This window comes from Tachypleus tridentatus, chromosome 8 (assembly GCF_004210375.1).
Source record: "Tachypleus tridentatus isolate NWPU-2018 chromosome 8, ASM421037v1, whole genome shotgun sequence".
NCBI classification, from domain to species: Eukaryota; Metazoa; Arthropoda; class Merostomata; order Xiphosura; family Limulidae; genus Tachypleus; species Tachypleus tridentatus.
Window position 1 is genome coordinate 48,064,217 of NC_134832.1, and position 144,179 is coordinate 48,208,395.

General features: G+C 32.8%; 1 protein-coding gene and 2 long non-coding RNA genes across 9 annotated transcripts; 2 read left to right on the forward strand and 1 right to left on the reverse strand.

Annotated features, from left to right (window-relative positions):
* Positions 1 to 19,347: 19,347 nt before the first annotated feature.
* On the forward strand, positions 19,348 to 62,496 carry LOC143222348 (zinc finger protein 608-like). 6 transcript variants are annotated; one of them, XM_076448775.1, is made up of 6 exons: positions 19,348 to 20,445; positions 24,973 to 26,121; positions 51,889 to 52,036; positions 53,430 to 56,984; positions 57,957 to 58,009; positions 61,659 to 62,496. In XM_076448775.1, the coding sequence occupies exons 2-6, from the start codon at positions 25,066 to 25,068 to the stop codon at positions 61,665 to 61,667; spliced, it is 4,821 nt and encodes a 1,606-aa protein (XP_076304890.1). In that variant the 5' UTR covers positions 19,348 to 20,445; positions 24,973 to 25,065; the 3' UTR covers positions 61,668 to 62,496. The 6 variants fall into 6 exon arrangements, with proteins under 6 accessions (XP_076304890.1, XP_076304894.1, XP_076304891.1 ...); XM_076448776.1 differs by lacking the exon at positions 19,348 to 20,445 and adding an exon at positions 22,222 to 22,354; XM_076448778.1 differs by lacking the exon at positions 19,348 to 20,445 and adding an exon at positions 24,336 to 24,351.
* LOC143222349 (uncharacterized) lies at positions 28,163 to 72,326 on the reverse strand. Of its 2 annotated transcripts, none has more exons than XR_013012192.1 (3): positions 70,773 to 72,326; positions 64,964 to 65,154; positions 28,163 to 28,328 (listed from the first exon to the last, which is right to left on the reverse strand). It is a non-coding gene; the product is annotated as an uncharacterized LOC143222349 (long non-coding RNA). The 2 variants fall into 2 exon arrangements; XR_013012193.1 differs by lacking the exon at positions 28,163 to 28,328 and adding an exon at positions 64,270 to 64,773 and having other exon boundaries at positions 70,773 to 72,325.
* Positions 72,327 to 80,770: 8,444 nt separating this feature from the next.
* LOC143222350 (uncharacterized) lies at positions 80,771 to 86,167 on the forward strand. Its single transcript, XR_013012194.1, has 2 exons — positions 80,771 to 81,199; positions 85,695 to 86,167. It is a non-coding gene; the product is annotated as an uncharacterized LOC143222350 (long non-coding RNA).
* Positions 86,168 to 144,179: the final 58,012 nt, after the last annotated feature.

Here is a 144,179-nt window from a genome sequence, read left to right on the forward strand (position 1 = left end):
TTAATACCACCACAGTTCAACACATTCAGTTAACAACATCACAGTTAAATATATTTAGTTAATACCACCACAGTTCAACACATTCAATTAACAAAACCACAGTTAAATATATTCAGTTAATACCACCACAGTTCAACACATTCAGTTAACAACATCAAAGTTAAATATATTTAGTAAATACCACCACAGTTCAACACATTCAGTTAACAACATCAAAGTTAAATATATTTAGTAAATACCACCACAGTTCAACACATTCAATTAACAAAACCACAGTTAAATATATTCAGTTAATACCACCACAGTTCAACACATTCAGTTAACAACATCACAGTTAAATATATTTAGTTAATACCACCACAGTTCAACACATTCAGTTAACAACATCACAGTTAAATATATTTAGTTAATACCACCACAGTTCAACACATTCAATTAACAAAACCACAGTTAAATATATTCAGTTAATACCACCACAGTTCAACACATTCAGTTAACAACATCAAAGTTAAATATATTTAGTAAATACCACCACAGTTCAACACATTCAATTAACAAAACCACAGTTAAATATATTTAGTTAATACCACCACAGCCAACACATTCAGTTAAAAACTTACTCTGAACTTAAGACTTATTTTTTTCAATTATACAACATCTTATTTCAAGTTTAACCATAATGTAAGCTCTCTTACGTTACAAACTACGTATACGTCACTAGTGCGTGAACTCAAAGCATATTTTGTTCCTGAGTTTCTTACTCATCGCATGGATGTACACATTATTATTTACTAATCCTATCAAAAAACGTCCGGCAAACGTTCTTGTCTGGTTTGTCTCTTTGTTCGATTCTACTGTGTTGTACCAGCTGTCTTATGTTCGATTCACCAGGATTTCACAGAACAATGCATTTCTGTGTTCCTTGGTGGAGGTTTAGTTATGGTTCTACCAGGGTAGATGGGTGATTGTTGAGTGTTACCTGCGTCTGAGAATAGATATTTTTAACGCATTCTGCCATATACAGAGATATATAACGAGCTATCATATGCACGCGATTCGATGCTTATTGGAAATGAGGCTTATGGAGCTTCAAACTCACGAGCATAACCGACCGTTAGAATAAATTATTTTCGAGATAAAGCCGGAAATGAAAACGCTCACGTATTTAAAACTAATAAGTATTCATCGAATAGTTTACAATATTAGTCAGCCACTAAAATAGTACTATTATCAGTATCTGTATGGTGTGGGATATAAACAAATGAAGACAGTTTAGAATACTAGTCAGTCACTGAAATAGTACTATTATAAGTATCTGTAGGGTGTCGGATATAAACAAATGAAAACAGTTTAGAATATTAGTCAGTCACTGAAATAGTACTATTATCAGTAACTGTAGGGTGTGGGATATAAACAAATGAAAACAGTTTAGAATACTAGTCAGTCACTGAAATAGTACTATTATCAGTATCTGTAGGGTGTCGGATATAAACAAATGAAGACAGTTTAGAATATTAGTCAGTCACTGAAATAGTACTATTATAAGTATCTGTAGGGTGTCGGATATAAACAAATGAAGACAGTTTAGAATACTAGTCAGTCACTGAAATAGTACTATTATAAGTAACTGTAGGGTGTGAGATATAAACAAATGAAGACAGTTTAGAATACTAGTCAGCCACTGAAATAGTACTATTATAAGTAACTGTAAGGTGTGGGATATAAACAAATGAAGACAGTTTAGAATACTAGTCAGTCACTGAAATAGTACTATTATAAGTAACTGTAGGGTGTGGGATATAAACAAATGAAAACAGTTTAGAATATTAGTCAGCCACTGAAATAGTACTATTATAAGTAACTGTAGGGTGTGGGATATAAACAAATGAAAACAGTTTAGAATATTAGTCAGCCACTGAAATAGTACTATTATAAGTAACTGTAGGGTGTGGGATATAAACAAATGAAAACAGTTTAGAATATTAGTCAGTCACTGAAATAGTACTATTATAAGTAACTGTAGGGTGTGGGATATAAACAAATGAAGACAGTTTAGAATACTAGTCAGTCACTGAAATAGTACTATTATAAGTAACTGTAGGGTGTGGGATATAAACAAATGAAGACAGTTTAGAATATTAGTCAGTCACTGAAATAGTACTATTATAAGTAACTGTAGGGTGTGGGATATAAACAAATGAAAACAGTTCAGAATATTAGTCAGTCACTGAAATAGTACTATTATAAGTAACTGTAGGGTGTGGGATATAAACAAATGAAGACAGTTTACAATATTAGTCAGCCACTGAAATAGTACTATTATCAGTATCTGTATGGTGTGGGATATAAACAAATGAAGACAGTTTAGAATACTAGTCAGTCACTGAAATAGTACTATTATAAGTAACTGTAGGGTGTGGGATATAAACAAATGAAGACAGTTTAGAATACTAGTCAGTCACTGAAATAGTACTATTATAAGTAACTGTAGGGTGTGGGATATAAACAAATGAAGACAGTTTAGAATATTAGTCAGTCACTGAAATAGTACTATTATGAGTAACTGTAAGGTGTGGGATATAAACAAATGAAGACAGTTCAGAATATCAGTCAGCCACTGAAATAGTACTATTATAAGTAACTGTAAGGTGTGGGATATAAACAAATGAAGACAGTTTAGAATATTAGTCAGCCACTGAAATAGTACTATTATAAGTAACTGTAGGGTGTGGGATATAAACAAATGAAGACAGTTTAGAATATTAGTCAGCCACTGAAATAGTACTATTATAAGTATCTGTAGGGTGTGGGATATAAACAAATGAAGACAGTTTAGAATATTAGTCAGTCACTGAAATAGTACTATTATAAGTAACTGTAGGGTGTGGGATATAAACAAATTAAAACAGTTTAGAATATTAGTCAGCCACTGAAATAGTACTATTATAAGTAACTGTAGGGTGTGGGATATAAACAAATGAAGACAGTTTAGAATATTAGTCAGTCACTGAAATAGTACTATTATGAGTAACTGTAAGGTGTGGGATATAAACAAATGAAGACAGTTCAGAATATCAGTCAGCCACTGAAATAGTACTATTATAAGTAACTGTAAGGTGTGGGATATAAACAAATGAAGACAGTTTAGAATATTAGTCAGCCACTGAAATAGTACTATTATAAGTAACTGTAGGGTGTGGGATATAAACAAATGAAGACAGTTTAGAATATTAGTCAGTCACTGAAATAGTACTATTATGAGTAACTGTAAGGTGTGGGATATAAACAAATGAAGACAGTTTAGAATATTAGTCAGCCACTGAAATAGTACTATTATGAGTAACTGTAGAGTGTGGGATATAAACAAATGAAGACAGTTTAGAATATTAGTCAGTCACTGAAATAGCACGATTATAAGTATCTGTAGGGTGTGGGATATAAACAAATGAAGCTTCTATAGTTATTACAAACAGCGTGTCTTCACGTTTGCAGTTTTAAGACTTGATTTGTTTAAAAACACACACAAAAAAAACGAATATTCTAATTTAATCGGGCGAATAATTGAGTGAGTTATAATAGGAAAACAATGATCTCTATATATTGTAATCTGGGTCGTCAAGATGTTTTTGAACTTCATACTTTCTCCTTATTTAAGACTCAACTAACACTATAAAACTGACCGACGTTTCATGTTGTTCATAAGATCCTTTGAATCATCCTCTGACCCAGAAACGGCGTTAGGCTGCAAGAAAAAGCTGTAATAAATGAAGGCATAGCGTGCACGAGAGAAACGTTTAATAAGTTTGATCTATAAGAGAGTGAAACGTTGTGTGTGTTTGATCTGTAAAAGAGAGAAACGTTTTGTGTTTTTGATCTGTAAAAGAGAGAAACGTTGTGTGTTTTTGATCTGTAAAAGAGAGAAACGTTGTGTGTGTTTGATCTGTAAAAGAATGAAACGCTGTGAGTGTTTGATCTGTAAAAGAATGAAACGTTGCGTGTGTTTGATCTGTAAAAGAGAGAAACGTTAAGTATTTTCGTTCCGTAAAAATAGAGAAACGTTGCGTGTTTCGATCTGTCAACGTTTCCTATAACGAACCTTCTTTATCTAAACTACTGTGTTTTATATTAGTTTCAAAGTTTATGAGAACAATATAAGAGTAACAAATGATACGTTTCGCCAATCCAGACACTTGTCGTGTGTTTAGCCAAAACTTTAGTAACTTAAACCACGTGTTTCATCTATTATAAAGAAACGTGCAAATCATTGTGAGAGATATCGACCGATGTGCGTTCACTTAGTGGCCACGAGGTTTTTCTCTGAACTTATGTGAAAGTAAATTGATACCTCCTATGTTTGTGTACAATAAAACTAGTTATAAATTGATACCTCCTATGTTTCTGTACAATAAAACTTGTTATAAATTGATACCTCCTATGTTTCTGTACAATAAAACTAGTTATAAATTGATAACCCATATGTTTGTGTACAATAAAACTAGTTATAAATTGATACCCCCTATGTTTGTGTACAATAAAACTAGTTATAAATTGATACCCCTATGTTTGTGTACAATAAAACATTATAAATTGATACCCCCTTATGTTTGTGTACAATAAAACTTCTTATAAATTGATACCTCCTATGTTTCTGTACAATAAAACTAGTTATAAATTGATAACCCATATGTTTGTGTACAATAAAACTAGTTATAAATTGATACCCCCTATGTTTGTGTACAATAAAACTAGTTATAAATTGATACCCCATATGTTTGTGTACAATAAAACATTATAAATTGATACCCCCTTATGTTTGTGTACAATAAAACTAGTTATAAATTGATACCTCCTATGTTTGTGTACAACAAAACTAGTTATAAATTGATACCCCCTATGTTTGTGTACAATAAAACTAGTTATAAATTGGTACCTCCTATGTTTGTGTACATTAAAACTAGTTATAAATTGATACCTCCTATGTTTGTGTACAATAAAACTAGTTATAAATTGATACCCCCTATGTTTGTGTACAATAAAACTAGTTATAAATTTATACCTCCTATGTTTGTGTACAATAAAACTAGTTATAAATTGATACCCCCTATGTTTGTGTACAATAAAACTAATTATAAATTGATACCTCCTTTGTTTGTGTACAATAAAACTAGTTATAAATTGATACCTCCTATTTTTGTGTGCAATAAAACTAGTTATAAATTGATACCCCATATGTTTGTGTACAATAAAGCTAGTTATAAATTGATACCTCCTATGTTTGTGTACAATAAAACTAGTTATAAATTGATACCTCCTATGTTTGTGTACAATAAAACTAGTTATAAATTGATAACCCATATGTTTGTGTACAATAAAACTAATTATAAATTGATAACCCACATGTTTGTGTACAATAAAGCTAGTTATAAATTGATACCTCCTATGTTTCTGTACAATAAAACTAGTTATAAATTGATACCTCCTATGTTTGTGTACAATAAAACTAGTTATAAATTGATACCCCACATGTTTGTGTACAATAAAACTAATTATAAATTGATACCTCCTATGTTTGTGTACAATAAAACTAGTTATAAATTGATACCTCCTATGTTTGTGTACAATAAAACTAGTTATAAATTGATACCCCATATGTTTCTGTACAATAAAACTAGTTATAAATTGATACTTCCTATGTTTGTGTACAATAAAATTAGTTATAAATTGATAACCCCTATGTTTGTGTACAATAAAACTAGTTATAAATTGATAACCCATATGTTTGTGTGCAATAAAACTAATTATAAATTGATAACCCACATGTTTGTGTACAATAAAACTAGTTATAAATTGATACCTCCTATGTTTGTGTACAATAAAACTAGTTATAAATTGATACCCCACATGTTTGTGTACAATAAAACTAGTTATAAATTGATACCTCCTATGTTTGTGTACAATAAAATTAGTTATAAATTGATAACCCATATGTTTGTGTACAATAAAATTAATTATAAATTGATAACCTACATGTTTGTGTACAATAAAACTAGTTATAAATTGATACCTTCTATGTTTGTGTACAATAAAACTAATTATAAATTGATAACCCCTATGTTTGTGTACAATAAAACTAGTTATAAATTGATAACCCATATTTTTGTGTACAATAAAACTAATTATAAATTGATAACCCACATGTTTGTGTACAATAAAACTAATTATAAATTGATAACCCCTATGTTTGTGTACAATAAAACTAGTTATAAATTGATACCCCTATGTTTGTGTACAATAAAACTAGTTATAAATAGATACCCCCTATGTTTGTGTACAATGAAACTAGTTATAAATTGATACCTCCTATGTTTGTGTACAATAAAACTAGTTATAAATTGATACCCCATATGTTTGTGTACAATAAAACTAGTTATAAATTGATACCCCCTATGTTTGTGTACAATAAAACTAGTTATAAATTGATGCCTTTTATGTTTGTGTACAATAAAACTAGTTATAAATTGATACCTCCTATGTTTGTGTACAATAAAACTAGTTATAAATTGATACCTCCTATGTTTGTGAACAATAAAACTAGTTATAAATTTATACCTCCTATGTTTGTGTACAATAAAACTAGTTATAAATTGATACCCCCTATGTTTGTGTACAATAAAACTAATTATAAATTGATACCTCCTATGTTTGTGTACAATAAAACTAGTTATAAATTGATACCTCCTATGTTTGTGTACAATGAAACTAGTTATAAATTGATACCCCACATGTTTGTGTACAATAAAACTAGTTATAAATTGATACCTCCTATGTTTGTGTACAATAAAATTAGTTATAAATTGATAACCCCTATGTTTGTGTACAATAAAACTAATTATAAATTGATAACCCACATGTTTGTTAAAGTGTTTGTGTACAATAAAGCTAGTTATAAATTGATACCCCCTATGTTTCTGTACAATAAAACTAGTTATAAATTGATACCTCCTATGTTTGTGTACAATAAAACTAGTTATAAATTGATACCCCCTGTGTTTGTGTACAATAAAACTAATTATAAATTGATACCTCTTATGTTTGTGTACAATAAAACTAGTTATAAATTGATACTTCCTATGTTTGTGTAGAATAAAACTAATTATAAATTGATAACTCCTATGTTTGTGTACAATAAAACTAGTTATAAATTGATAACCCATATGTTTGTGTACAATAAAACTAATTATAAATTGATAACCAACATGTTTGTGTACAATAAAACTAATTACAAATTGATAACCCCTATGTTTATGTACAATAAAACTAGTTATAAATTGATACCCCTATGTTTGTGTACAATAAAACTAGTTATAAATTGATACCCCCTATGTTTGTGTACAATAAAACTAGTTATAAATTGATACCTCCTATATTTGTGTACAATAAAACTAGTTATAAATTGATACCTCCTATATTTGTGTACAATAAAACTAGTTATAAATTGATACCCCTATGTTTGTGTACAATAAAACTAAAATTGACCCTATAAAACTAGTTATAAATTGATACCTCCTATGTTTGTGTACAATAAAATTAGTTATAAATTGATAACCCCTATGTTTGTGTACAATAAAACTAATTATAAATTGAATAAAACTAGTTATAAATTGATACCTCCTATGTTTGTGTACAATAAAACTAGTTATAAATTAATACCCCTATGTTTGTGTACAATAAAACTAGTTTTTGGAACCCCCCTCCGTGCTACTTTACCAAACATAGAAACAATAGGATCATCTTGTCTACGTTGAAGAGTGTGTGTGTGTTTTCTCATAGCAAAGCCACATCGGGCTATCTGCTAAGCTTACCGAGGGGAATCGAACCTCTCATTTTAGCGTTGTAAATCTGTAGACATACTGCTGTACATAAATATAATTATATTTAGGTCACTGCTCTGTTCAAGGGGTGTTATAAAATAAACGTTAGGAAAGTTGGAGGTTTACTTTTCGTCGTGAGGTTTGTTGGTAGATTGTGTGACGTTCCCTTAAATTGGTCCTCCTGTGCTGCAGTGCTATTGGTTGTCAACTTGATAATGTCGTCTCATGTCAATGCCTGAGGGACGCGAGGGGTGCCATTTGAATATGACCTTTAAATGGCTCTCACCAGTTAGCATGTATAACATTAAACATAAATGGTTCGCATACGTACGCTATATTGACGGAACTACTTACAACCGACGGCTGGTAAAGTGATGTCAAGTCCCTAAAGTACGTTCGGTTCCTCTTTTTTTAATCATTAAAAGGATTACGGAAAAAAAAACAACCCACTTACAATCGGTTACAACTGACGTGACGAAGACTTTATACAGCTGCCCTCTCGCGGTAGACTTTTAACTAGAATTATTCTGCTATACTACACACAGAAATAGATATTATTCGAGTTGCTTTAGATCGTGAAAATGGTTGGTTACCTTCTGAATTAAGTGAAATCACACTCGGTAAATGATCAAGTCGGTTTGGAAACTTTTGGTGACACGTGCATCTTAAATAATCTTTCACATATACGAAAAACATCAATTTTGTAATTGTGTTTAAAAAGGAACAGCAACACGTGTAACAAAATACGCCTGTCCACCTAGAATTTTCATCGCTCCGTTCTTCTCTAGTGTTTTCTCGGTAAACACTGTATTTAGTGTGTGAAAAGTATTTTGTGTGATACGAAACCTTTGAGATTATCCATAAAGTGTATTTAGCGTAACTTGAAACCCTTGAGATTATCCATACAGTGTATTTAGTGTGTGAAAAGTGTTTTATGTGATATGAAACCTTTGAAATTATCCATAAAGTGTATTTAGCGTAACTTGAAACCCTTGAGATTATCCATACAGTGTATTTAGTGTGTGAAAAGTGTTTTGTGTGAGTTGAAACCCTTGAGATTATCCATACAGTGTATTTAGCGTGTGAAAAGTGTTTTGTGTGAGTTGAAACCCTTGAGATTATCCATACAGTGTATTTAGTGTGTGAAAAGTGTTTTGTGTGAGTTGAAACCTTTGAGATTATCCATACAGTGTATTTAGTGTGTGAAAAGTGTTTTGTGTGATACGAAACCTTTGAGATTATCCATACAGTGTATTTAGTGTGTGAAAAGTGTTTTGTGTGATATGAACCTTTTGAGATTATCCATACAGTGTATTTAGTGTGTGAAAAGTGTTTTGTGTGAGTTGAAACCCTTGAGATTATCCATACAGTGTATTTAGCGTAACTTGAAACCCTTGAGATTATCCATACAGTGTATTTAGTGTGTGAAAAGTGTTTTGTGTGAGTTGAAACCCTTGAGATTATCCATACAGTGTATTTAGCGTAACTTGAAACCCTTGAGATTATCCATACAGTGTATTTAGTGTGTGAAAAGTGTTTTGTGTGAGTTGAAACCTTTGAGATTATCCATACAGTGTATTTAGTGTGTGAAAAGTGTTTTGTCTGATACGAAACCTTTGAGATTATCCATACAGTGTATTTAGCGTGTGAAAAGTGTTTTGTGTGATATGAACCTTTTAAGATTATCCATACAGTGTATTTAGTGTGTGAAAAGTGTTTTGTGTGATACGAAACCTTTGAGATTATCCATAAAGTGTATTTAGTGTGTGAAAAGTGTTTTGTGTGATACGAAACCTTTGAGATTATCCATAAAGTGTATTTAGTGTGTGAAAAGTGTTTTGTGTGATATGAAACCTTTGAGATTATCCATACAGTGTATTTAGTGTGTGAAAAGTGTTTTGTGTGATATGAAACCTTTGAGATTATCCATACAGTGTATTTAGTGTGTGAAAAGTGTTTTGTCTGACACGAAACCTTTGAGATTATCCATACAGTGTATTTAGTGAGTGAAAAGTGTTTTGTGTAATATGAAACCTTTGAGATTATCCATACAGTGTATTTAGTGTGTGAAAAGTGTTTTTGTGATATGAAACCTTTGAGATTATCCATACAGTGTATTTAGTGTGTGAAAATTGTTTTGTGTGATACGAAACCTTTGAGATTATCCATACAGTGTATTTAGTGTGTGAAAAGTGTTTTGTGTGATATGAAACCTTTGAGATTATCCATACAGTGTATTTAGTGTGTGAAAAGTGTTTTGTGTGCCATGAAACCTTTGAGATTATCCATACAGTGTATTTAGTGTGTGAAAAGTGTTTTGTGTGATACGAAACCTTTGAGATTATCCATACAGTGTATTTAGTGTGTGAAAAGTGTTTTGTCTGACACGAAACCTTTGAGATTATCCATACAGTGTATTTAGTGAGTGAAAAGTGTTTTGTGTAATATGAAACCTTTGAGATTATCCATACAGTGTATTTAGTGTGTGAAAAGTGTTTTTGTGATATGAAACCTTTGAGATTATCCATACAGTGTATTTAGTGTGTGAAAATTGTTTTGTGTGATATGAAACCTTTGAGATTATCCATACAGTGTATTTAGTGTGTGAAAAGTGTTTTGTGTGATATGAAACCTTTGAGATTATCCATACAGTGTATTTAGTGTGTGAAAAGTGTTTTGTGTGCCATGAAACCTTTGAGATTATCCATACAGTGTATTTAGTGTGTGAAAAGTGTTTTGTGTGATATGAAACCTTTGAGATTATCCATACAGTGTATTTAGTGTGTGAAAAGTGTTTTGTGTGATACGAAACCTTTGAGATTATCCATACAGTGTATTTAGTGTGTGAAAAGTGTTTTGTGTGATATGAACCTTTTGAGATTATCCATACAGTGTATTTAGTGTGTGAAAAGTGTTTTGTGTGATATCAAACCTTTGAGATTATTTATACATTGTATTTAGTGTGTGAAAAAGCAGGTGGGCAGCGCAGTGCCTTTTATTACTGATTTAGCTTGACTTGGTCAAATATAAAATAATATTTATCGTTTTCAAGGGGCGATACTTTCCTCAGGACATAAGCGCAGAACAATCACGTCAGAACGCCAGAAAACCCAAGCAACCCCTGGAAGTATATTTAGTGTATAATGGCCCTTGTTACTAAGCCTACACTTTATGCTTTCTTTGCGACAATACTAAGGAAATTGTTAGGTAGGATGGTGAATGAAATCACATGAAACAAATTCTTGTTAAACAGTGCTACCTACTTGTTTTCATGTCGGATAGTCTGCTTTATCTAATCTATTGTTGTACGGGGAAATAAATCCCCCTAGTGGGATTATCGGAAGTCTTAAAGCTCATAACGATAAAACTGGGTTTCAATACCAGTGGTGTGCTGAGTACCAAACAAAAGAAACGAAATAGAAAAAAAACTGATTAGGGAAATTTCTGTTTTCCCTTATTTCATTCACGTTTTATAATTACATTTACAGTTTTTTATTAACACCTTTTGGCCAAACTCAATTTAAACGATTACGTTTTGTTTTCCCTCGTGCATCACGCTTAAACTTCGTACAATCATAATTTTTTTAAATAAAATTTTATCTGTAATGCAAAGCACAGAAGAACTGCGTAAGAAAGAAATAAAGAAACTTTGCAAAGAAAACAAAAACAAAACTGAAACTTTCTGCATAGCGTGAAACTCGGGTTCTTGTAGACCCGTCAAATTCAGTCATTGATTTTCTTTACTAAACTTGTATTGATCTGGGATTTAAGTGAACAAGGTGTCTCTCTCTTCTTTCTCTGTTTTAATTCTTCTATACACTTGGACTGTTTCTGTTTATAACATTTCCATTTGTTTCGAGCTGAATGAAAGTCAGAATTTGACGTCAAGCTGTGCGCAATAATTCTTCCTTTATCGCAACGAATAATGTGAAAATTGTACTAATCCGCTGCAAAACACAAACCCAACAACGACAAACTCTTAACCTAATTTCAGTCAATGATATAACGATTTTTGATGAGACACCATAAGCAGCACTTTTTCTTCAGTTGATTTCAAATGTTTATATTAGAATGTAATTTAAAGCATATGGTTTTATTCCAACACAAAATTCATCAACGTTTAAACAGAGAATCAAATGATAGACGTTGAGAAAACACGTTTATGGTAAAGACCAGAGGACATTATCAAACGTGTTTTGAAAATTTTAAACGTTTTTGTTAAAGTTTTGAAAAAAAAATGAAATTTTCTTAATACTCGTGTGTTTTTGTTTGTATTGTTAAACTTGTGACTTTGTTTACACATCGTGTATTTTTGTTGGTATTGTTAAACTTGTGGCTTTGTTTACACATCGTGTATTTTGTTGTTATTGTTAAACTTGTGGCTTTGTTTACACATCGTGTATTTTTGTTTGTATTGTTAAACTTGTGGCTTTGTTTACACATCGTGTATTTTTGTTTGTATTGTTAAACTTGTGGCTTTGTTTACACATCGTGTATTTTTGTTTGTATTGTTAAACTTGTGGCTTTGTTTACACATCGTGTATTTTTGTTTGTATTGTTAAACTTGTGGCTTTGTTTACACATCGTGTATTTTTGTTGGTATTGTTAAACTTGTGGCTTTGTTTACACATTGTGTATTTTTATTTGTGTGCTTTTCTTATAACAAAGCCACATCGGGCTATCTGCTGAGCTCACCGAGGGGAATCGAACCCTTGATTTTATCGTTGTAAATCCTTAGACTTACCGCTGTCCTAGCGGGGACCATTTTTGTTTGTTTTGTTAAACTTGTGGCTTGGTTTACACATAAACACGTCCCCAGCTATCTTTGTTAAAACAAGTTAAACTCCAGGATAGTGAAAATAGAGAGACTTATCCGTTGTCTCCGAATTTTCCTTTAACATTACGAATACAAAATATTTTACTTTGTTTAATAGAGTTCTCTTATCTCTCGCTCTTTTTATACATGTGTGTGTAAGAAACATTTATATAAGTGAACATTTATATCCTTCAGATAAAACACAAAAGTGGGCATTTAGATACTCCAGATCAAAAGCAAAAAACTGGATATTTCTACGTTCCAAATCAGAAGCAAAAGTGGATATTTATACGTCCCAGATAACAGGCAAAACGGAGACATTTATATACTTTAAAAGCAAAAGTGGACATTTGTGTACTCCAGTTAAAAAGAAAAAAAGTGGACATATGTACGCTCTAAATAAAAAGCTTATTTCTTAACAAAGCCGGGTTCGAATCTCCGTCACACCAAACATGCTCGCCCTTTCAGCCGGGGGTTGACCGCCCAAAAGGTACGGCCAATCCAACTATTCGTTGGTAAAAGAGTAGCCCAAGAGTTGGTGGTGGGTGGTAATGACTAGCTGCCTTCCCTCTAGTCTTACACTGCTAATTTAGGGACAGCTAGCGCAGATAGCCCTCGCGTAGCTTTGCGCGAAATTTTAAACAAACGAACCAAACCTCAACATTGTCGGCAGGTCATTTTCGACCAAAGTTTATTCGTAGTTGGGGAAGTTACCTGACCACCTGAAACAATTGTTAACACCTAGTGGCCCGTGGTCACTACTTTCGTGTGTTATTTGAACAAAATAAAGAGCGCCAATAGTGAGTAACAAGCCTCGATATGTGAACACAAACAACTGCTGTAAGTTAGAAATATAAATTGTAAATGTTCAACAATGAAATAATATAATCCAGACAGAGTCACCTACCAACAAATGATCTATATCTAAATAGCCTCAAACTCAATTAGTCTCTTACGCAAGGTACACGGTACAAAGTAAATCCTGTCGTCTTAACGAAGTCTCCGCGTGTGTCCGTTTATATCTGGCGAACCGTTGAACTGGTTGTCACCAAACTAACGTATATCTTTAAACCCTCTCTGGAGGGTGACATAGGGGAGGAGGGGTCAATGATCTGATCTGATCCCCTGTATTATACACGATTTGTTTTAGCGATTCACTTATGAACTGTTTTTTTTTTTTATGTTACAACGTGCCTAACATAAGTGTACTTTATCTTAAAGGTGAATACGTGCGATTAAGGTACAAATAAACAATGTGGCGTTTATCCGAGAGTATGTTGGTTACAAGTATCTGGTGATTGGTGGAACGGAACGTGTAATGATTTACTTCAAGGGAACAGGAGAAAAGATGAAATGAAGTCCAAGGTACTTGTAGAGCTCATTGTATGATAACAAACCGTATCAAAGTAATATTATTCTCTATTGTGATTTAAAGTGTTACAAACATTATTGTGATTTATAACTGAACGTTAAAAGTATTACTGTGATTTATAATTGGACGTTAAAAACATTGCAGTAATTTATGACTGGACGTTAGCAATATTATAATAATTTATTACTAGACGTTACAAATATTACAATGATTTATTACTGGACGTTAGAAATATTATAATGATTTATAACTGGACGTTACTAATATTACAGTGATTTATTACTGGACGTTAGATATATTACTGTGATTAGTAACTGGACGTTAGATATATTACTGTGATTAGTAACTGGACGTTATATATATTACTGTGATTAGTAACTGGACGTTAGATATATTACTGTGATTAGTAACTGGACGTTAGATATATTACTGTGATTAGTAACAGGACGTTAGATATATTACTGTGATTAGTAACTGGACGTTAGTTATATTACTGTGATTTATTACTGGACGTGAGATATATTACTGTGATTAGTAACTGGACGTTAGATATATTACTGTGATTAGTAACTGGACGTTAGATATATTACTGTAATTAGTAACTGGACGTTAGATATATTACTGTGATTAATAACTGGACGTTACAAAGTGTTACCTTGTGTCCCTTCATAATAATTCTCCCCTGCTGTTGACCAGACTTTCTTTAGAAAGGTCAACCTTGAACGATAAGGTGGATTAAGACAAAGGTGATAGAACAAGACCAGTTAATTCTTGATGAGAAGAAACCGTCTCGAAGTAACCTGAAGATGACCTGGGAAGGTCGAAACGTCGTTCTGTCCTTGTCAGCAAAAGTGTTAATACCCATACCAGCCTTCATTTAAACCAGTTAAATTATCAGCGGTCATAAACATATTTACACAGTTGTACTACTGGGTCTGCCATGCCCAGGTGGTTAAGGCACTCGACTAGTAATCAGAGGGTCGCGGGTTCGAATCCCCGTCGCACCAAACATGCTCGCTCTTTCAGCCGTGGGGGCGTTATAAAGTAACAGTCAATCACACTGTTCGTTGGTAAAAGAGTAGCCCAAGAGTTGGCGGTGGGTGGTAATGACTAGCTGCCAACCCTGTAGTCTTACACTGCTAAATTAGGAACGGCTGGCGCAGATAGCTCTCGTGTAGCTTTGCGCTAAATTCAAAACAAACCAAACCAGTACTACTGCTCTGTGTACGCCTATAACTTACCATGTATACTAAATAAGGCGTAAGTTTATATAGTTTCTATAACTTATGGTGGCTTACAGTATTAAATCTAAAGAACATAGTATGTATTTTTACCACTTATATAGTATAATAAAGAAAATTAAATTTCTTAAACAATAATAATTATATTGGTCACACGGGATAGACATGGTACAAGAAGCTTAGTATGCGGTAATCGTACTTCATTGCTTGGTAATGTCGTTAAGTAGGCTTAACTTCGTGAAGTATCTTTGGGTTAAAGGTCGAAAACACCACCAACAGCGAGGGTTATCCATTTTTTACAGTTTGCCTATTACTCTTAGCAAAGACTATTTAAAATTATTTTGTAATTATCGTTGTAGAGTTCTTGCAGCTTTTCTGACAGAAGTTATTACACAATCACGTATTGTACCCCCATATATGAATTGGTCAAAAGGCATGACCGAAAAATAAAAACAGGCAAAACCTAGTAAAAAATTCACTTCTCCATCAAGTTTTATTGAAGTATTAACCACGTTTTGCGTCGATTAAAAACACAGCTTTCCCATTTTACACGTCGAAGCTAAGCCTAACTTTTACAAACTTGTTCCGCGAGGCTCTAGAGATGTGTTAAAATGTTTTAGGAATGAAAACTTCGTGCTGGTGTCTCATGCTTATATTATTTACAGCGTGGGAATGTTGTCACGATTTAGGCCCCAGAAAGACAGACCTGCATTTTACAACTAAAATAGTTAAAGATGATGGAAGCTTCATATCGTAAACGTTAGGGTTAGTGAGAAGTCAATAATGGCACTGGCGATTACAATTATATCAACAATTATTATTGCTCGTTTCAATAAATACACATATTATTTTAACAATGGTTTGATTTGCTTTGAATTTCGCGCAAAGCTACACGAGGATTATCTGCGTTAGCCGTCCCAAATTTAGCAGTGAAAGACAGGAGGGAAGGCAGCTAGTCATCACTACCCACCGCCAACTCTTGGGCTACTCTTTTACCAACGAATAACGGGATTGGCCGTGACATTACAATGCCCCCACGGCTAAAAGGGCGAGTATGTTTGGTGTGACGGAGATTCGAACCAACGACCCTCGGATTACGAGTTGAGTGCCTTACCCACCTGGCCATGCCGGGGCCTCTTAACAATGGGCAAAAAAGAAATATAGAAAAATTGTGTTAACGTTTTAAGGTGAACTTTTATTGTATTGTTACCACACTTTAAATATGTAGAATTTTCGCGATGACGAGAAACCCACTTGAAGTAAAGATGTGTCTCAGGTATTAACACTTTTACGAATAAAGCAGATAACACCGTTAACTTGGATATGACCTAAAAAGGTCGAAACGTTATTCTCTGCTTTATTAAATAAAAGTGTTAATACCCATACCAGCAGTTCTGAGATAAATTACATGTAATTTTTTCCCTTCTTCTCTTAGTATTTGAGAATGTTTGCGCTATTACAATGTACACTGAAGATGGAAGACTTATTGCGTGAAGTACATCTATTTTACCAATAGAGTGATAGCGCTTAATAAAACCTGAAACATAAAGTTGCTTACTATAGTTTACATTTTGTGACATTTGACACTATTTGTATAACCTAATAATACCCCATGCATCTACCCTGTTCAATGAAATATATTATTCACTTTGTATCAAACTATACTACACTATCTGTCTATCCACGTTCTTTCATAGTAAAATGTACTATACTGTCTTTCGTGATGAAGAGAAACTCGCGCGAAATACGAATATATTCTTCTGTTTTGTATTTTATTTTAATTAAAGTTCTAATACCAAAACCAGCCGTCTTGAGAATACATCTTTACTGTCTATCCATAACACTTCTTAAGAAAATGTAGTAAACTATCTGTCCATTCACGTTCTGTCAGACAAAATATAGTTCGTTCTGTATATCCGCATTCTACCAGTAACGAATTTAGTTTTGCTATCCATAACAAACTACGGTATGCTGTTTGCCAGTTTAAAATGTATCACAGTTAAACCTGGTTAGAGAGCACTGGTGACATTCGTCTGCTATCTTTCGTTCAGGCTTAGTTACAAGGGCGGATTTTAGCCACACGTTTAGCAGCGGGAGATAGAAAGGTTGTTGACCTGACAGTTATTATAACTGCGCAGGAAACCGAAGCTTCACTTCTCTGCGTGTGGTCATTCAAGCCTCTTGGGCACGACTTATTATTCAAGAAATGTGTTGAAATAATGGTCCACCTCGCACAGAATCAGCCAATCATATACGTTATATCATAGTTTCGTGTAGTTTATTCTGACTATGAAATAGAGTCAACTTCTCTCAACACTAAGTTTACACTGTGTATGTCTAGAGACGCCACCTAGTGTTACGAACCGTCATTTCTCAGCTGGGGTTAACTACATACTTCAGTTTGTATGGACGAGCTCAGGATCTGGGAGAGGGTGTTAGGGTCTTTAAGTGCTTAACTTATTTCTTTGTTTATAACGTTTACTTGGTATCACAAACATCTCTGATCTTAGTTGTTAAGTAACCACCAAACCCCAATTTTGTTATTTATTCTTCAGATAGTTAAAAATTGACTTTGCAAATCAAGTAATCAAGTCCCGAATGTTTCTCGTGTTATAGAGATTTTTGTCCGCTAGAGGGCTGACTTAGGACATCAAAGAAATACAAAATATATTTTCTAATTGATACTATAAGATACATGGATATTAATAAAAATAGCTGTTTTAAACTGATATTTATAGCTCCATAAGAGTTATGGAAACTTAATCTCTTATTACCAAAGTTAATCAAAACATTTCATGACTCTATGACCACGAGACAATGTTCACCCACGTGTGAGGTTATTTTAAATACCGTTTTATTGATCTTTAATGGATTGTTTAATATATTTCTTCCGTGAGTCATGCAATCTTCATATAACTTTTTTATGATTTCATGAACCTAGGTATTTCTACATAATATGTATAATTTTAATGACCTGAGTAATACACTGCTATCGGTTAGGGTTTGTGCCCCACGAGGTTGAGATTCAAGAGTTATACAATTACCGAAACAAGCACACTCCCTTCGATCACTCAGGCTTCCCAGCGGTATTTCTGCGGACTTTACGACTTTAGAAACCGGGTTTCGATACCCGTGGGGCACAGAACAAACAGTCCATTATGTATCTTCGTCCTTAACTTCAAACAACAACGCGTTCTCAGAACCTGAACTTGCACTTTCTGTTTGTTCCCCATAAAGCGTGAATAACGCATATTAATACGCGCTAATAAAGTTCGTTATATAGGTTTGCTCATTGTGAGAGAATAATCGATAACATTACGTTGTTACTGTGTAATTGCTTTCGGCCAGTGGATCCAGAGCTCATGTACTGGTAGTAACATCGGTTTATTATTGTTGTACAGGCATATGTTGCCTACAGTAATATGTAACCTTGATGTTGATGGCGCTAGTTGTCGTCCTGAATGTGTGTGTGTGTGTGTTGTTTTTTTAATTTTTTGCAAAACTACACGAGGACTATCTGCGTTAGCCGTCCCTAATTCAGCAGTGTTGTTTTGAATTAAACACAAAGCTATACAATGAGCTACCTGTGCTCTGTCAATCACAGGTATCGAAACCCGGTAATTAGCGTTGTAACCTCGCAGACATATCGCTGAGCCTGGGGGAGCAATTTAGCAGTGTAAGACCAGAGGGAAGGCAGCTAATCATCACCACCCACCGCCAACTCTTAGGCTACTGTTTTACCAACGATTGACCGTAACATTATAACGACCCCACGGCTGAAAGGGCGAGCATGTTTGGTGCGACGGGGATTCGAACCCGCGACCCTCAGATGACGAGTCGAACGCCTTAACCCATGTGTGTTTTTCTTATAGGAAAGCGACATCGGGCTATCTGTTGAGTCCACTGAGGGGAATGTATATATATATATTGTTGGACAAACATTAATAATTTGAATTCGAAGCAGTACATGTGTGCCTAGAGGATTAATATAATACCATCGGGCGAGTAGACTTGTTTAAAAGTGGCTGTGTAAAGGCACAAAGAAGAACTGGCGAACGAAAGAAGGTGAGGGCGTTTGTCCTTCAAACATGGGACGGCACATGCTCCCCACCACCCAGTTAGGTGCCTTCTGTCACAGTTATATCGATCCGTGTGTAAAATGTTTATTGAGAATGTTCTATTTTCTTCATACGCACCTATCTACCTATAACACAAATTAACTTTTATTTTTTTCGTATTAATTTTAATTCGTCAAATTCGCTTTATTAACTTAGTTGAGGCGACAATCGCCGAAACGTTTTTCGTAACTGTGTTGTTGGACAGTTGAAAGTTTAGCTGAAGTTCTTAGGCATGAAACATGGTTGTTTTTCAGCATAAGCCTGCATGGTCAGACCAGACGGCACACCCACCATAATGAACTCAAGATACAGGAACACTGGGCTAGCGGGTGTAGACCCATTACCCTTCCCCACGGGCGGTAGTCACGTGAGGCAGCGACCACACAATGGAGCCCTGGTAAGTGTGGCAGAAGCGAGAGAGTTGTTAGAGTCGTGCTGCTGACCGCTGGATCCGTGCATCGTCCAAAGTGCTCTTTGTCTGACAGCTCGCCACGTTACACGGAATATGGTCGTTCGAAAAGAAAGCCATGATTCGCGTTCGCTTGTTTTAAGCACGGGATAGAAGTGTGAACCTTTTCCCGCGACGTATGGATTTACTTCTGTGAAAAATTAAGGCTTCTACTAGTTGCTGGTTGTCGTATATCCCTGGTTAAGTACTGTGCGTTCTATTTGTTGTACAGCTGGTATTGCTGGAAACTGACACGTTTCTTACAAGTGCCGAGTAGAAAATAATTCGAGTAAACCTAGATAGAGGGTCTAATTTCTTGTTCAATTGTTTTATGCACGTGAAAGGGCGGTGCCTATGTGTGTGTATCCTCTATTAATCACGTCCTATTGATTGGTTCGCCATTGCTTCTTACGCGTGGAAGTTATAGTGGATGAAGTCTGTCTTCAGCCTGTTGACGTCAGCAAACAAAAGCGTCTTCGCGCGCGCCTAAGTAGCTCGTGCAGTCGTCTCGGAGTTAAAACATCTCGACATTTATTGGATAGACACAACTGTGAAAACCTGTCGACTAAAGATTTCTGGGTGAGTGTTACATTAAAAAAAACTGTTGTTATTATTATTATTACTGTATTACTTTCGTAAGAGTATCTCTTAAATGTAACAAATCACCAACATGAAGACGAAACCTTGAACGATTCGAATTGCAGAGTATGGCAAGTTATGAAGTTTTCTTACAATACAAACGTAATTTCCGGTCTGAGTGACGTCACCTCTAGATTATATACATATTTAACTTCGGACGACAGATGGTTACTGGCAAAATTAATATTAAAATCGTGAATATAAAAAGCCACAATATCACAAAATATTGAGCTTATTGGTTGGTGGCTGACGTACGGGCGAGGAAAGGTGTGTGTGTGTGTGTGTGTGTGTGTGACGTGAATACGAGATGAAGTTAACAACCACTCGAAGACGTTAGAAGTTGTTTATTTAGTTTAAAAACTGGACAGAGGTATTTACACCGAAGCTGAATTATTTTATCCAGTCTCTCAAACACCACGTGACGCATAAGAATCACGTGCATAGCTAAGACAGACATTATCGATCACGGTAATCCCGTCTCTTGAGTGGAAAAGAAACATGTAATTCTACGTTTTAATCAAAGAAAACGAGCTTGACAAAAGATAAAGATGATTGGTCAAAATTTAGCAATATATATTTTTGTTTATCAATTAAAGTTTGTTATAATTTTGTTCTTATATAAAATTAAAAATGTTTTTGTAATACTCTGAACCTTATGCACTCGTTATTGTAAAACTAATCTTGTATATTTGTCTTTGTAGAATACTAAGACGCATTTGATTTTTTAAAACTGTAAGACGTGTGTATTAGATGATTTATTAGAACAGTAAAACTCATCTGTTTGCTGATTTCTCGAACGTACTCCATAGTAACCAAGATTATAAAAAGAATTATTAACTTCTTTGAGATAAGAGTAACAAAGATGTATAATCTATTGTTACGATGTGCAGTTTTTTCTATCATCTGGAGCATCCTGTACATCAAGCTTGTGTAAACGTTGTAACAGATTTAGTCGTGTTACGACTTTCACATATTTCTATCTCTTTCGAACACATGTTTCTCCTAAACCGGAGTTAATTTCCAGGTGTCACCAGCCTCTACCCTTGTTCCTGTACCGAGCAGCTGCAGGAAAAGTTTCGTGCATCTGCGTCACTAGGCTAGTCAACTGCTCTCTCATCCGGGTCAGTAACGTTAAGGTATTACCTAAGATGAAGGAATGAAAGAGTTGGCCTGCCAGTTCAAATCGAAAAGTCAATAAATCGCGAAAGAGCTCTTTATAAGAAAACTTACACATGTAAGATACGTGTATGAATATATAGGCCTTATTGGGTAAACATGTTTAATACAATTTTGTAGCTAAGCAGCGAACCTTGGCTATTTCACGCAGATTAAAGCTGACGTTGATACGGTTAGAGCTGGTTACTCGCCAAACGAACATTTACGATTGTTTATAAATCGAGCGTAGAAACTTCATTAGACAGGTGAGAAATTTTAAAATCAATGAGACGTACAATTTGGATAATTTTGATCTTGTTACGTAAGTTGTTTATGCGACAACTGAAAGTATATAAGGACTGGACGAAACGAGAGGGTAGCTCTTAAGTAATGGCTGAATATATTCTTAAGACAAATGAAAACGAAAGTAGATAACCAAACTCTAACCTTGTTGAAATTCCTAAGGTATTGGATGAGCCTCCAGGTGGATGGACATTTTATTCTCTTAAGTTCTAAGCCTACTCTTCAAATTACTGTATAAACAGTATTTAAAACATCTAGCATGAGGAAGTACGTATTTTCAACATTGTGTTTGGAAGAAAAGCGCCACATAGTGGTGCATTCAGTAACTGATGTTCTTCAAAGACGACTTTGGGAAAAATTTATCAGTAGTTTATGAGGAAGGTGACAATAGGTAAATCAATTTGTTTTGTTGTTTTTTTGGAAAGGTTACGAATTAGGCTTAACTTTAAAAGAAAGTTTCTTTATAAAGTTACCACTAAGAATACTCGCGAATGACCAGTAAAACAATTCTATGGTATTATTAACCCATTTTCCTCTTGACAATATGCCATTAGCATTAACTTGGAGAACTTCGAACATATGTTGAAGTAACAGAAAGCGAGGCGTATGTTAAAATTGTTGTTTCAATAACTGGCACACTTCAAACATTCCGTGCTTAGATAGAATATAATATACACTTAATCTAAATTTTCTGTACTGAGATAGAATGATACATACTATTAAAACACCCTAACCCAGAAAGAGAAATGAATATTTTTAAGAGAGTAAAAATATGTTTAATGGGTCTCTCAATTATTGGTTTCTCTAAAAAGTTTAAGAGCATCTGTTAAAGAGACAAATTCTTTTTACATGTTTATAAACATTATTAAGACTTATTAAGTCACTAGTTTTAATTAGTACCTGCTTGTTCTTCTAGACGTCGCTCATCCTTAAAGCTTCTGAGAATTATCGTATAGGTTACTTATCTATACTAGGCTTAACTGGTAGCGTACACATCTATAGATATGGAAGTCGTATTACTTAATTAATCACAAGGATGAACATTATTCATGTCCAACTGCACGTTACCAGCCAACCATTCCATACATGTGCACCTACCTAAGTGAATAACCCTTAAATATGTTGAAGACAAGCACGTGAAATATAGGGATGGTCCCAAGGTAATGATTGCTATGCTTGTGGTGTTCTGGAATATTTTCCGTGCGGATGGAACAGAAAATAGATCGTAAGAAAGATATACAAGTTTTACATGAAGAAAAACACCCTTCGTTTCTGAACTAGTAGTAAAGTCTCGAGACATATTTCTCATTGGTTGGTGTCAACAGTAAAACGTATTATCAATTTTCTCTTCATAACCAGTGATTTTGGAAAATGATTTAGAGTTTACTTTTATCTTGGGTTACATGACGTTTTTTTACTGCTGGTTACAAAGTGTAAGGTCGTCATCTCGTAGTTATTAATAAAGGAGAGAAATTAGTGTTTGAGCTAACTTTATATCAACATAATTGTTATAGAGGTGAAACTGACAATTAACTCCAATAAACAAGCCAAAAACAAAGTATGAAACGTACATACATGAACAAAACATGTGAAACTATAAAATTTTAACACTAACAGGTATCTGTGAAAACAGGACCTCAACAGAGATTAGTATCAAATGGCACGTCGTATCGGTTGAGCAGTTGCGCCTTCTGTCATATATGATTTCCTTGTTGCGTTCTAGAAATGTATTTCTTTAGGTGATTCCAGGAAACCTTGCAATAAATAAACCTTAAGCCTCAGAAGGTTCTAACTATAGTTCGTTCCACATAAATACTAAAGGATTATTCCTTAACGTGAAAGTTACTCAGATGCTATAGTGATACTACAAAATGACAGAAATACATACGTTATTATTATTAATAAAGTCCATGTCTCGTAATGACGAGAAACCCACTCGAAGTAAAAATGTATCTCAAGACGGCTGGTATTGGTATTAAAACTTTTATTATAACAGAGAAGTAGAGTAGAGTGGAAACAATAGATACGGGTTTATATGGCTGAAGGGAAGTGTTTGTAAAGCTTAGGTGTAGTCCTGGTAAGGCTGAGGTAAAGTCATTGTCGTTCCCTCAATAAAAGTGTCAGTACCAATGTCAGCCGTTCTGAGATACATTTGAGAAATGAATGTCCTTCAAAGGCTTGAATGACGAAAGGTTTTTAATACGTGTTAACTGTAAAAACCCGTTTACGAATAATTTGTCACGTGATCGACCTCAGCACATTTAGAAATATCTTTTGGTAAGCATAGTACTTAGAAGGTCTTTGTAATATAATAAAGTACGAGTCGTATCAATACAGTGTTAAAACGTGACATAACATGAAGGCTGTGGCAGTGTTAAAACGCGTATTGTAACTACTTTCACGTATCTTCCAAGTGATTTGTTTATCTTCATAGAAATTAAAACCAATGTAGCATCAATGATTTTAATGAATGGTTCAACACAATTCCTGAAATCTATAATGTAGCTTCACGATTTTCTTCGGCGTAAAGTTTGATAAAGTTTATTAGTTTTACAACGACCAGTGATTTTGATAAAGTTTATTAGTTTTACAACGACCAGTGATTTTGATAAAGTTTTATTAGTTTTACAACGACCAGTGATTTTGATAAAGTTTACTAGTTTATTTTTGCAATGGCCTCTGTATGCCGTAAAATTTGATTATTTATCTAATGGGAACTGGATTTCATAAAGCTAATTAATTGAATTCTTTTGTTTATTAGTTAATATATTTTGTTCTAATAAGTGATTATTTTGTCGTTGTTAATTGTAGGATTAGTTCGTTCTAGATGTCACTTAACTATATGTATATTAATAATTGGAACACGGCATTGATTAGTCTTTAGTACTTTAGACTTTACCAACGATTAGAATGAAACAAGTGAACGTCGTTTGGTCAATAAAAACATTTGTTCTTATAAACATTTTTTACTCTCTACAAAACTTTTATATTGACGTCCGTTCTTTACAGATTCTGTTTTATCCAATTATGACGTCATTAAGGGCAGTTATTCTTCATCGAAACCACTAGCGGAAGTGTGATGTCTCTTGAGAGTTGTGGCCAATGAAAGATCAGCTACTGGACAACCACCGACAGACGGTGGCGGCGGTTGACCTCAAGTCAGAAGTTCCAGGCGACATTAAGACTTCTGTTACTGGTACCACACAGACGGTGGTGGCACCAGGTGACATTAGTGGTACTGTTACTGGTACCACACAGACAGTGGTGGCACCAGGTGACATTACTGGTACTGTTACTGGTACCACTGCAGCAACAAACTTTGATGATGATAACAACGAATGGGAATTAGGCATAGGAGAACTGATCATAGACTTGGACGCGGACATTGAGAAGAACAACCGTAACATTGTGTATGGAGACACAGATGGCACAAGGACATCAGCTTTAACTAGCGCTCGGTGTCCACCTAGTGGCGGCATGTCCAACAGCAGAACATCACGAATGAACATTTCTTCAGTTAAAGCCGGTATTTCATCAGTTTCAACAATTGCGGGCAAGAGTCTGAATACAGTAAAAAACACGGGCGTTGGTCATCAAGCTTCCGTGGACAAAGGCTTGAAAATGAAAATTAAGAGAAAAAACGTGGGAGGTAAACCATCCGAAGCCAAACATGAGATCGTTCAGTCAGACACAAAGTCCCACTCAGCAGTAGATAACAACATGAAGGAAGATGTTACTTCCCCTGGAGCTCTTCCAGATGCTAAATCCAAACACAACGCAGGGAAAGTAAAAAGTGGAATTCATAGGGAGAAAAAAGAAAGAAATAATAAAGCTCATGAAATGAATCTTTCAAGTTCAGTCATTCAAGCTACAGACACGAGCGTAAACCTTCCACCTGCATCCGCGCCATCTGTAAATCAAGGAGTGGCCACTTCTGTTTTGACATTGACGAACACAAGCAGCAGGGCAAGTTCGATAAGCGGTGTCAGTAGTGTTAGTTCAGTAACAGGGGCGCCCTGTTTTGCTTGTCCTACCGTCAAGTTAGAGAACGCTAGGAACCCTATGGTATCTTTGAAAAACGCCCAAAACCTGTCTGAAGGCGACAGACCCAAAACCGCACCAGTTCCAAAGAAAATAAAAATTGAGGCCATAGAAAAGGTGAGTAAAAACTTAAATATTAAACAATTGTATTATTAATATATTTAAGAATTTAGCGATTGCAGCTAAATAATATATAAATAGGACAAGCTTGAGAGTGGTGCTTGAAGAACTGAGTTTCATTAGTTTGTTTGTCGTTAAACCTAAAGCAATACAATGGACTACATGTGCTGTGCCCACCACGGGTATAGAAACCGAATTTTTAGAGTCATACGAATTCAGGCTTACTGTCGAGCCACTGGATGACGAATTTCATTGAAATCATATAAGAAAATGTTCCAGGTTCCTTGGCTGATTTATTTTTTACTTTACATTTGGTCATGTGAAAACACAAACAAACATCTGTCCCTTAGTTTGTGATTGTTAGTTTAACTTCAAGAGTTGTTTATTTTTCCTTTTTGTAGGGAATGTGTTAACATTTTCTTATATTTGTTGACTTGGTAACGAACTGCATTTAATTTCTATACATAACAGGTACAGCATTCTGTCAACGAATACCTTGAGGCAACGAATAAAATAAACCGGTTGATACATCATTAATAAAATAATCGATTGTACGTAAAACCTAACATCTTATGGTTTGGTTTTTGAATTTCACGCAAAGCTAAACGAGGGCTATCTGTGCTAGCCATCCTTAATTTAGCAGTATAAGACTAAAGAGAAGGCAGCTAGTCATCACCACCCACCGCCAACTCTTGGGCTACTCTTTTACCAACGAATAGTGGGATTGATCATAACATTATAACGCTCCTACGGCTAAAAGGATGAGCATGTTTGGTGTGATAGGGATTCGAATCCGTGAGCCTCGGATTACGAGTCGAGTGCTTTAACCACCTGGCCATGCCGAGGCCGTAATAACTTATGTACTTCTGGTTTGTATCTTGAACCAACGAGAGGGTTTTCTGGTCTCAAAACGTTTGTTTAATTCTTTCGAATATCGTTTCTGAATGAATCGATAAACTAGGCAGCTTGTGAATAGCTACTCTCACAGAATATTGGATTTGGTTTGTTTTGAATATCGCACAAAGCTACGCGAGGGCTAGCCGTTCCTAATTTAGCAGTGTAAAACTAGAGGGAAGGCAGTTTGTCATCACCACCCACTGCCAACTCTTGGGCTACTCTGTTACAACAAATAATGGGATTGACTGTCACTAAATAACGCCCCCCACGGCTTAAAGGGCGAACATATTTGGTGTAGTGGGGATTCGAACTCATGATCTTCGGATTACAAGTCGAGCTCCCTAACTACCTGGTCATTCGTTTTTGGAAAATGTAAGTTTTTCATTGGTGTCAACTGTAAAACGTATTATCAATTTTCTCTTCATAACCAGTGATTTTGGAAAATGATTTAAGACTTTACTTTTATCTTGGGTTACATGACGTTTTTTTACTGGTGGTTTCAAAGTGTAAGGTCGTCATCTCGTAGTTATTAATAAAGGAGAGAAATTAGTGTTTGAGCTAACTTTATATCAACATAATTGTTATAGAGGTGAAACTGACAATTAACTCCAATAAACAAACCAAAAACAAAGTATGAAACGTACATACATGAACAAAACATGTGAAACCGGAAAATAGGTTCTAACCAGCTGTCCATGTTTCCAAACCTGCAGAGTACTACTTTAGAACTGTGGGACTCGAAACATGCACCATCGGATTCACACTTGAACACGTTAATTACCAAGCAACGTCCGACCATCTTGAAAGGAGTCATTCACTCCATAGTGCATCATCGCTAAGCCTGAGAGCTTATAACACTTAAAAAACAAAGGTTAGCAAGCACATTGTGCAAATTTGTGCTTTGCATCAACTTTGTGCTTAGCATCAAACAACCAAAAAATCGAAAAGATCGAAACGGAAAATTGAGTTAGAGCAAATTAATTTTGGACCATTTGTTTCCAGCATTTCCAGAGACGAGTAAATGTTTATGGTACATTATTTGTAATGTTATTAAACAACAAAGTTTTAATAGTGTGAATGATTTATGTTTATAGACAAGCAACCAAGCGAACCTGACATGATTTCGTAGACGACTTGTGAGTGTGTTCATAGTTTCACTTTATTAATCGGTTTCATTTCCTTGCAACAAAATATTAGTCCATAGTAAAAAGTCGTCCACTGGGACAGTGGTAAGTCTTCTGATGAACAAGGCTAAAATCAGAGGTTCGCTTCCCTTCACTGGACACAGATAGCACGATGTGGCTTTCCTATAAGGAGAACACACACACACAGTCTAAAAAATAACAAAACAAATTCAGAGTAATATATTTACAAAGAAGATATTACGTGTGGCTACCATGAAACGTTTTGAAGACTAAAGAACTGTTGGTTTTATATATTCTTAATGTAAATCAGCAAAACAGAATCAGAAACAAGTCATGAAAACCCAAAACAGTTTATAATCATTACAGACTAAGATGGTGACACCTTATATTTTCGTTTTCATATCAATTTTGGACTTAACCCCAGCTATTTTGGGGCTGACTCTTATTATTTTACTTTTGTAGGCCAATAATTTTTTTATACACACGGATGGCTGGCTGGCTCAGCATTTTTGGTGTTAGAGCTTCGAACCCGCAACCTTTAGATTGCGAGTCGAACGCCCTAACTATCATATCCATAATACAAATGTAGCCGTTTAATAAAACAAACGCCCCTCGCTAGTACAGCGGTAAGTCTACGGACTTACAACTCAACAATCAGGGGGTTCGATTCCCCTCCGTGGGCTCAGCAGATAATCCCATGTGACTTTGTTATAAGAACACACGCCCTAATGACACAAAATGGAAAAAAGTTAGGGGAAAAAAATGAGAAACGCCAAGTTGAACAAAATAATTTGATTTTTTTAGATTATACAGAGTAGAAATTGAGCAAAAACGAATTGAAACCTAGTTTAATAATTAACACAAGGTGGTTATCAATCTCATGGGCCTGAGGCCCAATTTAAAGGACCACAATTGTAAGATAAATTTAATATTTATTGTATTCATTATTTTACACTTTATCAGTTCGTTTATCGTTGTTGTAATAATGCAAATTTAATTACTTTAACCAAATTATTATTGGTAATTATTAGGCCTACTTTTTGACGTGCTTCATTGTAATGGTAATTATTAGGCCTACTTTTTGACGTGCTTCATTGTAATGGTAATTATTAGGCCTACTTTTGACGTGCTTCATTGTAATGGTAATTATTAGGCCTACTTATTGACGTGCTTCATTGTAAATCAATGTCAAATTTGAGATTCGCTTTCGGGAAGTCCCCATAAAAGTACTTTTTTGCAAAATACCGAGCGGGGTTGAATGACAAATTTTATCTTGATGCAAACCTTGGAGTCGAGATTATTTATTAACCACCCTTTGAAAGTTGACGAGACGATTAGTTTAGGACAATGGACTTTCGGGAAGTTCCCGGGGTTTCCCAAGTGATGGAGTAAGTCTTTTTTACCTTCAGACAAACCAAGACCATTCGTTGGGACAGCGAATTAGAAGTTGCGTGACACACACTGAATCATGTGCTACAGAGAGGCTGAATAAAACGATATATGTGCGATTAGTTACGTCGTTTTAAAAGACGAATATTGTAGGTGCAGGTAGAGACGTATCATTAACAAAATATATAGTGTAGAATTAAGTACATTGTATAAACAGATGTATGATGTCGTGCAGGATTAAGTACATTATATAAACAGATGTATGATGTCGTGCAGGATTAAGTACATTATAGAAACAGATGTATGACGTAGTGTAGGATTAAGTACATTGTATAAACAGATGTATGATGTAGTGTAGGATTAAGTACATTATATAAACAGATGTATGATGTAGTGCAGGATTAAGTACATTATATAAACAGATGTATGATGTAGTGCAGGATTAAGTACATTATATAAACAGGTGTATGATGTAGTGTAGGATTAAGTACATTATATAAACAGATGTATGACGTAGTGTAGGATTAAGTACATTGTATAAACAGATGTATGACGTAGTGTAGGATTAAGTACATTCTATAAACAGATGTATGATGTAGTGCAGGATTAAATACATTATATAAACAGATGTATGACGTGTAGGATTAAGTACATTATATAAACAGATGTATGATGTAGTGCAGGATTAAGTACATTGTATAAACAGATGTGTGATATAGTGCAGGATTAAGTACATTATATAAACAGATGTATGATGTAGCACAGGATTAAGTACATTATATAAACATTATATAAACTGATGTATGATGTAGTGTAGGATTAAGTACATTGTATAAACAGATGTGTGATGTAGTGCAGGATTAAGTACATTATATAAACAGATGTATGATGTAGTGTAGGATTAAGTACACTATATAAACAGATGTATGACGTAGTGTAGGATTAAGTACATTATATAAACAGATGTATGATGTAGTGCAGGATTAAGTACATTATGTAAACAGATGTATGATGTAGTGCAGGATTAAGTACATTATATAAACAGATGTGTGATGTAGTGCAGGATTAAGTACATTATATAAACATTATATAAACAGATGTATGATGTAGTGTAGGATTAAGTACATTGTATAAACAGATGTGTGATGTAGTGCAGGATTAAGTACATTATATAAACAGATGTATGATGTAGTGTAGGATTAAGTACACTATATAAACAGATGTATGACGTAGTGTAGGATTAAGTACATTATATAAACAGATGTATGATGTAGTGCAGGATTAAGTACATTGTATAAACAGATGTGTGATGTAGTGCAGGATTAAGTACATTATATAAACAGATGTATGATGTAGTGCAGGATTAAGTACATTATGTAAACAGATGTATGACGTAGTGTAGGATTAAGTACATTATATAAACAGATGTGTGATGTGCAGGATTAAGTACATTATATAAACAGATGTATGATGTAGTGTAGGATTAAGCACATTGTATAAACAGATGTATGATGTAGTGTAGGATTAAGTACATTGTATAAACAGATGTATGATGTAGTGCAGGATTAAGTACATTATATAAACAGATGTATGACGTGTAGGATTAAGTACATTATATAAACAGATGTATGATGTAGTGCAGGATTAAGTACATTGTATAAACAGATGTATGATGTAGCACAGGATTAAGTACATTATATAAACATTATATAAACAGATGTATGATGTAGTGTAGGATTAAGTACATTGTATAAACAGATGTGTGATGTAGTGCAGGATTAAGTACATTATATAAACAGATGTATGATGTAGTGTAGGATTAAGTACACTATATAAACAGATGTATGACGTAGTATAGGATTAAGTACATTATATAAACAGATGTATGATGTAGTGCAGGATTAAGTACATTATATAAACAGATGTGTGATGTAGTGCAGGATTAAGTACATTATATAAACATTATATAAACAGATGTATGATGTAGTGTAGGATTAAGTACATTGTATAAACAGATGCGTGATGTAGTGCAGGATTAAGTACATTATATAAACAGATGTATGATGTAGTGCAGGATTAAGTACATTATGTAAACAGATGTATGACGTAGTGTAGGATTAAGTACATTATATAAACAGATGTGTGATGTAGTGCAGGATTAAGTACATTATATAAACAGATGTATGATGTAGTGTAGGATTAAGCACATTGTATAAACAGATGTATGATGTAGTGTAGGATTAAGTACATTATATAAACAGATGTATGATGTAGTGCAGGATTAAGCACATTATATAAACAGATGTATGATGTAGTGCAGGATTAAGTACATTATATAAACAGATGTATGATGTAGTGCAGGATTAAGTACATTGTATAAACAGATGTGTGATATAGTGCAGGATTAAGTACATTATATAAACAGATGTGTGATGTAGTGCAGGATTAAGTACATTATATAAACATTATATAAACAGATGTATGATGTAGTGTAGGATTAAGTACATTGTATAAACAGATGTGTGATGTAGTGCAGGATTAAGTACATTATATAAACAGATGTATGATGTAGTGCAGGATTAAGTACATTATGTAAACAGATGTATGACGTAGTGTAGGATTAAGTACATTATATAAACAGATGTGTGATGTAGTGCAGGATTAAGTACATTATATAAACAGATGTATGATGTAGTGTAGGATTAAGCACATTGTATAAACAGATGTATGATGTAGTGTAGGATTAAGTACATTGTATAAACAGATGTCTGATGTAGTGCAGGATTAAGCACATTATATAAACAGATGTATGATGTAGTGCAGGATTAAGTACATTATATAAACAGATGTATGATGTAGCACAGGATTAAGTACATTATATAAACATTATATAAACAGATGTATGATGTTGTGTAGGATTAAGTACATTGTATAAACAGATGTGTGATGTAGTGCAGGATTAAGTACATTATATAAACAGATGTATGATGTAGTGTAGGATTAAGTACACTATATAAACAGATGTATGACGTAGTATAGGATTAAGTACATTATATAAACAGATGTATGATGTAGTGCAGGATTAAGTACATTATATAAACAGATGTGTGATGTAGTGCAGGATTAAGTACATTATATAAACAGATGTATGATGTAGTGTAGGATTAAGTACATTGTATAAACAGATGTGTGATGTAGTGCAGGATTAAGTACATTATATAAACAGATGTATGATGTAGTGCAGGATTAAGTACATTATGTAAACAGATGTATGACGTAGTGTAGGATTAAGTACATTATATAAACAGATGTGTGATGTAGTGCAGGATTAAGTACATTATATAAACAGATGTATGATGTAGTGTAGGATTAAGCACATTGTATAAACAGATGTATGATGTAGTGTAGGATTAAGTACATTATATAAACAGATGTATGATGTAGTGCAGGATTAAGCACATTATATAAACAGATGTATGATGTAGTGCAGGATTAAGTACATTATATAAACAGATGTATGATGTAGTGCAGACTTAAGTACATTGTATAAACAGATGTGTGATATAGTGCAGGATTAAGTACATTATATAAACAGATGTGTGATGTAGTGCAGGATTAAGTACATTATATAAACATTATATAAACAGATGTATGATGTAGTGTAGGATTAAGTACATTGTATAAACAGATGTGTGATGTAGTGCAGGATTAAGTACATTATATAAACAGATGTATGATGTAGTGCAGGATTAAGTACATTATGTAAACAGATGTATGACGTAGTGTAGGATTAAGTACATTATATAAACAGATGTGTGATGTAGTGCAGGATTAAGTACATTATATAAACAGATGTATGATGTAGTGTAGGATTAAGCACATTGTATAAACAGATGTATGATGTAGTGTAGGATTAAGTACATTGTATAAACAGATGTCTGATGTAGTGCAGGATTAAGCACATTATATAAACAGATGTATGATGTAGTGCAGGATTAAGTACATTATATAAACAGATGTATGATGTAGTGCAGGATTAAGTACATTATATAAACAGATGTATGATGTAGTGCAGGATTAAGTACATTATATAAACAGATGTATGATGTAGTGCAGGATTAAGTACATTATATAAAACAGATGTATGATGTAGTGTAGGATTAAGTACATTGTATAAACAGATGTATGATGTAGTGTAGGATTAAGTACATTATATAAACAGATGTATGATGTAGTGCAGGATTAAGTACATTATATAAACAGATGTATGATGTAGTGCAGGATTAAGTACATTATATAAACAGATGTATGATGTAGTGCAGGATTAAGTACATTATATAAACAGATGTATGATGTAGTGCAGGATTAAGTACATTATATAAACAGATGTATGATGTAGTGTAGGATTAAGTACATTGTATAAACAGATGTATGATGTAGTGCAGGATTAAGTACATTATATAAACAGATGTATGATGTAGTGTAGGATTAAGTACACTATATAAACAGATGTATGACGTAGTGTAGGATTAAGTACATTATATAAACAGATGTATGACGTAGTGCAGGATTAAGTACATTATGTAAACAGATGTATGATGTAGTGCAGGATTAAGTACATTATATAAACAGATGTGTGATGTAGTGCAGGATTAAGTACATTATATAAACAGATGTATGATGTAGTGTAGGATTAAGTACATTGTATAAACAGATGTGTGATGTAGTGCAGGATTAAGTACATTATATAAACAGATGTATGATGTAGTGCAGGATTAAATACATTATGTAAACAGATGTATGACGTAGTGTAGGATTAAGTACATTATATAAACAGATGTGTGATGTGGTGCAGGATTAAGTACATTATATAAACAGATGTATGATGTAGTGTAGGATTAAGCACATTGTATAAACAGATGTATGATGTTTATATGCAAAAACGGCTCATTTGGGCTGAGAAAACACTTTACATAGAAAAGATGTATGATGTAGTGTAGGATTAAGTACATTGTATAAACAGATGTATGATGTAGTGCAGGATTAAGTACATTATATAAACAGATGTATGACGTGTAGGATTAAGTACATTATATAAACAGATGTATGATGTAGTGCAGGATTAAGTACATTGTATAAACAGATGTGTGATATAGTGCAGGATTAAGTACATTGTATAAACAGATGTGTGATGTAGTGCAGGATTAAGTACATTATATAAACAGATGTATGATGTAGTGTAGGATTAAGTACATTGTATAAACAGATGTGTGATGTAGTGCAGGATTAAGTACATTATATAAACAGATGTATGATGTAGTGTAGGATTAAGTACACTATATAAACAGATTTATAACGTAGTGTAGGATTAAGTACATTATATAAACAGATGTGTGATGTAGTGCAGGATTAAGTACATTATATAAACATTATATAAACAGATGTATGATGTAGTGTAGGATTAAGTACATTGTATAAACAGATGTGTGATGTAGTGCAGGATTAAGTACATTATATAAACAGATGTATGATGTAGTGCAGGATTAAGTACATTATTTAAACAGATGTATGACGTAGTGTAGGATTAAGTACATTATATAAACAGATGTGTGATGTAGTGCAGGATTAAGTACATTATATAAACAGATGTATGATGTAGTGTAGGATTAAGCACATTGTATAAACAGATGTATGTTGTAGTGTAGGATTAAGTACATTATATAAACAGATGTATGATGTAGTGCAGGATTAAGCACATTATATAAACAGATGTATGATGTAGTGCAGGATTAAGTACATTATATAAACAGATGTATGATGTAGTGCAGGATTAAGTACATTACATAAACAGATGTATGATGTAGTGCAGGATTAAGTACATTATATACACAGATGTATGATGTAGTGTAGGATTAAGTACATTATATAAACAGATGTATGATGTAGTGCAGGATTAAGTACATTATATAAACAGATGTATGATGTAGTGTAGGATTAAGTACATTGTATAAACAGATGTATGATGTAGTGTAGGATTAAGTACATTATATAAACAGATGTATGATGTAGTGCAGGATTAAGTACATTATATAAACAGATGTATGATGTAGTGCAGGATTAAGTACATTATATAAACAGATGTATGATGTAGTGCAGGATTAAGTACATTATATAAACAGATGTATGATGTAGTGCAGGATTAAGTACATTATATAAACAGATGTATGATGTAGTGTAGGATTAAGTACATTATATAAACAGATGTATGATGTAGTGTAGGATTAAGTACATTGTATAAACAGATGTATGATGTAGTGCAGGATTAAGTACATTATATAAACAGATGTATGATGTAGTGTAGGATTAAGTACACTATATAAACAGATGTATGACGTAGTGTAGGATTAAGTACATTATATAAACAGATGTATGACGTAGTGCAGCATTAAGTACATTATGTAAACAGATGTATGATGTAGTGCAGGATTAAGTACATTATATAAACAGATGTGTGATGTAGTGCAGGATTAAGTACATTATATAAACAGATGTATGATGTAGTGTAGGATTAAGTACATTGTATAAACAGATGTGTGATGTAGTGCAGGATTAAGTACATTATATAAACAGATGTATGATGTAGTGCAGGATTAAGTACATTATGTAAACAGATGTATGACGTAGTGTAGGATTAAGTACATTATATAAACAGATGTGTGATGTGGTGCATGATTAAGTACATTATATAAACAGATGTATGATGTAGTGTAGGATTAAGCACATTGTATAAACAGATGTATGATGTTTATATGCAAAACAGCTCATTTGGGCTGAGAAAACACTTTACATAGAAAAGATGTATGATGTAGTGTAGGATTAAGTACCTTGTATAAACAGATGTATGATGTAGTGCAGGATTAAGTACATTATATAAACAGATGTATGACGTGTAGGATTAAGTACATTATATAAACAGATGTATGATGTAGTGCAGGATTAAGTACATTGTATAAACAGATGTGTGATATAGTGCAGGATTAAGTACATTGTATAAACAGATGTGTGATGTAGTGCAGGATTAAGTACATTATATAAACAGATGTATGATGTAGTGTAGGATTAAGTACATTGTATAAACAGATGTGTGATGTAGTGCAGGATTAAGTACATTATATAAACAGATGTATGATGTAGTGTAGGATTAAGTACACTATATAAACAGATTTATAACGTAGTGTAGGATTAAGTACATTATATAAACAGATGTGTGATGTAGCGCAGGATGCAGGATTAAGTACATTATATAAACATTATATAAACAGATGTATGATGTAGTGTAGGATTAAGTACATTGTATAAACAGATGTGTGATGTAGTGCAGGATTAAGTACATTATATAAACAGATGTATGATGTAGTGCAGGATTAAGTACATTATGTAAACAGATGTATGACGTAGTGTAGGATTAAGTACATTATATAAACAGATGTGTGATGTAGTGCAGGATTAAGTACATTATATAAACAGATGTATGATGTAGTGTAGGATTAAGCACATTGTATAAACAGATGTATGTTGTAGTGTAGGATTAAGTACATTATATAAACAGATGTATGATGTAGTGCAGGATTAAGCACATTATATAAACAGATGTATGATGTAGTGCAGGATTAAGTACATTATATAAACAGATGTATGATGTAGTGCAGGATTAAGTACATTACATAAACAGATGTATGATGTAGTGCAGGATTAAGTACATTATATACACAGATGTATGATGTAGTGTAGGATTAAGTACATTATATAAACAAATGTATGATGTAGTGCAGGATTAAGTACATTATATAAACAGATGTATGATGTAGTGTAGGATTAAGTACATTGTATAAACAGATGTATGATGTAGTGTAGGATTAAGTACATTATATAAACAGATGTATGATGTAGTGCAGGATTAAGTACATTATATAAACAGATGTATGATGTAGTGCAGGATTAAGTACATTATATAAACAGATGTATGATGTAGTGCAGGATTAAGTACATTATATAAACAGATGTATGATGTAGTGCAGGATTAAGTACATTATATAAACAGATCTATGATGTAGTGTAGGATTAAGTACATTATATAAACATTATATAAACAGATGTATGATGTAGTGTAGGATTACGTACATTGTATAAACAGATGTGTGATGTAGTGCAGGATTAAGTACATTATATAAACAGATGTATGATGTAGTGTAGGATTAAGTACATTATATAAACAGATGTATGATGTAGTGCAGGATTAAGTACATTGTATAAACAGATGTGTGATATAGTGCAGGATTAAGTACATTATATAAACAGATGTGTGATGTAGTGCAGGATTAAGTACATTATATAAACATTATATAAACAGATGTATGATGTAGTGTAGGATTAAGTACATTGTATAAACAGATGTGTGATGTAGTGCAGGATTAAGTACATTATATAAACAGATGTATGATGTAGTGCAGGATTAAGTACATTATGTAAACAGATGTATGACGTAGTGCAGGATTAAGTACATTATATAAACAGATGTATGATGTAGTGTAGGATTAAGTACATTATATAAACATAATATAAACAGATGTATGATGTAGTGTAGGATTAAGTACATTGTATAAACAGATGTGTGATGTAGTGCAGGATTAAGTACATTATATAAACAGATGTATGATGTAGTGCAGGATTAAGTACATTATGTAAACAGATGTATGACGTAGTGCAGGATTAAGTACATTATATAAACAGATGTATGATGTAGTGTAGGATTAAGTACATTATATAAACATAATATAAACAGATGTATGATGTAGTGTAGGATTAAGTACATTGTATAAACAGATGTATGATGTAGTGTAGGATTAAGTACATTATATAAACAGATGTATGATGTAGTGCAGGATTAAGTACATTATATAAACAGATGTATGATGTAGTGCAGGATTAAGTACATTATATAAACAGATGTATGATGTAGTGCAGGATTAAGTACATTATATAAACAGATGTATGATGTAGTGCAGGATTAAGTACATTATATAAACAGATCTATGATGTAGTGTAGGATTAAGTACATTATATAAACATTATATAAACAGATGTATGATGTAGTGTAGGATTACGTACATTGTATAAACAGATGTGTGATGTAGTGCAGGATTAAGTACATTATATAAACAGATGTATGATGTAGTGTAGGATTAAGTACATTATATAAACAGATGTATGATGTAGTGCAGGATTAAGTACATTGTATAAACAGATGTGTGATATAGTGCAGGATTAAGTACATTATATAAACAGATGTATGATGTAGTGCAGGATTAAGTACATTATATAAACAGATCTATGATGTAGTGTAGGATTAAGTACATTATATAAACATTATATAAACAGATGTATGATGTAGTGTAGGATTACGTACATTGTATAAACAGATGTGTGATGTAGTGCAGGATTAAGTACATTATATAAACAGATGTATGATGTAGTGTAGGATTAAGTACATTGTATAAACAGATGTGTGATGTAGTGCAGGATTAAGTACATTATATAAACAGATGTATGATGTAGTGCAGGATTAAGTACATTATGTAAACAGATGTATGACGTAGTGCAGGATTAAGTACATTATATAAACAGATGTATGATGTAGTGTAGGTTTAAGTACATTATATAAACATAATATAAACAGATGTATGATGTAGTGTAGGATTAAGTACATTGTATAAACAGATGTGTGATGTAGTGCAGGATTAAGTACATTATATAAACAGATGTATGATGTAGTGTAGGATTAAGTACATTATATAAACAGATGTATGATGTAGTGCAGGATTAAGTACATTGTATAAACAGATGTGTGATATAGTGCAGGATTAAGTACATTATATAAACAGATGTATGATGTAGCACAGGATTAAGTACATTATATAAACATTATATAAACAGATGTATGATGTAGTGTAGGATTAAGTACATTGTATAAACAGATGTGTGATGTAGTGCAGGATTAAGTACATTATATAAACAGATGTATGATGTAGTGTAGGATTAAGTACACTATATAAACAGATGTATGACGTAGTGTAGGATTAAGTACATTATATAAACAGATGTATGATGTAGTGCAGGATTAAGTACATTATATAAACAGATGTGTGATGTAGTGCAGGATTAAGTACATTATATAAACATTATATAAACAGATGTATGATGTAGTGTAGGATTAAGTACATTGTATAAACAGATGTGTGATGTAGCGCAGGATTAAGTACATTATATAAACAGATGTATGATGTAGTGCAGGATTAAGTACATTATGTAAACAGATGTATGACGTAGTGTAGGATTAAGTACATTATATAAACAGATGTGTGATGTAGTGCAGGATTAAGTACATTATATAAACAGATGTATGATGTAGTGTAGGATTAAGCACATTGTATAAACAGATGTATGATGTAGTGTAGGATTAAGTACATTGTATAAACAGATGTATGATGTAGTGCAGGATTAAGCACATTATATAAACAGATGTATGATGTAGTGCAGGATTAAGTACATTGTATAAACAGATGTATGATGTAGTGCAGGATTAAGTACATTATATAAAACAGATGTATGATGTAGTGCAGGATTAAGTACATTATATAAACAGATGTATGATGTAGTGCAGGATTAAGTACATTATATAAACAGATGTATGATGTAGTGTAGGATTAAGTACATTGTATAAACAGATGTATGATGTAGTGTAGGATTAAGTACATTATATAAACAGATGTATGATGTAGTGCAGGATTAAGTACATTATATAAACAGATGTATGATGTAGTGCAGGATTAAGTACATTATATAAACAGATGTATGATGTAGTGCAGGATTAAGTACATTATATAAACAGATGTATGATGTAGTGCAGGATTAAGTACATTATATAAACAGATGTATGATGTAGTGCAGGATTAAGTACATTATATAAACAGATGTATGATGTAGTGCAGGATTAAGTACATTATATAAACAGATGTATGATGTAGTGTAGGATTAAGTACATTATATAAACATTATATAAACAGATGTATGATGTAGTGTAGGATTAAGTACATTGTATAAACAGATGTGTGATGTAGTGCAGGATTAAGTACATTATATAAACAGATGTATGATGTAGTGTAGGATTAAGTACATTATATAAACAGATGTATGATGTAGTGCAGGATTAAGTACATTGTATAAACAGATGTGTGATATAGTGCAGGATTAAGTACATTATATAAACAGACGTATGATGCAGCACAGGATTAAGCACATTATATAAAACATTATATAAACAGACGTATGATGTAGTGTAGGATTAAGTACATTGTATAAACAGATATGTGATGTAGTGCAGGATTAAGTACATTATATAAACAGATGTATGATGTAGTGTAGGATTAAGTACACTATATAAACAGATGTATGACGTAGTGTAGGATTAAGTACATTATATAAACAGATGTATGATGTAGTGCAGGATTAAGTACATTATATAAACAGATGTGTGATGTAGTGCAGGATTAAGTACATTATATAAACATTATATAAACAGATGTATGATGTAGTGTAGGATTAAGTACATTGTATAAACAGATGTGTGATGTAGTGCAGGATTAAGTACATTATATAAACAGATGTATGATGTAGTGCAGGATTAAGTACATTATGTAAACAGATGTATGACGTAGTGTAGGATTAAGTACATTATATAAACAGATGTGTGATGTAGTGCAGGATTAAGTACATTATATAAACAGATGTATGATGTAGTGTAGGATTAAGCACATTGTATAAACAGATGTATGATGTAGTGTAGGATTAAGTACATTGTATAAACAGATGTATGATGTAGTGCAGGATTAAGCACATTATATAAACAGATGTATGATGTAGTGCAGGATTAAGTACATTATATAAACAGATGTATGATGTAGTGCAGGATTAAGTACATTATATAAACAGATGTATGATGTAGTGCAGGATTAAGTACATTATATAAACAGATGTATGATGTAGTGCAGGATTAAGTACATTATATAAACAGATGTATGATGTAGTGTAGGATTAAGTACATTGTATAAACAGATGTATGATGTAGTGTAGGATTAAGTACATTATATAAACAGATGTATGATGTAGTGCAGGATTAAGTACATTATATAAACAGATGTATGATGTAGTGCAGGATTAAGTACATTATATAAACAGATGTATGATGTAGTGCAGGATTAAGTACATTATATAAACAGATGTATGATGTAGTGCAGGATTAAGTACATTATATAAACAGATGTATGATGTAGTGTAGGATTAAGTACATTGTATAAACAGATGTATGATGTAGTGAAGGATTAAGTACATTGTATAAACAGATGTATGATGTAGTGTAGGATTAAGTACATTATATAAACAGGTGTATGATGTAGTGTAGGATTAAGTACATTGTATAAAAAATGTATTATGTAAGCACGTCGTTGAAAAGATGTTTGGATATGGTACACATTTACGTACCTAGTGTACTAATCGTTTATCATGTATTTGCTTTAGGTGATTGTAAGGTAGAGACAATCAAAGTCCATATGCATTACAGCCCATTTTATAACCTCACGTAAACATGCTACTGTCTTTGGGATGTTTAAAATTTAAGAATTCATAGCTAAGTTAAGTCGATCAAGTTTACATATCTCAAGTTTACATATCTAAAGTCTACACATCTCAAGTTTACATATCTCTTGCCATTTTTTTTTTAAGTTCGAGGTTGAAATATCATGTTATTTTGCTGATTAATCAGTAATAGTTTACAAAATGTTAGAAATCTACTGGCTTATCTTAACAAGAGCTTAGATAATATTTTTCTAAACGCCGCAAAACACTGTACTAGAAAACATTCCTTATCGAGGCGCTCTACCACTGCAGGTTTATTGTTTAAACAGGCACCTGCGTTTAGTACGAAGTCAGAATCGAGTAGAAACCACATGTCTATCACAGATGTTGTTTCTGGTTACGTGATATCGTTGTCGATGACGCTGGTTCCATGTTGATTCATCAGTTTTTGAGAACATGGAATGTTTGGAATGGTTATAAAAGACTCAGGCTGTAATGTCTCACCTCGCACAGGTAGGTCAGAATAAGTCTCACAAACGCCAATATTGTCGCATCTGGCTAGGGTTAACACCACTATTTTATGAACCCTAATACTGTTTTATCGAAATAGGTTGGAATTATTGTTATCATCAGTAGTCTTATGAACACTGAAAGCGTTAAACCTGGCGAAAATAGACCGGAACTAGTCTTACCAAAACTAATCACTTCTCTTCTGTCTCAGAACTGTCGGAATTGGTCTTAACAACACGAATGTTATCTTATACTGTTCAAACAGGCTGGATTTAGCCTTATAGTGTCTCTCTTTATACTGGTAAGTTAGCTTTGCCGACACTATAAATGTCTAACCTAGCCCACGTAGGTTGAAATTAGTGCCATTAACCGTCATATCGGATTGTATAATGACAGAATATAGTCTTCTGTAGGCTGTATAGTATATTTGAATGTAAACAGTAGATGTATAAACGTATAGGCTTATTTGCACCATCTTCATATGAACGTTATACATAATTTGTAATCCAACTACCATTAGAAACAAACAAACTTTATAATACGGACTAAACTTTGCTTGCTGGAAAGTACTTACTAAGTAATTGCGAAATGCCAAGAATTTCTACCACTTTAAACTGGTGTAAGGAAAATTGCTTTATAAAGTTTGAATATTAAATAGCTGATTAATTAAACAGTTTGTCGTTTTCGAGTGTTGGTTTTCAACAGTTTGGAATAATTAACTCATGACAATAAAATATATTTCAAATTTGGATAGTCTGGCGCAAGCGTGAAGGTGCGAAACTTTTACAGGTGTTATTAGTGATAAACTAAATAATATTCCCGGTTTATCGATAAAAAGGTAAATTTGTGAATTTTGTTGTTTTTTTTCGAAATTAAAGGAACTTTATCAAAACCAAACAATCTCATAAATAAATGTACAGGTTATGCAGTTATATTTATTGTAATAATTATAATTGTTTTACATCATTATTAGAAAGGTTATATTTATTGTAATAATTATAATTGTTTTACATCAATATTAGAAGGGTTATATTTATTGTAATAATTATAATTGTTTTACATCATTATTAGAAAGGTTATATTTTGTATATTTATTGTAATTGTAATTGTTTTACATCATTATTAGAAAGGTTATATTTATTGTAATAATTATAATTGTTATCATTATTAGTAATAATTATAATTGTTTTACATCATTATTAGAAGGTTATATTTATTGTAATAATTATAATTGTTTTACATCATTATTAGAAAGGTTATATTTATTGTAATAATTATAATTGTTTTACATCATTATTAGAAAGGTTATATTTATTGTAATAATTATAATTGTTTTACATCATTATTAGAAAGGTTATATTTATTGTAATAATTATAATTGTTTTACATCATTATTAGAAAGGTTATATTTATTGTAATAATTATAATTGTTTTACATCATTATTAGAAAGGTTATATTTATTGTAATAATTATAATTGTTTTACATCATTATTAGAAAGGTTATATTTATTGTAATAATTATGATTGTTTTACATCATTATTAGAAAGGTTATATTTATTGTAATAATTATAATTGTTTTACATCATTATTAGAAAGGTTATATTTATTGTAATAATTATAATTGTTTTACATCATTATTAGAAAGGTTATATTTATTGTAATAATTATAATTGTTTTACATCATTATTAGAAAGGTTATATTTATTGTAATAATTATAATTGTTTTACATCATTATTAGAAAGGTTATATTTATTGTAATAATTATAATTGTTTTACATCATTATTAGAAAGGTTATATTTATTGTAATAATTATAATTGTTTTACATCATTATTAGAAAGGTTATATTTATTGTAATAATTATAATTGTTTTACATCATTATTAGAAAGGTTATATTTATTGTAATAATTATAATTGTTTTACATCATTATTAGAAAGGTTATATTTATTGTAATAATTATAATTGTTTTACATCATTATTAGAAAGGTTATATTTATTGTAATAATTATAATTGTTTTACATCATTATTAGAAAGGTTATATTTATTGTAATAATTATAATTGTTTTACATCATTATTAGAAAGGTTATATTTATTGTAATAATTATAATTGTTTTACATCATTATTAGAAAGGTTATATTTATTGTAATAATTATAATTGTTTTACATCATTATTAGAAAGGGTTATATTTATTGTAATAATTATAATTGTTTTACATCATTATTAGAAAGGTTATATTTATTGTAATAATTATAATTGTTTTACATCATTATTAGAAAGGTTATATTTATTGTAATAATTATAATTGTTTTACATCATTATTAGAAAGGTTATATTTATTGTAATAATTATAATTGTTTTACATCATTATTAGAAAGGTTATATTTATTGTAATAATTATAATTGTTTTACATCATTATTAGAAAGGTTATATTTATTGTAATAATTATAATTGTTTTACATCATTATTAGAAAGGTTATATTTATTGTAATAATTATAATTGTTTTACATCATTATTAGAAAGGTTATATTTATTGTAATAATTATAATTGTTTTACATCATTATTAGAAAGGTTATATTTATTGTAATAATTATAATTGTTTTACATCATTATTAGAAAGGTTATATTTATTGTAATAATTATAATTGTTTTACATCATTATTAGAAAGGTTATATTTATTGTAATAATTATAATTGTTTTACATCATTATTAGAAAGGTTATATTTATTGTAATAATTATAATTGTTTTACATCATTATTAGAAAGGTTATATTTATTGTAATAATTATAATTGTTTTACATCATTATTAGAAAGGTTATATTTATTGTAATAATTATAATTGTTTTACATCATTATTAGAAAGGTTATATTTATTGTAATAATTATAATTGTTTTACATCATTATTAGAAAGGTTATATTTATTGTAATTTATAATTGTTTTACATCATTATTAGAAAGGTTATATTTATTGTAATAATTATAATTGTTTTACATCATTATTAGAAAGGTTATATTTATTGTAATAATTATAATTGTTTTACATCATTATTAGAAAGGTTATATTTATTGTAATAATTATAATTGTTTTACATCATTATTAGAAAGGTTATATTTATTGTAATAATTGTTTTATCAATTGAAGGGTTATATATTGTAATAATTATAATTGTTTTACATTATTAGAAAGGTTATATTTATTGTAATAATTATAATTGTTTTACATCATTATTAGAAAGGTTATATTTATTGTAATAATTATAATTGTTTTACATCATTATTAGAAAGGTTATATTTATTGTAATAATTATAATTGTTTTACATCATTATTAGAAAGGTTATATTTATTGTAATAATTATAATTGTTTTACATCATTATTAGAAAGGTTATATTTATTGTAATAATTATAATTGTTTTACATCATTATTAGAAAGGTTATATTTATTGTAATAGTTATAATTGTTTTACATCATTATTAGAAAGGTTATATTTATTGTAATAATTATAATTGTTTTACATGTAAAGGTTATATTTATTGTAATAATTATAATTGTTTTACATCATTATTAGAAAGGTTATATTTATTGTAATAATTATAATTGTTTTACATCATTATTAGAAAGGTTATATTTATTGTAATAATTATAATTGTTTTACATCATTATTAGAAAGGTTATATTTATTGTAATAATTATAATTGTTTTACATCATTATTAGAAAGGTTATATTTATTGTAATAATTATAATTGTTTTACATCATTATTAGAAAGGTTATATTTATTGTAATAATTATAATTGTTTTACATCATTATTAGAAAGGTTATATTTATTGTAATAATTATAATTGTTTTACATCATTATTAGAAAGGTTATATTTATTGTAATAATTATGATTGTTTTACATCATTATTAGAAAGGTTATATTTATTGTAATAATTATAATTGTTTTACATCATTATTAGAAAGGTTATATTTATTGTAATAATTATAATTGTTTTACATCATTATTAGAAAGGTTATATTTATTGTAATAATTATAATTGTTTTACATCATTATTAGAAAGGTTATATTTATTGTAATAATTATGATTGTTTTACATCATTATTAGAAGGTTATATTTATTGTAATAATTATAATTGTTTTACATCATTATTAGAAAGGTTATATTTATTGTAATAATTATAATTGTTTTACATCATTATTAGAAAGGTTATATTTATTGTAATAATTATAATTGTTTTACATCATTATTAGAAAGGTTATATTTATTGTAATAATTATAATTGTTTTACATCATTATTAGAAAGGTTATATTATTGTAATAATGTTGTTTTACATCATTATTAGAAAGGTTATATTTATTGTTAATTATAATTGTTTTACATCATTATTAGAAAGGTTATATTTATTGTAATAATTATAATTGTTTTACATCATTATTAGAAAGGTTATATTTATTGTAATAATTATAATTGTTTTACATCATTATTAGAAAGGTTATATTTATTGTAATAATTATGATTGTTTTACATCATTATTAGAAAGGTTATACTTATTGTAATAATTATGATTGTTTTACATCATTATTAGAAAGGTTATATTTATTGTAATAATTATAATTGTTTTACATCATTATTAGAAAGGTTATATTTATTGTAATAATTATAATTGTTTTACATCATTATTAGAAAGGTTATATTTATTGTAATAATTATAATTGTTTTACATCATTATTAGAAAGGTTATATTTATTGTAATAATTATGATTGTTTTACATCATTATTAGAAAGGTTATATTTATTGTAATAATTATAATTGTTTTACATCATTATTAGAAAGGTTATATTTATTGTAATAATTATAATTGTTTTACATCATTATTAGAAAGGTTATATTTATTGTAATAATTATAATTGTTTTACATCATTAGAAAGGTATTAGAAAGGTTATATTTATTGTAATAATTATAATTGTTTTACATCATTATTAGAAAGGTTATATTTATTGTAATAATTATAATTGTTTTACATCATTATTAGAAAGGTTATATTTATTGTAATAATTATAATTGTTTTACATCATTATTAGAAAGGTTATATTTTGTAGTTATATTTATTGTAATAATTATAATTGTTTTACATCATTATTAGAAAGGTTATATTTATTGTAATAATTATGATTGTTTTACATCATTATTAGAAAGGTTATATTTATTGTAATAATTATAATTGTTTTACATCATTATTAGAAAGGTTATATTTATTATATTTATTGTAATAATGATAATTGTTTTACATCATTATTAGAAAGGTTATATTTATTGTAATAATTATGATTGTTTTACATCATTATTAGAAAGGTTATATTTATTGTAATAATTATAATTGTTTTACATCATTATTAGAAAGGTTATATTTATTGTAATAATTATAATTGTTTTACATCATTATTAGAAAGGTTATATTTATTGTAATAATTATAATTGTTTTACATCATTATTAGAAAGGTTATATTTTGTAGTTATATTTATTGTAATAATTATAATTGTTTTACATCATTATTAGAAAGGTTATATTTATTGTAATAATTATGATTGTTTTACATCATTATTAGAAAGGTTATATTTATTGTAATAATTATAATTGTTTTACATCATTATTAGAAAGGTTATATTTTGTAGTTATATTTATTGTAATAATTATAATTGTTTTACATCATTATTAGAAAGGTTATATTTATTGTAATAATTATGATTGTTTTACATCATTATTAGAAAGGTTATATTTATTGTAATAATTATAATTGTTTTACATCATTATTAGAAAGGTTATATTTTGTAGTTATATTTATTGTAATAATTATAATTGTTTTACATCATTATTAGAAAGGTTATATTTATTGTAATAATTATGATTGTTTTACATCATTATTAGAAAGGTTATATTTATTGTAATAATTATAATTGTTTTACATCATTATTAGAAAGGTTATATTTTGTAGTTATATTTATTGTAATAATTATAATTGTTTTACATCATTATTAGAAAGGTTATATTTATTGTAATAATTATGATTGTTTTACATCATTATTAAAAAGGTTATATTTATTGTAATAATTATAATTGTTTTACATCATTATTAGAAATATTTTGTAGTTATATTTATTGTAATAATTATAATTGTTTTACATCATTATTAGAAAGGTTATATTTATTGTAATAATTATAATTGTTTTACATCATTATTAGAAAGGTTATATTTATTGTAATAATTATAATTGTTTTACATCATTATTAGAAAGGTTATATTTATTGTAATAATTATAATTGTTTTACATCATTATTAGAAAGGTTATATTTATTGTAATAATTATAATTGTTTTACATCATTATTAGAAAGGTTATATTTATTGTAATAATTATAATTGTTTTACATCATTATTAGAAAGGTTATATTTATTGTAATAATTATAATTGTTTTACATCATTATTAGAAAGGTTATATATTTATTGTAATAATTATAATTGTTTTACATCATTATTAGAAAGGTTATATTTATTGTAATAATTATAATTGTTTTACATCATTATTAGAAAGGTTATATTTATTGTAATAATTATAATTGTTTTACATCATTATTAGAAAGGTTATATTTATTGTAATAATTATAATTGTTTTACATCATTATTAGAAAGGTTATATTTATTGTAATAATTATAATTGTTTTACATCATTATTAGAAAGGTTATATTTAGTTATATTTATTGTAATAATTATAATTGTTTTACATCATTATTAGAAAGGTTATATTTATTGTAATAATTATAATTGTTTTACATCATTATTAGAAAGGTTATATTTATTGTAATAATTATAATTGTTTTACATCATTATTAGAAAGGTTATATTTATTGTAAGTTATATTTATTGTAATAATTATAATTGTTTTACATCATTATTAGAAAGGTTATATTTATTGTAATAATTATAATTGTTTTACATCATTATTAGAAAGGTTATATTTATTGTAATAATTATAATTGTTTTACATCATTATTAGAAAGGTTATATTTATTGTAATAATTATAATTGTTTTACATCATTATTAGAAAGGTTATATTTATTGTAATAATTATAATTGTTTTACATCATTATTAGAAAGGTTATATTTTGTAGTTATATTTATTGTAATAATTATAATTGTTTTACATCAATATTAGAAAGGTTATATTTATTGTAATAATTATAATTGTTTTACATCATTATTAGAAAGGTTATATTTATTGTAATAATTATAATTGTTTTACATCATTATTAGAAAGGTTATATTTTGTAGTTATATTTATTGTAATAATTATAATTGTTTTACATCATTATTAGAAAGGTTATATTTATTGTAATAATTATAATTGTTTTACATCATTATTAGAAAGGTTATATTTATTGTAATAATTATAATTGTTTTACATCATTATTAGAAAGGTTATATTTATTGTAATAATTATAATTGTTTTACATCATTATTAGAAAGGTTGTAATAATTATAATTGTTTTACATCATTATTAGAAAGGTTATATTTATTGTAATAATTATAATTGTTTTACATCATTATTAGAAAGGTTATATTTCCCTAAAACTGCATTTATATTTATTTTATCTAGTTTTTTAAGACATTTTCGAGAATTAAAAAGTGTATAACATATATATAACAGGCCTAGTAATAATGTCGTATAACAGGTATAATCCATTGTATTCTAAATTTTGTTTCATAACTTAGCAACTCTTACTTCCCACTGTGTTATTGTTTAACGATATATTATTATTTCTCATGTTCTAACAACTCATGACAGTATTCTTTGACAGATTGTTTAGGCAGAGTACTCATGATGAAACATTGTAGAATGGACGGCAACTGTCCGTTGCGGAGACACAAGTGCAGAGGACGGCGTTTCGAAAGTCTTCTGTCTTTCGTCTTCGTCTGAAACGTCGTCCTCTACACTTGTGTCTCCGCAACGGACAGTTGCCGTCCATTCTACAATTATGTTCCAATGTGCCAGGTTATGTAGAGAAACGTGGTATATGTTAAACATATTAACTTGTTTATACGTAAATAAAAAACAAACAAAACATGTTTATTATATTCAAATATCCTAAGAAATGTTTCAAACATAGGTAATCAACATTGGGACATTTATTTACTTTAGTTACTTTCCAATCTGGGAGTGAATAACATTTAAACTGAAACATGTTAACATCTTGGATCCACTTTCTACATAGAACATCTCAGAAATTAACATTTACTAAGTAATTCTGGACTCACACTACTAGAAACTGGGTTTCGATACCCCTGACGGACAGAGCACAAATAGCCCATTGTGTAGTTTTGTGCTTAATTCCAAACAAAGAAGAGTTGACATTTTGTACCCCGCTGGGACAGCAGTATGTTTTCAGATTTACAACGCTAAAATCAGGAGTTCGATTCCCCTCGGTGGACACAGTAGATAGACTGATGCTGTTTTGCTATGAGAACACACTTAATAATTTCGACGGTTCCGTAAGGTTACATGTTTGAAATTCACCACTTTTTTTTAACCAAATCTAAATTATAATTTATTATTTTGTATATAACTGAGAAATTTTTTTGCTTAAAATTCGATTTAAAATGACGCATGCGAGCTGCACTCTGTGCCAAGAGGTCCAATCTTTCTGATTGCCCTAGGACTTGGTTCAATTTTTAAAGCTCGCTACAATAAATTCCAGTCGCATTTTGGATTTTCTCGATTCTGAGAGATATTCTTCGTTATGGCTGGAACACAGTGCTTCGCTACATGACAGAAAACTCAAGTTGTTCGTTTTTGGATCTCTAATTTAATATTTCTAAAAGGCCAGGTCATAAAGTTTGTTTTGAACATTATTATTTTTTACTTGGCCTATGATATTCCACGTTTCCACTTCTACGTTTAATTATCTATGAATATCGAGTTATACATAAATGCAGTTAGTTTTAAGTGGAGTTTTAACAGTAACAACCGGTATAACACAACCTTATTTCACTATATTTGTTTAAATGGCTCGCTCAGTTGGTAAGTTGTAAATAATAGCTATTTTCGTCGTGATGACAGATGGAGGAAGTACTACTCTCCCCAGCAGTGAAAGACAACAGTACATGTACGAGCGTATCCACCTGGACGGATCCAGAATGTCTCGGCCCTTGTGAGCCAGGAACAAGCGTCCTGTTGGAGGGTATCGTTTGGCAAGAAACAGAAGAAGGTAAAGTTGTTGTTGTTCAAATTTATTTTTGGCAAATATGTAAAACGAAATCATGAAATAGCCGTGTAAACTAAAGTGAAGAATTTATAACCATATTTACGTGGAATGCATCGTAATTGTCTTTAATAGTTAATTATTAATATAAGGAAAATGGGTCTTTAATTTTAAAAACGGTCCCTTAGAAGTTTAATGATTATGACGTAGCCTTTGTGTAAACTCAAAGTTTTGGTACTCCAAATGTATTTCTAAATTACAAAAGATGATTGAAATGTTGTATAGATTAAGAACGTGTGAAAAGTTATGTATAGGAAAATATTTATTTATTTATTTTCTTAGTTCAAGTAAGATAGAGAAATATTCTAAAGTTTATTTTTGTTAAAAACGCTTGTTCTGTATACTGCCTTAAGTTAGTCCTAACAGTAGCACTGAATTATTTTTAGTTTTGCTTCGCTTTTCGGTTACTGAGTTAGTCCTAACAGTAACACTGAATTGTTTTTAGTTTTGCCTCGCTTTTCGGTTGCTGAGTTAGTACTAACCTAACAGTAACACTGAATTGTTTTTAGTTTTGCCTCGCTTTTCGGTTACTGAGTTAGTCCTAACAGTAACATTGAATTGTTTTTAGTTTTGCCTCGCTTTTCGGTTGCTGAGTTACTCCAAACGGTAACGTTGAATTGTTTTTAGTTTTGCCTCGCTTTTCGGGTTCGAATCCCCCTTAGACAAAACATGCCCTTTCAGTCGTGAGGGCATTATAATGTAAGGGTAACTCCACTATTCGTTGGTAAAAGAGTAGCCCAAGAATTGGTGGTGGGTGGCGATGACTAGCTGCCTTCCCTCTAGTCTTACACTCCAAAATTAGGGACGACTAGTGCAGACAGCCCTCGTGTAGCTTTGCGCAAAGTTCAAAACCAACTAAACGTCTGTGATCATCTTGATATGACACATTGTAAACGTAATATATATTTGCTTAATGTCATTAGGGTGAAAAGAAATGTTCTTTTAAATGCAAAGTCACAGATGTTTTTCATTTACAGGATCATATAAGATTAGAAAGCAAATTCGGTTACCCAGAGATTCAATAAACATTAAAAATCAGTGAAATCATCAGATGTGATCTTTTAAGGCAACAATGAACAAAAATATTTTTCACTTAAATGTTCGGTTGTAATGTAACTTTATATATTAATACAAAGTTTAAAAAAATTGTATCTTAAGTAACAAGTTCAGTTTAACTTGGTACAACAAATATGTTGTTATGAAACAGTTCCACGTTTGTCAATATGAAATATTTGTTAAGTTCACAAAAAACTTCTGATTATCGTAGTAGAGCAACCCTGAGCTGTAATATTTCATTTTTCACGAGACGTTTGAGATAATTGGTATTTTTGCTTTGTAGGTGTGCTAGTTGTAAACGTAACGTGGAGGGACAAAACGTATGTGGGTACCTTACTGGATTGCACAAAATACGACTGGGCTCCCCCTCGTTTATGTGACTCCCCAACTGACGAGGTGGACTCCAAGGCTCCTAAAGTACGAGCTAAGAGAGGAAGAGGATCCTCTAACTGTGCCAATGACTTGCAGTCCTCTGAGACGAGGACAGCTATTCAGAGCAAGCTACGGAAAGGAAAAGGCAGAAGAGGGACTGTCAGCAGTACATCTTCTTCGTCAGAGTTTACAGTCCCACTCAGTCCCACTAAAAGTGATAACGGAACTTCTGGACATGGTAAACGCAAAGGTAGATCTGCAGATGTGGAACTCGGATCTAGTGATCAGAAATGCGGTAAAAGAAGTCGATCTCAGACCCAAGCATCACCAACCCCAGTTAGTTCTTTGCCTTCAGATTTCGTTCAACCTTTATCACCAGTACTTCTTGAATGTCCTGAACCCAACTGTAACAAGAAGTACAAACATATCAACGGATTGAGATTCCATCAATCCCATGCTCACGCTAACTTGGAGGTGACTAAAGCTGAGGACTCTAATTTTGAGGAATTCAAGGAGATGGTTAACAGCTCCGACAACGATGAAAGCTTCCAAGATTCACAAAGTGTTCCCACTAGCCCCACGTCTTCTAACAGGAATTCCCCAGTGTTTCGACAAAGTCAGACCATAGATACTCCAGTTTCTAACATTACACCCGAAGAGGAGCACAGTGTTACTTCTGTAGGACTAATGTTTATACCAGTGAGTAACTCTTCGACAGAAGTATCACCTACTGTTACTGTGATGAATGGAGAATTGAACCGGTCTGTAGATCAATCTAGGATAGCTAGTTCGCTTATTCCATTGTCCACAAACTCTGCAATATGCGCTTCTGTCACTAATGGTCAATTTTCTGTAGTGAATCCAGTGGTCTCTTCGGCAAATTCTGTGACAGTAACCACAAATGTCAGCATTCCAACTTCTCATGACCTCCTGTTTAGTCTGCCCACAGTGGCAAATACAGCAGTCGTTAGCTCAGTCTTGGCTTCAATTCCGTCAACTGTTCACATAAAAGAGCACGACCCTTACCCTTGTCATATTGTAACGGCCAATTCGCTTTCTTCTTCTACGCCCTATTTGCCCGACAAACGACACACGGAGGAAATCGTAGAAGAATCATCCACTTTCAGTTCTTCTGTAAGGACATCCACTGCCACAGCAGCGATAGGACACATTTTAACAGTAGATCCTAATGTTTCTTCAACACTTCATTTTCAGAATCAAAAGAATTCCAGTGCATTGCCATCTCCATTGAAACCTGTACAACCGAAACTAACTGGTTTCGATGAAGCAAACAGTATTAATTCTTCATTAGAAAATTTCAAAAGAGAAAAGATAAAACACAGAAAGAAAAACAAGGAAAAGGAAGAAACTGCATCGTTACATGTTACTTTCAGTGAGGGATTGGCTCCACATCATGGCATAATGAATTCAACTCTGTCAGTAGGTGTGAAAACGGAACCTGTTCAAGGAGAGAAAGAGAGTGGCTTGACAAGTATGTCTTGTAATTCATCGTCTCCTGGTTTGTCTTCAAGACTGCCTGCTCCTTCAGGTGTGACATCAGATGCAGTTGAAGAAATTAACGAAAATCTTCAGAGTCCAGCTTATTCTGACATCTCTGATGCGAATGATTCCAATCTTCCCGATGATCATCTGCAGGAGGAGAAAGCAAAAGACGACAAACTCCTTTTACGACAAAGAAATGGACCAAATCAGTCTTCAGAACAAGGTCTAAATCCTATTTATCCTTATTACAGTCCTCCCCAGTACCTCTCTCCTTCTGTACCTTCTCAGTGTTCTGAAATCACCCCAGTTTCTGCTGTAGACAAAACCAGTGCTAAAGAAGATAAATTAGATGTGACAGCATGGATAGAAAACGCAAAAAGAGTCGGTCCAGAAGATGTTGTTAATAAGGATATCAGAAACCATAAAATATCCAGAGAGTCAAGTACACACTCTTCAAGTCACCCAGTAACATCTAATGTGCCATCTGTCGCTAGTGTTCAGGACTCTTCTGTCCAGCAACAATTTTCTTATCCTTATAACATGATACCTGGTTACCACTACAGAGTAGATTCGGCATACCATCTACATCTATTGTCAACGGATCCACGATATAAACAACAGTACGAGATTTACATTCGAGAGCAAGAGAAACTTAAAAAGAAGCCAAAGACCTCTCATCACAATGAAAAGAATGATGGAAAAGAAACCAGGTTTCCAAATGAAAACCCCGTTACTGTTTCTAGCTTTAGGGCTACTGATCTAACTCTCACTAAAACTGTGTCTTCCTCCATAGAGACCAGTACTAACGAGGCAAGGAGGGACGCAAGGATCTCTTCCTTCCACGAAATTGTACGATCCCTAACACCTCCCTCTTTGGGGTCGAAGGAAAAACGAAATGAAAGTCATAAGGTCATGAAAGAGAGCATCGAACTGAAAGGTCAAGTCGACAGTGTCAAAACTAACCAGTATGATAAAGCTTCGGGATTTGAACAACACCAAGAAGAAGTGAAAAGACTTTATATGATGCATCTCGCGGAACAACACAATAAAAACGGAGAACAGCAACAGCAGAGTCGGATACCCTCTCATCAAGTCGAAACCACTAAGTGTAGCCGATCCGGGTCCACGTCATCTGGAAAACAGATTTCTTTCGAGGACAGTAACAAATTAGATAGTGCGACGAATACATCAAAAGGAGACATCAACAAACCTTCTTCAAGCATAGCATCCACTTCTAGTCCTAAAGGGAGTCCTAAAGATCTCTCGAAACATTTCAGCAGGGAACATAAAAGCAATTCTTCCGGCAGTCATAACGTTAAGAAAGAAGATAACTCGTATACTTCTTCTAAACATCAAAATGGCGATGATAGAACCAAAATTGAGAAGAGGCAATCTTCAGAAGGTCAAAAGCCCACAATGGAGACAACTGGACCTCCTCCGCCTCCAACTAATAGCTATGCTTACCTGCATCCGTCATACTTGCAGGCTCCGCCGCACTTTGGTCACATGACCTTTGACCCCAAACATCCTATGTACAGAGGAGGATTGAATCCCGTGCTAGTTTCTCCAAACCCCCACTATGTGGGACCAGCATTTATCCACTCACAGCTTCGGTATCCTGTAGCTGGTACATCCTGTGAGATACTTCCTCACTCCCAGTCTCCTAATGATCACTTAGGACTCAAGTTACACCACACTCCACCACCTAAAGCTTTAGATTATCTTCACCAGGTGTCGCAGCAATACACAAATCATAAGATTCACGAGCTTCAGGGGCCCACTTCTAGCAGTAGTGGTACTTCTGCTTCCCAAAGTAAACCCGCCGACTCCCTCAGTACAGCAATTAAGCAAGAACCGACAAGATCAAGCGACAGATCTCGGTCACCACCTTTACAGCGCCACCTACATACCCACCACCACACTCACGTTGGTGTAGGATACCCTTTATATGACCCTTACGGAGGTAAGTGCTATTTTACCTTCACATTTTTAATTGTTTTTCTATCAAAAGTACCACAGTAAAATGTATACGTATGTCAATTAACAAGTAACACTGAGATATCGGTTGTGTTGTGTAGATGATATAGGAGTCTGACCTTAAATATTGGACAAACAGAATTCTCGGAATAAATGACCACTCGAATCATTGTTCTATAAAAAGGCTTAGCGAGAGTTACGTTGTAATACGTTTAGTGCTAACAGCTTCGAATTGAAGTTGGTTCCATTAAATATAGCATAAAGTTATACCAGCAAAATTATGATACAATTTGTAATTCTTATGATTTGGGAAACTATTAAAACCAAAATTGCCTCAAATGTATTTATAAAGATGTTTCCGTCTTCAAAGCCATCGATGTAAGTTGCTTTCTAAAGCAACTATCTGAAAAGACGTTAAATATATTTACTTTATTGACAGGAGAAAGGCGGGGCTCAAAGCTAAAGTTATTTAGAAGATCCGCCTACTTTTAAGTTACAACGTTACTTTTAAAATGAAGTCCTTTTAACATTGGAATTATTAGTACCTGGACATTGAAAACGTTTTATTTTGTTTTAGCTAAATTTAACTGTCCTAGGGAAAGTTCTAATTGTGTTTATTTTCGCGTAATTTATGAACGCCCTTTCTATTTTGTTAAAAGACAGTGTTAAGAAAGTTAGGCTTAGGAGATTCATGTGTTCTTCCAATGTAAAAATGTAGAGAAATATTTACCCTTTACTATTTATAAAGTGTAAAAAGAACCAATGAAACTGATTATTATAATTTGCCAGAACTTTATATGAAATTACCGTTTAGTGACGTCAGCCAGCGTATGGTTTATTTAAAATGTAAGTACGCCATCATGGGTGAATAAGAAATATATATGGAATGTGGTAATTTTTGTGTTAACGTACATTTAATGTTGAGTAGTAATGGTCGACCTAATCTGATTGATTATAGCAAAACGACAGCAGTGGAAACCATCTCAAAGACAGGTTCCTTACAGACCCACGGTAATTATTCGTTTTACAACACATCCTTTCTCTGGAGTTCCGTGAATTAATTTGGATCTAACGATGTGTGTTGTTGGTGTTACGCCACCTACCAGTTATAAGTGGTTTAAACATTCTCCATTAACAAATTGGATTTATCGTTTAATTCAAATTCACCAAGTTCACTCTTGCATTAGGAATTTTGTGAGAAGTTTGATTGTTCATTATAAATCTGTTCGTGGCAAGTAATATTATAATTTGACCGTTCTTTGTTTTGTGAATGTAACGTGATAAGTTTGGTAGCAGTTAAAATTAATTTTGTTTAATTAACGAAGCCGAATATTACGACAGTTTATTAATTATTATCATAATATATTTCGTAATTTTATCTCGAATAAATTTTGTGGTTATCATTTTTATCATTTGTGATATAATTTATTCTTCATAGCCAATCAAAGTGTACAGTTACGTGGTTTTGATGAAACAGAAAATACCACGGTTCAGAGCTGAAACTGTTGATACGCTTAAGCCTCGATTTGCGACTTAACCAGTTCAAAATTGCTACAGTGTGGTGAAAAACTTTCACATCATCAGCTCCGGTACTACCAATTTTGAATCCAGGTGGCGCGGCGTTACGTCTGAAGCCTTATACTGCTGGAAACTAGATTTCGATACCCGTGTTAGACACAGCCCAGACGACCTGTTGTGGAACGTTACGCAAACAAACCTGTCCTTTTTTTTTTTTACTGCTACATTGTTTAGACTCGAACGTATAAAGCTAAAATTAACTACAAAAAGGCCCTGGCATGGCCAGGTGGTTAAGGCACTCGACTCGTAATCCGAGGCTCACGGGTCCGAATCCTCGTCACACCAAACATGCTCGCCCTTTCAGCTGTGGGGGTGTTATAATGTAACGGTCAATCCCACTATTCGTTGGTAAAAGATTAGCCCAAGAGTTGGCGGTAGGTGGAGATGACTAAGTGACTTCCCTCTAGTCTTACAGTCCTAAATTAAGGACGGCTAGCGCAGATACCCCTTCTGTAGCTTTGCGCGAAATTCAAACCAAACCAAACTAACCACTATAAAAAAGAAAAGAAAAAAACAGATTTTGATTCAATTTTCAAACTGGTTGTCAAAGATGATATGTCTTGATGATGGTTGATTGATATTTTCGTGTAAACTTGGCCAGAAACTTGGTTATTTCAACTGAAATAACGACCAGAAGTAACAGATAAATCGAAAAAAAAACAAGCAATGTGATATAAGAGCCTAAAATGGAACATCGTAACAGCTAAACGACCACCTTCAAAACTCGAAAATAAACGTTATCTTTTTTTACTTCGAAGAAGCCTTCTTCTGTTCACTTCTCGTTTCTTTTGTATTTCTTTTTGAAAACTATCCACCATCTTCTGTTTGTTAACTTTCTTTTATCTCATATCCCATGACACTCACACTTATTACACATTAAAGACCTTTACAATTTGCATTTACAAGTTGTCTCCCCCAGTGCCTGCGGACTTGTCTCCCCCATACTGCTAGAAACCGGGTTTCGATACCCGTGGTGGGCAGAGCAATGATAGCCCTTTGCGTAACGTTGTGCTCAATAAAAAACAACAAATGAAACTATTGTGAAACAAAGGATAATATACTGATAATTCAGCGTCTTGCATTCGTTTCCTAAGTGTTCAAACGGGACGAAACATATAAAACCAGAAAGGACTTTTGATCTTGAAGTGGAAATGTTTATCAAAGAATGTCAAATAAATCCCAGTGAAATTCCGGTCTTTCATGTTACACTCATTAAAAGACGTCTACCAACACTATCTATCAGAGATTTAGGAACTCTGAAAACATTAGGGGCTAGAACTGCAGATGTAACACCAATCAGGGTCTGGTTAAGTCGTGAATTCAGGGTTAACAATAAACGAGTAAAGAATAAAACACACACACAAGACCCACGTTTCTGTCGACTACCATAGAACCTTAACTTCGATATCTCTCACCCTCAAATCAAAATTCCAACAATTTCCCCAACATTACACATACCCCTCCATCTCGTAATAACGTTACGCTCAACCCTTAAACAGCGAGTATGTTGAAGGTAGCAGCAATAAATAGGCTTAGCTCTGTGATTATCATAACATTGATGTGTTAAAAAATAAAAATCATTTTAATTACGTTGGTGCAACTTAGTAAGAGAAATTGATTTACGATTAGTGAATGAATTAAATATGTTCTTTCTCTCGAGTTTTCTGCGCTGTTTCTTGAACATTTAGATATATCTTGAAGTTAAAACTAGCTACACGCGCTTCAGTGTTGTGTTAACATGTTTAGGCGTAATTGTTTGTAGTTGTTTCATGTATATTTTGTATTTCATTTAACATGGCTGTGGTCAAAACTACTAATGTTAGTTTGAATTCCTTCTCGAAGGAAATCTCTAAATTCAACGCTGACATCTAAAATGATAATCTCCGTCGCGCCAAACGTACTCGTTCTTTCAGCCGTGGGGGTGTTATAATGTTACGATCAGTCGCACTATTCGTTGGTAAAAGAGTAGCCCAAGAGTTGGCGGTGGGTAGTAATGGCCAGCTGTCTTCTCTCTAGTCTTACACTGCTAAATTAGGGACAGATAGTCCTCGTGTAGCTTTGCGCGAAATTCAAAAACAAACAATTTATGATAATACGTTAGTTTGGTTTGGTTTTTGGAATTTCGCACAAAGCTACTCGAGGGCTATCTGTGCTATCCGTCCCTAATTTATCAGTGTAAGACTAGAGGGAAGGCAGCTAGTCATCACCACCCACCGCCAACTCTTGGGCTACTCTTTTTACCAACGAATAGTGGGATTGACCGTCACATTATAACGCCCCCACGGCTGGGAGGGCGAGCATGTTTGTCGCGACGCGGGCGCGAACTCGGATTACGAGTCACACGCCTTACGCGCTAAGCCATGCCAGGCCCTAATAATACGTTAACAGTGGCGGATTATAGACTTATTGTGCTTTTCTTTTCCATTCTGATTGTGTTTCAGTTTGGTATTTACCCGCGAATATTCCATCATTGATTTACAAGTTGTTTCTCTGAATTTTAACTGTTAGTCTGTTGCTTTTAGTTTAATTATACGTTTATATGTTTTAGAGGGGGTGGAAACTCAATGAAAATTGACATACAATTCTTTTCGTTGTATGGAATGGCTTGGATGGTCTGGCATGGCCAAGCGTGTTAAGGCGTGCGACTCGTAATCTGAGGGTCGCGGGTTCGCATCCCCGTCGTGCCAAACATATTCGCTATTTCAGCCCTGGGGGCGTTATAATGTTACAGTCAATCCCACTATTCGTTGGTAAAAGAGTAGCCCAAGAGTTGGCGGTGGGTTTTGATGACCAGCTGCTTTCCGTATAGTCTTACACTGCTAGTTAGGGAAGGCTAGTGCAGATATTCATCGTAGCTTTGCGCAAAATTCAAAACAACAAACTGACCTGAAGTTTTCGGACAATCATAAGTGACGTCATAGTAGTCTGTAGTATGCAAGCAGCTTATTGGATGCTCACTTTCTCCACAGTTATATGCATTCTTAACTACTTGGTTTATATAAATATAACCGAACATTTTATACTTTGATTATTTTTCTTGTACTAAATCACTTATTGGGCAATATGTTTTTCTTTCTTACAGCCATCATAGCAAGTCACCAGGGGGCGGCAGGATCGGTCGTACCCATCTGAGATTGTTTGAAGTTTGGACAGCTATAGATATATTTGCTATTTAAACCTAGCGGTAAGAGGATAAATAGACAGTGAGTGATGAATTTGGGTATATTGTGAAACAACACGTGCACAAGTGTCTGTGACTCTTTGGCTTACTTTCTTGGAGTACCTGCTTGATGGATGGACTGGCTGCTCTTCAACTGTGTATGAAACCTGATGAAGTGTGAGATGCAAGTTAACTGTTAGGCTTGTGGTCGTTGTGCATTTTATGTGGGAAGCGAAGTCGATACGATTTATCAAAATGATTTTTAAAAAAATGATACGGAACTGAATATTTTATAGGAGATTTCGCAGAAACTGCGTAAACTTTCATTGTTGCGTTGAAAAACAAAACAAAAAACGAACAAATTTGAAACTTCGATTCATGACTAACTACTTACTTTGTGGGTGTTGAGTATTATATATATATATTGGAAAGGAACTCTTCAACAAACATGTGTTCGCGAAATATTTTAAATGTGCTTAGTGTTATAATTTCATGGGATCAAAGTGCTAATGAAGAAGATAAACGACGACCTTTGTACCATCGTCCAGCGATATCTCACCTAGTCTTTACAACCAGCCTCATGTTGCCCTCGTTATGGACCTCTTAACTGGCCAAATGATAATTCACTACTGCCACGTTACTTTGGACATTCTTGGATGTGTTGTGATTGGGTTTTTTAATTTTTTTTTCTCTATAATTTTTACCAAAGTACTTTGGTATCTAATGTTATATAGTACATTAAAGTATAGATTATTGCCAATTAACACGCGTGCTCTTTCGTTGACCATTAAACTGTAACACATGCGGTTTCGTTGGGTAAAACAACAAACAAACAAACGAGAAGTTAGCGAGTCTGTTCTGATACAATTGTTTTTTTTTATTTTTATCAGAAGAAATTAAAAGCTCTGTGAGCTACAGTCGAAATAGAAATGTAACACCTTGCATATTCACTTTGACACCGCTCTTTTAAATTAGTGATATGATACTTGTTTGCTATAACCTCGATCTTTTTAACCTGTGATTTGGTTTGGTCCTTTTAACCTTTGACCTGTTGTACATTTGCTGTGAGGACTTTTTTTTACACTTATGCCCTTTTGCATGTTTACCGTGATCTAGCCTTTAACCTATGACATTTTGCATGCTTACCGCAGTCTAGTCTTTAACATACGATATTTTGGATGTTTACCGCGATCTAGCCTTCAACCTATGACCTTTTGCATTTTTACCGTGATCCAGCCTTTTAACCCTTCATGTGTTACATGTTCCCTGTGATCTTTAAACTTGTGATATTTTTAACATGAATTCAGTTTTGAGTTGTGTACTCACCATGACCTGGTCATTTTAACATGTGACCTGTTGTGTTTTCTCACTAACCCGTGATTTGTTGTGTGTTCACTGTGACCTGGTCTTTTTAACCCTGTAATGTGTTTCATATCTACTGTGATCATATTTTTTAAACCTGCAATTACATTTGTAGTTATCATTATCTAAACATTTTAACCTGTGAGGTGTTTTACACGGACCAGGTTCTTTAACCTCTGACTGGGTTAATTAAACTTTTAGTTATATTTTCCTTTAAAATTAAGTTAATTAGATTTTATAAAAAATTCATATTAATGAAGTATTCTTTTTACGTTTGCACATTTATAAAAAACCAACACACAGTACTGATATTTATAAAAACCAACACACAGTACTGATATTCATAAAAACCAACATACAGTACTGATATTTATAAATACCAACACACAGTACTGATATTTATAAATATCGACACACAGTACTGATATTTATAAAAACCAACACAGTACTGATATTTATAAATACCGACACACAGTACTGATATTTATAAAAACCGACACACAGTACTGATATTTATAAATACCGACACACAGTACTGATATTTATAAATACCAACACACAGTACTGATATTTATAAATATCGACACACAGTACTGGTATTTATAAATACCGACACACAATACTGATATTTATAAAAACCGACACACAGTACTGACTGATATTTATAAATACCAACGCACAGTACTGATATTTATAAAAACCAACACACGGTACTGATATTTATAAATACCAACACACAGTACTGATATTTATAAAAACCGACACACAGTACTGACTGATATTTATAAATACCAACGCACAGTACTGATATTTATAAAAACCAACACACGGAACTGATATTTATAAATACCAACACACAGTACTGATATTTATAAATACCGACACAGTACTGATATTTATAAATACCAACGCACAGTACTGATATTTATAAAAACCAACACACGGTACTGATATTTATAAATACCGACACACAGTACTGATATTTATAAATACCGACACACAGTACTGATATTTATAAATACCGACACACAGTACTGATATTTATAAATACCGACACACAGTACTGATATTTATAAACACCGACACACAGTACTGATATTTATAAAAACCGACACACAGTACTGATATTTATAAATACCGACACACAGTACTGATATTTATAAATACCGACACACAGTACTGATATTTGTAAAAACCAACACACAGTACTGATATTTATAAAAACCAACACACAGTACTGATTCCAGTCTTTTCACTTCCACGGTTTTACAATATCTGATGGCCAAATGAAGATATAATTTAAATAAAATTATTAGACATTCATAAACCAATGTTTCTCTTTTTGCTTTCTTTCTTTTCAGAAACAGTAGCGGCCATTTTATTTTATTTTTGTCATTTTCAAGTTGCACTGGGTTTTAACTCAAAACTGTAATCTAACCACGCTGTTATCGCTTGACGACGTAATTAGGAACTTCATACAAAGCAGGGGACCTTTGTGTGTTGGTAAACCAGACTCGTGGAACAACGCCATCTGCGTTTTAAAAGCTTCATAACAAGCTGATAACTCATTCATCTCGCTCAAGGTTAAATGTTCCGCATAAAAATACGCCCTCTACTGTATTTTGTTACTTGTATTACAGCAACCAGGTTTACCCCTGGAGATAAGTCAGGCGCTCTGTAAAAAATTGAAATAGAGATTTAATATCCCTCGCCTTTTATTGAACAATAAAAAAAAAACTTCTGTTAATTAAAAGTTTATTAGAACCTCACTTCATCATATATCTGTTGTACTTAAATGAACTATACTTAATAACCGTCTGCAATGGTAAACTTTGTGAAACATTTATCACAGGCATAATACTTACTGAGGAAATCCACCATTAACTTTCAGCATTCGGTAAATTACAGAGAAATAATGAGACCCGGAATAATGAAACGGTGAGTCCCACTATTCGTTGGTGAAAGAGTAGCCCAAGAGTTAGCAGTGGGTGGTGATGACTAGTTACCTTCCCTCTAGTCTTACACTGCTAAATTAGGGACGATTAGTTCAGATAGCCTGAAACAAACAAATAGAGAAATAATGTTAGATACAATATTAGCGATTCGAGTTACGAAATTGTTCTAACAGATCCAAGTAATGAATACAGCTGGTTTAATAATCAGATCTAATTATTATAATATGTTAATCTATTGTTCGTATACTCTCACTGTTAACATTGTTTTTTCGTGTTCTCATTGACATACGAAGATATTTTAACAACAATGAGGCCTGAATCTGCTCATTAGCACTTCAACTGCCGTTAACATCACGTGATTGTAACGTACGTGTCTGCGGTTGATCTCGTGTGATGTAAGCAAGCATTTTGCGCGCAACTTTATGAATAGCGCATCGCAAAAATTCGCGAATCTTTGGGCATGGGGCGGTAGACAAAATTACACAAGTCGCAAACGAACAATAATAATATAAATAAATATACCAAACCTTTGATCTAATATTGATTCTGAAACGAACATTGAAGAAAGAACACATTACTGGGGGGCATTTGGTTCTTTTTTTACACGTTTGGTTTGAATTTCGCGCAAAGGCTACACGAGGGCTATCTGCGCTAGCCGTCCTTAATTTAGCAGTGTAAGATTAGAGGAAAGACAGCAAGTCATCACCACCCACCGCCAACTCTTTTACCAACGAATAATGAGATGGACCGTAGTATTATAACATCCCCATGGCTGAAAGGGCGAGCATGTTTGATGTGACGGGGATTTGAACCCGCGACTCTCGGATTACGAGTCGAGCGCCTTAACCACCTGGCCATGCCGAGGCCTCACGTGATAGTATAGTATGACTAAAAGCTACAAAATATTTTTTATTAACAACACCATCTGAATAAGATAGAATGATTAGGCCAAAAAGGGCGCTTTGGGGTGGAGAATTTTCTCTTTTCTTTTTATTTAAGGGCAAGGAAAGGGTGGATTACAACTGTAGGAAAAGAAACAAAACGGGTGCAACTTTGAGTTGGAAAGGGTAAGGAACGTCAGAGGGCGCGGTTGTTAACATTTGATCATATCCTGAAATGACAATAAAGGTAAGCACGTGCTATCTTCGTAAACTATAATTACACGTCTATGATTTACACCAATTCTGTTAACTTTCTGTAAGCACACTTCTAACTGTTTATTAGGCTTAAGTATGCGTTTTTATAACTATTATAAAAGTGTAGTAAAGGCGAAGTAAATAATTATTTCTATATTTTCATATACTTTTAAGTATTTAACAGCCAGTCGGAAAGACGAGGCTTAATAACCTCTATCACGATATAAATATAAAAAAAATGCCCTACAGGAAAATCGAGAAGTATTTTGATTTTCATAACACACAGATTAGGTAGGAAAACTTACACTGGAACTAGTTTATATTCCTGACATAAAAAAATGACGTTAAGAGAATTTTATACTCTTGAATACAAACATTAACTTCTGAACTGATGTTGGGAGAATATGATACAGTAAATATAGGATGGTCACAAAACTGAAGTTGAGGAAACTTGATAGGCTGAATAAGAAGTGTAACTACTACAGTGACGTTGGGAGAATATGATAGCCTGAATACAGAATGTGTGGCTACTCAAGTGACGTTGGGAGAATATGATAGTCTGAATAGAGAAAGTGTGTTTACTACAGTGATGTTGGGAGAATATGAAAAGCAAGTGGCTTTTTAACTGAAGCTGAGATAACTTGTTGCCTTGAGCATAGGAAGTGACGTAACACTTGATTTTACGAGAATATCCTTCATTACTATTATTATTTAAAAAAGAACTACTTGTGAATGACTGTTTTACTGTGAGCTATAACAATTACCAGAAAAGATGAGCTGGAAACTCGATTTACACAATTAAAGAACAAAAGACGAATAGAGAAGCAGCAATACACGTGCCCAACAAATTCCTAATGACATACTTTGATCGATACTTTAATCAGTGAAGGTCACGTTCCAGTTCTAAAGAAACTTCGATATCTTACGTGTTAAAATGTTTGATAGCAAAAAGCAGAGAAAGAAACGAACTTCGTCAAGACAACAACATCTGTAACTTGATTGGCTGAGCCACCAAAATGATATCATATATAAATATGTGGACGCGATTTTGTTACATGGGGTTTGTTTTATCATTATTATTTGTAACAATCACAGGAGGTTTTCTAGGTTTGTTTTATTATTGTTATTTGTAACAGTTACAGGAGGTTTTCTAGGTTTGTTTTATCATTGTTATTTGTAACAGTCACAGGAGGTTTTCTAGGTTTGTTTTATCATTGTTATTTGTAACAGTCACAGGAGGTTTTCTAGGTTTGTTTTATTATTGTTATTTGTAACAGTCACAGGAGGTTTTCTAGGCTAATTGTGTTGAAACCTGAAGAGCTATGTTTACTTCTCTCGACATGGGTTTGAAACCCAATTTTTAGAGTTATAAGACAACAGACATACTGATGAGTCATTGGGGTATAGTTCATTAGATCAGTAATATTTCTCCACAAGGTTACGAATTAAAGAACGTATCAAACTTTGTTCAATAATTGAAAGAACAACTTCTCTAGAAACTGATTAAATCACAGGAATAGTTTCTGTTTTGTTTTTTTTAAATTCCAAACTTATAAACAATTTATCACATCAACAAATATATTTACTGAACTAAAATAACATCCGGCAGGTGGCGATGGAGGAAGACATGTCCTCGGTCAACTTTCATAAACAAATATATCTTACTTATAAAACAATGACGATATTAGGTGAATATTCATTGTATTCACTTATACACCTAGACCGAAGGAGTTAAGACGCTATACAAAATGTTTTGGAACAAATTGTAGCGAGAAAGTAATTGTATCATAAAAGAATAATTTTGTCTAAAGTCAGACCTGATCAACATGAGGATAAAATGTGTTGAAAATTGTACAAAACTAACTGGACATCACTTGCACCAGCAGATGGACATGACGTGTTAAAATAAAGATCAGTAGCCAGAGATAACGAGTTAAGACAAGGACCAGCAACTGGATACAATGCTTTACGACACAGATCAATAGCTGAACATAACGTGTTAAGACAAAAGACCAGTATAACGGACATAACGTATTAAGACAAGGACTAGTAGCTGAACATAACGTATTAAGACAAAGGACCAGTATAATGGACATAACGTGTTAAGACAAAAGACCAGTATAATGGACATAACGTATTAAGACAAAGGACCAGTATAATGGACATAACGTATTAAGACAAGGACTAGTAGCTGAACATAACGTATTAAGACAAAGGACCAGTATAATGGACATAACGTATTAAGACAAGGACTAGTAGCTGAACATAACGTATTAAGACAAAGGACCAGTATAATGGACATAACGTATTAAGACAAGGACTAGTAGATGTACATAACGTATTAAGACAAGGACTAGTAGCTGAACATAATGTATTAAGACAAGGACTAGTAGCTGAACATAACGTATTAAGATAAAGGACCAGTATAATGGACATAACGTGTTAAGACAAGGACTAGTAGCTGAACATAACGTATTAAGACAAGGACTAGTAGATGAACATAACGTATTAAGACAAAGGACCAGTATAACGGACATAACGTGTTAAGTCAAGGACTAGTAGCTGAACATAACGTATTACGACAAAGGACCAGTATAACGGACATAACGTGTTAAGACAAGGACTAGTAGCTGAACATAACGTATTACGACAAAGGACCAGTATAATGGACACAACGTGTTAAGACAAGGACTAGTAGCTGAACATAACGTATTAAGACAAAGGACCAGTATAATGGACATAACGTGTTAACACAAGGACTAGTTGCTGAACATAACATATTAAGACAAAGGACCAGTATAATGGACATAACGTGTTAAGACAAGGACTAGTAGCTGAACATAACGTATTAAGACAAAGGACCAGTATAATAGACATAACGTGTTAAGACAAGGACTAGTAGCTGAACATAACGTATTAAGACAAAGGACCAGTATAATGGGCATAACGTGTTAAGACAAGGACTAGAAACTGAACATAACATATTAAGACAAGGACTAGTAGCTGAACATAACCTATTAAGACAAAGGACCAGTATAATGGACAGAACGTGTTAAGACAAGGACTAGTAGATGTACATAACGTATTAAGACAAAGGACCAGTGTAATGGCCATAACGTGTTAAGACAAGGACTAGTAGATGTACATAACGTATTAAGACAAGGACCAGTTTAAATGATAAATAGCAGAGCTCCGGAAACAGTACTTGAAATAATACTGAAATTGTAGCTAATATTATGTTGCTACTGGCTGTAGGAGCAGTCATACTGTTTGTTGTTACGTTGTAATTCACTTTACCGGTTGCGTTTAATATCACGTTGAAACCGAGAAGAACAACAGTGATTAAGTTTTTTGTTATAACAAACTGTAGTGATTTGTTATGTTATAACTAACTGTAGTAAGTCAAACTTGTATTTGTTATAACTAACTGTAGTAAGTCAAACTTGTATTTGTTATGTTATAACTAACTGTAGTAAGTCAAACTTGTATTTGTTATAACTAACTGTAGTAAGTCAAACTTGTATTTGTTATGTTATAACTAACTGTAGTAAGTCAAACTTGTATTTGTTATGTTATAACTAACTGTAGTAAGTCAAACTTGTATTTGTTATGTTATAACTAACTGTAGTAAGTCAAACTTGTATTTGTTATGTTATAACTAACTATAGTAAGTCGAACTTGTACTTTTGATGTTATAACTAACTATAGTAAGTCAAACTTGTATTTGTTATGTTATAACTAACTATAGTAAGTCAAGCTTGTATTTGTTATGTTATAACTAACTATTGTAAGACAAACTTGTATTTGTTATGTTATAACTAACTATAGTAAGTCAAGCTTGTATTTGTTATGTTATAACTAACTATAGTAAGTCAAACTTGTATTTGTTATGTTATAACTAACTATAGTAAGTCAAACTTGTATTTGTTATGTTATAACTAACTATAGTAAGTCAAACTTGTATTTGTTATGTTATAACTAACTATAGTAAGACAAACTTGTATTTGTTATGTTATAACTAACTATAGTAAGTCAAACTTGTATTTGTTATGTTATAACTAACTATAGTAAGTCAAACTTGTATTTGTTATGTTATAACTAACGGTAGTAAGTCAAATTTGTATTTGTTATGTTATAACTAACTATAGTAAGACAAACTTGTATTTGTTATAACTGATTGTCGTAACAGGTTCATTAGTGGTATTTAGTATTGTGTCCATATTCTTTGTAGCAACTGAACAATAAGTTTGTTACATGTTTGCATTTTAATATTATTATCCACCAACACTGTAGCAACAGTGATACCAACCTGTCGTAACACTAGCTGACAAACCACTTCTCGTGTTTCTATAATCATGCGCGCCAGGCAACAGTGTTTATACGCAAGTGATAAAATGTGGGTTTATTGTTTAAAACCTATCGTTGTTCTGTCCAACTTATAAAATCTCGAATTACTAGCTTTCGTTGATAATTTACTTTTCGCATAGACATAAACCCTTGTGCAAATTAATTAAAACAAGACGGAAAATTTCGATTTTTTTCAATTTTTTGCGTTTTATTTCTGAGAATCCAAAATTACTCACAAGTTAATACATGATATGACCGCCTTTATTTTTCAGAAGATCATTAATCCGCTTTGGCATCGAGTCCACAAGTTGACTGCAATCTTTACTAATTTTTGGATCGCGGTACCACAACTCAATTATGGCCTCAATTAGTTTGTCTTTCGTAGTACAGTCTTTTCCCCGAAGTCTTTCTTTACAAATCGCTCAAAGATATCCAATTGGATTTAAGTCCGGAGAGTTTTCAGGCCAGTCCAGCACCTTTATTCACGTTGTAGTCATAAAATTCTTCACAAGTTTCGATGTGTGACACGGAGACAGATCTTGCTGAAAAATGCCAGATCCATGTAGAAATATCTTTTTCAATTCTGGAACGACTCTTCTCTGCAAAACTTCGATGTACTGTGGTCCTCGCATCATACCTTCTACGATATGTAAGCCTCCGACGCCATAGTAGCTGAAAAGCCCCAAAACATCTTCTTGAAGAGATGTTTTACGAACTGATTGATGTGAGATTCTCGAAGTTTCTCACCTGGAGATCTGCGAACGTGCAGACTTCTTTGACCCTGTACGAAGAAATGAGTCTCGTCACTGTATAACACCTTCCTCCATTGTTCTTGCATCCAGTTCTTGTATTTCAGACCCCATTGATACCGTTTTTTCTTCACTGAGTTGGTAAGAATTTGTTTGTTACGTAATATTCCTCAAAATTTCGTCATATATTCCAAAAACACAGCTAATTACGCCGTCTGTGTGAAAAAATGACTATTAAAGGAAATCAGCGGGTCCAGCGAGCCTACACCGGCCGCCATGCTGAAAATATTGTAAAATGACCGTTTGTTTCAATTAATTTACACAAGAGTGTATCTGTTTACCAGCAGAGGAAGTTAATCCACATAGAGGCGACAAGACAAAACTACCTCCAAGAGCGCAATCCTTGAACAGAAAGGTAGAAAAGCTGGGGTCGGGAGAAGGAAAGGCGTAACGTCTTACATGGGAGAAAAGCTGGGGCCGAGAGAAGGAAGGGTGTACCGTCTTACACGGGAGAAAAACTGGGGGCGAGAGAAGGAAGGGCGTACTCTCTTACACGGGAGAAAAGCTGGGGTCGGGAGAAGGAAGGCTTCACCTTCTTACACGGGAGAAAAGCTGGGGTCGAGAGAAGGAAGGGCGTACCGTCTTACACGGGAGAAAAGCTGGGGTCGAGAGAACGAAGGGCTTACCCTCTTACACAAAGAACGTGAGTTTGTAGTTATTTGATTTCTCCTCACGCCCGACAAAACAAAAAATTTAGAAACTTTCCCAGTTTGGGGGGGGGGTTTAATTAGGATCGTGTTGAAGACACTTGTTCATTACATAAGAGACTCTAATCGATTTTTAGTTTTTCACCTCGCGTGCTCTTACCAACCAAAGTGCTACTGCGTCGCTCTAGTTTGACATAATATACGTGAAACAGCGGGAATATCACAAAAGAAAGGGAATGCACGTGACCAGAGTACGTGCACCCGAGACAGTTATAAAAACATCTGTATAAAAGTGAAGTTTGCTAACAATCTGAACTAGTACCTAAACAACGTCACTTCAAGGTATAGGCAGTTGACTAGACAATTGTCTGCTTGTGTTGACTTAAGTCAGTCTCCAGTAAGAATGAATATTAAATTAGATGCATTCGTTACTGGTCGAATTTTTAAATTGTAATCTTCCGTCGGAAATTAATGACGAACAGTTTTGAATACAATCACAATATGTAGTTCTCACGGCTTTACTCAGTGGTTTGGCGTTAAATCTGTAGGCTCACGACGCTAAAATTTATGTTTCGATACCCGTCACGGGCAGAGCATGAGGAGCCTGTTGTAAAGCTTTATACTTTACAGCAACGAAGCTGATCAACCTCTAAACGCTGGTAGGTTAGTGGAAAGTTGATGTATTTAAAACATTAAAATTTGGGGTTCGATCCAGTCGATGAACAGAGTTTAAATAGTCTACTGTGTCGCTTTGAACTGGCTGCCGAAACTTAAAGTTCAACTGTGTAAGAAAACCACAACAAACGTTTTTATGTGTTTCCTTGTGTTAAATATTTTTGAAACTAAAACTCTCCAGTGTTCAGGGTCACAGAAGACCACGCCCTTAAAACGTTGTAAAAGGTAAGGTAGGCCATTTTGCGAATTGTTACTTAATGAACAGCATTTTTGCCAGGCCTTCTTTAAAAAATGTTACTCAGTAGTTCAGGGTTAAATCTGAGGGCTCACATCTCTAAAATACTTGACTTGATACTCACGTAGGCTTGCGCTTAACAAGAACAAATATTAACAAGCAAAGACTTTTGAGGCGATAAAAACACATGTTGGAACTCTGTGACACCCTAATGACCCCGCGAGACATACCGATTTAAAACAACGTTTCTCTGGAATAAGTTTTGCTTCATTCTCTCGATGAAGAAACACATAAAAAAACAAGTTTAATTATATGTTGTGTTATAGCAAAGCCACGTCTGGCTATCTGATGTGCCCACTGAAGGGAATCGAACCCCTAATATTAGCGTTGTAACTCCGTAGATTTACCGCTGTAGTAGCGGTGGGCTTTGTGTTGACATCTACATCCGGAGGAAAAACTTGAAAAAAACCGTTGATAAGTAAGCCCTCAAAATACACGTATCCGGTCTGATATGTTAGGATTGACAAATACCAGTTGTTGTTTATAATGGAAATACCTAAAGCGCCAACTACACTTGCGCGATGGTGCTTTAACGAAAAGTAAGTTATTTTGCTACTCGTAATTATATGACGATCCCTTTCTTGTTTAGTCGTCCGCCATCAAAACGACCTTGGCTGGCACGTACCCTAAGTTAACGTACTGATGTACAAGTAGAGCGCCAGCCAATCACAGCACACGATTTGATGATTCAGAGCTGTAATTGGTCCGTTATACATTCTGCAACATGTACACGTACTCGATCAAAAAAACTACAACTTCAGGCTTCCACACGTGTTTTAGTCGTTAAAAAAACACAACAGACACACAGCAAAAACAAGAACAAAATATAAATAAACGTGAACACTTTTTAAATTTTCTTATATATTTAATTATTCTACAAGTTGTATCAAACAATATTAAATAGACATTTATATATACATGTACTATGTTTTTTGTTTGTTTTTACATAGATTTTAATGTTTCTAAAATACCTCACTTATCTTTGCGGACGAGTCATTTTCACTTGAAGCCAAACAAACATTCAAATTCTGTGTTAATTATTTTCTTCGTGATCGTGAGTTAAAAGCTTTGATAAACTAAATTACATTATTAATGTGGCAAGGTTTGTCCCAATTTCTACATCAGGGTTAAGACATTTGACGGTGACGTAAAATGGATCCAAAAATATCTACACGAATGAAATCCATGATTGTATCAATATTTTATTTCGGCATAGAATATAACTTTTCATAAGTGTTTCAGGACATAAATCTAATTTAGGATAAAAATATGAACCAATGACTGAGCAGTAATGAATATAATATTACTATTAATATTTTACATTTTATCATGGTTTATTTGTCCACACGAATACGTGTATAAGAGAAGATACAAAGAAATAAAAAAACAACTTTAAAACTGCGACTGTATTGCCATCTGTTGGTAATAAATACAACCAAAATGTCTTCGCTTATCAATAAACACCACTCGTCGCCAACTCATGGACTTCTCTAATTAAATACTGATATTTGACTGTACCCAAAGTGTTAACAACACGCTTCTATAATGAGCTGGTTACACGTGGGTTAAAAATCTTACATCATTAGCGAACCTAAAGGCTCTTTTCGGAAAGGCACAAGTTTTTCAGCTTAGTTTCAACCTTAGATGGAAAGGAAATCGGACAGGATATCCTGTCATTCGACTTCCTCTCTTATCTCTGTAGCATAAGAAAATATTTAAACTGAAGGAAAAAAAACATTTTTAGTTTAATGTGTGTACAACACAAAATTTGATTTATTCTAACTCTAAACGTGTTTTCTTTGTGCATCAAAAAGAAAAATAATAAATAATTTTATTTTAGACTAATTATTTTCCAATTTTTATTAGATAACAATTTCTTCTCTCTGTACGCAATTATATCATACAATAATGGTATGCAGTAGGTAGCTTCTGAGGACTTCTTAATTTAACATTGAACATTAATATTGTACAGAGTCAGTTTTAATATTGTACAGAGTCAGTTTTAATATTGTACAGAGTCAGTTTTAATATTGTACGGAGTCAGTTTTAATATTGTACAGAGTCAGTTTAAAAGCTATTCTCTCTATAGAAGTAATAAAAATAATGCCACCATATCTACAAATTTAATATAATTTCCCGAACTTTACCTACCCTGATCTTTCTCTCTTCAGAAATTAGTGATAAAAAACGTGATCTAGCTTCTCTCTCTTCAGAAATGAGAAATATTAATGCTCTAAAACGTAATCTGGTCTACCTCACACATATTTAATATATACTAACATTTCTTCAGATATTAAATATATTAGTGGTATAAACACTAATGTAGGCCCGGCACGGCCGGGTTGTTGGGGCACTCGACTCGTAATCTGAGGGTCGCGGGTTCGAATCCCCAACACCAAACATACTCGCTCTTTCAGCTGTGGGGGCATTATAAAGTGATGGTCAATCCCACTATTCGTTGGTAGAAGAGTAGTTGGTGGTGGTGACTAGCTGCCTCCTCTCCAGTCTTACACTGCTAGATTAGGGACGGCTAGCGCAGATAGCTCTCGTGTAGCTTTGCGCGAAATTTAAACCAAACCTAATGCAATCTAACTTACATAAACTTAACCTGACTTTATCTTTCTCTGTCTCCAGGAATACGATAAATGCATGGTATTAAACCTAATCTAATTTGTAATTAACCTCCTATAACCTTTATCTCTCCGACAATTAAAGAAATTAGCATTATGAAATCTATCATAATCTGACTTATCCAAACTGAATCTTTCTTTCATAAGCAGAAATGGAAACGGTTACCAAGAGAAGGCTTTGTTGATTGTTAAAAAATCTAATAAATCAATATCAAACGTCATCGACAAATCATTCTTGACAAAAGCATAATTGTAGCAACATAATTAATTATCTAAATCGTAAGTGCAATAATTAATTGTATTTTACACGTACCCTAACTTTGAGACACAATAATATATAATTTTACTCAAAAAACTTGCTATAGATTAATTTTAAAGCATGTGAACATCTTTAACCGTCAGTTATGTATTTGGCTTACAAATATTGAAAACTTTTAAAAGTGGACATTTCTACGGTTTTATTAGCAAATGAGTGACCAACTACAACCAAACGACAGTTAAGTAAATCATAAAAAGTTAAAATTAACCGCATAAACTATTTGCTTTAAAAACAACAATTTCGGATAACGGGTCCAGGGAAACGTGGCGAGCAGCCTTTTTATGATGAAATTAGTCTCGGGTCAAATGTCAACATATCTGCGTTAAAGGTAATAACTAATTAGTCCAACACAGATTACAATATTATTAGTTAACTATTCGTTTAGAAAAGCGCAAAACGCAGTGTGTTTGTGTGTTTATCATAGCAAAACCACATCAGGCTATCTGCTGAGCCTACCGACGGGAATCGAACCCCTGGTTTTAGCGTTGTAACTCCATAGACTTACCGTTGTACCGCTGTACTAGGCTATCTGCTGAGTCCACCGAGGGGAATCGAACCCCCGATTTTAGCGTTGTAAATCCGAAGACTTACCGCTGTACTAGCGGAAGGCTCGCAAATGGCTTCAGGTACAATATTGCTTAACATTTTCTATACTTATGTTCAGGTTTTAACCGTGAACAAGTGCCATCGTTTCAGAAATGTTGGAAAAAGGCACAGTCAATTGTGATTGTAACGATTTGAGTGATTCGTTCCATTCGTTACTGTATTAAATAGTAACTTTACTGCTGAATTATATTTTTGGTTTGATCCAACGAATTCACGAATACGTCTTCATACAAATAACACGGGCTCGGTATGGTTAGGTGGTTCAGAAACTCGACTCGTAAACCGAGGGTCTCGGGTTCGAATCTCCGTCACACCAAAGATGCTCCCCTTTTCAGCCGTGGGGCGTTATAATGTGACGGTCAATCCCACTATTCCTTGGTAAAAGAGTAGCCCAAGAGTTGGCAGTGGGCTGTAATGACTAGCTGCCCTCCCTGTAGTCCTGTACTGCTAAATTAGGGATGGCTAGCGCAGATATCCCTCGTGTAGCTTTGTGCGAAATTTAAAAACGAAATAACAGATAAGTGGAAAATAAATTCGGTTATCTTCTTGATATTTTATAAATTCTGTAGTAGATATCACCACCGTGTAAGAATTCGGTGGTCTCGTGACATGGTACAGTTTACTAGACTGAATCATTGTTTGTTAACTTCCATTGAGTCACGTATAAATAGGCCTGGTTTTAGCTAATTATTTATCTTAATTAACTTGTTAGAGAACTCGAAGACATTAAAAAGAGACCAAGTTTCTAATTACTAGTAATTAAGACTGTAAAAAGCTGATAAAACAGAGACAAAGAAGTCACTATTTTGCACGCAGATACCAAAAACAAACATTATATCTTTAGAATCTCCTCTAGCGGTAAGGTGAGAAAGCAAAAAAGGTTTCTAAAAGTTATCAGCTACAAGAAATACATTTGGAATGCCATACTGCAAATAATAATAAATAAATATATAGTTTAGATACTAGCTAGAGGGCGCATGACATTTTGATTGAACTTTTATAATGTAGGCCTAGAAAGTTCTAAAATGTTTATGTTTGTAGTAAATCTGAAGGAAGAATATAAATACGAGATTTATTCAAATATCAAAAAAGATAGTAGTGTTATTTCTATCCGGTAGACGGCTAGAGTGACCAGTGAGAGTGTTTTCCTTTTGGCTGTGAAATTGTAGAAGTAACTTTATTTTTACGTTAATGTTGTGCAGTTAGGGTTATTTATAAATGTATCCTATAAGTTACATCGTGTTTAAGTTTTTAAAGACATTAAAAAGAAACAAACTAATTTATTACCGTTTAAGTGAACTGTATTTTGAAATTTTTGTTACCAGGTAATTCAAAAGAAATCTCCAACCAAAAAACAACATTACGACAGTGTAAAAAACGTGTAATAATTTTGGTATTTTCAACCGGAAACTTCATTTAATGTTAAGGTACAGACATAACCAACCCAAACAGTGGAACACACTTGTAAAAGTTGAGACTCGAACCTTGAACGTTTTGGTCACCAGAGAAGTACGCTAAGCCACGCAGGAGTGAATCCACCAGAGTGGTGTGGAAGCTGATTGTCACTAGAGAGTTCAACCTTCAGTGGCCCTCACGTATAAGACACAGTCTCTTACGTTTTTAAGTTCTCTACTTGTGACTCTCACGGACATAAAAGTGTTAAATTTTCTGCCTACAAAGACTAAAAAAATATTCTAGGAACGTCACTGAATTCGAGTTCAGGAGAACTGTTTGTTTTTTATTAAGTACAAAGTCACAAAATGGGTTATCTGTGCCATGCTCATAACGCGTATCGAAACACAATATTTAGAGTTTTAAGCCTTTTGTCTTACCTCTGACCCATTGGGGGTCCCATGAGAATTAATAAACCATTCTAAAGGTTCTAGATACGAAGAGTGGATGACAACGAATATGTATCTTGTTTGTTTGTTTTGAATTTCGCACAAAGCTACACGAAGGCTATCTTCGCTAGCCGTCCCTAATTTAGCAGTGTAAGACTAGAGGGAAGGCAGCTAGTCATCACCACCCACCGTCAACTCTTGGACTACTCATTTACCAACGAATAGTGGGATTGACCATCACATTGTAACCCCCCTCACAGCTGAAAGGGCGAGCATGTTTGGCGCGATAGGGATGCGAACCCACGATTTTCAAATTACGAGTCGAACATCTAATATATGCGAAACTGACTTCACAGTACGGTTCTGAATATAATATTTTTAATTGTGACGTAATGAGTTATTTTTATATTGACGTAATAAACTGGCTTATAGAAGGCAAGTATGATTTGATTGATACTTATGCGGATTTCCCGGGGGGACAGGGGTAAATTTATGGCAGTACAACGCTACAATTTGGGATTCGATTCCCTGAGGTGAGCACAGCAAATAGCTCGATGTGGCTTTGGTAAACAAAAGCAACAGACAAAGACAAAATCATACAACTGTATGCATGTTACATATTCTCTCAATAAAGTTATACAACAATACTCCATTGTTTTTATAACAAAACATAAGGTCGAGGTATAACAATATAAATCGTGCCATTTTGTTTATACTCCATTCTAAAGGGCCCCGCATTGTCAGGGTCGCGGGTTCGAATCCCCGTTACATTAAACATTCTGGCCCTTTCAGCCGTGGGGGCGTTACAATGTTACGGTCAATCCCACTCTTCGTTGGTAAAACAGCAGCCCAAGAGTTGGCGGTGGGTGGTGATGACTAGCTGCTTTCCCTCTAGTCTAACACTGCTAAATTAGGGACGGCTAGCAGAGGTAGGTGGCTCTTGAGTAGCTTTGCGTGAAATTCAAAACAAAGAAACAAACATTCTATTAACACGAGATTATTTGTGTCGTAAATTCTAACCAACATAGCCAAAAATGTACATAAAAATGATAATTTAAATAAATATTAATTTGAGAAAAAAAAAGTCCAAAAAAGTCGAACATTTGACGTTCAGTTTCTGAGTTCCAGTCATTAGAAGGAACTAGAATTATGTTTTAATATTAATTTTAATAAAATGTACACAAAGGTAAACGTAATAGGTGTAACAGCAAATTATGATGTAGAACAGTGGGTGCGTTTTGGGAACTCGTGCAACACACGTGCAAATAATTTTATTGTTTCACACAGACAACCAAACTGACATAAAGGGGTCAGCCATATATAAACAAAAGAGTCAAGTTATAGAAAAGGACAAATCCTGTAAAGATGTCATGATAAAAACAAGAATCCAGGGAATCGTGCTCTCCTATTTCATATTTACTTTATTGTTTGCCATTTACAAGATGAGCACTCCTTAGTGATTCGTGTACAGGTCTATAGATTCGATTGGTGGTTCGCGTCCCGTTACCCATAAAAATATCGTTTTCCGCACTCTGAGGTCGTGGGTGCGTTATAAGAGTTACAACCAAATTCCTCTATTCGACTGTAGTAGCTCAAAATGGCGAGGTGCGTATCACTTGTGTATCACTTCAAAATTAGAGACGGTTGCTTCGCGAACTTTTTTTTATGCGAAAATAAACAAAATAAAATATTCCTCTTTGGCCAGAGGGAGCTACTCACCCTCCTAGGGCTACTTCATTTTAAAATTTCTAAGTGTCCCTCGGCTTTAAGTCACAAGTTTAAAATTAGTAGATACGATTTTAAAAATATTCATGAAAATATTAATACACGTGTTTTAAATTCTAGTTTACATTAATATGTAAAAGATGGTTGTTTGTTTGGTACCAGTCCACAGAAACATAATAATAAATAAGTTCCAACGTTTGAACAGCTGTGGCAATACCCAAGACTTGCCTTGCGTTAGGGTTCATGTCACGACACTTCAGCCCCATCTATCGTTCGTTTAACTAATCGTCATATGTTACGTATCTGTTAAGACGTGCATTTCCGCGTGATTTTTTAAATGGTTAATAACAAAGATTTTGAAGCTGTTTATTAGACGGTACTAAAATATTTACACAGCATTTTATGTTTTTTTTTTCTAGAATGAAAACAAAATGTTCCGATTATAACTATTCTTCAACATTCACCATATGCTAATTTAAAATAAATAATATTGTGAATTAGTCTTCGGTAGATGGCGCGAGTTGAATAGTGGGCAAGATCTAATTGCACGAGTGGTAAATTTTAATCGTTGACGCCGTTAAAATTATTCACGAATCACTCTGCGCAACTCGTTACTAAACAAAAAGATGCGCAGATGGCTAGCCATTTGTGCTCTGTACTACTAATAACAGCAGGAAAGAGGTAATTATTGTTTGTTACTTGCAGATACTAATATAAAATAAAAATATATGCATCCCATCCGCAGAGGCCTCTAACGAACCTCTAACTATTCTAACCTCCTGCTAATTATGTCTAAACGCTGTAGAGCATAGTAATACAATATTTAAGTTCTATCAACGTTAAGAAAATGTTCTGTTATTTCACAATAGCTTTAATTAAAATGTTAGAAGTGATTCCTTTTATCTTAGAATTCTCGCATGAAGCAACATAAGGGTTATCTGAGTACAGTCCAAAGCACCCGCCGCCAATTCTTGGGCTAATCTCATCTTACCGAATAGAGGGATTAGACAGTTACTCTTATAACGCTTTTAATAATGATTATTTTGATACAGTTTGTTATGTTCAAGCACAGAGATGCACAATGGACCACAACAGCCATGCTAACTCCACGTGGTGGTAAGTATTGTAACATAGCAACTATGCCACATTCACCCATGTGTGTTATTTACTAAACTGATATGATTTAAATTACCTGGCACTCACCATTGGGCTGTCAGAAGATGGTTCATGATGATGAAAATCCCACTTGTAGTAAGAATGTATCTAAAGACTGCTGGTATGGGCATTAAAACTTTAATTAACGTTTTAATTAAAGTTTTAATAGTCATACATTAGAATACAAAACGTAGTTCAATTCCTTAGACAGGCGCAGTAATTTCATAATTTGGTTGTTAATACAACACATTTGTTACTGTCATAACGTAACGACTTTCTGTCATAAGTTAGGGTAGAAACAAGATGGAAGCAAAAACAATAACAAAAAAACTAGAATCAGCGACCTCTTTGACCGCCAAAAAGGCTTGCTTTAGGCCTAAACATTTCGAGAATTGTCAGTAGTTTAGGTTACCACTTATAATAATAAAAAATATCTATGATTCGGGAACTGAAAGACAAGTTTTATCTTTATTTCGTTCTTTTATAGTGTAGATCTGTTGATAACCATAAATAAACTTAAGTAGTTACATATCAATTATCACTAATTGTTTCAAATCAACGTGTTAATTATTTATTGAAGAATGTATCTTCCCCTGAGTTCAACCGTTCTGCGGTTAAAACCAAACCAGGATGATACGAGTGGTTCTACGGGGGATCAGCAGTAAGTTTGTGGAAGGTAAAATACGGTGTTCGATTCCCCCTTTGTGGATAGAGCACAGACAGCTCATAGGATATTCCATTGTTTGTTGTTAAGCACAAACATACACAATAGGCTACTTGTGTCAAGCCCACTATTGATAGCCCATTATATAGCTTTGCAATAAAAGAAAGAAAGACAATAGAAACAACGTACGATATGTTACAGTCATTTTGATGTTGTCGCTGTTTAGTATATCTTACAAAGGTTTCTACAATAACTAATTTTTTCTTTTATTTTACCTAAAAATGTTTATACAAAGATACTTAACAGGTTTACAAAATATAATGTTTGAAATATAAATAAAAAAGAATTATTACCTGCGAAATTAGTAATTATGTAAAGCTGTTAACTTATGAAAACATAGGGAAATCCCCTCTCTACAAGAACTAGATCCTACTGGTACATTTAGTCTTCGCTTTTTTCATAACGACAGTTATTTTTCTATAGCGTTGTTTTGTCCAGAAATAGGGTTGGTTTAGTAACTTTAGAGAAGACATAAATGGCTGAACTAATTACTTCTATCATAAACGGATCAGATTACTCGCGCATTTGTAGAGTAAAAAAAAAATTAATGACCCAGTTAAGCCTCATTTGAATAAGATGGCGAAGTAGTTATATTTATGATTTACTGATACTGTTTCTTAGGCCTAATACAATAAAAAAATGAAGTGTTTTGATTGTCTGGAACTAGTAAAAACGAGGTGCTGCTGACTTATTTAGAACAGGGAAAAATTATAGGCTAAGAGTATGAAGGATTATTAAACCTAAGCTGGCCAACTTTAAAGTCAATATGAACCAAAGCAGTAATTAGTAGAGTTAATTGTACTGTTGTTGGTATTACTGCTCACACTGTTTTAGTAAGCGGATTAATTATTATTAGCAACCCTGTAGCCAAACAAATCATGAACCCACAAGCACATTAATTATCATTAGGAACCCTGTAGCCGAACAAATCATGGATCCATACGTATTTAACTTCAAAAATAGTTTAAGAAATTTGTTTAAAAAAACCCCAATGAGATCCATATGGATTCCTTCGATCATTTTACAGTTTAAAGGGGAAAAAATGGCCTTTATAAAGCTCTATAAACAGTGATGCCATATTTTTCTGAAATGAAAAATAAAAATAAAATTTTATTTATATTTACTTATTTAGGTGTTAGGCTTAGCTAGAAGTGACAAAGTTGTGAAGTATACCAAACCGTGGCATAAAGAACTAGTTAATATTTTCTTAAATTGGCCGAGGTTTTGTTAAACTCCATTAAAACCCACATATAAAATATCAGTTAATTTGTTTGGTCTAACAAGGAAGTAGAAAGTGGTTTGGTTCCGTTAGGGTCCAATTATCACATTTTCTGAATACGCTCGTACATCGTGCTAAAGAAGGCTGGTTAGGCCTACTTCTCCAATTAGGCCTTTTCTTCTCCAGGTTTGTTCAGATAATATCTAAAGAAAACAAACCAAACGAAACCCCCAATCGCTTCATTATGCTCATAAATCACCTTTTTTCAGCTTATTATTATATCAGCATAATGTGCTTGTATGCTTTAGAAAGAAGTCCTTGTTCATAGAATTGAGAAAAATGAAAAGACGTTAAACTGTTTTAGGGGCTCGACAGTAATAGCTAAAATCTTTTGTTACATACTGTGTTATATAGGCTTATTTTCGTTTGACGATATGGCTTTAATGGTCGAATGTGGACGATTTATTTTGTTTAAAACTGGAAGAACCATTGGAGAGGCTAGATTATCTAGCTTGATATATAAATAATTAGCAACAGAAAAACTATAAATTATTTAGCGATCTTAGTTAGATCTTAAACTGGCATAATAAGACAGTTCCATGACAAATAAGAAGATACCTTTTACATAGTTGTCTGTCGGTGGCACAGCGATAATCTAAGGATTTACAACCCTAAAATGAGGGTGAACAAAGCAGATAGTCTGACGTGGCTTTTATATAAACAAAACCAAACTAATACACACACTTTCTCTGTATATAACTTTAGAAATTGTTGGCCAAACAAAAGAATTTTTTTTATTATCCTGCAAAGAAAATAAAAGAGAGTTAGTTTTGAGGAACGAAAGTTAATAGAGACTAAGAAATGAGAAGTGGAAAGAAAACTGATGCTATTACAGTGAAACCTAAGAAAGGTGGTTGACCTGTCCACAATACTGAAATTATAGCGTCAAGACGGATAACTGGCGTGGTTGTATGTGGTTCAGGCGAAATTACTGTCTTTGCCTATGTGTTTTGGTACGTGGTAACGTAATCATGTTTGTGTACATGGAACTACCCAGAAGTCAAGGATTAAATATAACACCAAAATTCGAGTTTCGATACCCGTGGTTGACATAGCACAAATAACACATTGTTTAGTTTCATGCAAAGCTACTACAGAAATCTCATAGGAAGTCAGTTGTGGTATATTTTAGCAACACTATATACCAGAAGTAGATTCCCCAGTAGCAACGCGGTATATACTAGAAACCGGGTTTCGATATCCGTGGAAGACAGTTTGTTTTGGAATTTCGCGCAAAGCTACTCGAGGGCTATCTGTGCTAGCCGTCCCTAATTTAGTAGTGTTAGACTAGAGGGAAGGCAGCTAGTCATCACCACCCACCGCCAACTCTTGGGCTACTCTGTTACCAACGAATAGTGGATTAACCGTAACTTTATAACGCCCCCACGGCTGGGAGGGCGAGCATGTTTGGCGCGACTCGGGCGCGAACCCGCGACCCTCAGATTACGAAGTGCACGCCTTAACGCGCTAGGCCATGCCGGGCCCCCCCGTGAAAGACAGAGCACGGATAACATATTGTGTCTATCTTTGTGCTTAACTTGAAACAAACAAACAAGTATCAGAATTATTGTTTGAGATTTAAAGAGTTTTGTGTGTGTTTCGTATAGCAAAGCCACAAAGGGCTATCTGCTCAGCCCACCGAGGGGAATCGAACCCCTGATTTTAGCGTTGTAAATCTGGAGACATACCGCTGTACTAGCAGGGGGCTTAAAGAGTTTTATTTAATATTTTATAAAGTAACTTCAGTTTTTAAAGTATATCTTCTATTAACGCTTTCCGAAGTACTTCTTTCATTAAACTTTTGGGCTTGCCCGTAAGTCAGTGGAACATTTACAGACTTACGACGCTAAGATTCTGTGTTCTATTATTCGCGGAGGACAGACTACAATGTAGATTTGTAATAAAAATCCAGCAATAAGTTTTAACGTTTCATAAAGTAACCATTCTCCTAAAAATTGCCTCCCAGCAACATAACACCAAAATTTAGGGTTCGATCTCTATCACGAGCACGACACAGATAGCCCGTTGCCCATCTTCGTGATTCAGAGTTAACAGACAAAGAAATCTTTAACATTTTATGAAGTAACTATTAGCGTTTCATAAATTATCTGTTCTTATCTCTTTTATAAAATATTGTTTTAGCTGTTTTTGAAATGCTTCCTTTCTAACACTATTTTTTCCTGAACTAATTTTTGTTTTGTCCGTTTTCTGCAGTAATTATTTTTAACGTTGTTTGAATAAACACTTACTTTAGTGTTTTTGTAGCAACTCTTCTTAACGTTTTTTTAAGTATCTTTTGTTTGTTTTATGAAACTCATTTTTATCGCAACGTCTTATTAAGCACGAGATTTATTAATTTATATTTGTTTGCATTTCGGTTGAACTGTGTCTTTTATAAGAGATGGAGCTGTAGTTAAAGTGTACTTATTTTTGTTCTGTCTGCTTCTTTCAAGGACTCTGAAGATGGATAAACCATTATTCGAGCCAGAGGCTCTGTAACCAACTCCTCGCCAGGAGTGGTTGTTTCTTCCTTATCTGCTGACATTTCTGTAATGATCCTCTAATATGGTCTTGAAACTGTTTTGAGAAGTAGAGTTATATATTCAGTACATAAACGTGGAGTTGATATCAAACTAATCATGATGAATTGATGAAAGCGAAGACCCTGAACTGTGCCCATTACAGCAACGATCCATAATTGTTAGGCCTACTTCCGAGCAACCACTAAGTTCCTATGACAGTCAACGCAATCTATTCTCATTAGAGATGCTCCCTAGAGACCAGTGGCCGAGAGTATAATATTGCTAATTTTCGCAAGGGGACGCTGCTGGGTTTTGTTATGCTCAAATTAACCAGTAAAAGGAGAGAACCAGCAGAAAACGAGGCTGATATATTTTGCAAAATAAATTTAGGCTTATGAAACGTCCGAAGTAACAGCTAATTTACATGAAATTAGAAATACATTTACCAAAAATAATCAACGTAGATATAAGTGCGATAATTCATAAACCGAAAAGTTCATGAATACTATAGTTAGAAGGCACCATCATTCCATTACAAAAATACAACTGACAAAATCCACAAGAGATTGTATAGCGACGGGTAACAGTCTGTTTAAAAGTTGTTGTCAGCTACAGTTTTTCAATAAGAAAACAATATAACGACGTTTGCTCTCGATAGATTTTTGTTTGTTTTTTCCATTATAATTCTTATCATGACCGCTTGAGGGCTGCAACTACGCCATTAGACAATAAGACACACATTATCTCTGATTATAGATTACAAGTTTATTCGATAAGAAAGTCTAGAAACTGTTTGAAATTTTAAGTGAAATGTACAAATAATACGAACTTGAGAGTTCTGATAACATTAGCACACAAGGTCGCACACAAAATGTGAACTGAATTACAACTCAAAGTTTGAGCACTTTAGAATAGTTTTGGGTTTTTCTCGGAAATTCATCAAGTTGGGAGTTAGACCAGATGATTAGTTGAAAGCTGTAATTTCAAAACATACAAAACCTACAATATAAATGATTGACCATACCCTTATCGGAGAACACGATCCGTACCATAACGTTAAAACTCGGGATAGTTAGTGTCAGATATTTGTACAAAGCTACCTAGTCGTATCTAATTTGGAAGTATTAGGCTAGCGGGAACATCTGGCGCTAACTCTTTGCATACTTTAATCGAACACAGGGATTTGACAATACGCTTTTAACGCACCCGTGGTCTCCATGTGAGGAGCGAAATTTTGTGTTATAGCGACACGAACCACGAATTATCAGATTCTGGCATGCTAACCGCTCTCCTGGACTATTGTACTCATTAGACAAAGAAGTCTACATTCACACAAAACTGTAGTCACTAGACAAAGAAGTCTACATTCACACAAAACTGTAGTCACTAGACAAAGAAGTCTACATTCACACAAAAGTGTAGCCACTAGACAAAGAAGTCTACATTCACACAAAACTGTAGCCACTAGACAAAGAAGTCTACATTCACACAAAACTGTAGCCACTAGACAAAGAAGTCTACATTCACACAAAACTGTAGCCACTAGACAAAGAAGTCTACATTCACACAAAAGTGTAGCCACTAGACAAAGAAGTCTACATTCACACAAAAGTGTAGCCACTAGACAAAGAAGTCTACATTCACACAAAAGTGTAGCCACTAGACAAAGAAGTCTACATTCACACAAAAGTGTAGCCACTAGACAAAGAAGTCTACATTCACACAAAACTGTAGCCACTAGACAAAGAAGTCTACATTCACACAAAACTGTAGCCACTAGACAAAGAAGTCTACATTCACACAAAACTGTAGCCACTAGACAAAGAAGTCTACATTCACACATAGACTGACAGGTTTATACAGTCTGGTAATGGTGTACTTTATGGTCCACATAGACTGACAGGTTTATACAGTCTGGTAATAGTGTACTTTATGGTCCACATAGACTGACAGGTTTATACAGTCTGGTAATAGTGTACGTTTTCGCCCAAATAATTTGGTAGGTTTACATTAACTGATCATGTTGTACTCCATGGTCCACATAGTCTGCCAGGTTTACGTTGACTGGTAATGGTGTACTTTATGGTCCACATAGTCTGCCAGGTTTACGTTGACTGGTAATGGTGTACTTTATGGTCCACATAAACTGGCAGGTTTGTATTGCTGATAATAGTGTACCATATGGTTCAGATAAAGTGACAAGTTTATGTTGACATGTAACGGTGTACGTGATGGTCCACATAGACTGACAGGTCTATGTTGACTGGTAATGTGGTACTTTGTGATCCACATAGACTGACACGTTTGTACTGACTGTTAATGGTGTACGTGATGGTCCACAAAGACTGACAGGTTTATGTTGACTGGTAATGTGGTACTTTGTGGAAAAGGAGCTGGAATATTTGTAGAACGTTTCCAGCTAAACCAGTTTTATGAAACACACGCATGTATCAGTTTATTACAACTATCTGTCAACAAACTAAGTGTTATGGAAACAAGTGTTATAAACGACAGCCACATTTCTTTGTATATTTTTTATTTAATAACTTAACTAAATATTTTTGTTAGTAGTTCATACTCATTCTGATGGCGAATGAAATCGGTTTGTAATTATTCTCTGTTGATGTAACAATCCAAGGAAGCTAAGGTCATTTGGAATGTCTTGTTTGTTTTTTGAATTTCGCGCAAAGTTACTCAAGGGCTATCTGCGCTAGCCGTCTCTAATTTAGCAGTGTAAGACTAGAGGGAAGGCAGCTAGTCATCACCACCCACCGCCAACTCTTGGGTTATTCTTTTATTAACGAATAGTGGGATTGACCGCCACATTATAACGCCCCCACTGCTGAAAGAGTGAGCATGTTTGGTGCGATCGGGATTCGAACCCGCGACCCTCGGAATATGCTTACTCCACCTGGCCATGCGAGGCCCATTTGAAATGTAATGAAAAACATGAATCTTGAATAACAAGGAGGCAAAATATCTGATTAACAGTAATATATCAAAATGTAACCGATATACCGTCACATCTGTAGTGGGCGTTTCTTTCACCCTATGGGACATAAAGATTAAAAATGAATTAATGAACCATATTCTGGTTAGTCTGTGAAAAAGGGTTAATTAAAAGATGGATATCGAAATTTATTCTAGATAATAAAAATATTTCACAAGGACTGCATTGTCGCAAAAAGAAAACACATAATTTGTACATCCGAATCTGAGCTTTGAGAGAAACTCATTTGTGTATGTGTGATGGGGGTAGAATCATCAGGGTGGTCTTCGTTCAAAAATAATTGAAAAACAACAACCATTTTGATGTAACGTACAGAAACGCCTCCTCTGATTTTTTTCCCTCAGACTTTTTAAAGCTTAGTAACCACTCGGACATTTTTTTCCCCAAGGGTCATCTATTTTTCTTTCGACATCAAAATTTCTGGTTCTGTCTTTTAAGACCATCATGACCAGGTGGTTAAGTGAGCTTGACTCGTAATTTGAGGGTCTCGGGTTCGAATCCTCGCCACATAAACAGGCTCGCCCTTTCAGCTGTGGGTGAGTTATAATGTAAAGGTCAGTCCCACTATTTGTTGGTAAAAGAGTAGCCCAAGAGAAGACGGTGGGTGGTGATGACTAGCTGCCTACCCTCTAGTTTTGCACTGCTAAATTAGAGATGGCTAGCGCAGATAGCCCTCGTGTAACTTTGCGCGACATTAAAAAAAAACAACAATAACAAATTATTGTTAAATGTACAGTATTGTATAAACGTTCTTTCTTGTTAAGAGTTCTAATTTGTATTTTTTTAAAACTGAAATTCCAATAGTTTTGTTACTTTGAATGTCATAAAAGCATTAAATTTCTCTTCGCACTTTATTGACAACCCCCTTCATAAGAAAAAGCACCAGTTTCGACAGAAATGTGAATCGTAGGTGAAACAGTTTCCGCGGGCGATAAATTACGTCTTTTTAACATTAATTGTTGGCGTGTTAGATATACACACACCATGGTTACGGTCAGTTCTTTCTTTTTTACTTTGCTATGTCGTAGGCGTAGCACCACCTCGCCCCTGGGATGTACAGGAATATGTAACATTAGTGAAAATGGGGGATATTTACGTACGTCAAAGCCTAATTGGTTTTGCTGATATGTGGGTACGTTTGTTCGTTGTCAAGCCTCAGAATAAATGTACTCACAATACGGAGCCGTACTTAACAAGCTAACACGATCCTTCCGGTCTAGAGGCATTGGAAAACCTTGGTTAGGGCACATCAAAATATTTCATTTGTCATGTGTGTTTCACGAAATGAACGAACACTCCCCGGAAGTTTGGATAATTGATGTGTTCGCGGGGTTATGGGTTAGTCAGTGAGTTCATTGTAACACATCTTCTTATTTTGATCTGAGAAAGAACAGCACGCGCTTTAATCAGAAGAATCACATGTTTGCGTGTAGTGACATGATAACTTAATACTGAGATAAACAGCATGAACAGTTATCGTATCCAACTGATTATATACACAACGTTACGTATCAGTAACTATCGTATCCATCTGATTATATACACAACGTTACGTATCAGTAACTATCGTATCCGTCTGATTCTGTACACAGTGTTATGTACCAGTAACTATCGTATCCCTCTGATTCTGTACACAGTGTTATGTACCAGTGACTATCGTATCCCTCTGATTCTGTACACAATGTTATGTACCAGTGACTATCGTATCCCTCTGATTCTGTACACAATGTTATGTACCAGTGACTATCGTATCCCTCTGATTCTGTACACAGTGTTATGTACCAGTGACTATCGTATCCCTCTGATTCTGTACACAATGTTATGTACCAGTAACTATCGTATCTGTCTGATTCTGTACACAATGTTATGTACCAGTAACTATCGTATCCCTCTGATTCTGTACACAATGTTATGTATCAGTAACTATCGTATCCCTCTGATTCTGCACACAGTTATGTACCAGTGACTATCGTATCCCTCTGATTTTGTACACAATGTTATGTACCAGTAACTATTGAATCCCACTGATTCTGTACACAGTGTTATGTATCAGTAACTATTGTATCTGTCTGATTCTGTACACAATGTTATGTACCAGTAACTATCGTATCCCTCTGATTCTGTACACAATGTTATGTACCAGTAACTATCGTATCCCTCTGATTCTGTACACAATGTTATGTACCAGTAACTATCGTATCTGTTTGATTCTGTACACAATGTTATGTACCAGTAACTATCGTATCCCTCTGATTCTGCACACAATGTTATGTACCAGTAACTATCGTATCCCTCTGATTCTGTACACAATGTTATGTACCAGTAACTATCGTATCCCTCTGATTCTGTACACAATGTTATGTACCAGTAACTATCGTATCCCTCTGATTCTGTACACAATGTTATGTACCAGTAACTATCGTATCTGTTTGATTCTGTACACAATGTTATGTACCAGTAACTATCGTATCCCTCTGATTCTGCACACAATGTTATGTACCAGTAACTATCGTATCCCTCTGATTCTGCACACAATGTTATGTACCAGTAACTATCGTATCCCTCTGATTCTGTACACAATGTTATGTAACAGTAACTATCGTATTCCTCTGATTCTGTACACAATGTTATGTACCAGTAACTATCGTATCTGTTTGATTCTGTACACAATGTTATGTACCAGTAACTATCGTATCTGTTTGATTCTGTACACAATGTTATGTACCAGTAACTATCGTATCCCTCTGATTCTGCACACAATGTTATGTACCAGTAACTATCGTATCCCTCTGATTCTGTACACAATGTTATGTACCAGTAACTATCGTATCCCTCTGATTCTGTACACAATGTTATGTACCAGTGACTATCGTATCTCTCTGATTCTGTACACAATGTTATGTACCAGTAACTATCGTATCTGTTTGATTCTGTACACAATGTTATGTATCAGTAACTATCGTATCCCTCTGATTCTGCACACAATGTTATGTACCAGTAACTATCGTATCCCTCTGATTCTGTACACAATGTTATGTACCAGTAACTATCGTATCCCTCTGATTCTGTACACAATGTTATGTACCAGTAACTATCGTATCCCTCTGATTCTGTACACAGTGTTATGTATCAGTAACTATCGTATCCCTCTGATTCTGCACACAATGTTATGTATCAGTAACTATCGTATCCCTCTGATTCTGCACACAATGTTATGTACCAGTAACTATCGTATCCCTCTGATTCTGTACACACACAGAGATAAAATTAAAGATTCATCTTTCTTTAGCTAAACAGTTGAGAATAATGAATGTACAAAGTTTTTGAAGGGGTAGAAAATTACATAATTTTTTAAAGAAAAAATTATATCAATAAAGAAATGCATTGTATGCCAGAGGTTTTATTTATATTTATTTAATTTCATGGTTGATAGATGGCGCTGGTTTATATCACAGCCTTCGAGCCCTTCAGGAGTTGTTTCTTAGTTGTTATACATATTGATGCAACTAGTAGTAAGATAGGCACGCGTGTCTTTCATATAGTTAAAATATTGCTACTTGAAGGGAATCATATAATAAATTAAGAATCGGTGCAAAAACTTTCGAAGAGTAAGTGGCGTACTGAAAGGTTGGTAGGCTTATAAAAAATAAAGTTGATCAAACTACCAGTTGAGAGCAGAGTGACATGTTGCTAAGAGTCACATCACTTGACATTGGAGTAATATATTGCTAAGAGTCACATCACTTGACATTGGAGTAACATATTGCTAAGAGTCACAACACTTGACATTGGAGTAACATATTGCTAAGAGTCACAACACTTGACATTGGAGTAACATATTGCTAAGAGTCGCATCACTTGACATTGGAGTAACATATTGCTAAGAGTCACATCACTCGACATTGGAGTAACATATTGCTAAGAGTCACAACACTCGACATTGGAGTAACATATTGCTAAGAGTCACAACACTCGACATTGGAGTAACATATTGCTAAGAGTCACAACACTCGACATTGGAGTAACATATTGCTAAGAGTCACAACACCCGACATTGGAGTAACATATTGCTAAGAGTCACAACACTCGACATTGGAGTAACATATTGCTAAGAGTCACAACACTCGACATTGGAGTAACATATTGCTAAAAGTCACAACACTCGACATTGGAGTAACATATTGCTAAGAGTCACATCACTGGACATTGGAGTAACATATTGCTAAGAGTCACAACACTCGACATTGGAGTAACATATTGCTAAGAGTCACATCACTCGACATTGGAGTAACATATTGCTAAGAGTCACATCACTCGACATTGGAGTAATATATTGCTAAGAGTCACATCACTCGACATTGGAGTAACATATTGCTAAGAGTCGCAACACTTGACATTGGAGTAACATATTGCTAAGAGTCACATCACTTGAAAGTGGAGTAACATATTGCTAAGAGTCGCATCACTTGACATTGGAGTAACATATTGCTAAGAGTCACAACACTTGACATTGGAGTAACATATTGTAAAGAGTCACATCACTTGACATTGGAGTAAGATATTGCTAAGAGTCACATCACTGGACATTGGAGTAACATATTGCTAAGAGTCACATCACTGGACATTGAAGTAACATATTGCTAAGAGTCACATCACTGGACATTGGAGTAACATATTGCTAAGAGTCACATCACTTGAAAGTGGAGTAACATATTGTAAAGAGTCACAGCACTTGCCGGTGTAGTAATATGTTGCTAAGTGTCACAGCAAAAGAACATTAAAAATATATTATTATAGTCAATACAATTCAATTTGATTATACGACAACAGGTGGCAGGTCTGTAAATTTACTGGTCCCTCTTGAAACCTTTCACACCCACAGAGCGACTTTTCAGGTTTCAGTTGTTGCCCATCTTGAAACCTTTCACACCCACAGAGCGACTGTTCAGGTTTCAGTTATTGTCCATTTGACACCTTTCACACCCACAGACCGAGCATTTTCGTCATTGTCTGATGAGAATTTCTTGAACCGTCTCGTGAGATGTTTCGCGAAATTCCATTGGTTCTGAAGAAATGAAGAAAATACAACAGATGGTTACGATGAAACAACAACTAAATTTTTAGCTTCAGTGATTTTCCACTATAAATATCTTCCATGAAGACGTAGTTCGCTGCTACCCCTGGAGATACTATACTCAGCTCTCCAGAATTCAACCCTCGTGGTTAAAGTACTCCATTTCCTTTCTGTCTGCATGACGTCATTCTCTCCAGTTCTGTCTGCATCAACTGTCAACAGCTCCATGACCGATCCTTTGTTATCATCCAATACTCCAGTTTCAAGCAGACGAATTACATACCGCCGAAAAGATTAGGCTTAACAAACTGACAGCGCGCTGAAAACGTAGAAACAAGCAGTGTCACTTTACGTGCATCCTATGAAACGATAGATTCATTAAAAAGTTCTGTCACATGCCGGCTGTGTGTGTGCAATTATTAAGATTATTTTTTTCTCGTGCGGTTAAGAGAACCAAAAATAAATATTTAGGACAACCTACTAAATAATTTACAAACGAGAGAACTTATATTTTTATATTAAAAGTAGGCTTAACAATACGTCCGAGAGAACTTATATTTTTATATTAAAAGTAGGCTTAACAGTACGTCTGGTTTTCTTTACAATTTACACAATTTTTATCTATAAAGATCTAACTGTCGTTATGGAGTAGAGTTGTTTACATACAATATTTAATTATTCAATAAGCTGGGTTTTAAACAGCAATTCTTTTAATAATGTTAAACCACTTTAAAAATAACTCAAAACAAAGTGTTGCAGAAAAAAAAAATACAGATATTGAAACAAAAACCGAATACGAGACAACACAGTAGATTTCATGCCTGGAGGGAAAGCAGCTAGTCATCACCACCTACCGCCAACTCTTGAGCTACTCTTTTACCAACGAATAGTGGGATTGATCGTCACATTATAACGCCCCCACAGCTGAAAGGGCGAGAATGTTTGGTGTGACGGGGATTCGAACCCGCGACCCTTAGATTACGAGTCGAGGGTCTTGACCACCTGGCCATGCCGGGGCCTATTCACAGTTGAAAAATACCGATCATGAAACAACTAAAAATGTAAAAACCGATGAACGATAATACATAAATTTAATATTCATGTGTGTCTGTGTTTTCTTATAGCAAAGTCAGACCGGGCTACTTGGTTTGTTTACCGAGAAAATCGAACCCTTGATTTTAGCGTTTCAAATCCGAAGACTTAGTGCTGCTACATCGGGAACGAATTTAATGTACAAAATAATGTTACGTAAAAACAATAAAATAGTACTGAAAGTTCGTTGAGCCTGCCCCCTAGCGGCACATCTGCAGAGGTGTATGGGATTCAATGCTCGTGGGGGGTAGACCATAGATAGCCCTTTGTGTAGTTCTGTGCTCGATAATAAACAACATGAACATCCGTGATGACGATAAACCCACTTGAAGTAAAAATATATCTCAGGACGGCTGATATGGGTATTAAAACTTACTAATAAAGCAGAGAACAACGTTTCGGCCTTCTTAGCTCATTTTCAGGACTATTGTTCAATATTCCCAGGATGTCAGTCCGACGATTTATAGTTCGGATTATAATGACGAAGCCTCGTACGACCAGGTATTTAGGGCGCTTGATTCAGAAAGTGAAGGTCGGAGGTTCGAATCCCATTCACATTAAACACTCCTGCCATTTCAATTGTGGGGCGTTATAATGTGACAGTCAATCTCAATATTCGTTGGTATGAGAGTAGCTTACGTGTTGTGGATGGGTGGTGATGACTAGCTGCCTTCTCTCTAGTCTTACACTACTAAATTAGGGACGGCTAGCACGGATAGCTCTCATGTAGCTTTGCGTGAAATTCAAAACAAACAAACGAACAAACCATTGACGACACAACGTAAGCTCTGGTTTTGAATTAATATGAATGAATATTGGTGAAAGCAACTCTCTCTTTTGTGCTGGTTAATATTAGACTAATCATGAACTTGTTAATGACACCCATAAATGTGGGAGGAAGGGGTCAAGATTTACCTTCCTAGTTCAACCCAAAGAACCGAAATACCAATAAGCAGAAGCATCAATAAAACGGGTACGGCCGTGGGTACGCTATGAAAGCGAGAGTCAAATCCCCACTCTTGTATTTGTTTGTTTATTTTGAATTTAGCACAAAGCTACACGAGGGCTATCTGCGCTAGTCGTCCCTAATTTAGTAGTGTAAGACTAGAGGGAAGACAGCTAGTCATCACCACCCACCCCCAACTCTTGGGCTACTCTTTTACCAACGAATAGTGGGATTGACCGTAACATTATAACGCCCCCACGGCCGAAAGGGTGAGAATGTTTGGTGAGACCGGGATTCGAATCCGCAACCCTCGGATTATAAGTCCAACGCCTTAACACACTTGGCCATGCCGGGCCCCACTCTGGTATCTGACAAGAGCTGGTAGTAGGTACAAGGGACTCTCTGCTTTTTTCTTTAATCTACCAGTTCCAGGTTAGGGACAGATATGTACAGGTTGTCAAATATTCTGGAACAAAGATTTCAATCGTAATTCAAACCAACTAGTAAGAATTTTTTTTCCTAAAAAAGCGACGTCAAACGATAAACGTTTAAAAAGTAAAATTAAACAAAAAAACAACTATAACTTAAGCCTTGTCTTATCTTTCCATGAACACATTGAAACACATTTTTGTAAAAGGCCCACGTGGTACTATTTATAGTTCCACTAATTTCGCATTTCTGTCGAAACGTCGCAATTAAGAAACGTCTTCGATTTTATTCCCACAAGTCAGAAATAAAGTTCGTTCTAAAACCTTATAATTCTGCTTGGCCGAGTATTTGCTTTATCGGAAGGTCCAAGGTTGTGCCCCCAAACACTTCACTCATATTTACCTTTGTGTATTATAAGAGTAACTATCCGTTCTGTTATTTAGTGTAAAGTCGTACAATGTGCTTGTGGTGTTATTGCTAACTGGTTGTCTTATCTTTTGTCAGTAGTTCAAAATAAAGGACATCTAAACCTATAACCTATAGGTTTCTGACTGGACAGTATCTTTCGTTCAGGTAACATATTTGCTCTGCATACAGTTACGAAGGACACGTGTTTGAAATTCTAAAATTCTGGGCATGAAAGTTGTAACAGCTAGTTTTCAAAAATGTTTGTTTATTTGCTTTTTAATTTCGCGCAAAGCTTGTTTGTTTGTTTTGGAATTTCGCACAAAGCTACTCGAGGGCTATCTGTGCTAGCCGTCCCTAATTTACCAGTGTACGACTAGGGGGAAGGCAGCTAGTCATCCCCACCCACCGCCAACTCTTGGGCTACTCTTTTACCAGGATTGACCGTCACATTATAACGCCCCCACGGCTGAAAGGGCGAGCATGTTCGGCGCGACCGGGATGCGAACCCGCGACCCTCAGATTACAAGTCGCACGCCTTAACATGCTTGGCCATGCCGGGCCTCGCGAAAAGTTACACGAGGGCAATCTGCGCTAGCTATCCCTAATTTAACAGTGTGAAACTAGGGGGAAGGCAGCTAGTCATCACCACCCACCGTCTACTCTTCGGCTACACTTTTAACAAAGAATTGTGGAATTGGCAATTATATTGTAACGCCTCCACGGCTGAAAGGGCGAGCATGTTTGGTGTGATCGGGATTCGAACCAGCAACCCTTAGATTACGCGTCGAGCACCCTCACTACCTACCTGGCAATGACAGGTCCATTAAAAATTGAACACTGATATTCTGGGCATAACTGTTGAAACAGCTAGTTTTTAAAAATTTAACGCTGAGATTCTGGGCATATAGAATGTAAAACTTTTCTGGACATTAAGTTTATAATGACTTTTGTTTTGGAAAATATTGTATTCGGATTCCAAACACAGATACAAACATTTCGAGTTAAGTAACAAAATAACAAAGTGTTATAAAAAACAGTTATGATGTACGAAAGGCGGGCAGACAACTGAGAATAAACAATTACAGGCTGTTTGACTTACAAGCAATTTTCTATGCGAATTAGTTATGACGTAAACTGATGGGGACGAATAGTTTCTCTAAGGCGTTATGTACAGCGACTATGTCCACAGGAGTGTCACGTGACAGCTGTGCCCATTAGAACCACACCAAACAATTTTCTCTGTTATGAAGGGGACACGTGAAGCATCTTACTCACGCCAGAGATTTACTTCAAATTCGTGTTTAAGTTGTGGCTTCGTTTGCGTGTGTTTTAATAGTCGGAAAACGGAGACGTAGCTCGAAATGAATTAGTCACTATACAACAAACTACGTCTGTTACATTCTTGGAAATAAGTGGAGCAAACGTAACAATGAATGTCTCGTGCACTTCCATGATCATTAAAATAGCTGAAATATGTAAAATAACCGAGTACTTTCCGACAAAGTTATGTAAATTTTAAGATTTAAACGAAGGTACTTACATTTGTTCTGCTATTAGTGTACCTATTTAACAATTACTATGAAAATAAAATAGATATTTATCCAGTAAAGTCAAGAATGAAACATATGTTTAGATATATATAAACAGTATTGAAATTCGCATAAGCATATATGTATAAATACGTATATATATATATATATAGTGAAAATTAACACATTTTGATAAAGTTAAGTAAACAAAATCACAAGGAAAGACTGCGTTATAAACAGCAAATTCAAACCTCTGACTAATTATAAAAACAAGCTAAAACAAAAATGAATTAAACAAAAACGCTGCACAAATTGAAAAGATCACAGAGTACAAGCGAAAATGTGGGATTATATAATTACCCTAGGATTTGGAGGTGACTAGGAAGTAGGACTCACATTGCGGTGGGGATACACCGTCTATCAGTCTTAACTTCCATTCGCCAGTCTTACATAAGAAACAAACGAGTGGCAATAGATATAGGAATAAAAAGTAGGAGAGCGAGATGTGGGTGCTGAAGCCCACGACGTTCCACATCTATATTACCATTCACTGCTTGCAGACAGTTGTGGAAAGGTGACTGCTCTCCAAAGTAAACAAGAAAAAATAAATGAAATAAAAATAAGAATAAGAAAATAAGATACTACCATTTGGGGGACAAGTAAGTTGAAAACTTACCTCTTGAAGTTAGCCTACCAGCCACAACGATGATAGAAATAAATAAAAAAATAAAAATCTGTGTTAGACAGTTATTAACCACAAGCGTTTCTTACAGTCTGAAGTTGTAAGGTTATAAATTAAAGTAGGAAGTACGTATAACTTAAGAAACAGCCCTTCATATCAGCCTTGTGTTAGTTGCAGTAAAAACTTCAGCTGGTTTTATGTTTTATTACGTTCCTTGCTAGTACAGCGGTAAGTCTACGGATTTACAACGCTAAAATCAGAGGTTCGATTCCTCACGGTGGGCTCAACAGATATTTTTAGGGCCCGGCATGGCCAAGCGTGTTGAGGCGTACGATTCGTAATCCGAAGGTAACGGGTTCGAATCCCGGTTGCACCAAAAACATGCTCGTCCTCCCAACCGTGGGGGCGTTATAGTGTGACGGCCAATCCCACTATTTGTTGGTAAAAGAGTAGCCCAAGAGTTGGCGGTGGGTGGTGTTGATGAGCTGCTTTCCCTCTTGTCTTACACTGCTAAATTAAGGACGGCTAGTGCAGATAGCCCTCGAGTAGCTTTGCGCGAAATTCAAAACAAACAAATGTATTATTACAACATGGCCAGCCATTTTTCTCCATTTTATACCTTCATTGAGAGTACACTTTTGATATCTGGAAAAACGTTTGTATTCCCCCCACACATCGTGTGTTATATAAAATTGTTTGGTGCATGGAGGTAGCACTATCTAAGAATGTAGTTAGGTAACTTACGTCAAAGATAATAAATGCTCAATCACAACAATACTGTAATTGTAATGGAAGGGTTATATATTACAGCAACATGCTCTGTGTTATAAACTATCAAACTGCAAAGTTTGGATGAGATTGATCCAACGACCTAAGGGTAGTTAGATAACAGATAAACAGACAGACACATAGATTGTTGTGATTTATACTTATATGTATGTGAAAATTAGTTTGTTGTTATTCAGTTCAACTTAAAGACTAATAATTTTTTTTTCTTAATACAGAGCAAATGTTTAAAGTGTATGAAACAATTTTTAAATTTGTTTGTTTGGAATGTTTGTGCAGAAAATATACAAGGACTATTTGCGCTTCTAATTTTGAAGAAAAAGTTTGTTTGTTTTGAATTTCGCGTAACGCTACTCGAAGACTATCTGCGCTAGCCGTCCCTAATTTAGCAGTGTAAGACTAGAGGGAAGGCAGCTGGTCATCACCACCCACCGCCAACTCTTGGGCTACTCTTTTACAAACGAATAGTGGGATTGACCGTCACATTATAGCGCTCCCACGGCTGAAAGGGCGAGCATGTTTGACGCGACGGGAATGCGAACCCGCGACCGTTAGATACCGAGTCTCACCGTTTCTCTGGAGGGTAAGACTTTCAGGAGCATCTATTGCATTTCTTTATACATATCTGTAAAAGGAGTCAGGCTTGAAAATCTGTTATTTGAAAAAACAACAAAAATATGAATTTATCGATTAAAAACATTTTCTAGATTTTTATAAAAACCGCTATCAAACAGTAATTTATGCGACAACTTTGAAATCAGTTGTTCTTGACGAAATATTTACTTTTATTGTACATGCTCGCCCTCCCAGCTGTGGGGGCGTTATAATGTTACAGTCAATCCAACTATTCGTTGGTAAAAGAGTAGCCCAAAGGTTGGCGGTGGGTGGTGATGACTAGCTGCCTTCTCTCTAGTCTTACACTGCTAAATTAGGGACGGCTAGCACAGATAGCCCTCGTGTAGTTTTGTGCGAAATTCCGAAAACAGACAAACAAACTTTTATTGTTTAAATCGCTTGTTTTTTGATATATTTCTGAGAAATGTCCCCTGGTGGCTCAGTAATAAACTAGTGTTTATAACTATAAAAGAAGGTATTCTCAAGATAGACAGCTCATTGTGTACCTAAAATAAAACCTTCTTATTGGTGGTAATCGTCGAGGCCTTATGACGTTAAACTGTATGTTCGATACCCACAGAGTATGTAGCACAAGATAGCTCACTGTGTTGCTATGCGCTTAAATACGAAACAAACGTTTAAATCAAAATTTTTTTCTCTTTCTTTCGGGCTAATCATGAAATACCCACCACCCCTTTTGTTTCTTTTCCAGCATCATTTATCTGTATTTTCTTTTCGCTAATTACCAGTTTAACTTTTGTGTGTTTTTTTTTTGAGATTCTATTCCCGTGTTTATTATCGCTCGAGTCTCTACTGTCTGGGAAGACTTCACTTCACTTGAAATCTTATATACCTAATTTATGTTTTTGTTTTTATTTTGTATGTTTCTCTTTGTCCTATTTGCACATAAATCAAACAGTTTCCTCACTAAATTCATTGTATTGTCTTTAGTTGGTTTAGAGGAAAGTCATGTTGCGCTATCTGGTGATAGAACCTCGAATTTTTGCATTGTAAGCTCTTTTTCTCCCAGTTTGGTGAAAATTACGTGTATGTTTTTTAGCATTTTATTTCATTTTAATTGGTGTAATTTTCGTTCATTTCAGCTCACGAATAATCAAAGTAATTTATATTTTATTATATTATTCGCTAGGTGTCGCAGTCTTTATTTTCAACTGTTTACGTTACAGCTCGCTTACGGAAGTGTATAATATTAAACGTAGCTTTCCAAAGCATTTTAATGATATTTGGGTTTATCTGTTTTTGAAGCCGTGTCTTTGCATTACCACTTCTTTATCAGCCTCTCAAATCCACCATTCATCACGACTGGCATCCGCGCTCGTCTCCTGACACAACGGACACGGGGATGAACACCACAAACCACAGGAGCTATTGATTCCTACCCACTTTATTTGTTAGCAACCACGGTCTTTTCCTTCTATCTGAATCTTGAGATGATGGATGAGGCAGTGGCTTAAGCATGCTTGCTGTGGGGTTTTCATTGGTTTGTTGTCAACCGCCACGAGCTCAAAACGTGGCTTTTCTTCTCACCGAATGATTAACGTGGTCATTCACAGCATGACCGCTTTTGCTTAATGACTGGGATCACGTGGTAAACTTTTGTAGGATAGAAAACTGTATTTGAAAGGGCAAACATTTTGTCACAAGCATTGAAGGTATAACTTCGAAGTTTCGGAGAGCTGAGCTGGTTCTGGGTTCGGTTTTATTCTACATTATTACACTGAATAATTCAATGGAGTATAACTTTCTGTGCATAATTTTAATTAGTTTGGGTGTGGCGGCTATCCAGATTTTTGAGCTGTCTATGTTGCTCACATTCTGAGCCTTGTTGATAGCTCTCTCTTTCTTCATGTTCACTCGACTCGTAATCTGAGGGTCGCGCGTTCGAATCCCCGTCACGCCAAACATGCCCGACCTTTCAGCCGTGGGGACGTTATAATGTGACAGTCAATCTCACTGTTCGTTGGTAAAAGAGTAGCCCAAGAGTTGGCGGTGGGTGGTGATGACTAGCTGCCTTCCTTCTAGTCTTACAATACTAAATTAGGGACGGCTAGCGCAGATAGCCCTCGTGAAGCTTTGCGCGAAATTCAAACCAAACCAATACTCTTTAAACATCGACAAATCACGAACCAACCAGAACTAAAAGTGTCGCCGTTAATTGCTTTGTTATCTGTAGCAAAAAATAAATTATTATAAAACTTAACCGTTTTATTTCGCCACTACAAAGAATGTTATATGACGTTTATTATAAATATTATTGTTTATTTACGTAATTGCAAAACCTTTGACAGATACAAGCCTCTAACTCTGAGCTCGACCAAAACTGGCGTTCAATGTATAGGGTTACAGTGTTTTGCAGTTCTGACTTTCTTTCGTGATTTGTCTCAGCGATGGACCAGCCTGTCTCCGTAATCAGTCTCAGACCAAAACAGTCATTCTCTGTCCCCCTCTTCCCTCTTGAACTGCCATAATGAAGAAAGCTGTGTTTTGTGGTGTTCGGTTCGACCGTTGATCTAAGTGACCATAAATAAAGTCTGGTTTTCCGGTAGAATGGTCTTTCTGACAGCATGAAGGCCAGAAAACAACCAAAACTGATCAGTGTCGACTCAGAAGAAGTTTTATGGATGGTAAGAGAAGATAGACGATACATATCTAACGGGTTAGAACCCGTGTCATTAAACTAACATATCATACACAAACATTGTCAAGAATAAATGTAATTAACTTTATCAAAGAAAGAGAAGGGGTGAAAAGCGAGTGATTATGGAATAGGATAAATGTGTTTTATATGTGTTTATACATGTGTTTTAAGTTAAAGATGAATATTGGATCCAGCAGAGAAGTGAGTGATTTTTGTACACTCGACAAACGTGTTCAAGGACAAGTAGACATCACAGGAAGAGTCCTACCATTATCAGGTAATTAAACAGTGAACTGCTTTTCACTTACCCAACGGTGTTCAATATGTGTCCTGGCGGAGGAATATGGAAAAGAGTAGTTTCTGGCATCCATTTTCATGGGTTCGAATCCCTGTCGTACCAAATATGCTCGCCCTTTCATCCGTGAGGTCGTTATAAGTGACGGTCAATCCCACAATACGTTGGTAAAGGAGTAGCCCAAGAGGGGCGGTGGGCGACGATGACTAGTCTCACACTGCTAAATTAGAGCGGGCTAGTGCAGATAGCCCTCGTGTAGCTTTGCGCGAAATTCAAAAACAAACAAACAATTTTCATGGACCTTAATAAACACTTCTTTGTTTCACTCACAACACGCACGTACAAGCAGGCACAAACCTTCTCTTTCTGTTTATTTCAAAATTAAATAAATATTTACAAAAGTAGAGCCAGAGCAACAATTGTAAATATCTTTAATAGATGGACGTTTTGTAATTGGAATAATAAATATTCTATCCCCAAGATGTATACAAGTATTGCTGTGTCTCTACTCTTTATTATTAGGCTTAGCTTTGTACCAAATGGATCAGTTACAAACAAATGTGTGACTTAGAGAACTACACAGATAAAAGAGTTCCAGTGACGTTACTAGTGTTTTGGGATAGTTTTGACTCATCACAGATCGAAGTAAACATTGTGAAAGCACAGAAGAAGGTAAACAATATATTAACCACGCTATATCTAGTCCCGATGATGTCTTTCGCACAATACCAAGGCACTCAAGTCCATTTACATGGGCTTTAACACTTGGGACGTGCATGTGGAACGATTGGAGGTAATCAGACACACACATCTTGTGTGTATAGAACTAACACAACAGAGTAATATAGTAAACTGTTATCAGTCTGTTTGGAGCTAACTAACTCTGTCTCTGATACCTTATGATCAGATGTAACACAGTCAGAGAGAGACATGGAGACAGTATAAAAGAAACATATTGAATCAACTTATAATCAGATGTAACTCAGTCAGAGAGAGACATGGATGACAGTATAAAACAAACATATTGAATCAATTTATAATTAGATGTAACTCAGTCAGAGAGAGACATAGATGACAGTATAAAACAAACATATTGAATCAATTTATAATCAGATGTAACTCAGTCAGAGAGAGACATAGATGACAGTATAAAAGAAACATAATGAATCAATTTATAATCAGATGTAACTCAGTCAGAGAGAGACATAGATGACAGTATAAAAGAAACATAATGAATCAATTTATAATCAGATGTAACTCAGTCAGAGAGAGACATAGATGACAGTATAAAAGAAACATAATGAATCAATTTATAATCAGATGTAACTTAGTCAGAGAGAGACGTAGATGACAGTATAAAACAGACACACAAACATATTGAATCAACTAATAGTCAGATGTAACTGACTCAGAGACGAACGTTGTTGTCAATATAAAACGAACGTATTGAATCAAAAACCTGTTAATGACACAGTTTGCTACCAACAGAGGGCGAAAGAACAGCTAGCCTTTATATCTGGCCTAACTGCATTAATCCGAACAGCTAGTCCGATTTATTATAAATAATTTTGATCAGATTGTGACTAGTCGAGTTAAGAGTTTGACGTTATAGAAAACATGCAAACTACATTTATCCACCATATTCTAAATTAAAACAGAGAAAACATGAGTAATGCTGACTGAGAAACGTACAGTGGAACATGAAAGTCGCTCAATATAATATACTTTTCAGAGTCATCACTTATCGTCCACATACATATATATATATATATATATATAAACATATGTGCGTGTGTTTGGAACAGCCAGTATTTGTTGTATGTGACATGTCAATAGTCTCTCAGTACTGCTCTCAACAGCCCGTCTTTATTTTGCGTCCCTCTGTTGGTGATAAACTCGAACGTTTGTATAAGTCCGGCACTGTTCAACCAGTATGATTTTCCTATTGGTATCTCAGTGTTATGTAAATTTACATAAATGTAATAGTAAGACAATATTGTATCTTACTTCCGGAGTCACCTAGTGTTATTCAGTTGTTTCACTTTGTTTTAACATCCTACGTCTGTTTTCACATATTTTCGTTTTGGCAAATTGTCTTTACCTCGTATGTTATCTTACACCAGTCTCAGTTTAGGAGACTGACCTTTATCTCAAGTTTTTCTTATATAAATCCCAGTTTAGAAGGCTGACCTTTACCTTAAGTGTTATATAAATCTCAGTTTAGGAGGCTGACCTTTATCTTAAGTGTTATATAAATCTCAGTTTAGGAGGCTGATCTTTACCTTAAGTGTTATCCTATATAAATACCCAGCTTAGGATAATAACTTTTACTTTAAATTTATTATACATCGTCTTAATTATTTGTAATCTTAGACAAAGTTACACCATAGTCTTAAAAGTCACGATGTATAAGTTAAACACTACGACCAGATAAAGGAAACTTGTATGTATATAAACTGACGTACTGACTGATAACGATCTGAAGTCAGTACCTCAGTTTAGATACTTCATCTTGTCCGAATAGATATCACAAATATTCAATTCCCGTGTTGTAGTTACACTGTGCTACAAACAGAAATGTTGAAAGAACACCAAGCGCACGCAATTTTGTTTGAATGAAATATTGCTGTACATTATACGAAGACAGAAGGGTCGGCAGTTCCAGTGGTTGTTTGCAATATATTCCACTAAGAGTCGTAGTTTTGTTTTCTTTTGAATTTCGCGCAAAGCTACTCGAGGGCTATCTGCGCTTGCCGTCCCTAATTGTGCAGTGTAAGACTAGAAAGACGGCAGCTGGCCATCACCACTCACGGCCAACTCTTGGGCTACTCTTTTACCAAAGAAATAAGCTTCCATCTCTTAAAGTGCGAGCATGTTTGGTGCGACAAGGATTCGAACCGCGATCCTCGGATTACGAGTCGAGTACTTTAACCACCTGGTCATTCCGGACCTAGGAGTCGTTGACCTTTGGCGAGAGATTAAAGTGAAAATAACGATTACACAATTTTGACATCTGTTATGTGGCCATTTTCACGTATCTTCATGGCCATTTTCATATTTTTTGAACCGTTTTCTAAATACTTTTACATTGTCTTTACAATATTAGGATTCTGCCGCTGTAATGGACTTATTGTCTTCATGTAGAACAATGCCAGCTATCCATTTGCTTAGAGCTTTTTCCAAAGGTTCGTTTTAAATTTCGCGCAAAGCTACAAGAAGGCTAGCGTTGCTAGCCGTCTTTAATTTTACAGTGTAAGACTAGAGGAAGGCAGTTAGTTATCACCACCCATGGCCAACTCTCGGGCTACTCTTTTACTATTGAAAAGTGGGAATTATCGTCATATTAGGTGATTTTGATTTGATTGTTTGTAATCGATGTTCGTATCTACTGAAACGTTTAGTCTTGAAGACTGATACTTCATATTGCACCGTTTCAGTCCAGTTAGTAAGTACCCCACCTCGGCTTATAAATAGACAAACAGCACAATGAGCCACACCCACGTGAATAATCACCTTCTAGTAATGTAATGCTTAAAATAACTAGGACAAACGTGATGACCCGTGTAGCAACAGTAGCAGTAGTTTAATTAGGACGAATGTAATGACCTGTGTAGCAATAGTAGCAGTGGAATAACTATGAGAAATGTGATAACCTGTGTATCAACAGTAGCAGTGGAATAACTATGAGAAATATGATAATCTGTGTAGCAACAGTAGCAGTGGAATAACTATGAGAAATATGATAATCTGTGTATCAACAGTAGCAGTGGAATAACTATGAGAAATGTGATAACCTGTGTAGCAACAGTAGCAGTGGAATAACTATGAGAAATATGATAATCTGTGTAGCAACAGTAGCAGTGGAATAACTATGAGAAATGTGATAACCTGTGTATCAACAGTAGCAGTGGAATAACTATGAGAAATGTGATAACTCGTGTGCCAAGAGTAGCAGTGAAATAACTATGAGAAATGTGATAACCTGTGTAGCAACAGTAGCAGTGGAATAACTATGAGAAATGTGATAACCTGTGTAGCAACAGTAGCAGTGGAATAACTATGAGAAATATGATAATCTGTGTAGCAACAGTAGCAGTGGAATAACTATGAGAAATATGATAATCTGTGTATCAACAGTAGCAGTGGAATAACTATGAGAAATGTGATAACCTGTGTAGCAACAGTAGCAGTGGAATAACTATGAGAAATATGATAATCTGTGTAGCAACAGTAGCAGTGGAATAACTATGAGAAATGTGATAACCTGTGTATCAACAGTAGCAGTGGAATAACTATGAGAAATGTGATAACTCGTGTGCCAAGAGTAGCAGTGAAATAACTATGAGAAATGTGATAACCTGTGTATCAACAGTAGCAGTGGAATAACTATGAGAAATGTGATAACTCGTGTGCCAAGAGTAGCAGTGAAATAACTATGAGAAATGTGATAACCTGTGTAGCAACAGTAGCAGTGGAATAACTATGAGAAATGTGATAACCTGTGTAGCAACAGTAGCAGTGGAATAACTATGAGAAATATGATAATCTGTGTAGCAACAGTAGCAGTGGAATAACTATGAGAAATATGATAATCTGTGTATCAACAGTAGCAGTGGAATAACTATGAAATGTGATAACCTGTGTAGCAACAATAGCAGTGGAATAACTATGAGAAATATGATAATCTGTGTAGCAACAGTAGCAGTGGAATAACTATGAGAAATGTGATAACCTGTGTAGCAACAGTAGCAGTGGAATAACTATGAGAAATATGATAACCTGTGTAGCAACAGTAGCAGTGGAATAACTATGAGAAATGTGATAACCTGTGTATCAACAGTAGCAGTGGAATAACTATGAGAAATGTGATAACTCGTGTGCCAAGAGTAGCAGTGAAATAACTATGAGAAATGTGATAACCTGTGTAGCAACAGTAGCAGTGGAATAACTATGAGAAATGTGATAACCTGTGTAGCAACAGTAGCAGTGGAATAACTATGAGAAATATGATAATCTGTGTAGCAACAGTAGCAGTGGAATAACTATGAGAAATATGATAATCTGTGTATCAACAGTAGCAGTGGAATAACTATGAGAAATGTGATAACCTGTGTAGCAACAGTAGCAGTGGAATAACTATGAGAAATATGATAATCTGTGTAGCAACAGTAGCAGTGGAATAACTATGAGAAATGTGATAACCTGTGTATCAACAGTAGCAGTGGAATAACTATGAGAAATATGATAACCTGTGTAGCAACAGTAGCAGTGGAATAACTATGAGAAATATGATAACCTGTGTAGCAACAGTAGCAGTGGAATAACTATGAGAAATGTGATAACCTGTGTATCAACAGTAGCAGTGGAATAACTATGAGAAATGTGATAACTCGTGTGCCAAGAGTAGCAGTGGAATAACTATGAGAAATGTGATAACTCGTGTGCCAAGAGTAGCAGTGAAATAACTATGAGAAATGTGATAACCTGTGTAGCAACAGTAGCAGTGGAATAACTATGAGAAATGTGATAACCTGTGTAGCAACAGTAGCAGTGGAATAACTATGAGAAATGTGATAACCTGTGTATCAACAGTAGCAGTGGAATAACTATGAGAAATGTGATAACTCGTGTGCCAAGAGTAGCAGTGAAATAACTATGAGAAATGTGATAACCTGTGTAGCAACAGTAGCAGTGGAATGACTAGGAAAAATGTCCTGTACATAGGTATGACTCAGTGGATGAAGTTTCGGAGTTTGAATGTGAGGGTTCATGGTTTTTGTCTCGTTCTTGATATAAATTATGTTCTGCAGGCTGGAGCGATGGATGCGTGTTAAGAGTGACCGTCAAATCCTGTTATTAGATTAAACAAGAGTATTCCAGGTTGTCCAAGGTGAGCAGTGTTTATTTGTTTGTAGTTAAGTACAAATTTACATAATAGGATATCTGTAATATATTTACTATTGTGTCACTCGAATGTGCATAGTAATGACTGGCTGCCTTCCCTCGAGTTAGTCTGCGGATTAAAAACACTAAAAACCAGGTTTCGATACCCGTGATGGGCAGAGACAGATAGCCTTGTGCTTAATTCAAAAACAAGAACAACAAAAAATCCTCCAGTTAAAAGATTCAAAATCATGGAATAATTCTTCATTGAGTGAAAAAATTTAAATCAAACAATTTTACGTAACCTAGCGTTGTTCATGCGAACTAATTTTTCTAAATGACAGAAAATAACAAAAGTAGAATTGTATATATCTATATATGATTCTAAATAACTTTCTTATTTTTTAGCTTTATTAATTTATTTTGTTGTAAAATTTATCAAATATGCCATCTCTTGTAAAGACGGTGTTACAAAAGTCCTTTGTTCGAATCTGGTTTGGACGAGGCTTAGGAATACATATTCTCATGTAATTACTGTTCTGCTATATTTTAACAAAGATTATCTAGATCATATTTGCGTGTATGTGTGTTTTTTTTCTTCAGTAAGATGACGGAATAACTCTGAGATATTTGTCCCCTGCAGGCAGTGATAGAAACCTCTCATGACGAACAAGCGAAAATTACCAAGGATTTCGTTTTTTTCTGCAAAAAAAAAAAACACATTAAATTTTTATATGCAAAAACGGCTCGTTTGGGTTGAGAAAATATTTTACATAGAAGAGCGAACAACGTTTCGACCTTCTTCGGTCATCGTCAGGTTCACAAAGAAAGAGGTAACTGACCGGAAGCTGACCACATGTTTGAAAGGGGTTGTGTAACTGTGTGTCGAAATGTAGAGGGCGGTATTAGATGTTTGAATATATAATTTTATTTATTTTATTATATTAATATAGGTATAAAGGCGTTCCTTTATATTGGTTTATTTTGGGTTTAAGTTGTTGTATAAGTAAGGCTTCTTTAATTTTGCGTTTGTTTATGTTTGTTTCTTTATTTAGTATTTGAATTTCTCAACAAGTGGGTTTCTCGACATCACTGACATTAAATCTTTAATTGTCACCTGCTAATGGGAAATGTAATTACGCTTCTGTTACTTCTCTGATAAAGAAGTGACAGAAGCTTCATTTTACAAGCGTATTGACGAAAAATAAGAGAGACACTCTGGCGAGTAGGTGCAATTTCACGTAAAAATTATAGCTCTTGTAATAATAACTCTGATATCATTAAATTCCTTGTGTGACGTATGAAATTTCTTGACGCATTAATTTAGTACATTACCACTGACGTTTCTCACAGAGAAATGGAGTTACAAGTTGCGAAACGTTTTAGATTGAAAAGAAAAATATATATATTTTTTTTAATTTCGCGTAAAGCTACACGAGGGCTATGTGCGCTAGCCGTTCCTAGTTTACCAGTGTAACTTAGAGGGAAGGCAGCTAGTCATCACTACTCACCGCCAACTCTTGGGCTACTCTTTTACCAACAAATAGTGGGATTGACCGTCACGTTATAACGCCCCCACGGCTGAGAGGGCGAGCATGTTTTTGGTGCGACCGGGATTCGAACCCGCGACCCTTGGATTATGAGTCGAGTGCCTTATACACCTGGCCATACGTAGGAAGATGGAGCTTCAAGACGTTTGTGAAACGTTTTTGATCACTAAGTGCAGTTAGCAAACATTTGTGATAGTTTTTGTGGAGCAAACAAACACTTTTAGGCAGTTTTGTAAAGATTCAGGGACGGGTATTAAACCTTAAATGAACTTTCACGACGTTTGATTTTTATACTTTTATAAGGCAGTAAGTAATTATGGAAAAACTAAACACGACAAATGGAGCATGGGCCGCCTCCTTCACCAATTTGAGCCGTTGCCTGAGACCAGTTTGCCCGATAGAAAGGTACGCTCGGCTCTTACTGTCACTTTCATTCGGTGCTGGCTTCACTTTAAGTGGCAAGACGTAATTGATACCAAACTCAAGTTTTTGGCGACTGGTCATTTCGACTCAGTCAGTGGGGCGCATTTCACTTCAGCCATCTTTTTGGCAACCGTTAAAAACACGGAATAAAAATTCTCTCTACATATATATATATTTACACGTCTGAAGTGTAGTTTATTATTTCACAAACGTGGATTGTAATGAATTGTTTAGCAGTTTTTCAAACTATTGTAGTTCAATATTATGAATAAAATAATAAATTCGCAGAAACTTAGACAACACTAGATGGCATTAGTAAGATACTCTTAAATATGCAGATAAATTATAATTATAATACGTATGTATACATATCAAAAGTGATAATTACACAATTTATGTAACGATGTGAAATGTTTATATTTCTGGAATCAATAGTTTTAAAAAACCGTTTCAATAAACATATAAAGTTTTTAAATTAATCAGCTGGAGTTCCCGTCTCCAGGACGAATGTTATATAAATTCATGGTTAAGGAAAGGTTACCTTAGGACATGACTTCCCTTATACGTGGCCCAGCGTGGCCAGGTGGTTAAGGCACTCGACTCTTAATCTGAGGGTCGCGGGTTCGAATCCCAGTCACACGAAATATGCTCGCCCTTTCAGCCGTGGGGGCATTATAATGTGACGGTCGATCCTACTATTCGTTGGTAAACGAGTAGCCCAAGAGTTGGCGGTAGGTGTGATGACTAGCTGCCTTCACTCTAGTCTTACACTGCTAAATTAGGGACGTCTTGAGCAGATAGTCCTCGTGTAGCTTTGCGCGAAATTCAGAAAACGAAAGGAATTCCTTATAAGTTATTGTAAAAAACTAAAAAAATGCTCATAAAAACTTCAAAACGTAAAATTAAAAACTGAAAAAATGTGTATATGTGACACTATGGGCAATAATGAGTCGGCGTACTAACTTTGGTGAAGATCCATCCACAACTATCGAAGTTTGTTTGTTTTCTGAATTTCACCCAAAGCTACTCGAGGGCTATCTGCGCTAGCTTTTTCTAATTTAGCAGTGTAAGATGAGAGGGAAGGCAGCTAGTCATCACCACCCACTGCCAACTCTAGGGCTACTCTTTTACCAACGAATAATGGGATTGACCGTCACATTATAATGCACTCACGACTGAAAGGCCGAGCATGTTTGGTGCGACGGGAATTTGAACCAGCGGCACTCAGATTACGAGTCGAACGCCTTAACCCACCTTACCATGCCGGGCCTGCCAACTTTTGAGCCACTCTCTAGCAACGAATAATGCGATTGACAGTCACATTATAACGCCCACACGACTGAAAAGGCGAGCATGTTCAACGATGGTGTTCAGGTAAATGACACCGACGAAGCTACTGAATGATGACCCTGATCAAGTGAATTGTCCTCTCATACTGTCAAGTCTTCGAGAGCTTGTCAAAGTTTCTTGTCAATAACTGGGAGTGCCAGTGTCTTAATGGTCTTTTATCTGTAGTTTTAGCCTTAAAAGTATACGTCACGCAATGCATTCTCGTGGCAATAAACGAAACAAACACCTCTAGGGGCATAAGAGTAGTGACAACTTTTAAAAGTTAATTGACCCATTAAAATAAGGGACAATGAACTTTGACATTTTTATCCTTTCATAAAAAAACATTTCATCACACAAAAGTTTCGCGAGTGAGTCTGTAACCCTTGTAATGCTTAGGAAATACTTACTGTGTCATTTTGTTTACAATACATTGAGACTTCTTACAGCATAGTTTGGTTTACTAAAATGGTAAAAGGAAGAGACAAGTTGACAAAATTGAAAAATATTAGCAGTTTACACAACTTAGGACACCTGGGGTCCTACGAAAGTTTGAAGGACAATGTTCTATTTTACACATTTAAATTGTATTGAAGGGCTGTTTTTTCAAATTGTTTTAAGTGAATATTAAAATTCAAATAATAGAATCGTATTATAATATTAATATTATAACATTAGCGAAGTATTCTTAAATAAACATGTAAAATGAACTTATCAGATGTTTACCAATCAAGTAGCAATGGTTAAACAATGTATTTAAAAATCTAAGTTTTGAAACATTTATCAGGAACATGTTTTATAACACAACTTTATCAGGAACATGTTTTATAGTACAACTTTATCAGAAGCATGTTTTATACTACAACTTTATCAGAAGCGTGTTGTATAGTACAACTTTATCAGGAACATGTTTTATAGTACAACTTTATCAGGAACATGTTTCATAGTACAACTTTATCAGAAGCATGTTCTATAATACGCCTTTATCAGGATCGTGTTCTATAATACATATTTATCATGTGCGTGTTTTTTAACATATTTTTATCATACATATGTTTTATAATTCACCTTCAACAGGATAATTTATTATTGTACAACTTTATTAGGAGTATTTTTCTAAACAAAAAACCTTTATCCGGAGTATATTTTAAAATATACGTTTCAGAAGTATGCTTATGATACATCTGTAGAGGACAATGTTCTAATCCACCTTCATCAGGAATGTTCATCACAACACATCTGATGAAGTAGATTTTTGTGTTTTATGTTGTTCCTTTATCAGGATGTTTGTTTTGTGTTTTATGTTGTTCCTTTATCAGGATGTTTGTTTTGTGTTTTATGTTGTTCCTTTATCAGGATGTTTGTTTTGTGTTTTATAACACACCTTTACCAGGACTATATTTTCTATTTTTTATTACATCTTTAGAGTGTATAGTGTAAGTAGTAACACGTCTATTGACATTACATATAAATTACCAGAGTGTATAGTTTAAGTAGTAACACGTTTACTGACATTACAGCTTCATTACCAGAGTGTATAGTTTAAGTAGTAACACGTTTACTGACATTACATATTCATTACCTGAATGCATAGTGTAAGTAGTAACATGTCAATAGCCAGAATGTATGGTGTAAGTAGTAACATGTCAATAGCCAGAATGTATAGTGTAAGTAGTAACACGTCTATTGACATTACATCTTTATTACTAGAGTGTATAGTGTAAGTAGTAACAAGTCTATTGACATTACTCATTACTAGAGTGTATAGTGTAAGTAGTAACACGTCTATTGACATTACTCATTACTAGAATGTATAGTGTAGGTAGTAACACGTCTATTGACATTACATCTTTATTACTAGAGTGTATAGTGTAAGTAGTAACAAGTCTATTGACATTACTCATTACTAGAGTGTATAGTGTAAGTAGTAACACGCCTAATGACATTACATCTTTATTACTAGAGTGTATAGTGTAAGTAGTAACAAGTCTATTGACATTACTCATTACTAGAGTGTATAGTGTAAGTAGTAACACGCCTAATGACATTACATCTTTATTACCAGAGTGTATAGTGTAAGTAGTAACACATCTAATGACATTACATCTTTATTACTAGAGTGTATAGTGTAAGTAGTAACACATCTAATGACATTACATCTTTATTACTAGAGTGTATAGTGTAAGTAGTAACACGTCTAATGACATTACATCTTTATTACTAGAGTGTATAGTGTAAGTAGTAACACGTCTAATGACATTACATCTTTATTACTAGAGTGTATAGTGTAAGTAGTAACACGTATAATGACATTACATATTTATTACTAGAGTGTATAGTTTGAGTAGTAACACGTCTATTGACATTACTCATTACCAGAGTGTATTGTGTAAGTAGTAACACGTCTATTGACATTACTCATTACCAGAGTGTATAGTGTAAGTAGTAACACGTCTATTGACATTACTCATTACTAGAATGTATAGTGTAGGTAGTAACACGTCTATTGACATTACATCTTTATTACTAGAGTGTATAGTGTAAGTAGTAACACGTCTATTGACATTACTCATTACCAGAGTGTATAGTGTAAGTAGTAACACGTCTATTGACATTACTCATTACTAGAGGGTATAGTGTAGGTAGTAACACGTCTATTGACATTACTCATTACCAGAGTGTATAGTGTAAGTAGTAACACGTCTAATGACATTACATCTTTATTACCAGAGTGTATAGTGTAAGTAGTAACACGTCTAATGACATTACATCTTTATTACTAGAGTGTATAGTGTAAGTAGTAACACGTCTAATGACATTACATCTTTATTACCAGAATGTATAGTGTAAGTAGTAACACGTCTAATGACATTACATCTTTATTACCAGAATGTATAGTGTAAGTAGTAACACGTCTAATGACATTACATCTTTATTACTAGAGTGTATAGTGTAGGTAGTAACACGTCTAATGACATTACATCTTTATTACTAGAGTGTATAGTGTAAGTAGTAACACGTCTAATGACATTACATCTTTATTACTAGAGTGTATAGTGTAAGTAGTAACACGTCTAATGACATTACATCTTTATTACTAGAGTGTATAGTTTGAGTAGATAACACGTCTAATGACATTACATCTTTATTACTAGAGTGTATAGTGTAAGTAGTAACACGTCTAATGACATTACATCTTTATTACTAGAGTGTATAGTGTAAGTAGTAACACGTCTATTGACATTACATCTTTATTACTAGAGTGTATAGTGTAAGTAGTAACACGTATAATGACATTACATCTTTATTACTAGAGTGTATAGTGTAAGTAGTAACACGTCTATTGACATTACTCATTACCAGAGTGTATAGTGTAAGTAGTAACACGTCTATTGACATTACTCATTACTAGAATGTATAGTGTAGGTAGTAACACGTCTATTGACATTACTCATTACCAGAGTGTATAGTGTAAGTAGTAACACGTCTATTGACATTACTCATTACCAGGTGTATAGTGTAAGTAGTAACACGTCTAATGACATTACATCTTTATTACCAGGTGTATAGTGTAAGTAGTAACACGTCTAATGACATTACATCTTTATTACTAGAGTGTATAGTGTAAGTAGTAACACGTCTAATGACATTACATCTTTATTACCAGAATGTATAGTGTAAGTAGTAACACGTCTAATGACATTACATCTTTATTACTAGAGTGTATAGTGTAGGTAGTAACACGTCTAATGACATTACATCTTTATTACTAGAGTGTATGGTGTAAGTAGTAACACGTCTAATGACATTACATCTTTATTACTAGAGTGTATAGTGTAAGTAGTAACACGTCTAATGACATTACATCTTTATTACTAGAGTGTATAGTTTGAGTAGATAACACGTCTAATAACATTACATCTTTATTACTAGAGTGTATAGTGTAAGTAGTAACACGTCTAATGACATTACATCTTTATTACTAGAGTGTATAGTGTAAGTAGTAACACGTATAATGACATTACATCTTTATTACTAGAGTGTATAGTGTAGGTAGTAACACGTCTATTGACATTACATCTTTATTACCAGAGTGTATAGTGTAAGTAGTAACACGTCTATTGACGTTACAGCTTCATTACCAAGATGTATAGTGTAAGTAGTAACACGTCTATTGACATTACATCTTCATTACCAGAATGTATAGTGTAAGTAGTAACACGTCTAATGATATTACATCTTTATTACCAGAGTGTATAGTGTAAGTAGTAACACGTCTAATGACATTACATCTTTATTACCAGAGTGTATAGTGTAAGTAGTAACACGTCTATTGACATTACTCATTACTAGAGTGTATAGTGTAAGTAGTAACACGTCTATTGACATTACATATTAATTACCAGAGTGTATAGTGTAAGTAGTAACACGTCTATTGACATTACTCATTACTAGAGTGTATAGTGTAGGTAGTAACACGTCTATTGACATTACATCTTTATTACTAGAGTGTATAGTGTAGGTAGTAACACGTCTATTGACATTACATCTTTATTACTAGAGTGTATAGTGTAAGTAGTAACACGTCTATTGCAGTTTATAATATTAATATGTTCATCTTTTCCTTCTTTCTCTTTCTAATCTTATAAAAATCTATCATGTAACCTTTTTAAATTCACTTTCATAACAAAATAAAACGTAGTGTTCAAGGTATAGTTATACCAGACTTTCGATACAGATTTCATGTGACAATTTTTAGAAACTTACTTTGCACATTGTTATGAAAAGTGGTAAATGTTATAATTTGAGGTACTATTTGTATTTGGTAAACAACCTACAAGCATGTATATACTGTGGTATACACACATGTGAATGTTAACACGATATTTATAAAAGCCAGATTAAAACTCAGTGTTTAATTTCTATTGTGCTTATTTGTGACATTATAGTGTTAGTAGTAACACTTCCAGTATCGTATCTTGTTAGATAATAAAACTTTCAGTATTGTTTCCTGTTGGACAATAGAACTTTTAGTATTGTTTCTTGTTAGACAATAGAACTTCCAGTATTGTTTCTTGTTAGACAATAGAACTATCAGTATTGTTTCTTGTTAGACAATAGAACTTTCAGTGTTGTTTCTTGTTAGACAATAGAACTTTCAGTATTGCTTCTTGTTAGACAATAGAACTTTCAGTATTGTTTCTTGTTAGACAATAGAACTTTCAGTATTGTTTCTTGTTAGACAATAGAACTTTCAGTATTGTATCTTGCTATACAATAGAACTTCCAGTATTGTTTCTTGTTAGACAATAGAACTTTCAGTATTGTTTCTTGTTAGACAATATAACTTTCAGTATTGTATCTTGCCATACAATAGAACTTCCAGTATTGTTTCTTGTTAGACAATAGAATTTTTAGTATTGATTCTTGTTAGACAATAGAACTTTCAGTATTGTTTCTTGTTAGACAATAGAACTTCCAGTATTGTTTCTTGTTAGACAATAGAACTTCCAGTATTGTTTCTTGTTAGACAATAGAACTTTCAGTATTGTTTCTTGTTAGACAATAGAACTTCCAGTATTGTTTGTTCGTAGACAATAGAACTTTTAGTATTGTTTCCTGTTAGACAATAGAACATTCAGTATTGCTTCTTGTTAGACAATAGAACTTTCAGTATTGTTTCCTTTTAGACAATAAAAATTATAAAATAATTTCTTGTTTTATATTAGAACTTTTAGTATTGTTTCTTGAGACACAATAAAAGTTTCAGTGTTGTTTTCTTAGGAGCACTCCACTAAAAGATAAACCGAAACTGACAGCACAAAATTTGAATTTGTGTTTTAATAGAACGTTCCGAATGGAGCTGTTAAACGAAACGTTGAGTGACCAGTTAAATAAAAATAACAAAAACTCGTGTTGTAATGTCGTTTATGACTAGTGTTAAACCCCAAATGCAATAGTTATAACGGGTATGCAATATACATAATCTGACCAATAAACTGTCAAGATAATATATGTATATCTGAAAAACAGACTACAAGAACGTAAAAAGAGGCAAATATTGTGCGAATAAATACATAAAACCTGTTTGCCTTTTGTACAAACCTACAATATTAATTAATTATTTAAGTTTGGGTTATAGTAAGAGCAGTGCTATTAATAGGTTTTGGGTAACTACTTTTTTTTTAAAACAAAGCCACATTGAGATGTGTCCACCACGAAGAATCAAGGTCCGGCATGGCCAAGCGTGTTAAGTCGTGCGACTTGTAATCTGAGGGTTGCGGGTTCGCGTCCTCGTCGCGCCAAACATGCTCGCCCTTTCAGCCGTGGGAGCGTTATAAAGTGACAGTCAATCCCACTATTCGTTGGTAAAAGAGTAGCCCAAGAGTTGGCGGTGGGTGGTGATGACTAGCTGCCTTCCCTCTAGTCTTACACTGCTAAATTAGGGACGGTTAGCACTGATAGCCCTCGCGCAGCTTTGTGCGAAATTCAAAAACAAACAAACGACGAATCAAACCGCGGATTTTAGCGTTGTAAGTCCATAAATATACCTGTATCTCATCCGAGGATTTTCGGATGAACATTACGAAATATGTTTATCATGAATGACATTGTAATAAAGAGAAAGTGAAGCCATAGATATAATTGTTTTGAATGGAGACCACGAGTCATACCTGCGTAAGCTCCACTCTCTCGATGAGGTGTAACCTTTATCAGAGGTATTTCCCGCAACTATACGCTCAGCTTAAGGCTTTGTTCCGTTAACGAGATAACTGTACCTTTTAACACGTCGACGACAACAAATGACTAGAAAATTCGTTTAATTACAACGTGACAGGTCACTGAAACATCAGATTCACATACACACAATAAATATTTGTATAATGTGGGATATATCTCTTACTTCCTTTGGTTTCAGAAAAGAAGATAACATCTAATTTCCTGGCGTGGGTCAGTTGACCTCACGAGCAACAAAGGACGCTGAAAGGGTTAGGCCCCCAAACTGTAAGCTTTTGTGACCTAATTTTAAAGTAAAAGTGAATATAAAATATATTCAATTTCTTATTATAGCTCAGAAAAATCTTCAAACTAATTATTTAAGATAGGAAGAATTAAACCATTTTGAGGTGTGGAAGTTAGAGGATCCTGGGTTCGAATCACGTCTCCAAAAATGCTCACCTTTTAAGCCACCAATGTGACAGTCAATCCTGCTATTTGTTTGTGAATAGTCGTCCAGGAGTTTGGCGATAGGTGGTGATGTCTAACTGCCTTCCTCCTAGTCTACTACTCGAAAATTAGGGGCGACTAAGATAGCTCTAGATTAGCTTCACGCAAATTAACGTCTAATTTTTAATGTACGTGTACAAGGGAACAAACATGTTTAATTTACAATCAATATAATAATATCCATATGGAGTAACAGTGTAAAACATAACAACTGATAAAGAAGATAAATGAAGAAAACATGCATTCTATTGATTATCTTGGTTATCTATTGGTTATCTATTGATTATCTATTGGTTATCTATTGATTATCTATTGGTTATCTTGGTTATCTATTGATTATCTTGGTTACCTTTTAGTTATCTTGGTTATCTATTGATTATCTATTGGTTATCTATTGATTATCTATTGGTTATCTTGGTTATCTATTGATTATTTTGGTTATCTTGGTTATCTATTGGTTATCTATAGATTATCTATTGGTTATCTGTTGATTATCTATTGGTTATCTATTGATTATCTATTGGTTATCTATTGATTATCTTAATTATCATTATCATTTATCAATTATCATTCTTAATTATCTTGTCCACGTTGTTTTAATGGCTTGTTCTATTTGTTTGATGATCTATTGATTATCTTGTCCAAGTTGTTTTAATGGCTTGTTCTATTTGTTTGATGATCTATTGATTATCTTGTCCAAGTTGTTTTAATGGCTTGTTCTATTTGTTTGATGATCTATTGATTATCTTGTCCAAATTGTTTTAATGGCTTGTTCTATTTGTTTGATGATCTATTGATTATCTTGTGCAAGTTGTTTTAATGGCTTGTTCTATTTGTTTGACGATCTATTGATTATCTTGTCCAAGTTGTTTTAATGGTTTGTTCTATTTGTTTGATGATCTATTGATTATCTTGTCCAAGTTGTTTTAATGGCTTGTTCTATTTGTTTGATGATCTATTGATTATCTTGTCCAAGTTGTTTTAATGGCTTGTTCTATTTGTTTGATGATCTATTGATTATCTTGTCCAAGTTGTTTTAATGGCTTGTTCTATTTGTTTGATGATCTATTGATTATCTTGTCCAAGTTGTTTTAATGGCTTGTTCTATTTGTTTGATGATCTATTGATTATCTTGTGCAGAGATTGTTTTAATGGCTTGTTCTATTTGTTTGATGATCTATTGATTATCTTGTGCAAGTTGTTTTAATGGCTTGTTCTATTTGTTTGATGATCTATTGATTATCTTGTGCAAGTTGTTTTAATGGCTTGTTCTATTTGTTTGACGATCTATTGATTATCTTGTCCAAGTTGTTTTAATGGCTTGTTCTATTTGTTTGACGATCTATTGATTATCTTGTCCAAGTTGTTTTAATGGCTTGTTCTATTTGTTTGACGATCTATTGATTATCTTGTCCAAGTTGTTTTAATGGCTTGTTCTATTTGTTTGATGATCTATTGATTATCTTGTCCAAGTTGTTTTAATGGCTTGTTCTATTTGTTTGACGATCTATTGATTATCTTGTCCAAGTTGTTTTAATGGCTTGTTCTATTTGTTTGACGATCTATTGATTATCTTGTCCAAGTTGTTTTAATGGCTTGTTCTATTTGTTTGACGATCTATTTATTGATTATCTTGTCCAAGTTGTTTTAATGGCTTGTTCTATTTGTTTGACGATCTATTGATTATCTTGTCCAAGTTGTTTTAATGGCTTGTTCTATTTGTTTGACGATCTATTGATTATCTTGTCCAAGTTGTTTTAATGGCTTGTTCTATTTGTTTGATGATCTATTGATTATCTTGTCCAAGTTGTTTTAATGGCTTGTTCTATTTGTTTGATGATCTATTGATTATCTTGTCCAAGTTGTTTTAATGGCTTGTTCTATTTGTTTGACGATTTATTGATTATCTTGTGCAAGTTGTTTTAATGGCTTGTTCTGTTTGTTTGACGATCTATTGATTATCTTGTCCAAGTTGTTTTAATGGCTTGTTCTATTTGTTTGATGATCTATTGATTATCTTGTCCAAGTTGTTTTAATGGCTTGTTCTATTTGTTTGATGATCTATTGATTATCTTGTCCAAGTTGTTTTAATGGCTTGTTTTATTTGTTTGATGATCTATTGATTATCTTGTCCAAGTTGTTTTAATGGCTTGTTCTATTTGTTTGATGATCTATTGATTATCTTGTCCAAGTTGTTTTAATGGCTTGTTCTATTTGTTTGATGATCTATTGATTATCTTGTCCAAGTTGTTTTAATGGCTTGTTCTATTTGTTTGATGATCTATTGATTATCTTGTCCAAGTTGTTTTAATGGCTTGTTTTATTTGTTTGATGATCTATTGATTATCTTGTCCAAGTTGTTTTAATGGCTTGTTCTATTTGTTTGATTATCTATTGATTATCTTGTCCAAGTTGTTTTAATGGCTTGTTCTATTTGTTTGATGATCTATTGATTATCTTGTCCAAGTTGTTTTAATGGCTTGTTCTATTTGTTTGATTATCTATTGATTATCTTGTCCAAGTTGTTTTAATGGCTTGTTCTATTTGTTTGATAATTTGTTCATTATCTTGAACAGATAATATCTTGTTCATAAGATATTGTATCATATCTTGTTCAGGTTGTGTATTTCATGGTGTGTGAGAAATCTTAAAGCTCAAAACTTTAATTGGAATGCGTTAAAATATTTAACTTGTTCGTTTGAAAACATTCTTTTTTTCCTCCTCTAGCTATCATTTAGAATTCTGAAGGATTCTATTTTTTGTGGGGGGATTCACGCTCTTTGAAAATGGAATAAGATATTAGGTGTTATCTGTCTTCGCGAGGAGCATATCTGTGTTGTTATTTCATTCACTTGCAGCCCTTGGAAGAAATCATTAGAAAGATATCGGCCTTTCTGTTGCATGCTAGAGGGAGAGCATTGTATCACCCGACTTGTATTTATATGGATGTTCCATTCATCCATGGTAACGGTAAGTTTTTACTCTCCGTAGGACATTTTCTTTCGACGTCTTTCATTATTGATAGTTTAATTTACGGGAATCATTTGATATCCAATCTCTACGAGTGAGTGTTTGTGTTTTCTGAAAGAAAAACCACATCGGGCTATCTGCTGAGTCCACCGAGGGGAATCGAACGACTGGGATTATTTTATCTTCTTTCCTTGTGACACATTTGCTTAATCACAACCGGTCCTTTGTGCAGTGGTGGTAATGTTTGTAGAATCAGATCATGCTAATGTTATTACATATGTATGCACATTCAAAGTTATATGTAGGTTTCTCTCAGATATAGACTATTTCTTATGAATAAATTAGAATGGAAAATACAAACATTAACACTTTCTCCAATAATTCTCCTTTTTCATATCTTTCACTGTTATCTCAGCAGCTGACGAAGATCTCACTACTAAATTTAGTGCATAAACTTTGTTAGTTATTGAAAGGCCCCGGCATGGCCAGGTGGGTTAAGGCCTAATATGAGGGTCGCAGGTTCGAATCCCCATCGCACTAAACATATTCGCCTTTTCAGCCGTTGGGGCGTTCTAATGTGACGGTCAATCGCACTATTCGTTGGTAAACGAGTAGCCCCAGAGTTGGCGGTGGGTGGTGATGACTAGCTGCCTTCCATCTAATCTTACATTGCTAAATTAGGGACGGCTAGCGCAGATAGCCCTCGAGTGGCTTTGCGCGAAATTGAAAACAAACCAATCCACGCAAATTTATGTTATACGTGTAGTTATTGTGTAATAATTTTAGCGGGTACAAGGCAATGCTATATTAATATATACAAATGTATCACACTATATCATGAATCACAATGATTGTTTGTTTGCTTGTTTTTGAATTTCGCGCAAAGCTGCTCGAGGGCTATCTGTGTTAGCCGTCCCTAATTTAGGAGTGTAAGACTAGAGGGAAGGCAGCTAGTCACCACCACCCACCGCCAACTCTTGGGCTACTCTTTTACCAACGAATAGTTGGATTGACCGTCACATTATAACGCCCCCTCAGCTGAAAGGGCGAGCATGTTTGGTGCAACGAGGATTCGAACCCGCGACTCTCGGATTACGAATCGAACGCCTTAACCCACCTGGCCATGCCGGGCCTAATCACAATGAAGAACATTATAGAGAAGGAGCCTAGCTTTGGTTAGGCATGCGCAGAAAGGTACCATCTAACCAAAATTCTCCACCAAACGTACTGGAATTACAAATAAAATGTTCGAAGAAAACCCAAACCTGTCCTAAAATGTGGTATTTAAGAAAATGAGTTTTAAGGTCATCCTTATACTTAAGTTGGCTTGATTCTTTATTTATGTGAATGTTAACCCGAGTTAAAAACTTATAAGTTACAAGTTACAAGTCTTACTTCTATTTTTATTTTACTTTTTACACCAGGAAGTATCACTCGATGTTGGCCTATTAATTAATTAATTTCTCTCGACTCTCTAGATTGGGCGTTACCTGGTGTTGGTTTATGGTTCGAAGGTTCCAGAATTCGAGACGTATTACCACTGAATTCACTCCACACTTTCATCGGCGACTGCGTTATCAAAATGACAGTAATCCTATTATTCAACTCAAAGAGCCGAGAAAAGCTTTTAAGAGGCGGGTTTTTGGAGTTCTAGAGGTGTCTCCCCTTATATTTCAAAAGAGGGTCGGGCGTGGCCTGGTATAATGGTTATGCATGGGCTATAAGTACGATGGACAAATTCCATTTGTCTCTCAGAGAACAGCAGCCCAACAGATGCCGTTGGTTACTGCTGACTAGCTGACTTCCCTCTAGTTTGTAAGTTCATAATTAGAGGGCTCGGTATGGCCAGGTGATTAAAGCACTCGACTCGTAATCTGAGGGTCGCGGGTTGGAATCCCCGTCACACCAAAAATGCTCGTCCTTTCAGCCGTGGGAGCGTTAGTTAGTGACGATCAATCCCACTATCCGTTTGTAACAGAGTAGTTCAAGAGTTTGCGGTGGGTGGTGATGACTAGCTGCCTTCGCTCTGGTCTTACACTGTTAAATTAGGGACGGCTAGCGCATATAACTCTCGTGTAGCTTTGCGCGAAATTGAAAACAAACAAAGTTATACTTAGAGACGAGTGTTCACAGATATTCATTTAGTAGTTTAAGCAAGTAAAAAAAATAACTAAATACAAGAAAACAAGAACACCACGAATAACATATGGAAAAATACTTAACGAAATATTAACATATTAACATCTCATTCGTACAAAATATATACGAAAAGAATGAAAATTATTCTTACGGCAAATCTGTCACAGGTGCTTAAAGAAGAAAAACAAACAAACAATCATTTGTTTTAGAAATAGCAAGAAGACCCCATCTTGTTAAAATATGGTTGCTATCACAACACGGGAATTCTTTTGAGTAATGAATACTTTGAAATATATATATTTTTGTGTTCGTTTAAGAAAAAACGTTCATTAATCTCGGTAAGTTAAGAAAAAGAAAAGAATTCTTAGTAGCTACGACTGACTAAAATGTGGTGTCAGTTATTCGGTCCTAACAGACGTCATAAATCAGCCAAAGCTCGTGCAGAAAAAGACAGTTAATTTTAATAAATAAGATGCCTAATCCTGGTTCATCCACTCTCCTGTTGCACCACCAACTGTTTCTTCGCTCTTAGCCCTCGGAATGTAAACTTTTGTTGTCAGTGAGTTTTGCTAGTTCTGTTCCATCACGTTATGTGATAGCCCTGCAGACCAGACACTTAATCCGGATGGTAAATTCGAACTTGAATATTCGCTCAGAGCTATTTCAGGGCTGTTTGCACCACCCATCCCTGATTTTGAAGTGATAGATCTCGACTGAGGACAACTAGTCCACAGTATTATCAACCGTTATTCCTTGTCTGATCTCATAGTGGGATATGACCGTCACCCTTATCACACACATGTCTAGAAAAACGATAATCCAGCACTCCAACTACGAGATGGCGCTGCAAAAATGCGCACAGATACACGATCTAACTCATGTCGATACTCGAGTAAGTGAAATTGCCGCTGAAGTGGTATATAGAGAGTATACCATAGACACGAACGCTAAGTTTTTTGTTTCTCACACAGTCCTCGGACTTACTGCTCCGCCTCAGACGGATAAGCACCAAACAAAAAAACCAACGTAAAAAGGCCCCGGCATGGCCAGGTGGGTTAAGGCGTTCGACTCGTAATCCGTGGGTCGCGGGTTCGAATCCCCGTCGCACCAAACGTGCTCGTCCTTTCAGCCGTGGGGGCGTTATAATGTGAAGTTCATCCCACTATGCGTTGATAAATGAGTAACCCAAGAGTTGGCGGTGGGTGGTGATGACTGGCTGCCTTCCCTCTAGTCTTACACTTCTAAATTAGGGACGGCTAGCGTAGAGAGCACTTGAGTAGCTTTGCGCGAAATTCCACACAAACAAGCAACTTAAAATTACGATTTGCAAATACGTAATAGTTTTAAAAATGTTAACAATCCGTAAAGAAACAACACATGGAAGTATACATGTCAAAACAATACGGATCACTAGACTGTAGAACACTGTGTAGGGACTTCTGATTAGAGATAAAACTTTGGGAAAAATATTCAAGAATACACAGTGTTTGGCCTCATAGTGGCTCAGCGGTATGTCTGCGGACTTACAACGCTAAAACCAGGTTTCGATAACCGTGGTGGGCAGAGCACAGATAGCCATTGTGTAGCTTTGTGTTGTTCAAAACACCAACAACACAGTGTTTGTTGTAGTCTATTTTTGTATAAAAGTTCCAAACAAACTGAAAACTACTGACTAACCGAGTAAATAATGTCTTGAGTTTGCTGTTAAGCAAAAAGATACAAAATGAATTTCAGAGGGTATCGAAATTCGATTTTTAGCGTTATTAGCTCTTACACTTGCCACTAAATTACGGAATAGTTTCGATTCATCGTTAAAAATACAAACCGCGTGTTTTATATACAGTAATAATACAAACTGTGTGTTTTATATACAGTAATAATACAAACTATGTGTTTTGTATACAGTAATAATACAAACCATGTGTTTTATATACAGTAATAATACAAACTGTGTGTTTTATATACAGTAATAATACAAACTGTGTGTTTTATGTACAGTAATAATACAAACTGTGTGTTTTATATACAGTAATAATACAAACTGTGTGTTTTATATACAGTAATAATACAAACTGTGTGTTTTATATACGTTAATAATACAAACTGTGTGTTTTATATACGTTAATAATACAAACTGTGTGTTTTATATACGTTAATAATACAAACTGTGTGTTTTATATACAGTAATAATACAAACTGTGTGTTTTATATACGTTGATAATACAAACTGTGTGTTTTATATACGTTAATATTACAAACTATGTGTTTTATATACGTTAATAATACTAACTGTGTGTTTTATGTACAGAAATAATACAAAGTGTGTGTTTTATATACAGTAATAATATAAACTGTGTGTTTTATATACGTTAATAATACAAACTGTGTGTTTTATATATAGTTATAATACAAACTGTGTGTTTTATATACACTAATAATACAAACTGTGTGTTTTATATACAGTAATAATACAAACTGTGTGTTTTATATACGTTAATAATACAAACTGTGTGTTTTATATACGTTAATAATACAAACTGTGTGTTTTATATACGTTAATAATACAAACTATGTGTTTTATATACAGCAATAATACAAACTGTCTGTTTTATATACGTTAATAATACAAACTGTCTCTTTTATATACGTTAATAATATAAACTGTGTGTTTTATATACAGTAATAATACAAACTGTGTGTTTTATATACAGTAATAATACAAACTGTGTGTTTTATATACAGTAATAATACAAACTGTGTGTTTTATATACAGTAATAATACAAACTGTGTGTTTTATATACGTGAATAATACAAACTGTGTGTTTTATATACAGTAATAATACAAACTGTTTGTTTTATATACAGTAATAATACAAACTGTGTGTTTTATATACAGTAATAATACAAACTGTGTGTTTTATATACAGTAATAATACAAACTGTGTGTTTTATATACGTTAATAATACTAACTGTGTGTTTTATATACAGTAATAATACAAACTGTGTGTTTTATATATAGTTATAATACAAACTGTGTGTTTTATATACACTAATAATACAAACTATGTGTTTTATATAAGTTAATAATACAAACTGTGTGTTTTATATACAGTAATAATACAAACTGTGTGTTTTATATACGTTAATAATACAAACTGTGTGTTTTATATACGTTTATAATACAAACTGTGTGTTTTATATAGGTTAATAATACAAACTGTGTGTTTTATATAGGTTAATAATACAAACTGTGTGTTTTATATACGTTAATAATACAAACTGTGTGTTTTATATACGTTAATAATACAAACTGTTAGTTTTATATACGTTAATAATACAAACTGTTAGTTTTATATACGTTAATAATACAAACTGTTAGTTTTATATACGTTAATAATACAAACTGTGTGTTTTATATACAGTAATAATACAAACCGTGTGTTTTATATACAGTAATAATACAAACTGTGTGTTTTATATACAGTAATAATACAAACGGTGTGTTTTATATACAGTAATAATACAAACCGTGTGTTTTATATACAGTAATAATACAAACTGTGTGTTTTATATACAGTAATAATACAAACTGTGTATTTTTATATACAGTAATAATACAAACTGTGTGTTTTATATACGTTAATAATACAAACTGTGTGTTTTATATACAGTAATAATACAAACTGTGTGTTTTATATACAGTAATAATACAAACTGTGTGTTTTATATACAGTAATAATACAAACTGTGTGTTTTATATACAGTAATAATACAAACTGTGTGTTTTATATACAGTAATAATACAAACTGTGTGTTTTATATACAGTAATAATACAAACTGTGTTTTTTATATACAGTAATAATACAAACTGTGTGTTTTATATACAGTAATAATACAAACTGTGTTTTTATATACAGTAATAATACAAACTGTGTTTTTTATATAGAGTAATAATACAAACTGTGTGTTTTATATACATTAATAATACAAACTGTGTGTTTTATATACAGTTATAATACAAACTGTGTGTTTTATATACAGTAATAATACAAACTGTGTGTTTTATATACAGTTATAATACAAACTGTGTGTTTTATATACAGTAGTAATACAAACCGTGTGTTTTATATACAGTAATAATACAAACTGTGTGTTTTATATACAGTTATAATACAAACCGTGTGTTTTATATACAGTAATAATACAAACTATGTGTTTTATATACAGTAATAATACAAACTGTGTGTTTTATATACAGTAATAATACAAACTGTGTGTTTTATATACAGTAATAATACAAACCGTTTGTTCTATATAGAGTAATAATACAAACTGTGTGTTTTATATACAGTAATAATACAAACCCTGTGTTTTATATAGAGTGATAATACAAACTGTGTGTTTTATATACAGTAATAATACAAACTGTGTGTTTTTATATACAGTAATAATACAAACTGTGTGTTTTATATACAGTAATAATACAAACTGTGTGTTTTATATACAGTAATAATACAAGCTGTGTCTTTTATATACAGTAATAATACAAACTGTGTGTTTTATATACAGTAATAATACAAACCGTTTGTTTTATATACAGTAATAATACAAACTGTGTGTTTTATATACAGTAATAATACAAACTGTGTGTTTTATATACAGTAATAATACAAACTGTGTGTTTTATATACAGTAATAATACAACCTGTGTGTTTTATATACAGTAATAATACAACCCGTGTGTTTTATATAGAGTGATAATACAAACTGTGTGTTTTATATACAGTAATAATACAAACTGTGTGTTTTATATACAGTAATAATACAAACTGTGTGTTTTATATACACGTTAATAATACAAACTGTGTGTTTTATATACAGTAATAATACAAACTGTGTGTTTTATATACAGTAATAATACAAGCTGTGTCTTTTATATACAGTAATAATACAAATTTTGTGTTTTATATACAGTAATAATATTAACTGTGTGTTTTATATACAGTAATAATACAAACTGTGTGTTTTATATACCGTAATAATACAAACTGTGTGTTTTATATACAGTAATAATACAAGTTGTGTGTTTTATATACGTTAATAATACGAACTGTGTGTTTTATATACAGTAATAATACAAACTGAGTGTTTTATATACAGTAATAATACAAACTGTGTGTTTTATATACGTTAATAATACAAACTGTGTGTTTTATATACGTTAATAATACAAACTGTGTGTTTTATATACAGTAATAATACAAACTGTGTGTTTTATATACGTTAATAATACAAACTGTGTGTGTTATATACGTTAGTAATACAAACTGTGTGTTTTATATACGTTAATAATACAAATCTTGTGTTTTATATACCGTAATAATACAAACTGTGTGTTTTATATACGATAATAATACAAATTGTATGTTTTATATACGTTTATAATACAAACTGTGTGTTTTATATACAGTGATAATACAAACTGTGTGTTTTATATACGTTAATAATACAAACTGTGTGTTTTATATACGTTTATAATACAAACTGTGTGTTTTATATAGGTTATTAATACAAACTGTGTGTTTTATATCCGGTAATAATACAAACTATGTGTTTTATATACGTTAATAATACAAACTGTGTGTTTTATATACAGTAATAATACAAACCGTGTGTTTTATATACAGTAATAATACAAACTGTGTGTTTTATATACAGTAATAATACAAACTGTGTGTTTTATATACAGTAATAATACAAACTGTGTGTTTTATATACAGTAATAATACAAACTGTGTGTTTTTTATATACAGTAATAATACAAACTGTGTGTTTTATATACAGTAATAATACAAACTGTGTGTTTTATATACAGTAATAATACAAATTGTGTGTGTTATATACGTTAGTAATACAAACTGTGTGTTTTATATACGTTAATAATACAAACTGTGTGTTTTATATACATTAATAATACAAACTGTGTGTTTTATATACAGTAATAATACAAACTGTGTGTTTTATATACGTTAATAATACAAACTGTGTGTTTTATATACAGAGTAATAATACAAACTGTCTGTTTTATATAAGTTAATAATACAAACTGTTAGTTTTATATACAAACCTGTGTTTTATATACGTTAATAATACAAACTGTTAGTTTTATATACAGTAATAATACAAACCGTGTGTTTTATATACAGTAATAATACAATCGGTGTGTTTTATATACAGTTATAATACAAACCGTGTGTTTTATATACAGTAATAATACAAACTGTGTGTTTTATATACAGTAATAATACAAACTGTGTGTTTTGTATACAGTAATAATACAAACTGTGTGTTTTATATACAATAATAATACAAACTGTGTATTTGATATACAGTAATAATAGAAACTGTCTGTTTTATATACGTTAATAATACAAACTGTCTTTTATATAGAGTAATAATACAAACTGTGTTTTTTATATAGTAATAATACAAACTGTGTGTTTTATATACAGTAATAATACAAACTGTGTGTTTTATATACAGTTATAATACAAACTGTGTGTTTTATATACAGTAATAATACAAACTATGTGTTTTATATACAGTAATAATACAAACTGTGTGTTTTGTATACAGTAATAATACAAACCGTGTGTTTTATATACAGTAATAATACAAACTGTGTGTTTTATATACAGTAATAATACAAACTGTGTGTTTTGTATACAGTAATAATACAAACTGTGTGTTTTATATACAATAATAATACAAACTGTGTGTTTTATATACAGTAATAATACAAACTGTCTGTTTTATATACGTTAATAATACAAACTGTCTTTTATATACAGTAATAATACAAACTGTGTTTTTTATATAGAGTAATAATACAAACTGTGTGTTTTATATACATTAATAATACAAACTGTGTGTTTTTTATATACAGTTATAATACAAACTGTGTGTTTTATATACCGTTATAATACAAACCGTGTGTTTTATATACAGTAATAATACAAACTATGTGTTTTATATACAGTAATAATACAAACTGTGTGTTTTATATACAGTAATAATACAAACTGTGTGTTTTATATACAGTAATAATACAAACCGTTTGTTCTATATAGAGTAATAATACAAACTGTGTGTTTTATATACAGTAATAATACAAACTATGTGTTTTGTATACAGTAATAATACAAACTGTGTGTTTTATATACAGTATTAATACAACCTGTGTGTTTTATATACAGTAATAATACAAACCCTGTGTTTTATATATAGAGTAATAATACAAACTGTGTTTTTATATACAGTAATAATACAAACTGTGTGTTTTATATATAGAGTAATAATACAAACTGTGTGTTTTTATACGTTAATAATACAAACTGTGTGTTTTATATACAGTAATAATACAAGCTGTGTCTTTTATATACAGTAATAATACAAATTTTGTGTTTTATATACAGTAATAATACAACCTGTGTGTTTTATATACAGTAATAATACAAACTGTGTGTTTTATATACCGTAATAATACAAACTTTGTGTTTTATATACCGTAATAATACAAACTGTGTGTTTTATATACAGTAATAATACAAGTTGTGTGTTTTATATACGTTAATAATACGAACTGTGTGTTTTATATACAGTAATAATACAAACTGAGTGCTTTATATACAGTAATAATTCAAGCTGTGTGTTTTATATACATTAATAATACAAACTGTGTGTTTTATATATAGTAATAATACAAAGTGTGTGTTTTATATACGTTAATAATACAAACTGTGTGTTTTATATACAGTAATAATACAAACTGTATGTTTTATATACGTTTATAATACAAACTGTGTGTTTTATATCGTCATTAATACAAACTGTGTGTTTTATATCCGGTAATAATACAAACTGTGTGTTTTATATACAGTTATAATACAAACTGTGTGTTTTTATATACAGTAATAATACAAACTGTGTGTTTTATATACAGTAATAATACAAACTGTGTGTTTTATATACAGTAATAATACAAACCGTGTGTTTTATATACAGTAATAATACAAACTGTGTGTTTTATATACCGTTATAATACAAACCGTGTGTTTTATATACAGTAATAATACAAACTGTGTGTTTTATATACAGTAATAATACAAACTGTGTGTTTTATATACAGTAATAATACAAACTGTGTGTTTTATATACAGTAATAATACAAACTGTGTGTTTTATATACAGTAATAATACAAACTATGTGTTTTATATACAGTAATAATACAACCTGTGTGTTTTATATACAGTAATAATATAACCCTGTGTTTTATATAGAGTGATAATACAAACTGTGTGTGTTATATACAGTAATAATACAAACCGTGTGTTTTATATACAGTAATAATACAACCTGTGTTTTATATATAATAATAATACAAACTGTATATACGTAATATAAAACTGTGTGTTTTATATACGTTAATAATACAAACTGTTGTTTTATATACAGTAATAATACAAACTGTGTGTTTTATATACAGTAATAATACAAACTGTGTGTTTTATATACAGTAATAATACAAACTGTGTGTTTTATATACAGTAATAATACAAACTGTGTGTTTTTATATACAGTAATAATACAAACTGTGTGTTTTATATACAGTAATAATACAAACTGTGTGTTTTATATACAGTAATAATACAAACTGTGTGTTTTATATACAGTAATAATACAAACTGTGTGTTTTATATACAGTAATAATACAAACTGTGTGTTTTATATACCGTAATAATACAAACTGTGTGTTTTATATACAGTAATAATACAAACTTTGTGTTTTATATACAGTAATAATACAAACTGTGTGTTTTGTATACAGTAATAATACAAACTGTGTGTTTTATATACAGTAATAATACAAACTGTGTGTTTTATATACAGTAATAATAATACAAACTGTGTGTTTTATATACAGTAATAATACAAACCTGTGTTTTATATAGAGTAATAATACAAACTGTGTGTTTTATATAGAGTAATAATACAAACTGTGTGTTTTATATACAGTAATAATACAAACCCTGTGTTTTATATAGAGTGATAATACAAACTGTGTGTTTTATATAGAGTAATAATACAAACTGTGTGTTTTTATACGTTAATAATACAAACTGTGTGTTTTATATACAGTAATAATACAAACCTGTGTGTTTTATATACAGTAATAATACAAACTGTGTGTTTTATATACAGTAATAATACAAACTGTGTTTTATTTATATACAAACTGTGTGTTTTATAAGTAATAATAAAACTGTGTGTTTTATATACAGTAATAATACAAACTGTGTGTTTTATATACAGTAATAATACAAACTGTGTGTTTTGTGTTTTATATACAGTAATAATACAAACTATGTGTGTTTTATATACAGTAATAATACAAACTGTGTGTTTTATATACAGTAATAATACAAACTGTGTGTTTTATATACAGTAATAATACAAACTGTGTGTTTTATATACAGTAATAATACAAACTGTGTGTTTTATATACAGTAATAATACAAACTGTGTGTTTTATATACAGTAATAATACAAACTGTGTGTTTTTTATATAAGTTAATAATACAAACTGTGTGTTTTATATACAGTAATAATACAAACTGTGTGTTTTATATACAGTAATAATACAAACTGTGTGTTTTATATACAGTAATAATACAATACTGTGTGTTTTATATACAGTAATAATAATAAACTGTGTGTTTTATATACAGTAATAATACAAACTGTGTGTTTTATATACAGTAATAATACAAACTGTGTGTTTTATATACAGTAATAATACAAACTGTGTGTTTTATATACAGTAATAATACAAACTGTGTGTTTTATATACAGTAATAATACAAACTGTGTGTTTTATATACAGTAATAATACAAACTGTGTGTTTTATATACAGTAATAATACAAACTGTGTGTTTTATATACAGTAATAATACAAACTGTGTGTTTTATATACGTTAATAATACAAACTATGTGTTTTATATACAGTAATAATACAAACTGTTTTTATGTTTTTATATACAGTAATAATACAAACTGTGTGTTTTATATACGTAATAATACAAACTGTGTGTTTTATATATACAGTAATAATAATACAAACTGTGTGTTTTATATACAGTAATAATACAAACTGTGTGTTTTATATACAGTAATAATACAAACTGTGTGTTTTTATATACAGTAATAATACAAACCGTGTGTTTTATATACAGTAATAATACAAACTATGTGTTTTGTATACAGTAATAATACAAACTGTGTGTTTTTTATATACAGTAATAATACAAACTGTGTGTTTTATATACAGTAATAATACAAACTGTGTGTTTTATATAGTAATAATACAAACTGTGTGTTTTATATACAGTAATAATAGCAAACTATGTGTTTTGTATACAGTAATAATACAAACCATGTGTTTTATATACAGTAATAATACAACCTGTGTGTTTTATATACAGTAATAATATAACCCTGTGTTTTATATAGAGTGATAATACAAACTGTGTGTTTTATATATAACGTAATAATACAAACTGTGTGTTTTATATACAGTGATAATACAAACTGTGTGTTTTATATACAGTAATAATACAAACTGTGTGTTTTATATACAGTAATAATACAAACTGTGTGTTTTATATACAGTAATAATACAAACTGTGTGTTTTATATACAGTAATAATACAAACTGTGTGTTTTTATATACCGTAATAATACAAACTGTGTGTTTTATATACCGTAATAATACAAACTGTGTGTTTTATATACCGTAATAATACAAACTGTGTGTTTTATATACAGTAATAATACAAACTGTGTGTTTTATATACGTTAATAATACAAACTGTGTGTTTTATATACAGTAATAATACAAACTGTGTGTTTTATATACAGTAATAATACAAACTGTGTGTTTTATATACGTTAATAATACAAACTGTGTGTTTTATATATACGTTAATAATAATAATAAACTGTGTGTTTTATATACAGTAATAATACAACCTGTGTGTTTTATATACAGTAATAATATAACCCTGTGTTTTATATAGAGTGATAATACAAACTGTGTGTGTTATATACGTTAGTAATACAAACTGTGTGTTTTATATACGTTAATAATACAAACTGTGAGTTTTGTATACCGTAATAATACAAACTGTGTGTTTATATACAGTAATAATAACAAACTGTGTGTTTTATATACAGTAATAATACAAACTGTGTGTTTTATATACAGTAATAATACAAACTGTGTGTTTTATATACAGTAATAATACAAACTGTGTGTTTTATATACAGTAATAATACAAACTGTGTGTTTTATATACAGTAATAATACAAACTGTGTGTTTTTATATACAGTAATAATACAAACCGTTTGTTTTATATACAGTAATAATACAAACTGTGTGTTTTATATACAGTAATAATACAAACTGTGTGTTTTATATACAGTAATAATACAAACTGTGTGTTTTATATACAGTAATAATACAAACTGTGTGTTTTTATATACAGTAATAATACAAACCGTGTGTTTTATATACAGTAATAATACAAACTGTGTGTTTTATATATAGTAATAATACAAACTATGTGTTTTATATACAGTAATAATACAAACTGTGTGTTTTATATACAGTAATAATACAAACTGTGTGTTTTATATACAGTAATAATACAAACTGTGTGTTTTTATATACAGTAATAATACAAACTGTGTGTTTTATATACGTGTGTAATACAAACTGTGTTTTTATATACAAATAATACAAACTGTGTGTTTTATATACCGTAATAATACAAACTGTGTGTTTTATATAATATACGTTAATACAAACTGTGTGTTTTATATACGGTAATAATACAAACTGTGTTTTTTATATACAGTAATAATACAAACCGTGTGTTTTATATACATAATAATACAAACTGTGTGTTTTATATACAGTAATAATACAAACTGTGTGTTTTATATACAGTAATAATACAAACTGTGTGTTTTATATACAGTAATAATACAAACCGTGTGTTTTATATACAGTAATAATACAAACTGTGTGTTTTATATACAGTAATAATACAAACTGTGTGTTTTATATAATAATAATACAAACTGTGTGTTTTATATACAGTAATAATACAAACTGTGTGTTTTATATACAGTAATAATACAAACTGTGTGTTTTATATACAGTAATAATACAAACTGTGTGTTTTATATACAGTAATAATACAAACTGTGTGTTTTATATACAGTAATAATACAAACTGTGTGTTTATATACAGTAATAATAATACAAACTGTGTGTTTTATATACAGTAATAATACAAACTGTGTGTTTTTATATACAGTTATAATACAAACTGTGTGTTTTATATACAGTAATAATACAAACTGTGTGTTTTATATACAGTAATAATACAAACTGTGTGTTTTATATACAGTAATAATACAAACTGTGTGTTTTATATACAGTAATAATACAAACTGTGTGTTTTATATACAGTAATAATACAAACTGTGTGTTTTATATACAGTAATAATACAAACTGTGTGTTTTATATACGTTAATAATACAAACTGTGTGTGTTATATACGTTAGTAATACAAACTGTGTGTTTTATATACAGTAATAATACAAACTGTGTGTTTTATATACGTTAATAATACAAACTGTGTGTTTTATATACAGTAATAATACAAACTGTGTGTTTTATATACAGTAATAATACAAACTGTGTGTTTTATATACAATAATACAAACTGTGTGTTTTATATACGTTAATAATACAAACTGTGTGTTTTATATACAGTAATAATACAAACTGTGTGTTTTATATACAGTAATAATACAAACTGTGTGTTTTATATACAGTAATAATACAAACTGTGTGTTTTATATACAGTAATAATAAAAAACTGTGTGTTTTATATACAGTAATAATACAAACCATGTGTTTTATATATACAGTAATAATACAAACTGTGTGTTTTATATACAGTAATAATACAAACTGTGTGTTTTATATACAGTAATAATACAAACTGTGTGTTTTATATACAGTAATAATACAAACTGTGTGTTTTATATACAGTAATAATACAAACTGTGTGTTTTATATACAGTAATAATACAAACTATGTGTTTTGTATACAGTAATAATACAAACTGTGTGTTTTATATACAGTAATAATAAAAAACTGTGTGTTTTATACGTTAATAATACAAACTGTGTGTTTTATATAGAGTAATAATACAAACTTTGTGTTTTATATACAGTAATAATACAAACTGTGTTTTTATATACAGTAATAATACAAACTGTGTGTTTTATATACGTTAATAATACAAACTGTGTTTTATATTGAGTAATAATACAAACTGTGTGTTTTATATACAGTAATAATACAAACTGTGTGTTTTATATAGGTTATATAATATAAACTGTGTAATAATACAAACCGTGTGTTTTATATACAGTAATAATAACAAACTGTGTGTTTTATATACAGTAATAATACAAACTGTGTGTTTTATATATAGTTAATAATAGAAACTGTGTGTTTTATATACAGTAATAATACAAACTGTGTGTTTTATATACAGTAATAATAACAAACCGTATGTTTTATATACAGTAATAATACAAACTGTGTGTTTTTATATACAGTAATAATACAAACTGTGTGTTTTATATACAGTAATAATACAAACTGTGTGTTTTTATATACAGTAATAATACAAACTGTGTGTTTTGTATACAGTAATAATAATAAACAACCGTGTTTTATATACAGTAATAATACAAACTGTGTGTTTTATATACAGTAATAATACAAACTGTGTGTTTTATATATACAGTATAATACAAACTGTGTGTTTTATATACGTTAATAATACAAACTGTGTGTTTTATATACAGTAATAATACAAACTGTGTGTTTTATACAGTAATAATACAAACTGTGTGTTTTATATACAGTAATAATACAAACTGTGTGTTTTATATACAGTAATAATACAAACCATGTGTTTTATATACAGTAATAATACAAACTGTGTGTTTTATATACAGTAATAATACAAACTGTGTGTTTTATATACAGTAATAATACAAACTGTGTGTTTTATATACAGTAATAATACAAACTGTGTGTTTTATATACAGTAATAATACAAACCGTGTGTTTTGTATACAGTAATAATACAAACCGTGTGTTTTATATACAGTAATAATACAAACTGTGTGTTTTATATACAGTAATAATACAAACTGTGTGTTTTATATACAGTAATAATACAAACTGTGTGTTTATATATACAGTAATAAAACTGTGTGTTTTATATACAGTAATAATACAAACCGTGTGTTTTATATACAGTAATAATACAAACTGTGTGTTTTATATACAGTAATAATACAAACTGTGTGTTTTATATACAGTAATAATACAAACTGTGTGTTTTATATACAGTAATAATACAAAACTGTGTGTTTTATATACAGTATAATACAAACTGTAAGTAATAATACAAACTGTGTGTTTTATATACGTTAATAATACAAACTGTGTGTTTTATATACAGTAATAATACAAACTGTGTGTTTTATATACAGTAATAATACAAACTGTGTGTTTTATATACGTTAATAATACAAACTGTGTGTTTTATATACGTTAATAATACAAACTGTGTGTTTTATATACAGTAATAATACAAACTGTGTGTTTTATATACAGTAATAATACAAACTGTGTGTTTTATATACAGTTAATAATAAACAAACTGTGTTTTATATACATTTATAATACAAACTGTGTGTTTTATATACGTTAATAATACAAACTGTGTGTTTTATATACAGTAATAATACAAACTGTGTGTTTTATATACAGTAATAATACAAACTGTGTGTTTTATATACAGTAATAATACAAACTGTGTGTTTTATATACAGTAATAATACAAACTGTGTGTTTTATATATATAATACAAACCGTGTATAATACAAACTGTGTGTTTTATATACAGTAATAATAATAACTGTGTGTTTTATATACAGTAATAATACAAACTGTGTGTTTTATATACAGTAATAATACAAACTGTGTGTTTTATATACAAATAATACAAACCGTGTGTTTTATATACAGTAATAATACAAACTGTGTGTTTTATATACAGTAATAATAATAAACTGTGTGTTTTATATACAGTAATAATACAAACTGTGTGTTTTATATACAGTAATAATACAAACTGTGTGTTTTATATACCGTTATAATACAAACCGTGTGTTTTATATACAGTAATAATACAAACTGTGTGTTTTATATACAGTAATAATACAAACTGTGTGTTTTATATACAGTAATAATACAAACCTGTGTTTTATATACAGTAATAATACAAACCAGTGTGTTTTATATACAGTAATAATACAAACTGTGTGTTTTATATACAGTAATAATACAAACTGTGTGTTTTATATACAGTAATAATACAAACTGTGTGTGTTTATATACAGTAATAATATAAACTGTGTGTTTTATATACAGTAATAATACAAACTGTGTGTTTTATATACAGTAATAATACAAACTGTGTGTTTTATATACAGTAATAATACAAACTATGTGTTTTATATACAGTAATAATACAAACTGTGTGTTTTATATACAGTAATAATACAAACTGTGTGTTTTATATACGTTAATAATACAAACTGTGTGTTTTATATACAGTAATAATACAAACTGTGTGTTTTATATACGTTAATAATACAAACTGTGTGTTTTTTATATACAAACTGTAATAATACAGTAATAATACAAACTGTGTGTTTTATATACAGTAATAATACAAACTGTGTGTTTTATATACAGTAATAATACAAACTGTGTGTTTTATATACAGTAATAATACAAACTGTGTGTTTTATATACAGTAATAATACAAACTGTGTGTTTTATATACAGTAATAATACAAACTGTGTGTTTTATATACAGTAATAATACAAACTGTGTGTTTTATATACAGTAATAATACAAACTGTGTGTTTTATATACCGTAATAATACAAACCGTGTGTTTTATATACAGTAATAATACAAACTGTGTGTTTTATATACAGTTAATAATACAAACTGTGTGTTTTATATACAGTAATAATACAACCATGTGTTTTATATAGAGTAATAATACAAACTGTGTGTTTTATATACATTAATAATACACACTGTTTTTTATATACAGTTATAATACAAACTGTGTGTTTTATATACCGTAATAATACAAACTGTGTGTTTTATATACAGTAATAATACAAACTATGTGTTTTATATACAGTAATAATACAAACTGTGTGTTTTATATACAGTAATAATACAAACTGTGTGTTTTATATACAGTAATAATACAAACCGTGTGTTTTATATACAGTAATAATACAAACTGTGTGTTTTATATAGAGTAATAATACAAACTGTGATTTTTATATACGTTAATAATACAATAAAACTGTGTTTTTATATACAGTAATAATACAAACTGTGTGTTTTTTATATACAGTAATAATACAAACTGTGTGTTTTATATACAGTAATAATACAAACTGTGTGTTTTATATACAGTTATAATACAAACCATGTGTTTTATATACAGTAATAATACAAACCGTGTGTTTTATATACAGTAATAATACAAACCGTGTGTTTTTATATACAGTATAATACAAACTGTGTGTGTTTTATATACAGTAATAATACAAACCGTGTGTTTTATATACAGTAATAATACAAACTGTGTGTTTTATATACAGTAATAATACAAACTGTGTGTTTTATATACAGTAATAATACAAACTGTGTGTTTTATATACAGTAATAATACAAACTGTGTGTTTTATATACAGTAATGTAAACTGTCTGTTTTATATACGTTAATAATACAAACTGTGTGTTTTTATATACAGTAATAATACAAACTGTGTGTTTTATATACAGTAATAATACAAACTGTGTGTTTTATATACATTAATAATACAAACTGTGTGTTTTATATACAGTAATAATACAAACTGTGTGTTTTTTATATACAGTAATAATACAAACTGTGTGTTTTATATACAGTAATAATACAAACTATGTGTTTTGTATACAGTAATAATACAAACTGTGTGTTTTATATACAGTAATAATACAAACTGTGCATTTATATACAGTAATAATACAAACCGATGTGTTTTATATACAGTAATAATACAAACTGTGTGTTTTATATACAGTAATAATACAAACTGTGTGTTTTATATACAGTAATAATACAAACTGTGTGTTTTATATACAGTAATAATACAAACTGTGTGTTTTATATACAATAATAATACAAACTGTGTGTTTTATATACAGTAATAATACAAACTTTGTGTTTTATATACAGTAATAATACAAACTGTGTGTTTTATATACAGTAATAATACAAACCGTGTGTTTTATATACAAAGTAATAATACAAACTGTGTGTTTTATATACAGTAATAATACAAACTGTGTGTTTTATATACAGTAATAATACAAACTGTGTGTTTTATATACAGTAATAATACAAACTGTGTGTTTTATATACAGTAATAATACAAACTGTGTGTTTTATACAGTTAATAATACAAACTGTGTGTTTTATATACAGTAATCGATACAAACTGTGTGTTTTATATACAGTTAATAATACAAACTGTGTGTTTTATATACAGTTATAATACAAACTGTGTGTTTTATATACAGTAATAATACAAACCGTGTGTTTTATATACAGTAATAATACAAACTATGTAGGTTTTTTATATACAGTAATAATACAAACTGTGTGTTTTTTATATACAGTAATAATACAAACTGTGTTTTTATATACAGTAATAATACAAACCGTGTTTTTTTATATACAGTAATAATACAAACTGTGTTTTTATATACAGTAATAATACAAACTGTGTGTTTTATATACAGTAATAATACAAACTGTGTGTTTTATATACAGTTATAATACAAACTGTGTGTTTTATATACAGTAATAATACAAACATAAACTGTGTTTTATATACAGTAATAATACAAAACTGTGTTTTATATACAGTAATAATACAAACTGTGTGTTTTATATACAGTAATAATACAAACCGTGTTGTTTTTTATATACAGTAATAATAACAAACCGTGTGTTTTTATATACAGTAATAATAACAAACTGCTGTGTTTTATATACAGTAATAATACAAACTGTGTGTTTTATATACAGTAATAATACAAACTGTGTGTTTTATATACAGTAATAATACAAACTGTGTGTTTTATATACAGTAATAATACAAACTGTGTGTTTTATATACAGTAATAATACAAACTGTGTGTTTTATATACGTTAATAATACAAACTGTGTGTTTTATATACAGTAATAATACAAACCGAGTGCTTTATATGTAACATACTTCGTGTTTGTTTTATATACAGTAATAATACAAACTGTGTGTTTTATATACAGTAATAATACAACCTGTGTGTTTTATATACAGTAATAATACAAACTGGTGTGTTTTATATACAGTAATAATACAAACTGTGTGTTTTATATACAGTAATAATACAAACCGTGTGTGTATTTATACGTTAGGTAATAATACAAACTGTGTGTTTTATATACAGTAATAATACAAACTATGTGTTTTTATATACAGTAATAATACAAACCGTGTGTTTTATATAATAGTAATAATACAAACTATGTGTTTTTTATATCAGTAATAATACAAACTGTGTGTTTTATATACGTTAATAATAATACAAACTGTGTGTTTTATATACAGTAATAATACAACCTGTGTGTTTTTTATATACGGTAATAATACAAACTGTGTGTTTTTATATACAGTAATAATACAAACTGTGTGTTTTATATATCAGTTATAATAATAAACTGTGTGTTTTTTATATACGGTAATAATACAAACTGTGTTGTTTTATATACAGTATGATAATAGCAAACTGTGTGTTTTATATACGTTTATAATACAAACTGTTAGTTTTATATACAGTAATAATACAAACCGTGTGGTTGTATTATATACATGTAATAATACAATCAGTGTGTTTTTATATACAGTTATAATAACAAAACGTGTGTTTTATATACAATAATAATACAAACTGTGTGTTTTATATACAGTAAATAACAACAAACCGTGTGTGTTTATGTATACAGCAATAATACAAACT

Bases quoted from the DNA above. Each gene is read 5' to 3' on its own strand.
- LOC143222348 (XM_076448775.1), top strand. From the start codon at position 25,066: ATGAAAGATCAGCTACTGGACAACCACCGACAGACGGTGGCGGCGGTT. The intron at 26,122-51,888 runs GTGAGTAAAAAC...TCGTGATGACAG, and splicing joins AAATTGAGGCCATAGAAAAG to ATGGAGGAAGTACTACTCTC. The intron at 52,037-53,429 runs GTAAAGTTGTTG...TTTGCTTTGTAG, and splicing joins TTGGCAAGAAACAGAAGAAG to GTGTGCTAGTTGTAAACGTA.